At 37.6% G+C, this 144179-nt stretch overlaps 1 protein-coding gene and 10 pseudogenes across 2 annotated transcripts; 10 read left to right on the top strand and 1 right to left on the bottom strand.

Annotated features, from left to right (window-relative positions):
- Positions 1 to 29288: 29288 nt before the first annotated feature.
- On the top strand, positions 29289 to 30233 carry LOC140693298 (olfactory receptor 5G3-like; annotated as a pseudogene).
- A 5268-nt stretch (positions 30234 to 35501) lies between these two features.
- On the top strand, positions 35502 to 36302 carry LOC102531858 (olfactory receptor 5G3-like; annotated as a pseudogene).
- A 230-nt stretch (positions 36303 to 36532) lies between these two features.
- Positions 36533 to 40854, top strand: LOC102532094 (olfactory receptor 5G25-like; annotated as a pseudogene).
- An 8195-nt stretch (positions 40855 to 49049) lies between these two features.
- On the top strand, positions 49050 to 49977 carry LOC102542374 (olfactory receptor 5G9-like; annotated as a pseudogene).
- Positions 49978 to 60683: 10706 nt separating this feature from the next.
- On the top strand, positions 60684 to 61621 carry LOC102531603 (olfactory receptor 5G9-like; annotated as a pseudogene).
- A 10347-nt stretch (positions 61622 to 71968) lies between these two features.
- On the top strand, positions 71969 to 91105 carry LOC102532347 (olfactory receptor 9G19-like; annotated as a pseudogene).
- Positions 91106 to 94923: 3818 nt separating this feature from the next.
- Positions 94924 to 95865, top strand: LOC140693360 (olfactory receptor 9G4-like; annotated as a pseudogene).
- An 858-nt stretch (positions 95866 to 96723) lies between these two features.
- On the bottom strand, positions 96724 to 97639 carry LOC140692952 (olfactory receptor 9G19-like; annotated as a pseudogene).
- Positions 97640 to 117439: 19800 nt separating this feature from the next.
- LOC140693332 (olfactory receptor 5AP2-like) lies at positions 117440 to 121292 on the top strand. 2 transcript variants are annotated; one of them, XM_072957266.1, is made up of 2 exons: positions 117440 to 117451; positions 120372 to 121292. In XM_072957266.1, exons 1-2 carry the CDS (start codon positions 117440 to 117442, stop codon positions 121290 to 121292), a joined length of 933 nt encoding a protein of 310 aa, XP_072813367.1. The 2 variants fall into 2 exon arrangements, with proteins under 2 accessions (XP_072813367.1, XP_072813365.1); XM_072957264.1 differs by lacking the exon at positions 117440 to 117451 and having other exon boundaries at positions 120339 to 121292.
- Positions 121293 to 126834: 5542 nt separating this feature from the next.
- On the top strand, positions 126835 to 127775 carry LOC102539241 (olfactory receptor 5AP2-like; annotated as a pseudogene).
- A 6244-nt stretch (positions 127776 to 134019) lies between these two features.
- On the top strand, positions 134020 to 134949 carry LOC107032876 (olfactory receptor 5M10-like; annotated as a pseudogene).
- Positions 134950 to 144179: the final 9230 nt, after the last annotated feature.

The following is a 144179-nucleotide window of genomic DNA, read 5'->3' as shown; positions in this document are numbered from 1 at the left end:
GAGAAGACTTGGTGATTCCAAGTATCTTCCAGTTTAACGATGCAGTGACTCATGGTCTCCTTCCCCAGCTTCTTAATAACATCACAGTTAAACATTTTTCTTAATGATGCTGGGTCCTCATTTTGAGTATGGAAAGACTGTTCCTAATACTAGTAACAGGTAATGATCATTGAACATTTTCCTTATGGCAGGCACTGTGTTGAGTGTTAAGTATTACCTGTAATACTAAGCACAGATCGAAGCCATCATCAGTCTACATTTTACAGCTGAAAAAACTGAGGTTCATAGACAGTAACTTTCAAAGTGACTCAGCTGACGAGTGGCTGAGCTCATGTAGAAGGAAGGGCTGTCATTAGGGTGGCTGTTGTTAATCCCGGCTCCAGGTTAGAATCGCCTGAGGGGCTTTCAAAACCATACTGATGTCCAGATCTCCACCATAAATGGCTTAAATTAGAAAAGTCTGAGTGGGCAGTGTTTTCTCAAAGCCCTCAGATGACTCTAAATGACAGTCACAATGGAGCCTGCACCATTTAATACTGTGCTGTGATTTCTCTCATGTGCCGGCTTCTGGACATTGGCTTAAAGAGTTAATTAACCCCTTGGAACAGCCATCTTGGCTGGAAAATAGGGGCTCTATCATCCCCACCGTGTGAGAATTACATGAGACAGTCACCTAATGGGCTCACTTCTGAACCTGGCACTCACAGGTGCTCATCTAGTGAGCATTCCTGTCTGCCTCCTTCATCCTCTGCTGTCTGGGTTTCTGCTCACTGCTCTCTGTGGGCCTGGCTGCAGCGTTCCCCTCGCTTTCTTATTTTTGGGCCACTTCTAAGTCACTGTAGGTTGGGGAACCAGATAACCAGGAATATATGTGTATGTATATATATATATATATTTTTTTCCCCCTGGTTAAATGACCCATGCCACGTAAAATGACAATGTATTATTCATTCTATTTGCGGGGACAAACCTCTTATATGAATCCAGATCCAACTCTGCATGACTTAATCTATTTAAACCTCAATTTGCTCAACTGGAAATAGGGTAGATAAGCCAGTGATTTAAGTATCTTCCAATTGAATATAAAGCCACTTTGTTAAGAGAAATCAGGCTCTGAGTCAGGGCTTATGAGTTTTTCTAAAATGACCTGGCTTGAATGCAGGGATTTGGCCTAGTGCAAGGCTCAGAGGCATTTTCCCCACTTCCGGGTCACAGTACATAGTCACCAATGCCTAGCCTGTCATAGAAGAGCAGAGATCTGGCCTGACTCCTAATATTACAGATGAGAACACTGAGAGCCGGAGATAGAATGTGACCTACTCAAGGTCACCCAGTGAGCATCACCAGAGCTCGAGCTAAAATCTACTCTCAGCAGTCCTGCACTGTTACCTGGGTGTGTTTGTTGGTTCATCTATTCATTCATTCACTCATTCATTCACTCATCCATTCATTCAACAAATGTTTACTGAAGGTCTGCTGTGTGCTGGGCTCTCTGAGAGGCATTGCACTGCAGTGTGCCCAGGACAGAGTCCCTGCCCTCCTCGAGCACACGTCCGGGGGGATGAGACCAGCTGGCATCATCGCCGTCTGCTTTTTGCATCAGTCTGGGTTTTACAACCCTCAAATCTTTCTCTCTTTTTTTTTCTTTTTATACACTTTTATTTAATGAATATTTGACTCAGTATTCACGTAAAAAACCACAAGAGTAATTTATGCTGAAAGATGGAAACATTGATGATAGACCAGTTTTAAGGAAATATAATTTTATTTGCATAGATACACATACACATAAATATAAAACCCATATAAAGGGTGAAAATATGTATTTATCACACAATTTCCAGAAATTGACACATTGTAACTGACTATACTTCAGTTTAAAAAATGACCAAAAAAATGAAGAAGAAATTAATAAATAAACCTGCAGGTAGATTCAGGAGCCTATTTCAGGGAACAGTGGTGACCTCGTCTGACCTCAAGGCCAGTTGATGTTCCATTTCCCACACATGCAGAGTTCTTTCCCACCTCCGTGACTTTGGGATGGTGCTTCTCTCAGTTTAGGATGCTCTTCTTGTCACTGTCTACATCTTCCAGTGTGGAGTGGAGAGAGGATGCCTTTGAAGTCAAGTAGATTTGGGTTCTAAAACGTTCTTCACCACTTAAGAGTTGCATGACTCCTGGCAAGTTACTCAATAACTCTGAACCCCAGTTCTTCATCTGATAAGGATTATAATCCCTTGCTCACTGGGCTGTTGTACAACTGAAATACATGTGAAATTCCTGCTTATGCTAAGCAACCAAACAAATATTTGTCTCCTTTCTTATTTCCAAAAGTCAATTTTCAAGGAATAGAGCAAGTTGGCTTTTCAAGAAAAAGAAAGGAACGTATAAAATCTTGGAATTAACATTGATGTTAATTTTCGATAAAACCTTCCCCAGTTGTTAGAGTTAAATTCCTCTTTCTGCTCCCACTGCACATGCTTGTTTCTTTCCTTTCTATCTGTAATATGTTTAGATCTTTGAATGGCCATCTCCCTCACAAGATGATCTGTCTCCCAAGGGCAGGGACTAGGTGCATTTCCCCTCATGTCCACAACACAGTGTTATGTTCATAGAAGGCCACCTTCGGAGATCCATGCTTCATTCAACAAGATTTATCAAGGGCCCAGCTGCCTGCCAGTTGCTAGTTGTCATTTCTGGGAGAATCCATATGTTCTTATTCTCATGTAATAAGGTGTGGTCTCTGCTCTTCATCATCTAGTACAGTGGTAAGTGTAAGTTGGTTCAATATTTTTGAATATTTTAAAGATAGGTATTAACTCTTCTTTAAATGTTTGAATTTATCTGTGAGGTCATCTGGTCCTGTACTTTTGTTTTTGGGGAGTTTTTTGATTACTAACTCAATTTAATTACTGGTAATCAGTCTGTTCAGATTTTCTGTTTCTTCCTGATTCACTCTTGGGAGATTGTATGTTTCTAGGAACTTACCAGTTTCTTCTAGGTCATCCATTTTTCATTGTAAAATTATTTGTAGTAATCTCTTCTGATCCTTTATAATTCTGTGGTGCCAGTTGTAACTTTTCCTCTTTCTTTTCTGATTTTATTTGTTTGGCTCCTCTCTCTCTCTTTTTTTTTTTCTTTCCTTGATGAGTCTTGCTAAAGGTTTGTCAATTTTGCTTATTTTTCAAATATCCAGCTATTAGTTTCCTTGATCTTGTCTAATTTTTAAATGTCTGTTTCATTTATTTCCACTCTGATCTTTAATATTTCCTTCCTTCTACTAATTTTGGTTTTGTTCACTCTTTAGGTGAAAGGTTAGGTTGTTCATTTAAGATTTTTCCTGTTCCCTTAGGTAGGCTTGTGTTGCTATAAACTTTCCTTTTGGAACTGCCTCTGCTGCAGCCATAGATTTTGGAACTTTTTGTTTCCATTTTAATTTGTCTCAAGGTATTTTTTGAGCTCTTCTTTGATTTCTTTAGTGATTGGTTGCCTAGTAGCATATTGTTTAGCCTCCATGTGTTTGTGTTTTTTGCATTTATTTTTCCCTTGTAGTTGATTTCTAGTCTTATTGGATTGTGGTCAGAAAAGATGCTTGATATGAGTTCAGTTTTCTTAAATTCACTGAAGCTTATTTTGTGGCCTAACATGTGATCTATCCTGGAGAATGTTCCATACGTACTTGAAAAGTACATGTATTATACTGTTTTTGGATGTAATGGTCTTTTTATATATATAGCTATATCTTTATATATCTATATCTATATCTATATATTCCATCTGATAAAATGTGTTCTTTAAGACCAGTGATTTTTTTTAAATTGATTTCCTGTCTGCATGATCTGTTCATTGATGTAAGTGGGGTGTTAAAATCCCCTATTATCACTGTGTTAATGTCAGTTTCTCCCTTTATGTCTGTTAATGTTTGCTTTGTGTGTTTAGTTGCTCCAATGTTGGGTGCATACATAATTACAAGTGTTGTAATTTTTGTTGGATTGATCCCCTTTTCATTATGTAATGCTCTTCATTGTCTCCTGCTACAGCCTTTATTTTAAATGTGTTTGTCTGGTATAAATAGTGCTACCTGGATTTCATTTGGATTTGCATGTAATGTCTTTCCCCATTCCCTCAGTTTCAGTCTATGTGTGTCTTTACATCTAAAATGATTCTCTTGGAAGTAACATATACATGGGTCTTGTTTTTTATCCATTCAGCTCCACTGTGTCTTTTGGTTGGAGCTATAGACATGCTGGTGTGTGTGACTGGCCCCCCTGTATGAATGACTGTAAGGCCTGGCAGCAACTCTATTGATTATTTTTGTGTGTGTGGCCAGTCCCCAAGGCAAGTGCCACTTTAGGGGTTTACTGGTGCCAGTCAAGAGTGCCTGCCAGCACTGGTGGGGCTCAGGAGCCTGCTTTAGAGGGGTTCCAGTGCTGGCTAAGGGCATCCACTAGGACTGGTGGGACAGAAGGGGCTGCTTTGGAGGGGCTCCTGTGTCAGCTGAGGGTGCCCACCAAGCTTTGTGGGGTGGGAGGGCTCCTTTGTATGAGTGCCATCTGGTTTGGGTCCTTTGGTGAACCCAGGGTGGGGCAAGCAGTGCTAGTAAGTTAGATGGGAAGAGTGAGAAATGGTGCTGCCAGCACAAGGACAGTTAGGTAGAGGATGAGCCAAAAATGAACAACCAAAACCTAAACTTGTGCCTGGCAGTTACTCTGTACACAGAGGAAGTACCAACAGATCTCTGCTTTTCAGGCACATGCGCTAAAATTAGTTTTTTTTACATATGACCCACTTGCTTTTCAAATGTTGCCTCTGCACTGGGACTTGAAGTGAGTGAGTTTTTACGTGCACCCTTTAAAAGCAGATTCTCAGTTTCCTTCAGTCCTCCATTTTCCCCAGATGTAAGCCCCACTGGATTTCAAAGCCAGACATTATGAAGGCTATCTTCCTGGTGCAGGTTTCCCAGGCTGGAGTGCCCGGTGTGAGGTTTGGCACCCTTGCTCCCCACAGAGGAACTCTGAGGCTCTGACATCCCTCCTGCCTGTGGGTCACAGCACCAAAACTGTGGGTCCCAGCCAGACTGCATCTCCACCCCTCCTATCCATCTCAGTGTGGCTTTTTCTTTTTATCTTTAGTTGTGGGAAACCTTTTCTCCTAGTCTTCAAGTCATTCTCAGGGTAGTTTCTCTATGTGTAGTTGTGTCCGTGGGAGGAGGTGAGGCCAGGATCTTCCTACTTGGCCATCTTGTTCTGATCTCTTATATAAATTTTTCATTATTCTTTAAATGAAAAATCTTCTTCTGAGGGCAGAGCCACTGGATATAATAGAAAGCATTGTAGAGGAACTGAAAATGAAGGCTAATGTGCCTAGATTCTTTGAATGAGGGTCAGATAGTGGTCAGAGAGTCAGAGAGTAAAAGAGGTAACAGACACAAGATCATGTTACCTTGATGGGATTTGGATTTTATTTAGGGTACAACTGGTCACCAGTGAAAAGTTTTAAGTAGCTGAGAAACATGATCTGATCTGAGATTTTCAGAAATCATTCATCTGGAGACCATGTAGAAAGAAATTAGAGAAGAATGAAAGTGGAGAAACCAGTTAGAAGCTCTTCTAGTAATCCAGGTAGGAAGTGATGATGGATGGTGTTACAGAAGTGGCAGTGGAAATGGAGAGATTGTGCAGCTGAATTTATTCTTCAAGATTCTTCTCTGATCTATAAAAAAGTTCAGTTTTAAAAAGGCATGTCCTTGGTCCATGTAACCATTTCCCTGTACTCCTACAATACCCAATGCTTAATCCCATCAGAACCCACATTAAGTTGAATCATATGTAATTGTCATTTTTTGGATGTCAAGTCAGTCAACTATCATAAGTTTCATATGGCTTAGGGTAAGTAAACTTAATTCAGTTGAACACATGCTTTTTTAATGTCTATTTTGTGCCAGCCTTGTGCTGGTTCTTACTATGTTGTGTTGTGTCTCTTTTAATCATCTGACTTTGCTGTCATACAAGGAGACTTACTAAGAGGCAGAGACCACAACTTGTATATCTGCATTTCCAATCACCTGTACAGTGACTGGCAGATTTTAGCAGGAAGAGAGTAACTGTACAGAAGAAGCAAACCTGAAAAGGTTGGAGTCCTTGGCCAAGTAGGGAGAAAATGTGAATAGAATCAGCAGATAGTGACTTTGGGATGGATTTTCTGGTTCAAAATCTCACTGTCCTTATGTTTGGTAAATGATTGCAGACACAGAGGGAAGTGGGAAGAATAGAGAGAATTCTGTAATTCTTACCCAAACCTAAGGGGACATTGGTCTCATCCCTTTAGTGAAAGTCCTATGAATTTTTTACTTTTTACATCTGAAGTTGAAATTTAGCTGACCCTGTGGTGTGGCATTATGGTCTCCAAGATTGGCTCTTACTTTGGAACCTTATTCTGAAAGAATGAGGTTGGAGTCTAGTGGAATGACAGAATAGCCAATGAAAGTCTTTTATAAAATAAAGTAGACTTAGAACCTCAGGATGGGAGTATACAGCTCTGCAGAAGCAGCATGTGGCTTTGTGGGGGGTGGGATTTCCTCTGCAGATCCTGTGAGAGCCACCATGACCTTGTCAGCAACCTAATATATGTGATCTTTGAACTTAATCCTTTGCACCCTAGGCCAAGTCCAAATAACGATCTCTGTGGTATGCCAGTAAACAAAATGGGCTCTCCTCTGACAAGTAAAATAAACACACCCAGGAGCAGCACATTTGTTTGAAAAAAATGATGATAATAATGGTAACAATAATAAAACATTTATTAATTACCCAAGATGTGCCAGCCATCTTCCAGACACTTCGCATGCATTAGAAAAGTTAGTCCTCACAGCAATCCTATGAGACAAGTTCTGAGCACTTTCATAACTTGCCCGTATTTGCACAGCTCATAAGTAGTAGGGCTGGGAAGTCACTTATACCATGACAAATCTTCTAGCCATAGCTACACTTCACTGCGCTACAGTGAAGCTACCTTCTCCTGTGCAGATCTTACCTTTGTTTTTGTCATATGATTTGCTTGAGAGCCTCCTCACTTTACTTAGCCTGGAAAATTCCTGGGTATGCATTAAGACCCATTTAAAGAAATATGTGTTGATTTCTCTAACTTTTTTGTGTTTTCCTGGGACTTGGTACATTTTGCTATCACACTAAGTTGTTATTATTTGTCTAAATGTTTGCCTCCCTTTAGTAAACTGTGAGCTTCAAGAGGAACAACACTGTGCTTCTTTCATCGTCTTATCCTCGGGACCAGGACCATGCCAATGCCTAATAAATGTTTAATGAGTGGGTAATGAAAGAATGACTATAATAACTTAATTATCTGAACAGAGCCAGAATTCAAACAGTAAGCAGCCCAAATGAATGGCCCAGCGCTCATGAGCTCAAGTGCATGCATTGCCCTCAGAGAAGTGTTGTGGAAATGTGTCAAATTATCTGTCCATCATCTCTTTCTAATGGGATGGCCCCAACCTCTGATGATGTAGTCCCACTGGAGCAACTGTGTCTCTGTAATGTGATCCCTCACCTCTAAGCACAGTGGCTGATTCAGGAGAGCTACTGAGCCCTAGCTGAGCCAGTGAACTTCTTTTGGAATTGGCTATTATCTTGAACAGAGGACATGAAAATTTAAGAGCTGTTGACAGTGGTAGCTTTCCACCATTTGGACTGGGAAGCCCAAAGGCTTGTCTGTAGCCAGTGGGAAAAGTAAGGAAATACCTGGAAAAAAGAGTCAAGTTTATAAATTCAGGAAGATTCCCTGGATGGAACTCTTGTAGTAGTACCCCAGTGACTGAGATCAACAGATTCTATGAGAAAATGGCCATTTATATTGTGTTCACTATTATGTCTTCAGGTCTAGCAGAGTGGGCATTTAATAATTATTTGTTCAACGAATAAATAAGCAGGGTCCTGAGAAGATGGAACACCTCAAGGCAGGGAAGGGACAGTAGGTCCCACTTACCCTGATTCTGGAAGTTCTTATATCTCATGTAGGATTATAATTGATTGCCATAGCTGACTCCATCATTTAACTTAAAAGCTTTTGCTTTGAAAAATATTGCAGAAGTTCATTTGGGTGGATTAGATAATCATGAGTTATTTGGAGAGCTTTTGTAAACATTGTGTTCTGGGTATCAGCCTGTGGAAATTATGATTCAGTTAGTCTGAGTTGGGGTTCTAGATTCTGCATTTTCCAAAAATTCCCCAGGTGACTTTTTTAGCATTTCATGAATTCCCTTACCCTGTGATTCACCCATCTCCTAGTTCTAATTAGACTTTTTATTGCATTAAATGTGTGTTTTAGGTAGCATTAATTTGCCTTTCACTGTTTAAGTATCAAATGTATGTAAAGCATAGCACAAACTGCTTGCTCTGCTTTTACATTTTCCTAGTAGGAAAGCAGTTGCCACCTCCCTTCAATGAACAAAAAACTAACACTTAACTTTCAGGTCAGAGGTTTCATGATACCATCTCATCAGAATGTAAGACAAATCCCTCCACTTTGTGTGGTCACGAATCTGTAATATGACAAGGTCAGAGAATGTGGATTTTTAAGAAACTATTTTTAACATCCCAGGTTGAAGTCATTTATCCTGACCCTTTTTGCTTGCTTTTCAGAGAGATAGGGCAGAGACTTAGTTCAAGGTAAACAGGAAGCTGAAGCTCTGACCATGAAGGTAAACTATGTCACTGTGAATTATGAACTTGGGTCTGGGCTTAGAGGTCCTGAAAGTCATGGGACTGGTGGCTGCCTATTCAGAGGGCTGGTTGCTAAACTGTGATAAAGCAACCATTCATCCAGGCATCTGGGATTCTAGTCCCCATTTCTGACTAGCTGGATGCATTACAAAGCCATTTCCCTCTTCTGGGTAATCCTCATATCCCACTGAGAGATGGCATTAAAGTTCAGTTGTTCTAAAACTCAAGGCCTCTGGGATCCCAAAGAGTATGAATTAGAAGTCAGAAGTTATCACTTTGCCTGATCATTTGGAGTCAAGTTGTTCAAAACCACAAGCACAATACTTGAGTACCACAATTGTATGGTAGAACTAGATAATAAGGTGGTCATCCATATATATACATGCATTTATAAGCATCTGAATGAAAACAGAATTTTTCACAGCTTAGTTAAGAATCACTGCATTGGATAGTATCTGAGGTTCCTTCCAGCTCTTAGATAAAAAGAAGCCATGTTTGATTTCCTTGCTCAGGGAAGTTTTCAGTCTTCTTCCCTGACCATAGACAAAGTGCACTTCATTCTACTCCATCATTTATGGAAATTAAGTCTACAAATAACATGAGGTTTCATAATAAACCTGAGCACACATGTGCCAAACATCCTACAAGGCATTCTTAAATGAGACACAGGAAAGGGAGAGTGTGTGATCACTGCTCACCATGGTTTACCATCTCCTCCCCTTCTGCATGTCCCACACTCCTGTACCAGACTGCGTGTGGTGTCACAGAGAGGACTCTGCCTTCACTTGTACACACCACCTTGTCTTTTGAGGTGGCTCCTGTTCATTCTTCAAAACTCAGTTTTTTAAGCAGCACTCTGATCTTTCCATGCTGCACCTTGATAAAGCTGAAACTCCTTTGTGTTCCCACTGTCCCTCGGGCACGTTGTGATTGACGCTCTTGTTGCATCATGTTTGTGTTGTTGTCACCATTGTTGTCTCTTTCCTCCACTAGACCATCAGTTGTTTGAAGGCAGGGATCATGCCTTTTTTCACTTAGGAAGTTTTCAACCAGGCACCGACTAGTGCTCAGTGTTTGATTACACAGTGAATGAATAGCTCAGTGGATAACTAAGACCCAGAGAGGTTCATGTCTGCTCTGTCATAGGTTCTCTGTGACAGAGGGGCAGGGTGGGTGGGTGCAAGGCCCCCTTACAATAACCCCCCAGCTCCCGTCTCATCTTAACAGCACCAGGCCTTGTGACTCACTTCAGCATTGTCCCTGATTGTTCTTTCTCACCCTAATTAGAAATGTCCTTAGGTCTTTAATTCCAGGTGGGCTTTTTTTTTTTTTGGATGTGCTATTTACACTCTTGTATCATTTGCATCATCATTAGAGCTGATGATAATTGCAGCGTCTGCTAAAAAAAAAATTCTCATGAAGGGCTAAAAGTGCTTTCTGAAGTTCTAACAAGCTCTTCAAGTGACAAGAGAAAGACCCAAATCCCAGTTTTCTAAGAAGTGTTTGCTGCCACAAGAGGCAGTCTCATGCCTGTACGTTCAGCACGGCAGGTGATTTTCTGATTCTTGCAGCTGTTTTTACTTTTTACTGCATAACTACTAGCTTCCAAAATGTCCATTGCAATTTCTCAAGCAGTCTTAACTTGACCTTTTGCCTCATTTTGCAGGTGAGATACAGAATAGATAGGAACCTGCTCAGGGCCACACAGCTGGAAAGTGGCTGGAGTAGAGTTTGGCTGTGGTTGCAGCTGGTTTCATAGGAGAAGCTCTGTCTGTTTTTGGCACAGTATCATCCTGCTATGACTCATTTTATTGGATGCCAGTTTATTGTTAAACCATGTCCTAATGACCCTTCATCTTCCCCCTTCAGTTTGGGCAGAGAATTTAGGTATTTTATAAAGGAACCTTTCTTCAATATTTGACCTCTATGGAAAATAGTATGAAGGTTCCTCAAAAAATAAAAATTAGAACTACCACGTGAACCAGCAATTCTACTTCTAGGTATATATCCAAAGAAAACAAAAACACTAATTCAAAAAAGATACATGCATGCCAACTTACAATAGCCAAGATATAGAAGCAACCTACCTGCCCACCAATAGATAGATGAATGGATTGTGTATATATATGTATATATATATACATAATATATATATAGTGGAATATTACTCAGCCATAGAAAGGAATGAAATCTTGCCATTTGCTACAATGTGGGTGGACCTAGAGGATGCTGTGTGAAGTGAAGTAAGTCAGGCAGAGAAGGACAAATATTGTATGACTTTACTTATGTGTGGAACCTAGAGAACAAAACAAATGAACAAACATAACTAAGCAGAAACAGAGTCATGGATACAGGACACAGGCCATTGCCCAAGGGGAGGAGGGTGAGGGGAGGAGGGAAATAGGTGAAGGAGACTGAGGTACAGACTTCCAGTTACAAAACAAATGAGCTGTGACATGACTTGCACAGTGTGGGGAATATAGCCAGTAATAATGTGATTCTTTGGGTGGTGACAGAAGGTAAGTAGACGTACCATGGTGATCATTTCTAAATGTACAGAAGTGTCAAATCACTGTGTTGTGCACCACTCCTCCAGTTTAGAGCCAGCCCATAGAGGAAGGGTCAGAAATTGAAGAAAGATCCCTTTATAACATATCAAGCCTATTTCTTGATTTGTTTTCCTTATAACTTCTTATCATTAGCTGAACTTTCTCTAAGTTTTTATAACTTCCTTGTATGTTTGACATTTTGTGTCTCCTTCATTATAAACACCAGGGGAAGAGGGCATGGCCTGCTTCTATCACAGCTGAATCTCAAGGACCCAGAGATGCACCTCAGGTCTGAGACACAGTTTTCAAATGAATGAGTGTACCCGAGGAGAGATGCATAGAAGAGGCTCAGCTGGTTTTAGCTCTTTTTGTCTTGGGCTATGTATTTATCATGGGCATTATCTCCCCATGTTAATGACCCAAATACTAGACTGGAAGCACGTATTTATTTGTTTAACCTTAACAGGGAGACTTACCTTATTGAGGTAGCATTTGGAGTAAGAATTAAATAAAATGAAAAGCCTTTTGGAAACAAAGGCCACTCTTCTGCTCCCTAGGTCGACCTTTCACATTTAATTAGACTTCTGATGTCCGTCCAACCTCATTACAATCTCCCTGTGGTTTGCTCCACTACAGATGGAAACCAATGACTGAGCCCTCTCCTCTCAAAAATATAGGCTCAGAGTGGTGGCCGCCCTGCAGCTGCATGTGCCTTGGTGTCAGATAATTTCTCGTAATTTGTTTTCATATCTTATTAGAGATGGAGCCTAATTATCTTCTCCTGCTGCAAAGTCTCTGGAGAAAAAGTTTAGTATCTATTATTTTCTTCCTCTTTTTATTTTCTCCTTAGGAAAAGTAATATCTTTGAACTTGATTTCACCTTGGGGAAGCAGAAGAGGAAAAAATTATATATTTTTAAATTTTCTTCGTGCAAATAGTTTTCTTTTTTAAACCCTGGTTTTCTGATTTTCTAGAGAAATATTTAGAGTGGCATCAGGGAGTTAGGCCTTGAACACAGCGTGTGTGCAGTGGTAGAAATTAAGTTCACTCCAATCCACATGCTTCTTCTTCTGGACTCCTTTTCCTCACATCCAAGCGCAGTGGGACCTCTGAGAGGCTTGCCTTCATGCTAAATTTAAAATGTCTGTTATAATGTCATCTTCTATAACATTATATGCACATATATACCTGTGGGTGTATAGTTTTAGCAAAGTGAGTTGGAGGGATGCATTATTTTCTAGTTACTTTGCCTGATGTCACCAGCTTATCTGGCTAATTCCAGGCCCTTCAGTAGCAAATTTTCAGGTGTTTATTATTTGGTCAATGACTTCAATTTCCCACTACACGTATAGAGACTGAATTAATGAGGTGCACAAGCTGGGAGAGTCATATATAATATTACAAACATTATGCAAAGGAATCTTGAAAGATTCTGCTTCGCACTTAAGAGCTTAACAGAGATGTCCAAGATGTGAGTCTGCAGAGGTATACCCTTTCTGTGAGATCCAATTTACTTCCCCCGTGTGAGTGTGCATGAGTGTCTGTTATATTTCTTGTCTACCTGGGGTGCAAGGAAATAGAGTTTTGTGCAGGTGCTGCTTTCCTGGCTCAGGGAATTGTAGATGATCAAGTGACTCATTTCAAGGTCAGAGACTGGACTCAAATCTTGTGATCTTCCTCAGTGTGAACCTTCTTTCCCAGTGTGAAGCAAACTGATGTCTGATAAGCCAGAGCAGGATCCACAGGGTAAACCAGGCAAGCCTGTGGCTTTACTGCCTTATGTTGATAAAAGCTCAAGATAGGGAATGTGTCTTGTTCAAAACTGTACCCTCCAGTAGCATAGAGTGGGCAATCAACTGATGGTTACTTTTCGGTATCCCTAAATAACAGCGCCTTCAGTTTACAAAGCACTTTGAAATGCACCAATATCTTCTGTTTTTATTATTTCATTTAATTCAAATGACAGTAGTTCAAAGTTGGGCCTGTAATGCTTATCTTACAGATCAGGAAGCTGTACTCAGAGAATTTAAGAGATTGCTCCAAGTCACAGAGCAGGTATCCGCTGGCACCAGCTTTTCTGTCTCAACTGACTCTTGTTGCTCTGCCTTACCTGCCCTCATTTTTTGTGGTGTTCAAAAGAAATATGAGTGAATGAATGAATGAATGAATGGTGGCTAAGGAAATGTGCTGTGCCCTGGGATTTGAGAGGTTGGCCTGACAAGAAGACCCCTACAGAGGATTCATCAGGATCCTCCTGACAAATCCAGGCTGTGGGGTTCAATTGCCCATGACAAATGTAGCAGGGGGAAACCCATTTATATTGTGCTTAGATCTGCAAGTTATCTGTATTGCAACATTTTTTTCTATAAGTGTATTTCCTTTTTAATGGATCTGCTCTTATGTGTCCATATGCTGCTCAGTAGCAGGAGCCACGGTGCTGAGTTCCATCTGTTGAATGCAGTTAAATGATCATGTATAAGAGTCCTGTCTTTCAGGTGCCTCTTCTCCCTGCTCCTCTCCAGATTGGCCTCTGGAGGGGTTGGGGAGGGACTATAGAAGACTTTCTGGAGAATGAGATGGGAGGAGTCTTGGCTTCAGGTCTGTGAAATTGTACTGTCTTCTGGCTTCCCTGGTCTCCATGGGAACCTTCCTAACCTCACTGTTTCTCATCCTGCCACCTTCCTCAGCTAGCAGTCTCCTGGCTCATTCTCTCTCAGCCCAGGCAGGGTGCTGTGATCTCTGGTTTTCAGGGCTTAAATGTGGTCTCATCAGTGATGATGGCCTGGGTTACAAGAAGTGCAGAGATCCTGGAAGGCACTGGGTACTGACTGATTCAGTCCATAGATAGGGTCCGTATCCCTAAGTGTTCAAAGCAAAATGGACCTCAGACTGTTTCGAGTGTCAGGGCTAAGAGCACACCCTCTACTTACCATCCCACCATATCACATCTCTTCCCAGACTGGTTTGCGCTGAAGGAGAAATGATGAAAATTCTTCTGCTTACTCAGGGGATTTATGGGGAGTAGCCAGTTCTCCTTGGAGGATTCGATTAGCATCCTAAGAAGTCATCTGAAGGAGGCCTCAGGTCAGTGGACTCAAATCTGCAAAAAGGATTGTAAAACCTCTCTGCCCACCACATAGCTTCTCAGAATGTTCCCTGTATCAGTGCGGTGGTCTCTCTGAGTTAGGCAAGCAGTGAGGGCCTTTGGCTCCTAGGTAGTGGCTGGATATTTGTTGGGAAGGAATATCTGGTTTTGATCCAGTTAATGAATCTCAAAGTCTCTTGACCTACCTGAGGGAAATGCTTTGCAAATTCAGAGGTAGAGTGAATGCACTATGAGAAATTAGAGTAATCTAAATAAAAATGCATATATATTGAGTGTCTATGATGTGCTGACACTATTCTAGGCACTGGGAAAAAAATCAATGGGGTGGGAATTGGGAGTTAGGAGGGAAAAAATCAAAATATCCAACTTCATGACACTTATATTCATTATGGGTGTCAGATAATAAAATAACTAAGTGAAATGAAATAACTATGTTAACTGGAAAAAATAAAGCAGTAAAGGAGGATGTGGGGGAGTCATGTTTTAAGTTGCTTTGGTCAGAAGACATCTCACTGAGGAGATGACATTTGAACAAAAACTTGAAGGTAGTGAAATAGTGAGCCTCATGGATATCTGGAAGAGAATTTCAGGTAGAAGGTAGGGCTGTTTTAGGTATATTGTGGAGGAATAGGAAGGAGGTCCATCGGGCTGGAAAGTAATGAGTCAGGAGAATACAAAAGGAAAATGAGGTTAGAGAGATGAAGGGTTAGGGCTGTGATCATGGAAAGGGCTTCTGGTTGTATGTCAGGTGAGATGGAAGCCACCGGGATCTTGAGGAGAGCGACATGGTCTGATTTCTTAGAGAATCACTGGGTCACTGTGCTGAGAGTCTATCCCACTGCTCTAGGAGGAGAGGTGGAGGCAGGAAAACTAGTTAGGACAGGTCACAATAGTCCCAGCAAAAGAGTTATTAGCATCTTGGGCCAGAGTGGTGGCAAAGAAAAGAGTAAGAAATAATTGAATGTGGATGTAGTACTTTGTAGAAGAACCAGTAGTACTGATGTATGGATTTGAGGTGGGGTGGAAGAGAAGAAGGAAAATTGGGATGACTTCAAAAGTTTTGGCTTGCGTCACCAGAAAAATGGAAATACTATTAATTAATGTGTCAAAGGCTGTAGGTAGATTGGGTTAATAGAGGAAGATCAAGGGTCTGTTTTGGGACATATTAATTTTGAGATGCCTATACAATATCCTAGAATGTTTGTTCAGTAGGTATTTGGAATATGTGTTAAGGAGGAGGTCCCCTGGACATAAAAATTTGGGAGTCATCCACATACGACAGTGAGATGAGATGAGAGCACCACAGGAGTGAGCGTGGACAGAAACAAAAACTCGGTAACACAGCAGAGCCCTTCCCCAGCACCCCAGACCTTTCAATCCAACTTCCTGCTGGATGTCACCACCTGGTATCCTGCAGGCACCTCAGGCTCAATGTGTCCAAAACTCTACCCATATTCTGTGTCCTTCCAGAGCTTCCTGAGGAATCACAGTGCTAGCACTTCATTCAGTGATTTTAAAAGGCAATATTCTTGAGCTCTTATTATGTATCTGGCATTTTGCTGAGCCCTTCACATGCATTATTTAAGTTAACCCTCACCATATCATGTGGAGTAGCTATGCTGCTTTCTTTCTATTGCAGATAAGAAAATTGAGGGTTGAAAGTTTAAATAAAGTGCCCAAGATACACAACTAGCAAGTGGGAATGTTTGATGGAGAGCCCAGCTCTCTTGGATGCAGAACTTATATTCATAACCATCAAGGCACACAACATCTTAATATTCAGGACGAATGTCTAGAGACTTTTATGGATCCTCAAATTCATGACTTATCACAATGTTTTGGGTCCTGGGGTCTTTTGAATAATATGATACAAGCTATGAACAGTTCCTCTAGAAATATGCACATAGGCAAAGAGAGCCAACATTTTATATTCATTTCAAGGTTTCACAGGCACCTTAAAATCCATCCAGGGACTATCACCACTTAAAGATCAAAGATCTCTGCAAAAGAATTTCCACATTATGTCCCTCACATTTTCCATCATCAAGTGTATTAAACACTTACTGTAAAATTTAAGTGACTCTTAGACTTTGTTTTATTTATTTTATAGACTATATATTCATACAGGTCATAAACCAATACCTCTAGTCCTATCTACTCCTTCTTGAACCTGCTAATGCCTCATATTTGTAACAACTTCTGTTACTTTTCTTGAGTCACTATGCAGAGTCTTTTTAGTATAAAAATAGCTATGAATGTATTTGCTGGTCCCCACTCATCTCTTTCTTATATAAACATAACATAGTTTGCTGTTAGATCTTCATTTCGCTTTAATTGGTACATACTGGGCATCTTTCCAGATCAATACACAGAGAGCTTCTTCATTCATTTTTATTGCACTATATTCCATTCGTCCCACACTGATGGACACTTGGGTAGTTTCTAATACTTTCTATTCAAACAATACTTCAGCAAATAACTGACAAAAGTAATTTTATGCACATGCAGGAATATCTATCAGATAAAGTCCCAGAAGTAGAAAACCAGAGTTAAAGATTAAAGGCATTTATAAATTTGATAAATATTACAAAGTTGCACTCCTTAGATACTGAAACCTCCTGCATACTCGCCAGCAGTGTAAGTCAGTACCTGCTTCTCTGCAGCATCCCCAGCAGCTGGCATAGTGGTACACGTCTGAATTTTTGCCAGTCACATAGGTGAGAAATATTTCTGTACAGTCTTAATCTGCATTTTTCCTTTCATGAGAGGGATGAATACCTTTCACGTGTGTTAGGACTGCATTTATATTTCATTTTCTGGGAAATTTGTGTTCTCCTTTTTCATTCGGGGTTTGGTTCCTTTGGACATTAATAATTGTATAAACATGTGACTAAAATATCTATAAAGTTACTAAAAATATATTTCTAAAATTTATTCTACATGGCATTATCCAAGCTTCTTTTTCTTTTTCTTTCTTTTTTTTTCTTTTCTTTTTTTTTGGTACAGCCAGTACGCCTGTGGTAAGCTCTCATTGTTATCTCTCAGTGCCAGGGGTTTTCTTGATGGTGGAACAAATCTAGCTTAATAATAAAGTCTGCAGCATTGTCCCCCTCTGCCCCAAAGATGAGTCAGTCAGTCAGTGTTAACCTGTTAAACCCAGAAGCTCATTTTAACTTGGATATCTTTGTGTGCCAAAGCATTTTCATCTAATACATGTATGTTTTGTGTGTTGAGCATTTATCCTGGTCCATCCTTCCCAACAAAGAGCCTTTTCAGCTTTTCAGTTAAGAAAAAAAAAACCCAAAACCCAAAACCAATGTTCTTTCTTCAATTAAATTTACATTAAACAAGGAGAAAACAATTCTTAAAATTCTTCCACCAACCTTTACTTGATGGTAAACCTTGTTTGACCAGGTTCACCAGCTCCTTTACCACTTATGATTTAAGAATGTGTATTTGCACGTTCCTGGCTTTGTCCTGCAGTACATTCTTACCAAGAGGCTTTTGTTTCCTGTGTTTATCTTCTCATGGCAACTCAACCACCTGCTCAGCTTTCACTACTGTTGTCTCTCTCACTTGGTGAGTGATGTTTTTCACGAGTGAGAACACATACTGAAATAGTCCTGTTAAATTTTTCTATTTCTGTCTAGAGCGTACTTGGACTCATTCACCTTGGACTCATTACCAAACTTGATATTCCACTTCCACGTTCAAGCAAACCTTTTGCTTTCAGTCTGAGAACTATTACTTTCTCGGAGTCTTCATTTCTATCTCCAACATTAGAAATTGGCTTTCTTTATAGGGACATTAGAATTTTTTCTTTTATCCTTTAATTTTTAAAATTTAAAAAAATTGAAGTATAGTCATTTTACAATGTTGTGTTAATTTCTGGTGTACCGCAGAGTGGTTCAGTTATACATATCTATTCCTTTTCATACTATTTTTCATTACAAGCTATTACAAAGTATTGAATACAGTTCCTTATGCTATACTACAGGACCTTGTCTGTCTGTTTTATATATATGAGTTTATATCTACAAATCCTGGACTCCCAATTTATCCTTCCACACCCTGCCTCCTCCCAGTAACCATAAGTTTGTTTTCTATGTATGTGAGTCTGTTTCTGTCTTGTAAATAAGTTCATTTGTGTCATTTTTTTAGATTACACATATTAGTGATATCATGTGATAGTTTTCTCTTTCTGGCTTACTCCGTTTAGTATGACAATCTCCAGGTCCATCCATGTTGCTGCAAACGGAACTATTTTATTTTTTTTTATGGCTGAGTAGAATTCCTATATATATATACACCACATCTTCTTTACCCAGTCATCTGTGAACGGACATTTAGGTTGCTTCTATGTCTTGGCTATTGTAAATAGTGCTGCTATGAACATTGGGGTGCATGTATCTTTTTAAAGTAGCGTCTCCTCCAGATATATGCCCAAGAGTGGGATGGCTGGATCATATGTAAGTCTATTTTTAGTTTCTTTAAGGACTGTCCATACTGTTTTCCATAATGGCTGTAATAGGGACATTTTAAAAAATCACAGTGACCTCCCCACCAAAATAAGGTCCATCCCTTTACATGAGTTCACAACAAACACAAAACTACAAAGCTGCATGGAGTACGAGCAGATGGCTAGGCTCTCATGAGGATCCTCATGCAGACAGCGTGATGTAAATCTGTAGCAGGTGGGCTGTATGCGGTGAGGCTGACTCAATTTCCTGAGGACCTTGACACCTTTGGTGGGGGGAGGATCTGTCTGAAGGCCACAAACCTTAAAATATGCTGTGTTCATCCTCACAAACCCCCAAATAGCAATGGGTCTTTTAGTTCTATAAACCTCCATCATTCCCATACTGATGATGTAAAGGTGAACTTCATGTTAAGCACTTGGGGTCTATACTTGTACCAGAAGCATCCCTGGCAGGTCATTTCTAACTGGGACGGTGGAGGCTGCAGGTTAACCACAAATTCATGCAGCAGAAATTCTTAGTTGGAGTAGTGACTCTTAGGGCTGGAATTGGGGCGGGGACAGTGGCTCCTTTGTGAGTCTCCTGCTACGTTTGCCACTTTAATAGATCAATGATGCCTTTTTATTTTAATGCAGATTTGTTTTTAACATCTTTCTCATATGTTAATAGGCATTCATACATCTTTTGTGAACATTTTGCTTTTGAAAAAAAATTTGTCAGTTCTTCAAAGAAAGGAGCTGGCTTTTTCACATTTAATGACAGCCTATCAAATTCAAATTCAAAGTGCATATTCTCCTTCTGTCCTCTCATTTTCTGGCCCTTACAACTTCCAGGAGCCACTCAGCTTTCTGTTTTGGAAGAGTTTCCTTTTCCTCTCCCCTGTCCCATCTCTGACCTCTTTGCCCTATGCTGCTTCTGTCTGGTCCCTGCCTTCTGTGTGATGAGTTGCTCACAGGGTGTCTAATCTCTGGGCCCAGCTCCCTGGAAAGGGGAGTTCACCCTCCACTTGTTTTTTCCCCCCAAGGCTATATTCATACCACTTCTGAGCTTTATTTTATATTTGCAAATAGGCTATGGCTAAATGCTTTGCCTGGGCTGTGGAGCTGAGGAGAGAAGGTTGTAAACCTAGATTCTATGACATATCATATACTATTAAATCCCCCTTTCCCTGGCTAGACTGCGAAATCTGAAGACAGCACTCCTTTCTTTTTCATTTGCATAAATTCCACCAACTCTTGGCAAGTCTTATAGAAACAGGTACTTATTAAATGCATAATCAAATAAATCAATGTATTAAGAAATAGCTGTTTAGTAGAAAAGAGTTCTTTTATTTTGAAGAGTTACTGAGTGTTGACTGGCTGGTAACATATCTCCCAGGTGTGTTTGCATTCCAAATCTATCAGGTGATAAATCCTTAAGCTTACAAAGTGATGCTGTTGAAATCATGCATATCAGACATTGCCAGATGAGTCAGGTGATAAGGTGTTTGTATATATTCCTAAGTGGGGGCTTTCACAGAGACTTAAAATGATGCCACACAGATTATTGTGACCATGGATCCACTTTGGAAGCTGGAAAGGTCAGTGAACTTTCATCTAGTTTAAGTTGGGGTTAATTCTACCCTCAATAAAATATCAATATTATTTTTATTGAGATCATTTAACACAACACCAATGTCCCTTACTGTCAGCCTGGAACCTTGCCACCCAATGGTTACACGATCATGAGTCATATTGCTTGTGTGAGACCTGTATTTCCTTATTTGTAAAGTAAGAAGTTGAATTCTGTAATCTCTGAAATGCCCTTCAGCTAAATATTCATGTGGCCATGGACAAATAAATTACCCAAATACACTTGACTAGAAGGCAAGTGCTTTGTGTGAAATCAGTGAAATAATCACCTTTCACTGTCTTGACAAATGTAAGAAAGAAGGTGTGGCATGGAGGATTAACAAGTCACCTTTGAATTGGAAAAAAAGTGTGATTTAACAGATTTTTGGAGGTCAATTTGTTTGGCCTAAAATTGTATTACACCAAATTTGCTTCTCGTTGGAATCAACTTTACCAGTTCATATCATCCAACTGTCTGATTGCCCATATGACTGGGAAAGAGACTACGTGGCAGGTTACTGTCCATCATCAAGTCTAGGATGAGGTCAGGTGACCATTTCTTTCCATCTCTGCAGGACAAATGTGAGTGTGTGTGTAAGTAAGCTGAACATTCACCAAAGTGGACTTGTGAGTGTTTGAACATTGTCCATGGATGTGAAATGTCATGAGAGGAAGCTGAGCAACTGCCCAAAGATCTTACAAAAATATTTACTTCGGACAGTTCTAGTCCAGGACCTAGTTAGGTTGTTAAGTACAGAATCTTGATGTCAAGGGTAATTGGATTGATGGGTTCTGACTTGAACTAACGGATGATATCTGAAAGCCTCCACAAAACTAAAGCAGAGTTCTTATGATTACAGCACTAGGTGTGTGGTTTCCACGGACAGCAGAACCTGCACGGTCTCATTCGTTCAGATTCCCTGGAGAATGTCTACATATGTGTGTGGAGGGTGCCATACACCACTTTGAAACTTGCTTGTTGGATATGGAAATGAGTAAGGGAGTTGTGGCTAAAATTTGAATATTCAGTGACATCTGGTTGAGCTGCAATAAGAATGATATTCCAGTTTCTTACCCCATATAATACATGTGGATAGGAACTTTCACCCTTAGCCTCTCTTTTTAGAGTGGTTTCTTTCTTCTTTTCTTTTTCTTTCTTTCTTTCTCTTTCTTTCTTTCTTTCGTTCTTTCTTTCTTTCTTTCTTTCTTTCTTTCTTTCTTTCTTTCTTTCTCTCTTTCTTTCTTTCTTTCTTTCTTTCCTTCCTTTTTTTTTTTTTTGTACTTGCCTTACTGGCAAATCTCTTCTAACGGGTGTACTCTGTCTTTAGAAAGGCAATAATTTAATCTTATTTTTGTCCAATGAAACAGGATAGATCTTTCAAAAGTGACTTTGGATTTTTTTGTTGTTGTTCTCAATTATTTTCCACTGACAGTTTTATTCTCATAATGGACAATTCTTTTTATTAAAAAAAATAATTTTTGGAGAGGAAGATCTGTGGACATAAGGTAATTTTTTTCACTTGATAAATACTAGGAATAAATTCTTAATTTAATGACTCCATTAATTGAACATGAATTATTAAGTTATTAATAGCTAAATCTCAGATGCAGTGATGCTCCTTAATTTCTTAAAAAGTGTTTTTTGCTTTTGGCAAATCAATTAATTAACTATAAGTATATAAGGAAGAAACCATTTTGAGACATTCTGCTTTGAGTTGGTAGCAGAGTTCCTAATTAGGGATCTCTGAAACTTACACAGGCACAGGAGACACTGTGGTGTGGTCAGGATACTGATGCTTGAGTTTGGATATTCTGTTGTTTTTGAATAGGGAGAGGAAAAACATATGAAGAGACTGGAAATCAGTTCCGCTGACCTCTTTGTATGTGGATGTACTGCCACCTGTTGGTCATTTCTTGTCATTGACCAGCTTTTGAAGGCTGATTCAGTGGATTATTTTTTGTTGTTGTTGAAGGCTAATTAATCTACGATACTACGTGAGTTTCAGGTAGACAACATAGTGATTTGACATTTAAATACATTACTAGATGATGACCACACTATTTCAAATTGCCATCTGTTGCCATACAAAGTTACAGTGTTATAGTGACTGTATTCCCAATGCTGTGCTTTACAGCCCCATCATTTATTTATTTTATATCCAGAAGCATGTACCTCTTAATACCCTCCACCTGTTTCACCCAACCGATGAACCATGAGTTTGTTCTCTGTATCTGTGAGTCTGTTCCTGTTTCGGTATGTTATGTTTGTTTGTTTGTTTATTTTTAGGTTCAATATATAAGTGAAATCATGCAATATTTGTCTTTCTCTGTTTGGCTTATTACATTCATATTTAAAGTAGGATTCTGTTGGGGTCATATTGTTGAGCTTGCTTTATTCACAATAAAAAATTTTACCTTTTGATTGGGCTATTTAGAGCATTTATAGAGTGATAATTGGTATGCGTGGGCTTAAATCTGTTGTCTTGCTTTTTGTTTTCTTTTTGTCTGTTCTTTATTAATTTTTGCCTAATCTTCCTTATTTCCTTGTATCAGTCTTTAGTTGTAATCTGCGCCTGGGGAATGTTCATTTTTTTGACACATCTTGGTGGTGGTGGAGAAGTAGAGGAAAGACAAATCCTGAAATAAAGAAATGCAGGTGGTGGCAGTGACATTTGGCTGGTTTGTATGGAAATGTTAAGGGTGGGGCACAAACGGAGTCTGCCATGCTAACCAGTGTAAAAGTGGGAAGCAGAGTGTGTCCTACATTTTCTGTAGTGCCTGAAATTTATCTCAGATGTGACTTTGAAATGTTCTTGCTGGCTAAAAAATGTAGAAACATTCTAAAGGTGTGGCAGGAGTGCCCAGTAAGTCATAAAGGACCATTTTAAATTTTGCCCCAATTTAGGAGAAACTACAAATATGTCTCGAATAAACAGCTGGAAATATTAGGATAAGGTCTAGTTTCAGTTATCATGTCACTGGCGCCAGCTTTATAACTGCTACTTGGCTGTGTACCAGGGAGTAGATACTGGACACAAAAGGGCTTACATAGCAAAGAATTAAAGATGGTGATGTGACATGGGACATCAAGAATTAGAAGGTCTGCAAGCTAGGACCTCTGAGTCTACTGACACCTGCATCATACCTGTTGAAATGTATCTGCACTTTCCAGAAGAGTAAACTTCTTGCTTTATGTCTGGTCACTTACATGTTCATTTATTTTTGATAACACTATAGGAAGAAAGTAAAATTTTTAGTTTTAGAGGTGAAGACATAAGTAAATATTAGATTTGGAAGTAATTTCTTAGTCAGATCATAATACTATGCATATTATTTTTTACTCTTTTTTTTTCAGTTAATAAATAATATGAATATCTAACTCTTCATCTGATTAAATATTCCTTTCAACATAATTTTCAGTTTTTTTTACACTTATAAAGTATGATTGCACGTAGTACAAAATTTAAAGTACATAATACCAAATGTAAATAAACGTTGTTTCCCATCTACTTCAAACATTCTTAAGAAGATATTTAAAACTTTTTTAAATTGAAGTACTGTCAGTTTATAATGTGTGTTCATTTCTTGTGTACACTAGTGATTCAGTTATGCATATATATATATATTCCTTTTCATATCCATTTTCATTATGTGCTGTTATAAGATGTTGTGTAGAGTTCCTTGTGCTGTACAGTAGGACATTGTTGCTGATCTAATTTGTGTATAGTGGTCTCTGCAAACCCTAAACTCCCAGTTTATGTCTCCATTCTCCCCTCCTTTTTCCACCTTGGTGACTATAAATTTGTTTTCTATGTCTGTGAGTCTGTCTCTGTCTTGTAAATAACCTCATTTGTGTACTGTTTTTAAAGATGTCCCATAAAAATGATATATGGTATTTTTCTTTCTCTTTCTAGCTTGCTTCACTTACTATGATGATCTCTAGTCCCATCCCTATTGGTGCAAATACCATTATTTTTTCTTTTTTAAAGACTGATAGTATTCTGTTGTATATGTGTGTGTGTGTATATATACATATACACACAACTTTTTATCCAGTCATCAGTTGATGGACATTTAGGTTGCTTCCATGTCTTGGCTATTGTAAATAGTGCTGCTATGAACACTGGGGTGCAGATGTCTTTTTAAATTAGAGTTCCCTGAGATATATGCCCAGGAGTGGGATTGCTGGACATAGGATAAATCTATTTTCAGCTTTTTAAGTAATCTCCATACTGTTTTCCATAACAACTGCATCAAGCTACATTCCCACCAACAGGGTAGGAGGGTCCCCCTTTCTCCACACCCTCTCCAGCATTTCTCATTTGTGGATTTTTTTAATGATAACCATTCTGACCTGTGTGAGGTGATGCCTCACGGTAGTTTTGATTTGCATTTCTCTGATAATTAGTGATACTGAGCATTTTTTCATGTGCTTGTTGGCCATTTGTATGTCTTCACTGCAGAAATGTCTATTTAGATCTTCTGCTGAATTTTGATTGTGTTGTTTGTCTCTTGGTTGTTGAGTTGTATGAGCTCTTTGTATATTCTGGAAATTAAGGCCTTGTCAATCACATCATTTGTAAATATTTTCTTCCATTCTGTAAATTGTATTTTCATTTTGTTTATGGTCTCCTTTGCTGTGCAGAGGCTTATAAATTTAGTCTTGTCTCTTGTTCAGTCTTTAAGCCATTTTGAGTTTTTTGTGTGTGTGTATGGTGTGAAAGAGTGTTCTAGTTTTATTTATTTGCAGGCAGCTGTTCTGCCTGTGTTTTCCTCTAGCAATTTTATAGTGTCCGGTCTTTCTTACATTTAGGTCTTTAACGCACTTAGAGTGTTTGTATATGGCATTAGAGAATGTTCTAATTTCATTCTTTTATAGGTAGCTGTCTGGTTTTCCCAGCACCACTTATTGAAGAGACTGTCTTTTCTTCATCATATATTCTTGTTTCCTTTGTTGTAGATTAATTAACTATAAGTGCATGGTTTTAATTCTGGACTTCTGTTCCATTGAGCTGTGTGTCCATTTTTGTGCCAGTTAGATACTGCTTTGATTACTGTAGCTTTGCAGTATAGTTTTAAGTCAGGGCGTGTGATTCCTCCAGCTCTGGTCTTCTTTCTCTAGATTGTTTTGGCTATTTGGCGTCTTTTGTGTTTCCATACAAATTAAAAAAAATTTTCATTCCTGTTCTGTGAAAAATGTCATTGGTAATTTTACAGGAATTGCACTGAATCTGCATATTGCCTTGGGTTGTATGGCCATTTCAACAATATTAATTCTTCCAGTCAAGAGCATGGGATATCTTCCCATTTCTTTAAATCATCTTTAATTTTCTTAATATTTTATAGTTCTCTGCTTATAAGTCTTTTACCTCTTTGGTCAGGTTTGTTCCTAAGTATTTTATTTTTCATGTGGAGTCTTTAGTGTTTTCTATGCATAGTAGCATGTTATCTGCCTATAGTTTTGTTAATGGAATCCTTCTTCCTGTTAATTTCTGTATTTCTTTTTTTGTAGGTTTAATGAAGTGCTATTTTTAAAAATCTGTTTTTGTTGTTTTCTCATTGCTTTTAAGTGGTTTTAAGACAAATAACAGGTATAAATACTTTTTTCCTGACATCTTTAATCAAAAGTAGATAGCATAATTTTATCTACTAAATATGAACCAGTATGAATTACACAGGTTTTGTGGATTTGTTTTCCACTAATTCAACAAATATGTACACAACACCAATTATTGATGAACTTTCAAGACAGATACTTAATAGGGGTTAAAAATGAACTAGCAATGAAGTGTTATGGGGGTTGACAGAATGAGATATCAGATCTTCTTGATGGGATAAACAATTAGGTTCTCAGAGAAGCTGGTGACTGAGAGAGTTCACCCTCTGTCACCAGACTCTACATTTCTTCTCTCTCTTGTGACCCTCCTCTTCCACACAACTGCCTTGACTTAGCTTCCTTGCTTCTGTTCATCTTATTAGCACTGCCTGGAATGCCTTTCCCCTAACTTCAGTTTATCCAAATTAAACATGTTTTTAGACATTTTCTTCTTAGAACATTTCCTCATATATTCAAGCTGACCGTCATCTGTTGTACTTTAGGAGTCTGGTGACTGTTTTTTCATTTTTTGCCTTGAGATAAGAAAATACTACTTTGAATTGATGTTTTCTTTTTTATCAGATATTGTCTAATTTTGGAGATTAAAAGAATGAGGCACAGAGAGATTTAAAAATTTGCTCAAAGTGACACAGCCAGTAAGTGATGAAATTAAGGTTTGCATGCAATGTGGATCCAGAAACTAGGCAGCAAACTACATCCTCCCAGTTGGTGCTGGGTTCTCAATGCATCACTCCCCACTCATAGGAAAGAGAGCTCTCTTTTGTTGGTGGAGGATCCTAAAGTGGGAAAAACCATGTTGTTTTCTTAGCAGTCTTCTCTTTGAGAAAAGATACAGTTGGTAAATAACACTTGGTCCAAATGCCACTGAGACCATGTTAACTTTGTCCCTCTAGGGATAAGCTCTTGAGCTTTTAGTTCTTTGGGGACCTGGCTCTAAATCTTTGAAAACTCCAAAAGAAAAATTCCCTTATTCTGTACAACATGTGAATCAATGTGCAGGTCAAAGAGTATCTCTTTACTGCCAAGATGTTCAAGATGAGGGATTTGCCTTCTTTGCCAAGTACCTAGAAAATCTAAGAAATAGTCTTAAAAAAGTTTGCCACAATGAGGGAAGTTGAAAATTCCATCCTTATTTCTAGAAAATGGTTACTTCTCTTGAAGCAATAAATGGAGATACACAAAGGATATCCTTAGAGAAGTGAGGACAATGCATTTTGGATACTGAAGTTTTTGAAATATGGTGGAGAAGCAGCAGGATGAATTTGCACTTTAGGAATGTAATATCCCCCTCCCCAGCCCAGGATCTCTAAAGACAGCAGACTGGCATTTTGTTCACATCCTTATGAGAGTAAGTAACTGGTCTTTTCAGTGATTTTTTTCTGAACTGATTTTCCTTGTTTATTTCTTTTTGAGATAGAGATACTGTGATGTCCATAAAGAATTCTAAGGTCATAGAATGTTAGCTGTGAAAGTAACATAGAGATAATCCTGCATTTTTGAAAATAGAAGACTGAAAATAACTTACATTTAAATAAGTAAATAGTGGTTTAACGAAAGACCAGAAGCAGTCTGTTCAACCCCCTATCTCCACACAACTATACTGGAATATTTGGATGGATAAAAAGGAAAACATTCATACAATGGATAAGGCTTCATATCTAAGCCTAGAATTTTCTTTGTGCTTAAAATATACTCCATGTAGCATTAAGTAAATGATCATGATAATGATAAATATCATAAATCAAATAGATATATTCACTATTTTTTTCATAGACTGAGCTCCACATATAATTTCTATATAATTCAAGAGTGGTATATTGATTTAAATTTTTTAAATTGAAGTATAGTTATTTACAGTGTTTCAGGTGTACAGCAATGTGATTCAGTTACATATATGTTCTCCTTTTACAGATCCTTTCTATTATAGGTAATTACAAGGTATTGAATACAGTGTCCTGTGCTGTACAGCAGATCCTTGTGGTTTATCTCTTTTATATATAGTACTGTGTATCTGTTGATCCCAAATTCCTAATTTAATTCCTCCTCCCATTTCCCACTTTGGTAACTATCTGTTTTCTGTATCTGTGAGTTTATTTCTCTCTTATAAATATGTTAATTTGTATCATTTTTCAGACTCCAAATATAAGGGATACCATAAGATATTTGTCTTTGTCTGACTTAAGAGTAATATATTGTTTCTATTTTACTGAAAGAAGACATTAATTTCAGTGGTAATAAATGTTGTTTGAAAGTGTTTCTTTTCACAAAAATTATCCTACATAGTGATCTTCCCTTAGGAATTTAAAGCAGTTGATTTTTTTCTTCCTTGCTAGTGAGTCAGAAATAACATATTCTTGAATGTGTTCTCTGCATAAACTGTTATGCATTTGACATTTTACATATATTATTACTATAATTGATATTGCCTGACAGACAGGATAAGTGCTCTAAAAGTAGTTTATATGAAATATGGGCATTCACATAAAGTAATTCAATGTGACTTTGGTGCAAAGGGTGCTTAGTTTTGTACACAATTTCCATGATGTGTTGCTGTCCAACATTTACCAGATCACTTCATCTTATAGGCACAGCCTCCCCATTCCCTCTGTGGCATCATATCATTTTATATGAGTAACCTCTGTCATTTGTGTATGTTATCATTTCCACATCTTTTTACAACTGGGAGTAGGTAACAGACTGAAAAACACACATGTGAATTGTGTCTTAACAGTATTACAATGGTACTCATCATGCTGTAAGATCAAGAACTCCTCTGGTTAGTCTTTCCCAGATGTCATATGTTAGGATCTGAATGTCATTAGTTTTACAATATTCCCAGTAAGTTCTTCCATCTGTTTTCTTAATCCGATCATACAGTAATATGAAACTTGGGGAACAGTTCATGTACAAGCTTAGAACTTGAAGGAGTTTTAGATAATAGAGTTGGACTCTTGATGGGAGAGAGCAGAGGTCAAGGGTGAATATCCAAGTTGACATAGGATCTTTGTATCAACTGTCCTGAACTAGTATCTAGGAATATTATCTTCCAGTTTGACATTATTTCAATACTTTTCTGTAACAAGTCTGTTAAAGATATTCTGTCATTGAATTAAAATATTATTTGTTATACTTAATGATACATTTTAAACTAATAAAATTTTTCTCTTTCTTATTAACAAATTACAGATGACCAATGGAAAATAAGAATCAGACAGCAGTGATTGAATTTCTCTTCTTGGGCCTCACAGATCATCTCCACCTGCAGATTGTCCTCTTTGTTAGTTTTCTCTTTGTCTGTCTTGTCACCCTGGAGAGTAATTTGGGGATGATCACTCTCATATGGATCAATCCCAGACTCCACAAGCCTATGTACTTCTTTCTCAGCCACTTGTCCTTTGTAGACATATTTTCCTCTTCTTCCATTGCCCCCAAGATGCTGTGTGATATCTTTGTAGAAAAACAGTCATCTCTTTCATGGGTTGTGCTGCACAGATGTGGTTCTTTGGTCTTTTTGTGGAAACTGAGTGTTTTCTCTTGGCTTCCATGGCATATGATTGGTATGTGGCCATCTGCAAGCCCTTGCTGTACACCCTTATTATGTCCCAGAGGTTCTGCGTGCAGCTGGTTCTGGGCCCTTATCCTGTGGGTCTTCTAAACAGCATGATGCACACAATTCACACGTTTTGCTTTGCCCTTCTGCGGTCCAAATATCATCAATCACTTTTTCTGTGATATTTCACCACTGCTTTCCCTTGCATGTGCAGACACCTGGATCAATAAGTTGGTGCTTTTCATCTTCACAGGAGCCATAGGAGTTCTCAGTGGCCTGATCATCATTGTCTCCTATGTTTGCATCCTAATGGCTGTGCTGAGGATCCAGACTGCTGATGGGAGGAGGAAAGCCTTCTCTACTTGCTCTTCTCACCTGGCAGTTGTCTCCATCCTATGTGTGACTCTTTTCTTCACCTGTGTCCAACCTAGTTCAAGTTCCTCTCTAAATATCAATAAATTAATTTCTCTGTTTTATATTGTGGTAGCCCCCATGTTGAACCCCCTCATCTACAGCTTGAGGAACAAGGAGGTGAAAAATGCATTCAGTAGGAAGTTTGAAAGGAAAAGTTCTCTAATAGGTAGGTAAAGTATAACTCTACTTGTGATTTACCATACCTGTTGGTACAGAATGCATAGTAAAAAGAACACTAGACAGGACTAGAGGCTGCATGTGAGTCCTGGCTCTCCCAGTTCACAATGACTCAAAAAACAGAGTAGTTTTTAAATATTTTTCTGCTCCAGTCTTGTTCTCTGTGAAATGAAAGGGGTTTCCAAATAATGTAGTGATGGAAGCCAGAAAGAGAAAGAAAAATACCATATGAGATCGCTCATATGTGGAATCTAAAAAACAAAAACAAACAAACAAACAAAAACAAAGCATAAATACAGAACAGAAATGGACTCATGGACAGAGAATACAGACTTGTGGTTACCGGGGGGGGGGGGGTAGAGGGTGGGAAGGGATAGACTGGGATTTCAAAATTGTAGAACAGATAAACAAGATTACACTGTATAGCGCAGGGAAATATACACAAAATGTTATGATAAATCACAGAGAAAAAAATGTGACAATGAGTGTGTATATGTCCATGTATGACTGAAAAATTGTACTGAACACTGGAATTTGACACAACACTGTAAAATGATTATGAATCAATAAAAATGTAAAAAAAAAAAAAAAAAAAAAAAAAAAAAAAAAGAGAATATAAAAGTGAAAATAGACTAGAAGAAAACTTAGCTGAATGTTTGTCCAGTCATGGATGTGTAAATACTGTTTAATCCATACATGAAAACTAAGTTATAATAGAAAATTTAAAGTACCACAGACAATATTAAAGGCAAATAATAAAACAAAAGGAAATATGTATGCATATGTGCCAAACAATGAGATGTTATCCCTAATATTCAATGATCAGTCTAAAATTCACAATCAAAATGGGAAAGAGTCGATAAAGAAGCAGACAAAGGAAGAGGCAGTTCACAAAAAAGGGGATGCAAATTGCCAAAGTGGTATGGAGAAAAAGTTCAACATCATGATTGATCAGGTAAATGAAATAAAATTGAAATGCAAATGCAGTGCCTTTCAATGCAGATGAAACATCTATAGTTTCAATCATGGTGAGGTTCTTATTTGGCTATACATACTCATTATTTCCTGCTGATGGGAAGAATTGCTCTATTTCCACAGAGAAATTTGATATTTTCCATTTAAAATGATAAATTTCTATGGCATTCAACCTGGAAAACCCTCCATTAGAAATCTAGACTTCACAAATATAAATACCTAAGCCTACGAGTCCCTATATTTCAGCAGCAAAGAAAAATAAAAGAAATAACTTGAATAACCATCATTGGAGGAAGGTATACTTTTTTTTTTCCTCGGTGAAATGTTCTGCAGAAAATAAAGGCTGAATAAATATTGATGAATTGAATTGAAGAGAACTCTTGTATCCAGTCTACTGTTAGTTGAGGAAAAAAAATCAGGTTGAAGATCAATGTGTAACACTGATCATTATGAAAAAGTGCAAAAGCTACATCATGAATAAGATGTACATATGTTCATGTAAATGTAAATGATCATTGGGAGAATTGAAAAGTATATATAGCAGCTGTGACAGTGATTATTTCAGTGGGAATGGCATTGGAGGTAGGAAAGGAGAGCTTTTATTCATCTACAGAATATATTATGGAGGGCAGGAGAGTTAACGTAGACTTTTGACAAAATTGTAAATGAATATTGCATCTCTCTTCCTCAGAGATACCAATTATTTCTATGCTAGATCTTCATTCCTTTCTATGTGTTATTTTCTTTCTAAACATTTAGAACTTGTAGTTTATATTTAAATATTTTATTTAAATTTCTCAGATGTGTTCCATGATTGTTTTAAGTGGTGTGTTTACCTCCTTTTTTTCCTGTTCTATATAACTGAGAATTCTGATATTGTTTCCTTTACTGGACTCAGTTGCTTGCTTCCTGTCACCGGATATAACTTTGCTATCACTTTTTTCAACATTTCCATTTCACAGAACACATGTTTTAATTTTTAAAAATGTAATAAAGAAAAAATATTGGATAACTTTTTTGATTAATAGAACACTTCTTCCTGTTGTTTTTAATATTCTTTTTTCTTGGTATATTTAATGATGTATCATTTTCTTTTGTTTAAATCTGTTTTTGTTGTTTTATAATTGCTTTTAAATGATTAAGGAGAATAACAAGTAGAAACAGTTTTGCTGGCATCTTTAGTCTGAATGTATACAGCACAATTTTAACTGCTGAGTGTGAACCATTATGAATTATACCTATCTATCTATAGGTTTCATGGGTTAGTTTCCCACTAATTCAACAAATACATACACAACATCAATTATTGATAGACTTTGAGGTAAATACTTAATAGGAGTTAAAGATGAGCTAGAAATGAAGTGTTATGGGGGTTGACAGAATGAGTTATCAGATCTTCTTGATGGGATAAACAATTAGGTACACAGAGGAGCAGGTGACTGAGACTGTTCATCCTCTGCCATCAGACTCTACATTTTCTTCTCTCTCTTGTGACTCTTCTCTCCCAAAAAACTGCCTGACTTAGTTTCTGCTTCCTTGCTTCTGTTCATCCCATTAGAACTGCCCAGAATGCCTTTCCACTTAACTTTAGTTTGTCTAAAATCTCTTTTCGGAATAATCCTTTCTTTGACATTGTCATCTGTTTCAGCTTATAGTGACATGTTTTTCCTTTGGAATCCTTTGAAAGTGACTGTTTTTTATTTTTGCCTGGAGATAAGAAAATGCTACCTTGAACTGATGTTTTATTCTTATAATACTTTCTCCTCAACCGGCTATATAGCACAGTCCCTTATAATACTAAGTGACTAATGAACAATGATTCTGTGCTGGACACTCTTTTTAAAAAAAATACTTTAAATACTTTACATCATTTAATCCTTCTAACATATTTGTGAGTTAGTAATCATTTTTCTTGATTTAAGCAATTAAAAGAGTGAGGCACAGAACATTTAAAAACTTGCTCAAAGTGACATAGCCAGTGAGTGATGAAATACAGATTTACACCCAGGAAATGAGGCTCCAGAATTCGGGCAAGAATGTACATCCCAGCTGGTGCTGGGTGTTCAAAGCATCACTCCCCACTGACTAGAGAGCTCACGTTTGGCAAAGGAGAACCCCAAAGTGGGGGAAAACCCACGTTGTTTTTTTGAATCTTCTCACTGAGGAAAGATATAATTAAGAAATAACACTTTGTCCAAATGCCACTGAGATCATGTAAATTTTGTCTGTTCAAGTGTAAACCCTTGAGGTTTTTGTTCTTTGCAGACTGGGCTCTAAATTTTTGAAAACGCCAAAGAAAAAATCCCTTATTCTGGGCAGCATGTGAGTCAATGTGCAGGTCAGAGTATCTCTTTACTCCCGGATGTTCAAGATGAGGGATTTGTCTTCTTCACCAAGTGCCTAGAAAACCATGCCTCTTAGAAAAGTTTGCCATCACGAGGGAAGTTGAAATTTCCATCCTTGTTTCTAGATAATGATTATTTCCCTTGAAGCACTTCAAGGAGCTCCATGAAGGATATCCTTAAAGTAGTGAGTACATTGCATTTTGGATATTATGAAGTTTTTGAAATATGGTGGAGAAACATCAGGATAAGTTTGAACTTTGAGAATAGAACATCATCCTCCCCAGCCCAGGTTCTCTAAAGAGAGCAGCCTGGCATATTGTTCACATCCTTATGAGACTAAGCAACTGTTTTTTGTGTCTTTTCCAAATTGATTTGTTTACTTTTTTATGACACAGATAATGCAATGCCCATATGGAATTCTAAGGTCACAGAATGTTAACTATAAAGTGGCATAGGGACTATCCACCTTGCTGTATAGAAGACTCAAAAAGACATACATTCTAAAAAAATTCATAAGTAAATAAGTAGGTAGAGAAATAAATTGATAGGCAATAAATAAACAGTATTTGGACCAACATGAGGAGTCTGTTCAACCCCCTACCTCCACACACCTATACTGACATATTTGGATGGACATAAAAAATTCATGCAATGGAGAATGTTCCTAATCTAAGCCTAGAATTGTTTTTGTGACTGCTGACTGCTAAAAATGTACTCCATAGAGCATTAAGCAAATAATCATGATACTGATAAATAATCATAAATCAAAGATACAGTCATCATTTTTATGATTTATTGAGCTCCACACATAATTACTAGATGATTCAAAGTAGTACATTGCTTTTGTTGTACTTAAAAAGACATTAATTTTGTTGTGCTTAAAAAGTGATAATAAATGTTATTTAAATCATATTTTTTCATATAAATTATCTACCTAGTGATCTTCTCTTAGGAATTTAAAACAGCTTTTTTTTTTTTCTTGACAATCAGAAAGTAACATATTTTGAATGTGTTCCCTGGGTAAAGTTTTATGCATTTGGTATTTTATGTATTATTACTATAATTGATATTGCCTGACAGATTTCAAGATAAGTGCCCTAAAAGTAGTTTATATGAAATATGGGTAATCACATAAAGTAAGTCCACATGATTTTGGGGCAAAAGATGCTTAGTTTTGTACACAAATTCCATGATATGTTGCTGTCCAACATTTGCCAGGTCACTTGATCTTACAGGCACAGCCTCCCCGTTCCCTCTGTAGCATCATATCATTTTACATGCATAACCTCTTTGTCATTTGTGTATATTGTCCTTTCCTCTTATTTTTACAATTGGGAGTAGGGAATAGACTGAGAAACACGTATGTGAATTGTGTCCTAATAACATTAGAAAGGTACTGATCATTCAGTAAGATCAGGATCTCCCCTGGTTAGTCTTTCCCAGATGTCATATGTTAGAATCTGAATATCTCATTAGCTTTACAGTATTCCCAGTAAGGTCTTCCAGCTGTTATTATTTTTTTAATCCCATCATACAGTAAGATGAGACTTGGGGAGCAGTTCACGTAGAAATTTACAACCTGAAGGAATTTTGATAATAGAATTGGACTGTTTGTGGGAGAGAGCAGAGATCAAGGGTGAATTGCCCAAGTTACACAGGATCTTTGCACAAACTGCCTGACTTAGTATGTAGGAATATTATTTACTACAGCCCAAAGTACTTCAATAATTGTCTCTTATGGGAGTGTGTGAGACAATCTTTTATTGGCTAAAAATAATATTTTTAACTCTTAATGTTAATTTTTTCAAAATATTTTTTTCTTCTTGTAATAGACAGCAGTGACTGAATTCCTCTTCTTGGGCCTCACAGATCATTTCCACCTGCAGATTGTCCTCTAGTCATTTTTTTCTTTGTCTGTCTTATCACCCTGGGGGGCAACTTGGGCATGATCACTCTCATATGGATCGATCCCAGACTCCACATGCCTATGTTATTCTTTCTCAGCCACTTGTCCTTTGTAGGCATGTTTTCCTCTTCTTCCATTACCCCCAAGATGCTGTGTGATATCTTTGTAGAAAAACAGTCATCTCTTTCATGGGTTGTACTGCACAGATGTGGTTCTTTAGTCTTTTTGTGGAAACTGAGTGTTTTCTCTTGGCTTCCATGGCATATGATTGGTATGTGGCCATCTGCAAGCCCTTGTTGTACACCCTCATTATGTCCCAGAGGTTCTGCGTGCAGCTGGTTCTGGGCCCTTATGCTGTGGGTCTTCTAAGCACCATGATGCACACAATTCACACGTTTTGCTTGCCCATCTGTGGTCCAAATATCATCAATCACTTTTTCTGTGATATTTCACCACTGCTTTCCCTTGCATGTGCAGACACCTGGATCAATAAGTTGGTGCTTTTCATCTTCACAGGAGCCATAGGAGTTCTCAGTGGCCTGATCATCATTGTCTCCTATGTTTGCATCCTGGTGGCTGTGCTGAGGATCCAGACTGCTGATGGGAGGAGGAAAGCCTTCTCTACTTTTTCTTCTCACCTGGCAGCTGTCTCTATATTCTATGGGACTCTTCTTTATTTATGTCTGACCTAGCTCAAGTTCCTCCCTTGATATGAATAAAGTGATTTCTCTGTTTTATATTGTGGTAGCCCCCATGTTGAACCCCCTCATCTACAGCTTGAGGAACAAAGAGGTGAAAGATGCATTCAGTAGGAAGTTTGAAAGGAAAAACAATTTTTAATAGGTAGAATTCTAATTGTGCTGCACCACTCTTGTTAATTCAGTTATGTATGGTCAAGAGAAGACAGTACTGAGAATGAGACATTCCCCTTAGTTCCTGGGTCTGCTAGTTTCAAGATCATTCATATTCTAGACATATTGTTTATATTTTTCTTCTTCAGTCTTCTCGTTTGCAAAATGTTGGTGAATATAAAACATTTTACATACATGTTGAAAGTAAAAATGTAAGAGATGCCAGAAGAAAGTCCAGGAGAACATTATATCTTCTTACAGGTGAGAAGACATTTTATTCCAGCCCAGAAAAACAAACATAGTAAGAGAAAGATCAACAAAATTCATCCATAAAAGTTTGATAGACCTTGATAAAAGCTGAAGTATGGAAAGTGAGAGAATAGCTGTAGAACAAGTGACTCACAATGAGTTAGTGTCCCAACAGGAAAGCGTTGGAACATGTATATACATATATATGAAACACAGTAGAGAAATGAACCAACAAATGAATGGGCAATGACATAACTGGAAATACAAATGGCCAAAAGCATAAATATATACAAAAATTGCTCAACTTCTCAGTTGCTTAAGTAAATGAAATGAAAATGCAATCTGTTTTGTTTTTGTTTTTGTTTTTCCATCTATCAGATTGGCGAACATTAAGCTGATTAGGTTGCAATGCTGGTAAGGTCACCATTTGGGTATTCTACACTTAGCTATAGTGGGTACATTTTCAGAACTAATTTGATGATTTCTAGTAAAATGCACTTGATCTTTGACCTAGCTATCTTACATTCAGAAATTTATGCTATAGAAATATAAATACCAGACACAAGTGTTGCAGCATCATTTATAGGGGGGATAAAAGGATACAGTCTGATTTTGTATCAGGAGAAGCAAATCTTCCTATGAATCATTATGCAGCTAATTATAAAAAGAATGATTTAGATATCCGTGCTTTTGTTTGGAAGAAACTCCCTGATACTATTATAGGTGAATGGAAAAAAATCCCAAGTCAAAGTAAAATCTGCAGAAATTATTACACTTAGTAAAAATAATGCGGGGGCAGAGTCTACCTACTGTGTTGAATATATTGGCATGCACATTATACAAGATGATAGAGAGAAGTGTGGAAGGCTACAGACCGAACTGTGAACACTGGTTACTTCAGTGGCATGCCCACTGGAAGCAGGAGGGTGGGGTGGTTCTCCATCCTCATCTGGGTTGTTGAACTTGTTTTATAACAAATATGTCTACCTTTGTAATTAAGATTCACTTTTGAAAAGCCACAGTCTGTGTCAAAACTGAATGAATAAATTTATCAGTAAATAGATAAATTGAGGAGGATGGACTTAAGTAGCCTTCTCTTAATGCTGCTTCTACATTCCACCATTCTCTGACTTTATGAAACACTTCTGAACATTGGTTACTGAAATATTGTTCAAAACCTAAGTAAAATGAAGAGGTTCTCAGCCACTCTGTGCTTCCTTCTCTTACTTCTTCCCTCTAAAGGTATGCATTTTCCTCCACCCCCATAGTCTATAACTTCTATACATAATGGTATGCTTTCTCTTGACTAAAACCTTTAAAATGATAGCAGAATGCTAAAAGTGACACAATGCAAGTGTGATGAGATTTGAAAGGAACAGTAAATATTACCTTAAATGTATCCATATAAAACTAACATCGCTAATTGTCAGCCTTGTAAAATTTTCCAGCACCATTTTACTAAGAATTGTTAAAACTTGGGCCTAGGTGTGACAAAGGGAAAAGGTATTTTTCCTATTTTTATCTAGAAGGACACAACAGTTTCTTTCCCAGTCAAAGTTTGCCTTAAAGTGCCTCTATTCTGGGTCTTCACTGTGTAATGTGTCTCAAAACACAAGTCACCTTTTGAGATGATCACTTCCTAGTATGATGCTTGAAGTGTTTTCTATCTTTTAATTGTTCCTTAAGCATTTACAATTTAACATCCATTGAAAGGGGATTGGGAGAAGAACAGTAGGTAGCAAGTGGTAATTATAAATTTCCTCAATGACTGAGTTCCTTCTCTAAATATATGCAAATATGTGCAAATATATACAAAACCAACTGTCCTCTGAAGCTCTAGTTACTGCTGTTCTGATGCCCTGATGTTTTTTCTGTCTAGAATACTCTTTGTACCATGGTTACATGTATAACTCTGCTTGTTTTTCATGCACTGCTTAAGCGTGGCTTCCATTCGGAGGATTAATTACCCTGTCAATACTGCAGCATCATATTCTTTTCCTTCAGACTTTATAAGTGTAACATGTTGCATATTAGGATAGTGTTTTTGGTTTTGCTTTGTTTTTATTAGTGAGGAATATTCCCAGCTGATTCTTCATAATAGGCGTGATGGAAATTCACTTGGAGTTACATTTCTTTGTTCATCTCATAGGTCTATAAGTGGTTCTCCATATTTTGGAATGAAACAGTGGATCCCAATATGAGGAGCAGAGAAATTCTACATCAATGAATGCCTCCAGACACTGAAATCCCCTGATATACAGTACTGATGCCTAGGAGGAGGGCATCAATTTTAATGAGATACGGTTTCTCAAGAGATGTTGTTTTTTGTTTTTGTTTTTGTTTTTGTTTTTGTTTTGCTTCTGGCTTCCTTTAGGATTTTTTTTCTTTATCTTTGAAATTTTTTGTATTTTGAAATTTTTATGCTTAGGTATAGTTGTTTGTTTGTTTTTGACATTTATCCTCCTTAGTGTTCTCTGAGCTTCCTGGATCTGAGATTTGGTGTCAAACATTAATTTGAGGAAATTCTCAGTCATAATTCTCTAAAACACCTACATTCCTCATATTGTTAGTATATACACTGATTAATCTTGTCAAACTCCATTGAAGTTTTTAGTCCATAGTAAGAGACTGGTTCTTAAATACTGAGTCAGTGTTGCAACCAATGGAGTATTATCAGAAGCTGGGGAAGAAAAATAATATCTTAAGGATGAAAAGGATACACCAGCAGGTGTTTTGGAGAAGGCATCACAGAGTAGACACTGCTGTGGCCTTTGAATCCTGTTCAAAAACCAGCTTCTTTTGTCTGAGCTTGCACTCCTTCTTAGGCTTCAGAAGTTATCCTTTAGATACAACACTATTCTTCTAGAATCTAAAGGAATTGACAAGGAAGATACATTCTTAACAGCTGTCACCCAAGGTGAAAGTGAGAGCTATCAGCCTGAATTCATCAAATTCACATAATACCTTATCTATGAAATATGTCTTAAAATATCCTCTGTTCAAAAGCAGGGGCTTTTGAACACAGTTAATAATCTGGACTTGCCTTGGGTAGTCTCCAAAGGCAACTCCTACACCTAAAAAATCTGATTCCCTTCAAAAATTCTGTTTTGATCAAGAAGAAACTGAAAGGTCCAGTGAGGTTCAGCGACTTACTCAGTATCACACAGATAGTTAGTAGGTAGTTATGATGACCACCTAGAGGTCAGAGGCAGGAGTGTCATCTGTCAGTCTACTCTGTGAAATGTAAAAAAATGTAAAAAAAGTAAATATTGTATTTATTTTTAAAAATAAGAAGCCCCAATTATGAATTGATTCAAAAGAAAAAATTTTCTCATTACAGATTAGATCAGAGAAGTGGATAATGGAAATCACACTTTGGTCATTGAGTTTGTTTTTGTGGGCTTAACAAATCACTTCCAGCACCAGCTTCTTCTTTTTATGATATTTCTCTTGGTTTATCTTGTCACTTTTCTGGGAAACATGGGGATAATGACCCTCATTTGGATGGATTCTCGACTCCACACCCAAATGTACTTATTTCTCAGCCACTTGTCCTTTGTAGAGGTCTGCTTCTCTTCTGTCATTTGTACCAAAATGTTGACTGACATCCTTGTGGAGAAAAAAGTCTTCTCTTTCTTTGGTTGTGTTGCCCAGATCTGGCTTTTTGGTCTGTAATGACTGAGTGTTTCCTTCTGGCTTCCATGGTATATGATCAGTATATGGCCATCTGTAAGTCCTTGTTGTGCACACTCATGTCCCAGCAAGTCTGTATGCAGCTGGTGGTAGGGCCTTATGCTGCCATGGGTCTTAAAATCACCATGATCCACATAACTTTAACCTTTCACCTGCCTTACTGTGGTCTGAATATCACCAATCACTTCTTCTGTGACCTTCCTGTTCTATCCCTGGCATGTGCAGACACACAGATCAGTAAATTTTTACTTTTCATCTTGGCTGGAGCTCTAGGAATACTCAGTGGTGTGATCACCTTGGTCTCCTATGTTTACATTGTCATCACTATCCTAAGGATCCATTCTGCTGATGGGAGGTGGAAAGCCTTTTCCACTTGCTCTTCACACCTGACACCTGTCTCCATCCTTTATGGGACACTCTTCTTTATCTATGTACGTTGGAGTTCTAATTTTTCCCTGAATATTAACAAAGTGGTTTCTGTGTTCTACACAGCTGTGATTCCCATGTTAAACCCACTTACCTATAGCCTAAGAAACAAAGAAGTAAAGGACTCATTCAGAAGGACATTTGAAAGGAAGAAATTTCTTTTGAGTAAGTGAACTATGACATCATTTGTATTATAGATTGAGAAGGTAAATAAATTAGAACATCATTTGTACTACAGAGTGAGAGCTAATATATATGTATGATGGAAAAACTGCAAATTGTGTGTTGAGATTCACTCTTTATTACTCTGTGTCATCGATAAGTCACACAATGTCTTTAGGTTACAATTTTCTCATTTTGTTTTTCTTATTTCTTATTCAGTAGAAATGAACTTTAGAACTTTAAACTCAGATAAGTAGATTACTGAATCCCAAGACTTTAAAAAAAGCATTGTTACTCATATACACACAAAAATTTATGACTAGGATATGAGAGGCTCTTTGTTAAATCCTGAGTAAATGTTATCATCATAACCAGTGACTTTAAAGTACTTCTATTTTGCTTATAACATGTTGAGATCTCTCATTGTCTGTGATCTTGGCCTTGACTCATTAAACACAAACTGTTAAAATGTATACTATGGTCAAAATGTAAAAACTTCCACTTATAGGATAAATATGTCTGGGGCTGTAACATACAGTGGTGACTATAGTTAACAATACTGCATTGTATATTTCCAAGTTGCTAAGAGAGTAGATCTTAATAGTTCTCATCACAAGAAATAAAATTTATAACTCTGTTAGGGAATTGATAAACTTATTAGGGTAATCACATTGCAATATATATAAATACTGAAACATAATGTCATACACCTTGGGCTAACACAATATTTTATGTCAATTTTATATAAATAAAATTGAAAAAAAGTGAATTATTCAGGAATCATGCAACCATAGCACTCTCTACTACTACTTTCATGTTTAGAGGAGGTGTTTTACCAAGGTGTTTTACATCCCCTATACTTTTTGCTCATAATAGTAACTTGCTGGGGTTTTGCCATGATTTGTGCATGTGAAGTGTAGAATACATTCCAGTTCTTTAATAAAGTGTTACTATTACTATTGTTATTTATTGATTTTTGTGTCATAGGCAGAATATTAATTCTATTTTTACAGACAATGAGCCAAACAGCCATAAAGAATCAATGGATTGCCCATGACCTCATAATTTGGTCTCACATTTTTATTTTCTCCACATACAATATTCTTTCAACCATATTTCTGTGTTTTATTTACTGGAACATAGCAACATATCCAAGACATGAGGGGGATAAATCATGTTTTTGTATCATTGTAACTTAAGACTCAATGAGATCCACACTGTCATCTCTGAAGGCTTTCTTTAAAAGACATGCTTAGCATGCATGAGGTCTTAGGTTCAATCCCCAGTACCTCCATTAAAAGCAAATAAACCTAATTATCTCCCTTCCTTGCCAAAATAAAATAATACAATGATGTAAAGCTGTCAAAGATAATAACTTCTGCTTTATCGTGCAGTGTACTTTGGGAAGACAGTATTCGCAAATTGATCCTGATAAAGTTTCTGCTCATTTCAGTATATTTTCATTTGAAAATACTGATATACTTTGAGTAAATTGGTTTGACAGCAGGTTTCTTCCTGTATAATTAGCATCCTCATTTTCTCAACAATATTCACTTAAGACAAAGCTGATGCTGGGGACAGAAAAAATGATTTTAAAAAATGATGTAGGATCCATTGGATGTCTGCATGGAAAAAAAGTGGAATTTACTCCCATCCCACAATACACACTAAGATCATCTCCAGATGATTTGGAGATCAAGATGTGAAAGGCAAGGAATTAAAGCATCCAGAATATATTAGAGAATATCTCTTTTACAGGTGGTTGCAAATTAAAAAAATAATAATAAGGTACAAACATACTAAACATGAAATATAATATTGATTCTCTGAATCACATTAAAATTGAGAACTTAGGCTTACACTGAAGAGCATAAACACGTAAACCACAGCAAGGGAAATGTATTTACGATGCATATAGTTGATATACCTGGAATATATGGATAAATATTAACTTTTAAAAAAGACAGGCAATCCAGTCAAAAAATGTGAGCAAGGCACTTGAACAGGCAGTTCATAAAAGTGGTTATGTAAATGTCCTATAAATATTGCAATAGGTTGCTCAATCTCGCTAGAAATCAGGGAAATGGTGGTTAAAGGCACAATGACATACCATGCCACACTCAACGAGATGGTTAAAATGACAAATGCTGACTCTCATGCACTACTAATGGGAGTGTAAAAAATGGGTTTTGGAAAATTCCTTGAATTATCAGTCAATATGAATATATATGTACCCTATAATAAGGAAATTTTACTGTCAGGTATCTTCCCAAGAGATATGTGTGCTCATGAACACCAAAGGACATGGTGTTCACTGGATGATCTTTGGAGAAAAATTCCCAAAATGTAAAAACTGAGAGCAACTCAAATGCCCAACCACACAGAAATGGATCAATCATTTGTGAAATACCAATGTATTAGAATACTAACAGCAGTGCAATATATGAACTAGAGATTTATTCAACCGGGGATGAATTTCACAGACATGATGTGGATGGTGGAAATGGTGTATTTCTTGATGTAGGTGGTGTTTGCATGTTTGTGTTCACTTTGTAGTAATCACTGAGCAGTACACTTAAGATGTGTACATTTTTCTCTCTGTTATTCATCAATAGAAGCTTAAAAATGTAGCATCAGGCTTACCTTTGTCAGTGAAACCTCTTTCAATTTCTCAGGAAAAAAAGCTACATGAATAGAATAGAAATTCTTCATACATTCTGATTCTCAGTGATTTTCCTGTCCATGTTGGGAAAAAGATAAACAATTATAATGTCAAATAAGGCACCCTTGTGCTGGATCCTCTATTATAATGTACTTTAGTTGAGCAGTTCCAGAAATTTTGTGGTACTTCTTGTGGGGAAAATGCAGACATTATTTCATCATTGCACTAAAATTTACTCTTTAAATAGTTTAAGAAGGAGGCAAGAAATAAAGCATTTATCTAAACAATTACAGTGATCCCAGTGGATTTTTAAAAGTGTTTAAAGAAAGCAAGAACATTTTAATTTACATCCTTCTTAGCAATAAAATCCCCAAGTTATGGCATACTTTAGGGACATAAATTCTCCCAGGACAAAAAATGATGTAACTACTTCTGGAAACTTTAAACCACGAGACTATTATTTGTTTCCAAGTGGAATCATTAGTTCCTTGGGAAGAAAACTAAGAATAAAACCAAGTGGCTCCTAGAAAGTCTGACTTCTCTCTGCAGAGCAGGGGGTGGGGGGTGGGGCGAGGGGAGGTGGGGAGATGAAATGCATGCTGAAAAAGAATGCAATTTGTACTCCATTTTAACTTTAATTCTCTAAAAAAGAAAGGAATTTGTTGAAATGTAAGTTTAGACTTTTTTTTAATACTATCATTTCTGCTTCTCCGTTTATCTTCAAGAAGTTCAAAATGAGTTAAATGGATTTATGGGAAAATAAAAATGTATAACATTTAAAATGTGTTTATTTGGTACATAGACACGTATCTGGTTAGAATGTTGCACACAGTCTAAGAAGAAGTAATGTGAAATCCTGTAAAATGCACAGAGGTTATAGTCAAGTGAAATCCCTCTTAAGGACCCAGTGACTCTGAGGCGGGAAGCCCCATAGAAAGACTGGCAGGACCCCTAGGCAGGGCCGCTGCTTTCCTCCCAGCACCGTCTGTTTCCCTGGCATAGAGGTTTTATCTCACTTTTTGCTTCTAAAGCAGCTTACACCTAGAGTTCTATTGGTTCCCTGAGCTCACTTCTGATTGGTTGTTACCCTGACTTCTGATTGGTTATGACTCTCACTTATGATTGGTCCACTTTCCTAACTTCTGATTGGTCCATTTGTAATACTTCATTTGCATGGAGCTCACTCCTGATTGGTCTATTTTTATAGAGCTTGTTCCTGGTTGGTCAAATTCTGTTGTACTTTATTTGCATATGATGTTGCAAAGTGTAAAACTGGCAGCGTATAAAAGGCCTGTGTAAACCTACAGACAGGGTCCAGAGCTTTAAGTGTTTAATCTTCTGTGTGCGCTGGCATGATAAACCTGAGTTCTCCAACTCTCCGAGTGCTGCTTGGTCTCTCTCCTGGATCCAGGTTGCTGTCACACTGAGCTGTAACACATTTTTCTGCAACAACTGTGCCCTGAATGGGAGAGAGGCTGGGCACAGCCACCCCACCCCAAACTCTGAGGTGTGGTGCCATCTGGATGCAATATTACACTGGCTTATGGGCATCATGCTCAAAGCACAGAATGGGAAGGTTAATGAAAAAACTATTAACAAGAGCACAGTTTGCAGATGTTTGAGAGCCCCTGTGCTTAAGTAACTTTATTTCTCTGAGACCTCATTGCTTTCTTTGTTATCAACAGACCCTTCAACATTAAATCTTCACTTGGACAGTGGCTGATGATTCTGTAACCCATGAAGAACATGCAGAATTGGGTTGGGACATCGGGAGGTCTAGGTTCCCTTTGGGAGAGTGACATCATTGAAAGGATAGACTGTATTCAGCCAGGGCGGTGTCTTAATCTCAGATAATTCTATGAGATCCTTGCTCTCAGGCTTTAGGCTCCACCTTCTGCACTTACAACCTCTACTGCCTGCTCTGTAAAATGGGGATAACAAAGTGTTTCTTATCCAGGTTTGGGTGGAAATCAAGTGACCAGAAGTTTGCAAAGCACTTGGAGTAGATTCTGGTAAGACTTGAATATTCTATAAATACTTGTTCCTTGTTCAGTATTCATTGCAACTTCAATTGTGTTGTATCATGAAGTCAACCATGGGCTTTAGCACAGCGTGCTGGTAAGTGATGGTGTATTGGTCACCGTCCCTCTGGTCTTGGCTTAGATATCTTGGGAACTCAGTTTTCTTATTTGTAAAGGGTGAATTTGGAGTTCTCTCAGCTTGTTAGAATTTTAGAAATCTAGAACTCCAGATGCATAGCTTGCAATTGTTTCTCACTTTCTCATTTTCTACCTCCTAGGCTTCACACATTTCTCATCCCAAATTGATCGTAGCTGTTTTCTTTTCTTCTCTCTCTAAAATTGCTGGAATAACTTAGGGGCATGTTTTAGATTACTACACTTTTTGGTTTTGTTTTTGATTACTTTTAAATATAAAGGTAATGCGCATATACTTTCTCCTTGTACCAAAATCTCCCTGTATCAAATTTGCATGCACATGGAGTCACCTTTGATTACCCATCACATACCAGTTCACGGCCCCTCTGTGCTCAGAAATTATGATTGCAGATTTGGTGTATATCCTTACAGACTCTTTTATTCTATTTGCACACATTTAAATAATTGTAATTAATGAACTTATTAAGGTTTAAAACTTGTTCCTAAAACCACACTGCAGAGATCACTCTAACTTGCTGCTTCTTCACATATTTTGGAAAATTAACCATGTTTGCATATATAAAATTACCTATTTTTTAAACTTCTGCACAGTATTCCATGACTGTACCAAGGTTTATTTTGCTGTTGCTCTTGTGGACAATATTTATGCGGATTCCAGCTTTTTTTTTTTTATCATTTTAAACAATGATGAAGTAGACATCCTTCTTTTTCCATTGTTTTTCCTTGAAGTAGATATTATGTAATGGAATTTGTGAGTCATTAGGTACTTGCTTTTTCAAAAAAAGTCAAAACAGTGAAAAATTGCCATCCAGAGGCTCCACCCTGCAGCATGAGTGATTGCCATTTTTTTCTGGCTGTCTCATCAGTGTTTTATATTCTTAAATTTCTTTATTTTGTCAATTTGACAGGTGAAACTAGTATGAGGTTTTTTTTTTTCAATTTGGCTTTCATGATTATTTGTGAAATTAAGAATTTTTTTTTAATTCTTATTGGGATTTTGGGTGTCCGCTCTTGTGGCATGCATTATATCTTTTGCCTATCATTACAATGAGTATTTGCTATTTTAATTGATGATTAATGGTAGTTCTTTGTGTGTTCTGATTTTAATCCTTTGTAATATATGTTTCAATATTTTTTCCCAATCTGTGTGTCTTGATACTTAGAATGCATGTTGGCATACATTGGTTTAAAATTGTGATGTAGTAAAATTTACAACATGTTCTTCATGTGGTTTTTATGTTCTGTTTAAGAAAACCATTGAAAATAAATCGTAACACTATTCTTCGCTATTTTCATATAATACATTTTATAGTTAAGATTTTTTTAGTTTAAGTGATGCAGAGTAGAATTTTAACAGTATTTATTTTCTCAAATGGCCATTCAACTATTGTAACACTTTTTTATGAATATTGACTTGTTGAATCTTGACTTTCCTGACTTGGAATAAAACATTTATTCATAGTCAGTTGACATACATGCCTAGGTCTGCCTGTGGATTTTCTAAAGGTTTCCTGTCCTTTTTTATTCATCTCTTTGTTCTAGTAAAAACACTTTACTCTTTTAATTATGATAGCTTTAAATCTACATTGAATATGTTTATTTTTCTTTTTAGAAACTATATTGGCTATTTTTAAATACATTTTTTCCATAAATTTTTAAAGCAGATTGTTTCATTAAAATTATATTTAGATGTTGGTTGAAATTGCATTAAATTAGCCACATAGTTTGGTGAGTGTCCTTGCTCAGTCATCCTAAGACAACCAGAAACAAGTCTGTAGTTGGACCAAGCCAGCTTTATTGAGACATTCCAATGAGATGATCACACACCAGAAGCACCATGGGTATCTTACTGAGCAAAGAGGAAATAAAGTTATTGTGGGATTTTTAAATAGGGTGAAGTTTACATGAAATTTAAATCAAGAAAACTTTTGGTAAGCTCAAAACGAAGCAGGCTGTATGTTAAGGGGGCAATATCACAACACACCCACAGTGCAGACACAGGGTCCTGTTTCCCTAGAAACTACAAAGTGCAGATGGATGTGGAATGTAGTGTCCTGAAGTCCCTCCTGTGGAGCTCTGTGCCTGTGCAGGAAATTGAGACTCCTTAGCCATGTCAAAGTGACTTACTTAGATCTTCATGGTCAGAGTGGCATGTTTCATCTTGCTGGTATAATTAACAATGAATGTTTTTAGCTAGCCTATACTTTTAGAAAATACATTTTCTCATTGAGTGACAAGGCGGTTGTCACTCAGAGAAAGTGTTGTTAGATGCTGGCAGCTGCGGTGTTATCTGCGGGAGAAGTACTGTGTCCTGTTCTCCTCACAGCTGACTTACCTGTGTCTGCTATTCCCACCCAAAGGATGGCCACACAAGTCCTTACTCCCTGAGTCTGAGTTAATTTTTACTTTCTCAGGAGGAAATGGATCTTTATAATTGAGTCTGTTTCTGTTTTATACATAAGAAATACGTAAAACACATTTTTTTCCACTGATTTAGGCATTTCTTCCTTTGCTTCAGTAAAGTTCCACAGTTTGTACTTTTCTTCATACAAATTTGGAAGAGTCCTTGTTAGGCTTATTTTATTGTTTGTTGATCAGTTTGAGTTGATGAATATGAGATTTTTCATTATAAATCATAAGCAATTGTTATTGAGTTTTTTACATTGATCTTCTAAACTATTTGTTGAACTCTTCAATTTTTTTCTTAGAAAAATCTTATTAGTTGACTCATCCATTTTCTACATGGGTGACTATTTTGCCTGCAAATGCTGACTGTATTTTCTTCTCTTTTTTTTACATTCTTATATCTTTCCTTCTTATATTTTAGTGTTTTGGCTGCAATCTCCAATATATTTTTCAATAGTATAAATTGTGAGCATCCTTACATAGTTTCTGGCTATAATGGGAATGTTCCTCTTGTTTTACTCTACACATGCTTCCTCTGAAAGCTTCAGGAAGGTTCTTTCTTACTATGTTAAATAGTTTCCTTTTTCTTGTCCATATTGAAAAGTTTTTTTTTTTTGAGAGCCACATTTAATCAAATTCTTATAAAAATTGTATTGAAATAATATTAATGCTTTTCTTAATATGTAAATATGGTCAATAGTTTTATAGGTTTTCTAATGTAGACCAAGTTCTTAGTTAAACTTTAACTTTCTCTTTAAAACATTTAAGCCATATTGCCCTTTAGATCTGTAATGTATTTGATTTGCCAGCACTTGATTTAGGCTTTTTTTTTTAACACCAGTGTTCCTAAATCAAAAATCTGTAATTTCTTTTCTTGTGTGTCATGTTATGCTTTCAAGAAATTTAAAGTTGTATTCGCTACCAATTCTCTTTTTCTGACTCTAGAGATCAAAACTCACTGATGGCTGCTGAGAACTCTACAAAGATCACAGAGTTCATTTTCATAGGCTTGAAGTACCATCCTCGGCAACAAGTCTTCCTTTTCTTGCTCTTCCCTACTCTTTTACCTCATTACTATGACAGGAAACTTGGGCATGATTATCCTCATCCAGCTCAATTTCTGCTCCCACACACTGATGTACTACTTTCTCAGTCACCTGTCCTTTGTGGACATCCGCTTTTCGTCAGTGGTGAACCACAAGATGCTCGCCGACTTCTTCACTGAGCAGAAAGCCATCTCCTTCCTGGGATGTGCCTTGCAGCAGTGGTTCTCTGGGCTCTTTGTGGCCATTGAGTGCCTTCTCCTGGCATCCATGGCCATCTGTAACCCGCTGCTGTATTCCACTGCCATGTCCCAGAGGCTCTGCATACAGCTGGTGGCGGGACCCTACACTGCGGGGTTTCTGAACACCATGACTCACACAACAGCTGCTTTTTGACTTCCCTTTTGTCGCTCCCAAGTAATCAATCTTTTCGTCTGTGACTTGTCCCCTCTGCTTTCTCTCATGTGTGCAGACACCCAGATCAATAAGTTGCTAGTTTTCATGGTGGCTGGAGCTATCCTCGTGGTCAGTAGCCTGACCATTGTCATCTCCTATTTTTACATTCTCCTTGCCATCCTGAGGGTCTGCTCTGCTGCTGGGAGGTGCAAAGACTTCTCCATGTGCTCTTCCTATTTCACAGCCATTTCCATCTTGTACGGGGCTCTCTTCCCTATCTATGTGAGGCCAGGGGCAGTTTTCTCTTTGAACCTCGATAAAGTGGTGTCCATATTCTACACAGCAGTCATCCCCATGTTGAATCCTCTCATCTACAGCTTGAGAAATATAGAAGTGAAAGCTGCCATGTGTAGGACCATCACCAGAAGGAAGTTTTGCATCAGAAGATAGACTTCCATCTAAAATACAGAAGAGAGAAGAAGAGTAAAGCTTCTTTTTAGACATGGCTAGATTACCTGTCATCATCCAAAGAGGCCAAAGAATTTGCAGAATTTAAGGGGATGTCATACCTCCATTCTTCTGTATGATTTTTTGGTACATTTTTAAAAGCTCCATTTCATTATGTCCCTACAAATGATAAAAATCCCCAGTCACCCATGGACTCAGAGCACTTCTGCTTCCTCAGACACCTTCATTACTGGAAATAGGATAAAATCTAAAACTGTGGGGACCACCTAGCTACTAACATTCTTGCACTAGTTGGACCAATGTAAATGTCCACATTGCGTGAGAGTCTTTGAAACAGCATTTATGTTCCCTATTTCTAAATATGGAATTGAAAAGAGTAAACAGAGTCTTTACTTAGCTTACAAATGCTTTTTTTAACTAAATGAATCCCCCGTATCATATTCTTTTTCATATCTTTTATGCCTATTTGATTTATTCTTGCTTTCTAAAAATACAATGTCATGAACATTACAGGAAAGGAAAAGAAAATGTAGACAAGCAAATGAAGAACAACATTAACCAAAAAAAAAAAAACACTTACACTCTTATTCTTCCACCAAGTGATGACTCCTGGTAATAATTTCCAGATGCCTCTCTGCCTATTTGAGTTTAGTTGTTCTAATTATAACTTCACTAATTGATGTTCAGTTTTTCCTAGTTCTTTTAAATAAAAGATAGCTTACAACAGAAATTAGAAATAAGGTGCAAAAAAGTGCATGAGAAAATGAGAAAAATCCTAAAAAATCAGAGACAATAGGTGTTGAGAAATTAGAGGTAAACTAAAATGGATAAAATGTATATCTTATTTTCATGTTAGTCTTTTTGTTGTTGTTGTTTCCAAATTAAAAAAAATCAATAGAATAAAATGAAGTTAAAAACATTTAACACCTTTCTCCCCTGCCCTGACTCTGAAGATATTTTGAAGAATTCAAGAGATATTATAATCATTTCAAGGAAGACTAGTGATTTTTGAAAATCATCTTTTGGATACAAACTAGATTCTGCCAGCATTTTTGCCTTGATAGTTGTGCATGATCTAAAAATGTAAAATTTATTACTATTTAATAAAAAGAGTTACATCTGAAAAGGAAAAAAAAACAGTGGGAAAACTTGAGTAGTGATACAGTAGTGAAAAACTAGGGTGTAGACTTCTGTCCAAATAACTTTCTTAATGGAGTTTCTGGATAAGCAAGTGCTGTCTTAGGCAGTGTTGATGAGATGACTGTCACAATCAGTCTTCCTCACCCCAGGGTTAGTTGAACTTGCTTTGAATATTGCAGTTATTATAAACACAGTGCATTACAGGGAATGGGCATGGAGTGGCTTGGGTTCGGAAGTGAGCAAGATATGTAGGGAACTGGATACCAAGATGTGGAGATGGTTTATAGGCTGGTGCTAATCATAGTTTCAGTGAAGCAACTGTCTCAGACAGAAGGGACCAGTCCCTTGCCACATAACCAGAAGAATAGAAATAGTGCCAATAGGATGTAATTAAAAGGATCAGGATGCTAGCTGAAAACTTTCCTCCATTTAATTTATAATATTTTTTGTGGAAGCAGTTAATTAGATGGAGGGTGAACAGTTTCAGATGTATATGTGTTTGCTGCTAGTAATGAAATAAAGTGACATCTCTTTCTCTTGCTGGAAGGTAAATTATCAGTGTTTAGATCTGTGCCTTAGAGTAGAGGTTCTTTAGATTCTTGTGGCTGTTAAGGGGCTCCTCTTATCACCCATGGTATATACATACCTTCTAGAAGCCAGAGCTCTAGACACAGATGCTGCATCAGGGTGGTGGGCAGGGTTTATGCTGTTGCGTTCATGAACACCACTGTACTTCATGACCCCTGTTGATTTCCAGCTACTCTCCATCGTCATTTATGAAACATCTCCCGACTATTCACCATCAAATATTCTGGCACCTCATGAAGCATATTTTTACTTTAAAACATTCTTATTACAGAATTTTTACACGTATAGAATAATAAAGTAGTAAAGTGAACCCTTCATCTAGGGTTCCCATCATCCAGATTGTTGCTCTTTGATTGTCCTGGAGTGATCGCACACGTCAGTGGTTTAATCATCTGATAGTCTCTGCTTTGCTGCCATTGAGAGACTCCACTGAGCTGCTGGAGGGCGCAGCCCTCCACTCTTGCTTTTATCATTAATGATCTCTATGCTGCATGGGAATCACTTCTCTGTCTATGACTTAGTCTTTCCCATTTTCCTGGCTTTCTCTAAAAGAGTGAGGTCTCTAACACGGAAGTCTTATCACCAAAAGGAGTAACTATAAAGAAGATTTTTTTTTTTTTGCTAAGATCTAAGTTCATATCCAGGAAATGGAAAAAAAAGAGCTATGCAAATGAAATGGATTGGGAATGTTCCTGTGCTTCTAGGCCACTTAGCAGTGCTTCTCAGTAGCTGGGCAGAGGCGTGGCTGCCTGTCAGAATTTGCTTTTGTCATCTGGGTGCCAGCTTGTTCCCTCCTTTCCCAGGGAAAGAGTCAAAGTTCAAACCCCATGCTCAGCAAGTCAAATTCTGCTTCCAGGAGACTGCACTTCATCCTGACTTTGAACCCCAGACATGCCCTCAAACCTCATTATTGGATCTCTGCACCCAAGAAAGGTTCTAGAGCACTTCCTCCTTTCTCCCTGCCTCAACACCCAGTGAATATTTCTTTTTTGGCAGTTGAACTTCTAGTATCTAACTTTGATGCTATAAGATACACTCACAATTCTGATCTCTTTTATCTATGATTTTGGACTTAGAAAAATATGCAACATTAAAAATAAAAGACCCAAATTCTACTACACCTGAGTTTTTGGGATCCAGGTAGCTCTGGTTGAGCCTGGGGCCCACAGGGAGCTTTGTAGCCCCACACACCCCTGGGATGAATGAGTGATGCTGGACACCTCTGAAGTAATCTGGGAGAAGGACAGTTACATAATGGTAATGCTAGGGAATTCATTTATGGTTATCCAGTGGCCAGTCTGAGTCTCAGCTCCATAATTGATCCAAGTCACAGTCCAGCATCCTCCTCCCATAATGCTTGACTCTTACAGCCCTGGGGAGCTGAAGTGATGAGAGCACCAATGTGGGTCATAGAGTCTTAGATTTTATTCATCTCACAATGTCTGGAGACTCCACTAGGACAATCTATACTGTGTGACCCGGAAAGCAGCTTTAATGGCTGGACCTTAAGCAGTCATCTTGGACCATGAAGAAACTTTGGTGTTCCTGATATTGTATATCAGCCATATCAGCCCTATGTTGGCTACCCCTAGATATATTTTATGACAGAGAAAATAAATCCCTTTAAATATTTTTTAACAGTTACTGTTATTTTGAGTTTTCTGTCATAGGAATAGGAAATCCTAACTCAAACGGACACAAATGGAGACAGAGGGTGGGATCGGAGCATCCACACTGCACTTTGGTTGGCTTTTGGCGTGATTGTTAAGTTTAGTGCATTAAAAGATAATGAAATTCAAAAGATAGGGGAGAAAATGAATAGAAACATTTTGACATCCTTCAAGAGAACCAATGCTATGAGTTTGGCTCAGTTCTTGCTTACTGACCTGGTGGCTGTGTCCAGAGTGTTGGGGTTCCCTCACTGACTTCCCCTGCTGGACCAAGTGCTTACCTCTGTGGTTTGGGGAAGGCGGGGTCTCGTGATTGACAGCCCCACCAGGTATGGGATGGACAAGTTTTCTATGATAAAGAGTGGTTCTGTTGCCAAAGAAGGGAAATAGGAGATCTGGTCAGGCAGATAAACATATTTGAAATGGAACTTTGAGGAAAGAGAGAGAAAGGTTTAAAGAAGATGTTCTGGATCAAGAAAGAGACCATTTTCACACTTTCCTATCCCCTACCAACATGAGAAAGAAAATGAAAAAAAAAAACATTTATTTTTAATATGCTTAAGGGTGTGTGTGTGTGTGTGAGAGTGTTTGTGTGTGTGAGAGAGAGAGAGGGAGAGAGAAGGAGAGTGAATTTAAATGAGAATGTCACAATTATGTTTAGGTTATGCAGTATTGCAAAATTCAAAGTAAGAATCAATATCTAACATTACAGATACTTCAAACAAAAAATTTCATGTAGTCATCTGTGAGATGGGGATAACATTATGTAGGGCACTGTATTAATATAAAATTAGGTAAGACTTTATAGATAAGTGCCCAAGAGATTGTGACTGATATTTCTATTCTTCCTCTTGATATTTTTTAGGTTAATAAAAATTCCATATGATCATATTTATAAATTTTAGGAAGGCATTGGATACAATCTGCTCCTGATTAATTTGATAAAATTTTAGTAGCCTAGAAAGAGAAGAATCCTCCCTTATCACATGTCCTGGGTAAACACTACTTCTTTATCATCGGGGTCTAAAACAATATGTGACACTGAAGACGTTATTCACTGGAAGTTTGTTAAATCAATCTGAGGTCATTTTGGAGGGAATGTGATAAAACATCATAATTTTTTAATTCTTTTTATTAAAGTGTAGCCAATTTACAATGTTAGTTTCAGGTATACAGCAAAGCAATTCAGTTATACATACACACACACACATACACACACACACACATACATATATATATATATTCAGTTTCTATTCTATTATGCTCATTACAAGAAACTGAATATGGTTCCCTGTGCTATATAGACAGCAGGTTCTTGTTGTTTATCTATTTCATATATAGTAATGTGTATATGCTATTCCCAAACTCCTAATCTATCCCTCCCCCTGCTTTTCCACCCCAGTGACCACAGTTTGGTTTCTGTGTTTGTGTGTCTATTTTTGGTTTGTAAATAAAATTTGTATCTTTTTTTAAGCTTCCAAATGTAAGCGACATCATATGACATTTGTCTTTCTCTGTCTGACTCCCTTCACTTAGAATGATGATTGTTAAGGCCATTCATGGTGCTGCAAATGTGTTATTTCATTGCTTTTTATGGCTGAGTAATACTACATTGTAGATACACACATCTTTATCCAGTCATCTGTCGATGAACATCTAGATTGTTTCCATACCTTGGCTGTTGTAAATAGCTGTGAACGTTGGGAGGCATGTGTCTTTCAGAATTAGTTTTCTCTGGGTATATGCCCAGGAGTGGGATTGCTGGATCATATAGTAAGTCTATTTTTATTTTTTAAAGGAACTTCCATACTGTTTTCCATAATGCTTACACCAATTTACATTCCCACCAACAGTGTAGGAGGGTTCCCTCTTCTCCACACCCTTTCCAGCATTTATTGTTTGTAGACTGTTTAATGAAAAACATCATTAACTTTTAAGGCTGGTATTAGTCCTGCTCCAATTTCATGTTAATAAAGGTCCCCTCAAAATGACCTTATTCTCTAAATTCTTAAAAACCTAGTTTTAAATATTTAGTATTATTTTTGAACATGAGGGTCAAAGTTTGTTAAAGTTTGTTATACTTTCACCACCATGAGATGCACTATTTCACATTCTTAATTAGCTGTCCCCCTTCTGCTCTTTATTCATCTCCTATTAGCACGGTCTCTGTGAGTATACACTTGTTCAAATAAAGAGTATGCACCATTTCTTGTGCAATGACTGACGTCATTCCTTTTTAAGATGTTGTTAAACTCTGCCACTAGGTGGCAGCATCAGCGTGTCAATCACACTGAAATTGTCCACTAACGTTTCTTTTTGTAATCAAAAGAATTGTGAACATAGTAGGCTTGGAAAAAAGCTTTTGAAATTCTAAGAGCTGATTTTGAAGGGCTGTGAAATTGTATACAAGTTTTGTGTGTTTGGACCTCTGTACAGGAAAAGAAATGTCTTACAGATTCTTTAAAGTTCATGGCACATAAAAATTTAAAATCCCTCATCTCTTCAAAGATTCTGATTTTCATTTTCTTATTTTGTGAAACTAAAGCATAAAGTAGGAAAATGATTTTCTTATTATACATAACAGAATTATGGCACACATGGAAACACATGGTTCAGAGATTTTTACTCCATCAACATTCTTATAATTCCTTACATCACCGTAATGATAATAACAGACTTTCTAACATTAGCTACAAATATTTTCTAGTCTATCCTTTGCAACTTTAATAAATAAAATTATGTATTTTTAAAATTTTTTATTACTATTTTCATCTTTAAATACATATTGACCATAGATTGGAGTGTTTGGCAAATATTTATTTTTATGTTTTATGGTTTTGCATACTTGTATTTTAATCTAATTACTCAGGAATTTTAAAATACCTAAAGAGTAATCACTTTTTTCTTCATGAAATAATACTTGAATATTAATAATAATGGTAATTGTAAAATGCTACTGTCAGTTGAGCTATTAAAACACTCTTTAAGAAGAGGTGAGGTAAATTTCTTAAGTAGCAAGTGGTGTTGTAAGTCCTGTAAAGATGATTTTAAGATAACTCTGTAAGGTAGGAATTGTCCTCATACAAGAGACAAGGAAAACTGAGGGTCCTAAAAGGGCAGTGACTTCCTAAAGCCTCACAGGAAATGGCAGACACAGACATCAGATAAATCCTGCTTTGTTCTCAAGCCCCTTCATCCACTGTCTCCCTTGTCATATGTATGACATCTTACTGCTACCTGTTTTATTCAGTCTTTCGCTTAGGTCCCAGTATCACCCAGTTCTAACTCTTACTGTTCTACAGTGTCTTTTACTTAGTAGGTCAGTATGCCTGGACCTTTATGCCCCACTTACCACTTTTGGAATTTTTCTCGGTACATTTACTAATGAAATGTTTTATGTACATCAATAAACTATTTTTTCATTGAAATGTAAATTTGAAAAATTCCTTATAAAAATCTGGTAATTTGTCAATGGAAATTTTCTATATAAATTGTCAACGGGAGTCACTTCATTCAATCTGTGGTTTCTATTCCCTGACATTCCTCACTATGACAATTCCCATTTGAGTAATACTTTTCATAGCACTTTATTGGTTAAGTTCTTATTTCTTAAACTGAATTTCCATAAATCCCTGGGTGTCCGCTGTAATTCTCTACCATGGTACAAGAAAAAAATACTTACATTTTTGTCTGGGTGGCACCACTATAAATATAGATAAACATTTTGAGAAGCAGTGGTCAGTATTAAGATAATAAAAGACTAAGCATTATTAATGCTCCAATGTCTTCACTAAACAGATTTCCTGCCACAGATGACTCCACTATTGTCTGCTGCCAAGTGTCATTTCTGCCAATGTGGTTAATCAGTCTAAATGATCTGAAACATCTGAATTTCCAGCTGTGAGCCCTGGAATTTAAGTTAATCCTTGCCTGGTCCTTCTGTTAGTGAAAGTAGGGGAATAAAATTTACCTTGGTTCTTATTCACTCACCCCAAATAATGAATTTCTAACAGGAGATAAAGAGCATGATACACCCCGAGAATTGGGAGTGGGCCAATGCAAGAGAGGAAAAAAATGGCGCCACTCCTTTGTGTTTCTTGTTTTTATGTCCTGGCTTAGGGGTGTTTTTCATGATCGATTACTGATGGCTTATCTTCTCTGAGCGCTCAGGCTGACTGACAGCACGCATTCCTCTTGCTCAGGCACAGACACACCCATCTCTTCTATGCATGTTTTTACCCATGATGCACACATGAAGAATTATGTTTAAAGGACATCCCAAGATGATTACGATGCACTGGATGTGGAAACAGAGCAGTGAGCTTCAGGTGAAATTTTTTTAAGCAAATGAAATTGACAGACTACCTGATGCATCTAAAACTCTTTTTGTGGTTTGGGCAAAGTCTCAGGAAGTTGAACTTCTTTGGCAATATGTGGTGAATGCTGTGTTTGAGGAAAGTCCATTTTCCACATTCTTTGCCCTTGTTCCCAAACCATTAATGCACAAGAAAGAAGGACATGAAAAGCTATGTCCTCTAGTGGCACCATCGTCTCTGCTGCTTTCATTTACAAAGGATTCCACAGAGTCTCCTTGCTTAGCTTGGAACTAGAGAAAATGGAGAGCCTATATCCAGGCAGAAACAAACATAAAATCACCAGAAAATAGATCACGTGGGACTTCCTTATGCTATGAAGCAAAATTTTAATTGGGCTTTCCCCTAGCAGCTCGTCCTCAGGATATAGTACACTTTGGGGAGCAAGCATCTTCCATAGCAACAAGAAAGACAAAATGATGCAACTAGTTCAGGGGGCTTTTAGCTAATTGATGAAGATGCTGAATATGTGTTACAGTGGAGTCTTCCATGTTTTCTTTTTGGAAGAAAATACAGAATATAATTAAAAGACTATTGAAAATTCTGACCCATTTTTGTGTGTGTGGAGGTAGCCACGTTAAGGGAAGATGAAACCTGGGAAACTGGCTCGCTTTTGCTTTAGTTCTTCATGCCATCTTTAAAGAAGAGGGAGCCCTTTACAGCATAAGTTGTGACCTTCTGCATCATTATCTGTTCTTTCTGCCTGACTTTTAGCAAGCTAGGAGAACATAAAAGAAAGTGGGATTGAAATAAGTGATATATGTGGTTCCTGGCCAAGATCAGCATGATCCTCACCATTGTTTGATGACTGAGGAAGGTCTCAGGAGGGATGACATGGGGAAACATGTTTAGGTTCTGCAACTGGGTCAAAGTATAATCAGTAAGTATGAAATGGGACTGGTATGCTGCAGCAGCAGGTTGGGGGTAAGGCAGCACTGAATTCAGCTCACAGCCCGGTCTAAACCACCGGGTGATATCCTTGCTCCAACAAGGCTGTCATGGGCTGTGCTGATATTATCCTTGGGCTCCAGACCTGAGGTCTGATTGTGTCCCCCACCCCATATGGAGCACTACATTCTATCCTAAGCACCAAGAGACAAAGGAAAAACTGAGACATTAAAATGCACATGGAAGGCTTGGGCAGGCTTAGGAACCAAGCCTGACAAGGAAGCATTGAGGAACTCTGGGCAGTTGTCAAGTGGAAGACTGAGAAGTAGCACTGACAATAGTGGCTGATCCTGGAGGAGCTGTCAGACTCTTGAAGAGACTTGAGCAAGAGGTGCGTCTGATGGGTGGACAGTGTGACTGGCTAATCCATCTTTTTCTTTAATTTCCCTGAAGTGAAGGATGGCATATTAGCTGTAGTATTTGCCCTCAGAGGAGGCCTTGCTAAAGTCAAATGATCAATTTCAAGTTAGAGAAGTGACGGGAACTGTCTAGCATAAGGCTGCTTGTTGAATTCCAATGTTCATGGGCTAGTAAAAAAAAAGTTAAAAGTAAAGTGTAAGAAGTTTTCTGAGCACTCATCAACCCTCTCATTCTAAGTGGATGAGAATTCTGGGAGATCAAGGGTTTAGCCACACTGAATGAATGCAGCAACTCAGGTTCAAAGAGATCAGCTGACGTAACCAAGGTTACCCTTATAGTGGGTGAAAAAGGACATATGGATGATATAGAGGTGGTATAAGTTAGGCTCTTTTCCCGGCTTCTTCCCTGTACTGTTTCCATAAAGGGGATATTAAGCTTGACACTGTTATCCAGTAGCTTTCCTACCAATGACCATTGGCTAGAACCTAACACCAGGAAAAGGAAGCCAAAAATGCATTGTCCTGTACTCATACTGCAATGAATTTTGAACCTCTTTGAGATGACAGGATCTGTGAAGACACAGGAAACATTTCCACAGTGTGAAAAAGGAAAGGGCACAGTCTGTTTTGACCAATACATGTTCTAAGCCCTTTTCTGCCATTTTCTAGCATTATGAGCATGCCTTGATCTTCAGTCTTCCTCTTATGTAAAGTGAAATAATGGGGGGAGGGTAAAGCTCAGTGGTAGAATGTGTGCTTAGCATGCACGAGGTCCTGGGCTCAATCCTCAGTACCTCCATTAAAGAAATAAATAAAAAATAAAGAAGTTAATTAATTAATAAACTTAATTACCTCCCCCATCAAAGTAAAATAAATAAAAAGTAATAAAATTAAAAATCAAAGATAGCATTAAAAATAAGGTGATATAATGATATTTAGTTTTCAGGATTATTAAAGGGACTACATAAGGCAAAAATACGTACAATTATTCTGCACTTATCTCAGTTCTTAATAAGATGCTGTTACATGCTTTGCATGCATTATCTCATTTAATCCTCACAACAATTTACAACATAGTTGTTACTATTATTAATCCTGCTCCACAGATGAAGAAAAGTCATGGTTCCCAGGGTCAGACAGGTAGGTTCCCGGGCCAATGGAGAATATACACTTAACCTTGGGTTGTATCATCACCAAGTGCACAGCATTCAGCCTGAAATGGAGTGTCTGCTCCTTCTTCTCCAGCTTGCCTCATTTCCACTCTCCTGCATCCCTTCACCAGGTGTGCGTCCACCTGGTGAACTCACTGAAGCTGCAGTTACTGGGTGTTTATTGTGGAACTATTGCTGCTATCAGTTAGTTACAGGGACTCGAGCTTCTAGGCTGATGTTTTCTCATCCATATGTTGACAGCGTTCTATAGAGTCTTAAAATATTGTAGCTTCAGGTCTGATCTTTTGCGCTGGCTTCTATCTTGCCTGTATTTCCTTGGCCATAGTGTGTAGCTAAGTCATATCCTCTCCAATGCTCTCCTGTGTCCTCCTTTTGAAGATACGCTCACCCAGTCTGTTGTGATGCCTCTGCTCTCCGCGGTGGAAACCAGCATCGGTCATGGTCAGTGAAAACTACACGCGGGTCACTGAGTTCATTTTCAGAGGTTTGAATTACAACCCCAACTGCAGTTGCTTCTCTTCCTGCTCTTTCTGAGTTTCTACGTCATCAACCTAACCAGAAACTTGGGGATGGTTGCTCTGCTACAGATCGATGCCTGCCTTCACACGCCCATGTACTTTTTCCTTAGCCACCGGTCCTTTGTGGACATGTGCTTCTCCTCAGCCAGCCCCAAGATGCTCGCTGACTTCTTTGTGAAGAGGAAAGCCATCTCTTTCCTGGGCTGTGCTTTGCAGCAGTGGTTCTTTGGGTTCTTTGGGGTGGCAGAGTGTTTTCTCCTGGCATCCATGGCCTATGACCTCTATGTCGCCACCTGCAACCCATTATTGTATACAGTTGCCATGTCCCGGAGACTCTGTATCCAGCTGGTGGCTGGTCCCTATGCCATCAGGTTCATGAACACTATGATGCACACAACAAATGCATTTTACCGCCCTTTTTGTGGCCTCAATGTCATCAATTATTTCTTCTGTGATATGTCCCCCCCTGCTTTCCCTCATGTGCACTGACACCAGGCTCAACAAGTTAGTTGTCTTTGTGGTGGCAGGAGCTGTGGGAGTCTTCAGCAGCCTGACCATCCTGGTCTCCTATGTCTGCATTCTCATCGCCATCCTGAAGCTCCTCTCTGCCGAGGGGAGGCACAAAGCCTTTTCCAACTGCCGTCTCACCTGATGGCTATCTCCATCCTGTATGGTACTCACTTCTTCATTTGTGTGCGGCCTAGTGCAGTTTTCTCCCTGGATCTCAATGAAGTGGTGTCGGTGTTTTACACTGCAGTCATCCCCATGTTGAAGCCACTTATCTACAGTTTGAGAAATAAGGAGGTCAAATGTGCCATCCACATGATGGTCACAAAGAGGAAGTTCTGTAGGGCCTAGATTCTTATCTCCAAAGGACACTGGGGGAGGAATCAAAGAGCACAGGCCAATTGTGTAGATTCCTAAGATTCCAGGCCACCTGAGGGTGGGGGCTTGGTGGCACCCCTTTACCCATTCATCCAGCCAATTATTCATTCATCTGGTCTCTCGATGTGGATTCATTAAACCGTGCATGTGATCTTCTATTACCATTCAAACCCACACCCACTTAATTTTGTTTCTCTCAGACACCTCACAGTCCAATTTTTTTTGAAACAATGTTATTATTTAATATCAGTTACTAATTGTTTAAATCATCCCACTAATACATTTTCTTTTTCTGCTGACTTCTTGGCAAATGTTCTAATTCCCAAAAATGGGAATTTAAAAATTTTTGTGCTGGGTTTTACATGCACATCTAGCTCCCTTCAATAGGCATCTGTACAAAAATATGGTGTGGGGTTTTATGTTTAACCTCATAAGGGAATGAAGCTCTTGGCTGTACACACCACTCTGGGGGACGGCCTTGAGCAAAGGACTATGTGTGTGTCAGGAACTGAAGATGGGCCTGTGTTCAACTCCGACAGATGGGCCCTGTTTACAGTAATAAAGGCCCTAGTGTTTATCTCTGATACATTTCATACCTGAAAGGGCTTCTGACTGAATGGGGTAAGACTGTATTTTCTCAGGATTCAATTTTCTGGTAGAAGTTTAGAGGATTAACTAAGCATCTCTGGTTTGGGGCTTGGTTGTACATAGGACAGCACCTTCTGAACCCTGAGAATGAAGTCCTTCCCCAGTCAGGAACGTACAGGGAAATGCCATGGCTGGAGTTAGGCTCACAGTCTAGATCTGCCTGTTTTTAGTAAGGTCGGTACATTTGTAGCATCATGAGGAATCGCATCCATGCAGCTCAATTGGATGGTTTTGACTCCTGTGCATGTTGAGTGCTGGGCAGCCTTCCAGTCTGAGTGCAGTGACGGACCACCACTGAACGGGGAGAGTGGTCACCCTGCCAGGGTCTTCCCATTCTCTTAGAGACCCAGGAAGTGTGCCCCTTCTATCTTACCTCTCTTGGTCTGACTGTGCCTTTTCACTTTGGGATGAAGGGGCCAAAAAGAGACAGCATTTCACTGAGGAAATGCATCAGCATTTGTAGATGACATTACAGTGTCATGCTATAGAAATGTCCTCAGAGGTTATAGGATAGCAGGTCTAAGATGTGCTAATGTTCACCACCCTTTTGGTGTACCCCTCAAGCCCATAACAAGATAAATGGAAGTACTGATATTGTCTACCTTATCATAAGACCCTGTAAAGATTAAACTAGAGAAGGCATGTGGAATTTCTTCATAAACTGTAAACATATCTTGCTGCCTCCTCATAAAATCTATTCAAGTGAATGACCCTGCCCTGGGACTGGATGGGCTGGCCCCATTTACCAGTTAGCCTGCTCTAGCCTAGGACCCAGCTTCACACACCAGTGGGCAGGCATCAGCTGTGAGAAAACTGTAGCTTCACAGCCTATGGACCCAGGCCACACACTAGTAGGCTAGACCCTGCCCAGGGACCAGCTGGGCACTGGCCCACCCACTAGAAGGCTAACACAAGCTTCAAGACACTCAGACCCCTGCAGCCAACTGTGTAAGGAACTGACCCCACGCACCAGGAATTCAACACCAGCTCTGGGACCCCTGGTCCCTGCAACCAGACCCCAAGACCCAGTTCTGCCCACCAGTAGGCTGCCATGAGCCCAGGACTACCAGTGGGTGGCAACAGCCCTGGGATCTCTTTGACCCTGACTCCACCTACCAGTAACCCAGCACTAGCCCCTGGGCCCCCAAGGATTCCACAGTCAACCACCTCCTGACCATGTTCCACCAGCCAGTGATTTGGTAACTAACAGGACTAGGGGTCAACCAAGCCTACAAGGCTGCCTCCGCAGTCTGCCCACCACAGACCCTCACAGCCCTCATGGGGGGGACCCCTAGGGCACAGAGCCCTGGTGATGAGAGAGGTGTGCTCTGCTGGGACACATATGGGACAAGCTCCTACAAATGGCAACTTCTCCAAAGTTGGGAAAAGTTACCTACCTACCAGGTACATAAAAATATAAACAACAACTTAGGCAAAAACCACTTAGTGGAAACAGAAACATTTTCAAACCAAGGTGTTATAGGGTAAGTGCACAGTGTTTCAGATTCCTCAATATTTCTTCCTTTCCAGGAGTTTGCAATGTGGTAATGGGAAGGGGAGTGGAGGCAGTATGGAGCAGGGAAGAGCTGGAGTTGTGGAGAAGTCACCCACATTCTAATCCTGGATTAAGAATCCTAGACCTCTCACTTGAGTTTTATGATTTTAGGGTTGTCTTATTTAAATTTTATTTTTTATTGAAATGAAGTTGATTTACAGTGTTAGTTTCAGGTGTACAGCAAAGCAATTCAGTTATACATAAACATATATATATATATATATATATATATATATATATATATATATATATACACACACACACACACACACACACACAAAAACATACATTTCAGATTCTTTTCCATTACAGGTCCTTAAAAGAAGTTGAATGTAGTTCCATGTGTTTGACAGTAGGTCCTGGGTGTTTAGGTCTGTCTTTTAACCCAGCTGATAAGCCAGGGAGAATAATGTCAAAGCCACCGAAGCTTTGTGACCAGTTTCGTAAAGGAGCTGATGTTCACAGGAGAGAAGCAGGAGGCAGCCTTACTGACTTTCATTATTGCCCCTTCAAAATGCTGCTGTGTTATTCCAGTCTTTCCTACCGCCCCCTGACATCACAGACAGGTCCAAGAGATTTTCTTTTCACTCAGAAGAAACAAATGACTTCCTTTTCCAAGTATCAAAATGTCAAGTCCACTGTAGTGTCCAGCAACACACCCTTTTCCAAATTGAAACATCTCCCTCCCTTCATCCTGGGCTCTGGAGCCTGAGTGGTGAAAGGGGGCAAATCCAACTCTTGGTTCATTGTGGCGCCTCCTTTCCCACGCTCACTGCTGTGTGTGGCCAGTTCCGGATCAAAGGCCAGGGCGGAAGGAAGAGGGGCCAGAGAGCAGGGAAAGTTGATGGGACTAGTTGGAATCTGGTGTCAGCATCCTTTAATGACAGATGCCCAATTGCTGGCTCTTTCTCTCAGAGGATGCTTTGGTGGGTTCCTCAGAGCCAGAGCACCCCTCACCCCAATACCTGTGACCCCCGAGCTCAGCCCTTTAGTCCTCTGTGAGGCCAGGTCCTCCTCTGGCTGGAGAGTCCAGCAAATCTCTGGCTTCTGACCTCAACTCTGGGCTGTGATTATCCCACCCCTCCAGAAGGTTGACTTGAGGGAGTCCCTTTTTAAGACAACCCAAAATATTCCCTCTTCCATGAGGCCCATATCTGACTCACAGGGACTGCAGGCACTTCTGGTCCTTCCAAAGTCTGGAAGAGCAGGCTCTGTCCTTTGACTTGTAAAGGGAAAAGAGTAGCCTATTGACAGTTCTCTCCAAAGAAATCCTCCCTGAATTGTCTTCACCTCCTCTGCACAACTTCTTCTTCCCTAGGGTTAGAGAGATCAGAGGTGAATGATCTGATCTGCCAACCCTGGAGGCTCCAGGGTGAGATGTTCCCATGGCCTTAGGGAGGGGTTGTCCACATGCTTTGTGTGAAAATTCAGCAAGTTCAGCCACGGAGTATTTTGTCCATGATTCAGGGGCCTCTGCTAAAAACTCCGAGACAGCATCTGAGCATCCTGTTATAATTTAAATCAGAGAGTAAATGGCAGGCACCTAGTTATGTGCCTTGTTATAACAAATTCTCAATAAATAGAGGCTATTTTACCATGGTGACATTGACTAAAGCATTTTTTTCCCACCTGTGACAGTCCCTAAACATTGCTTCATGTAAAATAAAAAGTTGGTTTCTGTATTATTACCTGATGCTTCATTACCAGTACTTTACAAATACCTTACAAATTTTCAATACTGTGAGATTTCCATTGACTGAGAAAATGTACATAATCACAGAGTTATTTTTTGTATTTCTGTGGTAATGTTTTCAGAATAAAGATCTTTATGTTTGCTTTGTATAAATAATGAAAGTGTTAGAAATAATAGCTTAGTTAATTTATCCTATAATTCTGCACTGGATTTCTTTTTTTAAATTTTTATTGAAGTACAGTCAGTTTACCATATTCGGTCAATTTCTGGTGTACAGCAAGGTACTTCAGCCACTTAGGAACATACACATATCCATTTTCAAATTCTTTTCCACCATGTTACTACAAGATATTGAATATGGTTCCCGGTGCTATGCAGTATGAAATTCTTATTTATCTATTTTGTATATATTAGTTAGTATCTGCAAATCTTGAACTCTTAATTTATCCCCCCGACCCCTTCCCCTCTGGTAACATGAATTTGTTTTCTATGTCTGGGAGTCTGCTTCTATTTTGTAAACAAGTTTGGCTTTTTTATAGATTCCAAATATAAGAGATATAAGATATTTTTCTCTGTCTGCAATGGGTTTTAAGTACTGTTTGTGTCCCACAATTTATAGTGCTCTCAGCTTGCAGGGAAAGCAGTGAGACCCAGAGAGGCATGGAAACCCCCTTCTCCGCTTTATCTTGGAGGAGGGGATGAGAATAAGAATATGGGAACCCTCATGAATTATCTGCATTCTTTTAAGTGGTTTTTCTGCATGTAAACCAAGGACAATATTTATCCTATAGTATTGTTTCTGAGAAGTATTTTTTATTTTATTTTATTTACTTTTTGGATAATGGGAGTTTTTCAGAATAAGATGTTTAATAAAAGACTCTTTTGAAACAAAGATCAACATACCATGATAAAGCCACATTTGGGATGAGATTCTCTGAAACACTACAGAAGGCAATACATTATTAAGCACTTTACACACCGTCTGGATCACAACAATCACTGAATGCGTGGATTTGTATTGATCTTGCATTGCCTCATGCTGCCCTCAGACATTGCAGCCTAGAGACCCACATCTGCATGTCTACTGCTCCTGTTTTATTGACTTACTTACTTTGTGGCACAGATGGCTTCTTGTGACACTGTCACATACTCCAAATAGACTTTAATGAAACCCAGCCTGCCAAGTGAGTTGGTAACTGCTGATCCGTTATGGGGATTGTGTCCTGTAAGGAAACCAGTGAGCTGTGGGGGCTACCCTGATTCATAGGCAGATCTCCACTGTAGCCAGTGCCTTAATCACAGGCAATATCATGCCTGTGATAGGCATTGATAATCAATAATCAATGCCTGTCATAGACATTAATAATCAATAATCAATAATCAATGCCTATCATATGTCAGTCTTCTTCATTCTTTGGCCTTTTGTGTGCTTGGGACGGGGGGAGCAGAAGATACCACATGGACTAGTGAATCTTCCCAAAGTAGCATGCCCCCCAACTCTGTGAGTAATTAATAGACATAGAAAAAGATCATAATGAAATAAATTGAGGAAGACTGCATCTTACATGCTTCACTGCCCCACCCCTTGGTGACTCATACAGAATATTCATAGAAATCTGACACTAAGTAACTTGTTTATATTTGATGAAGTTAGTGTTTCCCAAACTTGTTTGGAAGTAGAGCCTTTTGTGAAGAACTCTTAGTAACATGTACATGGTGGAAATACTGTTCCAGGTCACAGTTTGAAAACCATTGTCTCATAGGGAAAGGGAAGATGTGGTTGAGATACAGATATTTCCTTCCACTTGAGGTAGAATTAATTGCACTTTGAGGAGTGACAAAGAGAAGATTTCCCAATATTCTTTACTCATGTCTTCTACATTTTTCTTTGTTTCTTAGAAATTGAAAAGAGAAAGGCATGAAGAAGGAATATTTTTCAAATTATTTTTTATTGAGTATAGTTGACTTACAGTATTACATTAGTTTCAGATGTACAGCAAAATAATTCGATATTTTTATAGGTTATATTCTGATGGAATAAATTTTCATATACTGAGGTTTGGAGAAGTCGTTCTGGCTTATACATGATTTAACTTACACTTTATGCTAATTGGAACAGCTTGCTTTGTGGCCTGTTAGACATACATTGTACATTTGTGTTAACCATAAAAGAAAAGTGTGCACTGACCAGGAGTAAAAATCTCCTGGTTTTTAAGCATAAAGATGAAATGCCTCCCATCCTGGGATGCCAATGCTGGTACTCCTTTGATGATAAGACTCCCTTTCCAGGCACCAAGGCCTTACTGATTTGCTGTGTATGAGCTGATCGGCCTTTTTTGAAATTTTGATGGAATGTACTCTTGTCATGTTTAATGTTCTTTGCTTTGACAAGATGTAAAACTGTGCTGAAAACCATTCAGGGACTGGCAGACTATGGCTGGTGGGACAAATCCAGCCTGCCACCTGCGTGTGTACAGCATGCAAGCTAAGAATGGTTTTTACATTTTTAAATGGAAATCAAAAGCAGAATAATCACCTAAGAAAATTATTTGGAGTTCAAATTTGGGTGTCCATAAATAAAGTTCTATTAGAAGACAGCTATCTTTATGTTAGAGTTTCTCAGCAGCAACATTATTGACATTTTGGGCTGGATAACTGGCTGTGGGCACCATTCTTTGCATTGTAAGATGCTTAATCACTACCTAGCCTCTAGTTTTTAGACACCTATAGCTTCCTTCACTCTGGTCATTACAACAAAAATGTATCTGGATGTCCTCTGTGGGACAAAAATATGTAAACCAGAGCCACTGATTTATGCTTGTCCATAGCTGCTTTGGGGTGACAAGGGCAGAGCTGGGTAGTTGTCACAGAGACAGTATTCCAGTAAGTCCTAAAATATTTACTAATAGCCCTTTATAGAAAAACTCTGATGACTCTTGCGTTATTCTATTCTATTCCTTTAAAACAATGTTGGTCATGACCTACTAAACTGATTTTATGAATATTTCCATTAGTAGGGCTTCAATTGCAGTTTGAAAAGTGCTATTCTCATTTAGCTCTAGAGAGGCAGTATAGTAAATATTAGATAATAGCCAAACATGGGTTCATGTTTTGTCTGTGGCACCTACTAGCTGTGTGAACCTGAGCAAGTTACTTAACCTCTCTGAGCTTCTATAACCACATATATAGAGTGGGGATGATGATAACCATGGTTACATAGTTATTTTTGTAAAACGACCAGAATGGTGCCTTGGTAGGTAACGAGCACTAGTTGTTTGCTATTAGCACTGATGTTTGTGTTTGTCAGGGTCCTCTAGAGAAACAGAACCAATAGGAGGTGGATGTAAAGGTAGAATGAGATTTACTTTAAGGAATTAACTTGAGATGCTGGAGGAGCTGCAGTGTGGATGGCAGACTGGATGTGCAGGGAAGAGTCCACGAGACAGTTCATGTCTGATCTGACCATCAGGCTAAAGACCCAGGAAGAGCCGATGTTGTACTTCAGATCTGAAAGAAGCCATCTGTGGCAGGATTCCCTCTTGCTCAGGAAAGATCAGTCTTTTATTCTATTCAAGCCTTCACCTGATTGTATGAGTCTTACACACATGCTGGAGTGCAGTTAATATTACTCCAAGTTCACTTAAATGTTAATCTTATCCAAAACCCCCCTCACAGAAGCATCCAGAATAATGTTTGACCACATATGTGCGCACTGTGTTTCAGCCACATTAGCATATAAAATTAATCATGGCAGTGCTCAACATAGTCCATGTCACAGTAAAAGAAAAAAATGATAACTCTTCAGCACCCTGAAGACAGTGGAAGAAGACTCAGGTATCTAAATGGGACTTGTTCAGATATTTTATTATTTTTAAATATATAATAACAATATACAAAATGATGGGGAAGATGTTTTGAATTTATATAAAAGCTATAAATAATTTTTTCCAAAATTTTGAATGGGAAACTTGAGTTTGTTTCCAACAGTTTTTACCTTAGGTTTTTGGTTGAAATGACTGTGAACAATGTCTGAGGAATAATTAAATTTTTTTTAAATTGAATTATAGTATATTTTCAATGTTGTGTTAATTTCTGGTGTACAGCATGAAGAATAATTTTTAGTAATAATTTAAAATTTAATTTTTACATCTCTTAAATATTTAAAGAACTGACATTAAATTGAAAGACATGATGTTAAAGCTGTTTGTTTTCTCTTCTTGACAAATGCAATGCTGAGATTTCTCATTATAATGAAAATGGTACATCTATTGAAAAGCTCTTTTTGTTCACTATCATTCCTATGCCACAGAGTAGTTGCTTAAGACTATTTTTTGAGTGAATGTTTATAAGTGACTAATATTTATGTGATCATATTCATCCTTATCTCAGCAGAAAATCCTTGCTTTGTCTTTGCATGTCTGAAAAGGTGATTGATACTGATAGCAATACTATTCACTGTAGTTGAAAATGTGGAAACAACCCAAAAACCCATTGACAAAAAAATGGATAATCAAATGTATATCCATACAATGGAATATGATTCAACCTTAAAAGGAATGCAATTCTGACACGTGCTACACCATGGATGGAGTTTAAGACATTAAGCTAAGTGAAATAAGCCAGGACAAATACTGTGTGACTCCACTTAGAAGAAGTACTAAGAGTAGTCAAGTTCACACAGACAGCAAGTAGAGCTGTGGTCACCGGGTGGGGGAAGGGATAGTATGGAGTTACTGATGACAGGTACAGCGTTTCAGTTTGGGATGGTGAAAAAATAATGCTGGAGATGGATGGTGATGGTGGTTGTGGGGCAGTGTGAATTTACTTAATGTCACCGTATTATACACCTGAATGGTTAAAATGATAAATTTTATGTTGTACATATTTTACAATGATTAAAAAAAACTGACAGGATTTATGTAGACTAAGGGAACATACTCTGCCTTAATGAAGTATCAAAGTCTCTATTTTTTGTAAAAAAAAAAAAGGGAAATTCATAATGATTTGAAAAATGTCTTTTTATGACTTTCATCCTTGAAAGTAAAAGTTGCAGGCCCAGATGCTCCGAGTGACAGATGGGACAATGAACTACTAAAATAGTTTATTTCCCTCTGTTGAACATTTAAGCCCAGTGAACTAGAGCATTATGTCCTTTATACAGAAATATGATTTAGCTATTACCAGTCTCAACCAAGTGTCTACAAAACCATGAAGGTATTATTTGTTTCCTGGTTAAATAAGAAGTAAAAATAAAATGTTACATACCTGTTTTCAAAACACTAAACAAGGAAGAAAGATTTAAAAAAATTTAAAAAATGATCTATCTAACTTAGTAGCAGTTTTATTTGTATAATGAGATCATATATGACTTTAAAACTTTTTCTCTCTGTTTCATTATTGTTTAAGCTTTCTAGAATGAGAGTGTTTTAATACTATCTACTTAAAAAGGACCCTGAAATTCTCTTCAGAATGTCTACTTAATTCACCACTGTCCTTTTCAAGGGTAGTAACTCTCCTTTTATTCAGTTTTGGTTTAGGCTGGAATTTGAGAAGAAGCCTGGTTAACCTATTTATTACTCATTATCAGTCAATAACACTGTTTTAAATGTTGCCTTGACAGAGTACAGGCTTCAGATATTTAATTTATTATCATTTCCTCATGTAAAAGATACATTCACTACTCTGCTCCACATTTTGATTTACCTGGTTTTAAACTTGAGGCCCCAGTGTCATGATGATGTTCTTCTAAAGGCTCTTAGGAGGTTCTGGGCCTGTGGACCTGCTGGTGGGAAAGACTGTGTTTGGGGAGAGGGAAGGAGCAGAAAGTGGGGAGAGAGGAGAGGATTGGGAAAGTTAAATGCCTGTAATTTTTGCATAATTTTGTAAAATTGAGATCCAACTAATCCCCTGGCAGATATGTGTTTATGTGGGAAGCCTGAGGGCATAAGACCATTGACAACACTGATACAGGACCCTTGACCTTGTACACATAAGATTAAGAAAATACTGGCTTGGGAAGATGACTGCATAGGAAGTCACAGAGTAGAGTTTAAGACTTAACTTTGTCACTCATTTTATCTGTGATCTCCAGAAGCTACCTCGCTCCTAGGAAGGCCTCATTTTCTCATTTATAGAACAGAATTACAGCCATTTCTGAGGAACAAACTAAGGATAATTTATGAAGGCTAAAATACTTTACCATTTGTTAGCATTTGCTTTTACTATTAATAAAAAACCCCAAAAAGATAGTCTCTATCCTTAGTAATTTCCCAACCCAATAAAGCCAGCTAATGTACAAACAACTAAAATGCATGATGGAATGTAAGTGTCATAAGAAGGAAACACAGTGATGATGACTCAAAGGAAGTAAGGAGGGAAGGAAGGAAACAAGGAAACTTCATATCAGACTAGGCGGTGACTAACCATGGTGGAGGAGGTAACCCTTGAGATTGGCAGTGACGGTAGGACGTGGACATCCAGCAAAGGTAAGGAGAGTACCAGGTGGGAGGAATAGCACATGAAAGGGCATAATGATGACAAGTAAGGGGTCACTGGGATTATAGGGACTGTGACGTAAAGTGTGGCATGTGAAAGGCAAAAAGAATGGAGTCAGATTATGGTCTAATTAGTTTGGGGAGTTGGGACATTATTCCCTTTCCAGGAAGAGGTCAACATTTCTAACATGCAGGGCTAACCAGTCAGAGAGGTGGCTTTGTGTAGGATGGTCAGGGATGAAGAATGGGTAGAGGTGAGCAGACCTGGGAGGAACTAGCCTGAGTGAGAATAAGAGTGATGATTAAACAATAAAATGATGATGAATGTTTATTGAGTTCTTACTGTGATACAGACACACTATACGCACTGCCTCCTTTAATTCTTCATTGCAGGCACCATTATTTAACCTGTTGCTACAGTTGAAGAAACTGAAGCTCTAGAGGTTTAAATAACTTGCTTGAGATCAAGAGCTGGTATTCCAATTTAGACACACGTTACTTTGTTTTGTTCTGTTTTAATTAAGCTTTTTATTTTGAGATAATTGTAGATTCACATGCAAAAGTAACAAATAATACAGAGAGATCACATGTATCCTTTACCTAATTTTCCATGGTAACATCTCTTGTGCTTCACCTGCTCAGCACATCCACTGTCCTCTGAACCCCTGGAAATCACTGATCTTTTTCTCTGTCTCTTTTTTTGCCTTTTCTGAAATATCATGTAATGGAAAAAATAAAATATATAGCCCTTTCAGATCAAGACACATGTTCTTCAACATAGGAATATTTTGAATTACGACCTTGTCTTCATCTTCTGATTTTTCCAATTAATTTAATCTTCTGGGTTTGCCACTTTTTTCTAAATTGGAATGAAGTTTTCTGTTGTTTGTTTTGTAGGGAAAAAGATCTAATCCAAGAAGCCAGGATAGTGATCAATGAGCTGATACTGTTAGAAAGCCGCTTTCCTGCCTTCCATCAATTTACAAAGGCATTGCCTATCCCCAGGGCCAGTGCTTTGTTGTCTGACTTGTATCAGGCCCCAGGAGCTAACTTTGATGCTGAACAGCAATTATCACCCAAGAAGTTTTCTTACTTTGAAGTGTCTTCATTAATTAGTTCCTCTGAAACTTGTTTAGGAGTGAGGCAAATAATTTCTTTCAAGTTTAGTAACTACCCATCTCTGAGCACCCAATCAGTCTTAATAATGCCCAAGGCATCTTGTTAGCAAGATCAATAAAAATGTTGGGTCTTGCAGCTTTAGTCTCGCACTGGCATATTTTACTTTAGCTTTTTGCTCTAATTATTTCTCTGAAGAGTTAACTACTGGATGCTCAGGTTCCAAACTCATGTATAGGGTGTTTTTCATTTTTTTTGGAGTCACAGAAATGTTAGATGTGAAAGCTACCTTAGAGCTGCTCTGCTAAGAAGTAAAGAATTGATCTGCTCAGAGTCATGGGGTTAGCTGGAAGCTCAGTCTGGTTAAGAACCTGGTCCTTCTGATATTTAGAGCACTCATTCCTTGTAGGGCACATGGTACCTGCTCATAAAACAAGAGAGGAAAGAAAGAAGGAAGGAAAACTCAAATAGCTAATCACACTGAAAGGGATTATGAATGATTTTTTGATTAACTCATGACTATTCCCAAAGGAAGTTCTATTAAAAAAAAAGATATTCATGTCTTTGTGGAATTTTAGAAATTTATGATAGAGCATTTAAGAAGAATTTTTGAAAAGAAAGTCAGTGCTTCCTGGTCCTTTCTAATGAAGCCAATAAAGGGGAGAAAATAGTTTCGAGCACTCAGGGGAATAATGACATAATGACACTTGTTTTCTATTACCTCTACTTTGTTCTCTTTTCTACCCAAATTTTTAAAATTAATCTTTCCTCTGTAATATATTTGATTGATATAATATTCTTAATGGATATAGCTATGTAAATTTATTTTATTTTTTTAATATATATAATATATATGTCTTTCAAATTTAAAAAAAAATTCACAAAAAGAACGTCCCAGAAACAGAACAGGTATTGACTTATTAACAATGAAGTGCTATATAAAAAAGCCCCCTCCCCACTTAGTAAACAGGAATATAGTGTAAATAAATGTGAAAGGAGGTGAACACTTTAAAATTAAATACAAACCCTAAAGCTGAAGCCATATATGGCTTATTATCTCACAGCAATACTATTTTCATAATGATATATATGGCATTTATACTTATTGGTCAGATGCTTCTGACTTGAAAGTTAAAAAAATGCAGAAAATGTAGTTTAGCCAATGCAAGGCATGTGTAGACTTATATATACACACATACATACTATGCACACACATACACACACTAAGTAGAGCAAACATGTGACAGAGCAAACCTTAAACTAGCTTGGAGGGGGGTCCTGAAATGATGACATATGTCCAAATAGACATTACAGTGCTAAGGTTTAAGATAAAAATGAGAAGGTTGCAATAAAAACGCATGTATCATTATGCAAAAGAGAGATGGGGGACCCCGGCCTTACAGCATATGCACTAATCAACTCAAAATGGATTAAAGATGTAAATGTAAGACTTGAAACTGTAAAAACTAGAAGAAAATGTAGGGGAAAGATCCCTGACACTGGTGTTTGCAATGGTTTTTTGAATATGGCACCGAAGCCCAGAAAACAAAAGCTAAAATAAACAAAAGCTAAAATGAACTATAGCCAATTAAGATGCTTCTGCACAGCAAAGAAGACAATCAACATGATATAAAGACAGCATATGTGTTGGGAGAAAATATTTGCAAATCATAGATCTGATAAGGAGATAATATTCAAAATAGTTAAGGAACTCAAACATCTTAATAGTAAATAAATGAATAAATAAATAGATAAATAAACAACAATAACAACAAAAAACAAACAACCCGACTGAAAAATGGACAGAAGACTTGAATAGACATTTTTTTCCCAAAGAAGACATACAAATGACCAATAGGTGTATAAAACTATGCTCAGCATCACTGGTCATCAGGAAAACGCAAATTAAACCCACAGTGAGATATCACCCCAAACCTGTTGGGATGACTATTACCAAAATGACAAAAGATAAGTGTAGTCTAAGTGTGGGTAAAAGCAAACCCTGTGCACTTTTGATGGGAATGTAAATTGTTGCAGGCATTATGGAAGAGTATGGGGCTTCCTCTAAAAACAGAGCTACCATGTGATCCAGCAATCCCACTCCTCAGTACACAAAGAAAACAAAAGCAATGCCTTGAATAATCTAAATGTCCTTGATGGATAAATGGGTAAAGAAATCATAATTATATCTATATATCTATGCCTATATAATTTGCTTTAAAAATGAGGGAGATCTTGTGTTTTGCAATAGCATGGATGAATCTGGAGAATATTATCTTAAGTGAAATAAGCCAGACTTAGACAAATAATGTATGATCTCACTTACGTGTGAAATCTAAAAAGGTCAAATCCATAGGGGTAGAGGTTAGAACAGAGGTTACCGGGGGCAGAGATATGGGGAAATAGAGGGATCTTAGTCACAGGGCGCAAGGTTTCAGTTGTGTAAGGATGAATAAGTTCTAGAAATTGAATGTACGGCATGGTGGCTCTAGTTAATAGTTTCTGCATATTATACTGGAAATTTGTGAAGAGGTTGGATCTCAGGTGTTCTCACCACCCCAAAAATGATAATAATGTGAGGAAATAGATATGTTCATCAGCTGGACTGTAATAATTATCTCACTGTGTATATGTATACCACTCATCATGTTATACACCTTAACTATATACAGGTAAAAAAATTAAAGAAGAATGTGGAGGTTTAGTTTCTCCCTTTCACATCATAAAAATGTACGAGTAATTTGTTGTCTACATTCAGCAGTCACTATAATTTTTATTGTTAATGCATTTATATTAAAAATAATATACACACAGTAAATATTCCAATAAGTTATGCAAATGAGTACATGATAAGAAGTGATGGTTGCAGCCCAGACCTCCCACTTCCATGTATGACATGGGTCAGTATAAACAGTTCTGTGTTTCCTCTCAGAGGATTTGTATCCATTTACAGGAATATGTATGGATATATCTTTGCATACCCTGGCAGATGGGAAGATACTATACACACTGTGGCATTTTTTTTAACTTAAACAGTAACTCAGAGATGAATATGTTTCAGCATATTAACTAACTCACTCGCTCAGCATGAATTTATCACGTGCTCCCATGCTGGGTGCTGTGCAGGGGGCTGGGCCAGGCCAGGGGTATAACGCACTGGTGAGCAAAGGTAAATTTGGACCCAGCTTTCCTGGGGGTTGTGGTTTAGGGAAGAGGCAGGGAAACAGACAGCTTCAAATAAATTGTTCAGCATGATAAGGGCTATGAGGTTGGGGTTCTTGGTCGTGGACGCTTGGAAGGACTTGGATTCTGTGAGTATTTGGAGCGGCAGAGCCTGGCTGGTGGAAGGTGCCTCTTGTACAGATATTCTGCATGTGGCATTATTCTTACACAGCACAAGATGGCAAATGTTCTCCAAGGAAAGTGTCTTTCCTTGCTGGGATGAAGTCGGAATGTATTTTTTGACTGTGCACATGTGGACATAAATAATTATATAGAAAAGTAAAATCTGTAAACATATCATTTGTGCACAGTGTCACTAATTGTATTTAGTGCTCTCCTATCCTACCTGTAGTGATGAAAGACTTGAAGTCATGGTGCAGGAGCGATTTGTAGATTTTACAGAGACTTTAGGATACAGCACTTTGACCGAAATACTATCGTTTCTTCCTTTTCTTTCCAAGGTTCAGATACAAATCCTTGCATACTCCATCAAAAGGCAATGCTTTTGAAATTTACAAACAAAACATTTTATATATTTAAGATGTACAACATGATACTTTAATATGCATTGCAAAATGATTGTGACCATTAAGCTAATTAGCACATCCATCACTTCATGTAGTTACCATATTTTTGTGTAAGAGCACTTAGATGTTTTCAAGTGTACAACACAGTATTATTTACTACAGTTACCACATTGTAGGTTATACCCCCAGAACTTAGTCTTAAAACTGAAAGTTTGTACCCTTAGACCATTTCCCCATTTCTCCCACTGACCAGCCCCAGCAACTACCATCCTACTCTCTTCTAGGAGTTTGACTTTTTTGACTTAACACATAGGTGAGTTCCTGCAGTATTTTTCTTTCTGCCTCAGAATCTTTCTACTCAGCAACGTGTCCTCCATGTTTGTTTTCACAATTGTAAGGTTTCCGTCTCTTTGATGGCTGAATAATGACTTAGTCCATGATGTTCCACAATCACCTCTGCCCCCATGCTCTTGGATGAAGTCTGCACAACTGGACTCCTTTTTCCCTGAGGCTGAGTGCTGCCCAAGGAAGCTCCTTGGTTCTGAGTGTAAATTTACATTTATGCCCCCATGCTTGTGTCTCTCCTTATGGTCCATGAAATAACTTGAATTAAAATAGGCACACAGCTTAAGTTCACCCATATACAGAATGGTTTCAATTTTGTAGAAAATGGGGAACCAATAGGATAGATCTTAAGATACTAGAGTGAAAATATGGTATAATTTCTTGGAGAATCATCAGAGCAGCTGTGTGGAGGCAGGATGGAAAGCAGGAGGAACCAGTGGCCAGAAGTCTACTGATGGCACAGGAGTCTAAACATGAAATGGTGAAAGCCAGATGGGGCTGATGTTTTTGATATAATGCATTGCAGCAGGTTCAGCAAGGGTTACAGAAACTGAAAACTGTTAAATCCGAGATAAACCTCTGGGAGAAAATCAGACAAGACCTGCTGTCTTCATGTGAATAGTCTATCTGGTGTGTGTGAAGTGGGGTACTGGATCAGCCTGCCAGCAGCATCCCTCTTAGTTGGGGATGTGAAAGTAAATGTAGTTCCATTTTTAAATTTTTCATATTTTATTACAAACTGTTATTGCAATGATGAAAGCAATCTCCAAGGAAGATTTTGTTTTCCTTTTTTTGGAGTGTCTACAGACAGAGGGCCTAATTTAAATCCCCAGTTCTGTCTCCTGCCATCTGGGTGCCTCAGGTAAGTGATCTAATCTTCCTAAACCAGTCTCCTACCTGTACATGGAGATAGTGGTAGATATGGGATTCCAGGGAGGATAAATGAGATTAAGAATGATTATTATCATGCCTGCCTCAAGTTAGGGCTTTCTGGATTTAATTTGTGCGGGAGCCAATGAGGAGAATGAAAGACAGAATGTGCTAAGAATTTTAACAAAAGAGAGCAGGTTTTGAAACAAGTCTTCTCTCCAATAAACTTTAAGGGTTTTGAGGAAAAGGACTCATGTATTAAATGGACTCAATGTATTATAATTCATTCATTCATGAGTTAATTTTTGCATACTTCCAAGTCTGCATGTATGGTTTTCTTGTTAAGAAAAAATTTTTTTTTGTATCAGTGAGGGTCTTACCAGGAGACAGAAACCCCAGCAATTATATTGACAGAGAAAATTTAAGTGAAAAGTATTGCTATTTGAATGGCTGAAGCACTGAAAAGACCAAGAGGAAAACTTGAGTATGAAAGAAGTAGCAACTTTAGGAAGCAGTTACAGCATGTAGGGCTGGGGCAAAAAAAGGGGAAAAAGTTGAGATTATTAAAACTGAAAAAATTTGAAGAGCCTGAAAAGCTAAAACACCTACCTCAGAGAAATTGTAGCTCTTCACGGAAGTTCAGGGGCCCTCCCCTCCTCACCTACCACATGATCTTGAGTCCCATATAATTGAGGTGTGTGTCTTTGAGGTGCTGTAACAAGGTGTTGGAAAGACTGCAAGCTGGCATCAAATGCCACTGCAGGAACAACATTGCTATATTGGAGTGAAGAAGCATCTATAGGGTGACACTGATGGAACAGAAAGTGAAAGCAGAAAGGAGCAAGTCTGTTCCTCCTCTCCAGGCCTCCAGCCTCCCTCTGCCTTGCGGTTTGCAATGTCCCAGTCAAAGTATCCTGAAGCGCAGTATGCGAGTGGGCTTGAAGCTAAGAAGTAATATCTTACTAGTCAATCAGTGTTTATGATGTTTCAGCACAAATTAATCTCTCTTCCTTTGTAGAAACCTTGTCAGACCATTACACTATTTTATTTCCCTTATAAATCTGATGCTGACACTCTCACTTTCCTCTCACTGTACGTTTTACATAAATCTATAATTGCATCTCTCACACATTTCCTGTGCTTATTTCATGACGGGTTCTCAGAGCACAGATTAGGGAACTTGCTGCGGGGGATGGGGTGGCCTTGACACTTTCATGGAGTCCATACGCTCAGTATTTTCATCAGAACCCGTGATTTTACAGATACTGGCTGTATATTTTACATTGAAGTTAACTTAAAGAATACTATTTGGGTTTTGTTATAGTGTCAGAAAAGAGTATCACAATTGTCTGGAGACGATTTAAATATTCTCCTTTTTTCTAATTGCCTGTGTGTTTAAGGCTGAATTTTCTTCATATGCTTCAACCCAAACAATGTATCTTGACACAGTTGACCCTTGAACAGCAGGTGTTCAAACTGCATGGGTCCATTTCTATATGAATTGTTTTCAATAGTAAATACTACAGTCCAGTCTACTGTTTGAATCCACAACGTGAAACTGCAGATACAAAGGCGCCGTGTATATGGAGGGCTGACTATAAATTACATGTGGATTTTTGACTCCATGGAGGGTGGGTGTCCCTAACATCTGCGTTGTCCTAAGATAAACTGTACACTGAATTGAGAACATATATATGAATTCAGCTGTCTTGTTAAAGCCAGACATTTATAAATATAATATAATTATAATATAATATAATTAAAAATATAAAACTCTGCTCACCATATTTTTCTTGGTATGGGAATATAGTTATCTGTATTTATTAATCTACTTTCTGTTAACATGCAATGGGTATATTCTTTATTTTAAATGAATTAATAAAAACATTTCTTATTTTTATATCTGAAATGGTAAATATTGATTGATAAAACCTACATAAACAACATCTCTTTGGGGTCTTCAGTAATTTTTTTAAGAGTGTAGGGTGGCTTAGGTCAAAAGTTTTCAGAATCACAGTTTTAGCTGATGGTTGAATAGGTTGCACATTCTTAAACTACATCACCATTCCTGCCTCCCCAAGCTTTAGACTCCTTGCATCTCAGCTGTATTGTTGCTATTATTTCCTGGTTTATCCATCTTTATTCAACTTCCTTAGTCTGCCTTCCTGGCAAACTTCCCAGACCTTGCAGTGAAATTTCGCACGGTCCCACTGCAGCTCAGGTGTGTGCACGTGCCCTCCCAGGGCAGCCCTTGTGCTCTCCACCTGGGTCCTGCTTGGATAGAACTGTCTTTGGACCTAGAAGCAGAGAGAGATGTGGTGTGGTCTTTATCATTATCACTATCATAATCCTTATGGGCTGCGAATAATTCTTGAGCATCTCTAGTGTGCTGACTATTCTGTGGGTTATTCCCTTCTGCGAAATTCTCATTTTATCACAAATGCATGAATGAAACTCACAAAACCAAGGGACTTTACAGGTTAATTGGACCAATTATATTCATAATGAATGATCTGTCTCTACTTCATTCCAGAAAGGTAACTAAGCATTATAACTGGTCACTTGGCACCAGAGTAGCTCATGGAGATCTTTGCTTTTAGCAGCATATCCCAGCGGGATGATCAGATTTATATTTTCTCCCAGTATTGTTGCCTTTGGAAATAGGATTTTTGTGGTTCTTTTAGAAGGCACTTTTTATTCTAAGGTACTGTGCGAAAATCTGAACTTGAGTTGAAATTCAAATGAAGTAACTGTTTATGTTCATGAGGTAAGTGCTACATTAATAATTAACCTGGTGCAAAAGGTCAATAAATCACCACATGAACAAAAACAAACATCTTTTAGTATAACCGAACCATAACATAATTCTATTTCATGAAATACAATAAGGTTTTCTCTCTTGTGATTATATTTGATGGAGAAAGCTGAAATGTCTCCAAATGTATTTTGTTCCATTCTTATCCTCCTTTTCAGTGAAACAGACAATTAGATGTGTACTTGATAGATGTTTTCAGTCTCACAAACCCTCTGTAGTTACGTGTAGCTCTCTGCGTGGCCCACTGTTTCCCCTCCTGTTATCTTGCTGCAAACTTATTCGTCCTTAAGAGTTGGTCAGAGTGTGGAAATATTGGTATGGGTCAATATTTTCATGAGTTTGAAATATTTCTTTTTCTGTGCTAAGAAATGTGTGGGATAGGGCTCTTTAAGAGAAGGAGTACAATTTTATCTCCACTAATCTATATCTATTTATCTCTATTTGCATATATTTAAGTATCTGTATCTATTTCAATATATAATATATCTCTGTAGTTGTATTTCTGTCTATATAGGTCACTTTTTTAACACCTAAGATTTGCATAAAAATATAGCTATAGATAGATTTTATATATAGCTATGTCCTTGGGGTCATACTGTACTCTTACACTTAAGAAGTATCTGATTAAAGTATCGAACAGAATGACACAGACGGCAAGTTCTTCAAGCCTGGAGAGGCTTGAGAGATCACTGAGACATCAGCTCCTTTTGGATGACCATTCCTAGAAGCATCTACCTCTTAAAAAGTTCTCCTGATGAAGGGAGATGTTTTAGAGATGAAGAGGAGAGATCTTTTGTGGGGAGAAGATCTCTGAGTGTCTCTTGAATATAACAACGCATACAGCCATCTTTAAATCTGTGTATGAATGGCAAGTAAAGGTAGCTCATGAAACCTCTTTTTTTGTTGTCCACATATATAAGACTACCATTGAATATATTATATTATTCATTACATTTTAATCATTCTCTTTACAAGGATCCTTGGGAGAAATGATTTCAAAGTTGGTATCAAGAACAGCAACCTTTTGGTTGATTTGCTTGCCTTTTGAATGCTACTAATTGTGTACATGGGCTGCTCAAAAATTTTGAATCAGATCTGTGGTTTGCACAGAGCAGTGGGTAGGACCTGATGGTGTGCAGTAAGTTTTATCCTTGCCTATGTCTGGAGCTTGTTTTTCTTTTTCCATTTTTAAAATTTACGCTATTTGTCTGTGCCCTGTGTCTTGCATTAAGACATCTTCAACCATTTTTTATTTGTAAAAGCATTGATAGAGATGCCATACATGTAGACATTCACATGCATGTCTATTTCATGTTTTAATACCTGTAGAGGAAAATGAGAGATTAGGGAAGAAATGTCTTTTGCAGTTTACATTCCCAATTGTAGTTCTGCAAGTTAGCTCAGCATTTTCCCAGCTTGCACAAAAGCCATGCATTAAAGAAGGGGGAGATTCTGCATGAGACTACATGAAACTAGGGAGATGTAGCATCAATACAGTTGGAAATCCTTGGAAGGTAAAGTTATAGAACTGAATGATAGGTTACAGAGATGAAGAAATCATGAAGTTATAGAGAATGCAACATGTAGTTTTAACTTCCAGTTTTCAAAGTGCATAATCACATTGGTGATCTTATGTAAGTCTCACTGAACTAAGCAAGGTAGGTGAGGAAATAAAGTTTTAGAGGTTATAATTTTATTTAAAATTGACAGCAGCTGACTCAGATGAGAACCCGGGTCTATTGACTCCTGATCTTAAGCTGCCTTTTTAATGTGCTTCATTGAAAAATTTCTTAGCCCCTGACAGCCTTGAAAGTCTAAGGTTTTGAAATGTTACTTATTCCAGTCTTCTTTTGCTTATTACGAATCATTTCTATTTTGATAATTAATGTAGCATTGGCATTTATTTTAAAGCTAAAAGTTGTAGATTCCATCCATCAAACAGATAAGTTCCAAGAGAGCAATCCTTTATTTTTCTAGCTTACATTTAAGTCTATCACTTAAAAGGAATATTTTCTTTCTCCCCAAGCATAAGAGATTTTGAAAGCCTTGAATCTAATAGCAGAAATATTATATTCAAAACCCTAAAAATTTTAATTTACTCCTTTTTTGATTGTGCTGGGTGGCTGGACGGTCCCTGTGGCTTGTGACATAAACAAGCAGAGATGGTGCTTCCTCCATTGCAGGCAGCAGTCCAGTCTCCTGCTTCTAATTTTGAAGGAAAGAAGATGGTTAGAGGTTGAATTCCATACATCCTGTATTAACAAATTGCCATAAACTTGGTGGCTTAAAGCAACAAAATATTTATTCCCTCACAGTTCTGGAAGCCAGAACTCAATATCAGGGGCTAAAACCAAGGTGTTGGCAGGATCCCACTCTACCCAGAGGCTCTACAGGAGAACCCTTCTCTTCCCTTTCTGTGGGGGCTGGCATTCCTCATGGTTGTATCACTGAGTCTCCACGTCTGTGGTCAAACTGCTTCCTTCTCTGGCTTCTGAAGTCAGAACTCCCTCTCCCTCCTGCTTACAGGGACACTTACAGCTGTATTCAGGTCTCACCCTGATAATATTCTTATCTCAAAACTCTTATTTTTTAACTTAATAACTCTCTCAATTAAGTAACAGCCCTAGATTCCAGGAATTAGGAAAATATGGACTTGAAAAGATACATGCACCTCAGTGTTCACAGCAGCATTGTTTAGCCATGATGTGGAAACACCCTAAGTGCCCATCAACAGAAGAATCGATAAGGATGTATACACATGCTCGCGTGCAAGCACGCATGCACACACACACACAAAATGGACTACTACTCAACCATAAAAAAGAATGAAATTCTGCGATTTGTGGCAATGTAGATGGACCTAGAGAATATTATGCTTAGTGAACTAACTCAGACAGAGAGATACAAATACTGTATGAGATCACTTATATGTGGAATTTAAAAAATAATACAAGTGAATATATATGCAAAACAGAAATAGACTCACAGGTACAGGAAACAAGCTGGTGGTTACCAACAGGGAAAAGGAAGGAGGAGGGGCAAATTAGGGTTATGAGATTGAGACACAAATTACTACATATAAAATAGATTATCAACAAGGATATATTATACAGCACAGAGAATTATAGCAATTGTCTTGTCATATTTTTAATAGAGTATAAACTGTAAAAATACTGAATCACTATGTTGTACATCTTAAATTAATATAACTTTGTAAATCAATTGTACTTCAATTTAAAAAAAGAACTTGAATATCTTTATGGATCATATACAGCCTACCATATTCCCCTAAATCATTCAGTTGGCCAGTTTATTTTATTTTATTTTATTTTAAACCTCTGATTCTATCAGCAATTCAACCACATTTTGAACACAATTATCCATGGATTAATATTTTTGCTTCCTTTCAGCATACATTTGAGTGTCATACTGGTGGCTATGGTCTCAAATTCCTATAATATAAGAAACTCTATTATCAAGTTACACATTTTTTTGACTTTATGTATAGCTGTCTTCTTGACTTTGTGGAGAAAATATTGAATAAAATATAAGTGTTATCTTCAAGAAAATTATAGTAAATGTACTTCCATGGATATTCCAGAATATGGTTAGAATAATAAAAGTATGCTTCTCCATGTAATTCTCTAGTAAAGACAAAAGATTCAAGGATGTGAAGAGAAAACAAAGTCCCTTTTTTGTATCTTCCACACGGTTCCCAATCACCCTAAGTGCAAACAGAAGAGAAGATGAACAAGTCACCATCTCTCAAAAGGAGGACAATTAGATTAAAAATACATGTTTGACACATACTATGTTCTGTGCATAATGACTATATCTTTCAAGACACACGGTTCCCAATCACCCTAAGTGCAAACAGAAGAGAAGATGAACAAGTCACCATCTCTCAAAGGGAGGACAATTAGATTAAAAATACATGTTTGACACATACTATGTTCTGTGCATAATGACTATATCTTTCAAGACAGCATAGAATAATCCTCAGTTGTCTGACAAAAATGACACCCAGCTCAGTATAAACATGTCCTATAATGAACAATGTGTCTGCATCAGTTGAGTTCTTCAGTGATCTACAATGGCAGATGATGGGAAGCTGACATAGCTGTATCTTAAATCATGAAATGTTGACTAATCTTTTCACAGGAAGGAACCAAAGAGACCCAAAATCAGTGGATGAGAGAAACTTCACCACAGTGAAGGAGTTCATGCTTTTAGGGTTCAAGACAGATCTCTGGTTACAGAGAGCTCTCTTTGGCATCTTCCTCATCATTTACATCTTCAGTCTCTTAGGGAATATCACCCTGATTTCTCTGATCTGTGCTGATTCTCAGCTTCATACACTCATGTATTTATTCATTGGAAACTTTCATTTCTGGATCTCTGGTATGCTTCTGTCTATGCCCCCAAAATCCTGATAACCTGCATTTCTGATGACAAAAGTATCTCCTTTGCTGGTTGTGCAGCTCAGTTCTTCTCAGCTGGTCTCACCTACAGTGAGTGTTATCTGTTGGCCACCATGGCTTATGACCACTATGTGGCCATCTCCAACCCCTTGCTTTATTCCCAGGTTATGTCCCCATGGTTATGTGCCAGTCTCATTGTAGCTTCATACTTTTGTGGCTTTCTGAACTCAGCCATCATCACCAGTGAAACATTTGCCCTGAGCTTCAGTGGGGAAAACCTCATTGATGATTTTTTCTGTGAATTGCCTCCACTTGTCAAGTTGGCTTGTGATGTGGAAGAGAGTTACCAGGTGGTGCTCTATTTTATACTTGCCTCCAATGTCATCACTCCCTCTGTGCTTATCCTGGCCTGCTATCTCTTCATCATTGTTGCCATCCTGAAGATCTGCCCCACCCAAGGCCACCTCAAGGCCTTCTCCACCTGTGACTCTCACTTGACAACTGTCACCTTGTACTATGGTTCCATTCTCTTCATTCACTCCCGGCCAAGTACTAGCTACGCCCTGGAAAGGGATAAAGTGGTGTCGGTGTTCTACATGGTGGTGATTCCCATGTTGAATCCCTTGATCTGCAGCTTAAGAATAAAGATGTTAAAGATGCCCTGAGGAAAATGATAGATAGAGCTGAGTTTCTCAAAGGCTTTGGTAAACAAAGGATGTATTATTATTATTATTGTTGTTGTTGTTGTTGTTGTTGTTATTATTATTATTATTATTTTTTTAGAATAGTCTTTATGTCATTGATAAGAGCCTGTGGTCTCAGAAATAAATAAAATAAACAACTGCTGGAAAACTGCTATGCATGCTAGATGGGAACAGTCTGTAGTACTACTGGGATTCTGGGAAAGTTGAAAGTGTTTTTTTTTTTTTCCAGTTTTTAATATTACTTGACAGTTTGTAAGCTTCTTGTAAGTATAATATTTCAATCTCTAATATGGAATACTGATTCTAGTTATGGACTCACTGTCATGTTTAGGTGGATGAAATGGCTTGCTTCTAGTCAAGCAACTCATGTGTGAGAAGACAAGAAGCAAACCCAGGGCTTCTGGCTCCAGAAGCACATAGTTATTTGTTAGGAGGGAGAGGTACATATGAGGTCATAAGTGAACTACCTACTGTAAAATGCCCTGCAAAATACATTTATATTTCTTTTCTTATCTTCCCATTTTTGCTTGCTATGATACAAAGATTTCCTTGACAATGTATGTAGGAAGGAACAAACATCTTTATTTAGAGTCACTGAAGGATTCCAATAAAAGAATATTTTCACCAAGAATTAAAAGAACCAAGGACAAAAGAACTACTGCATGAAGCAGACAGAAATGGACATATAGATAGAGATAGATGAGCAGAGAGACAGACTTCAAAAAGCTTTACATCGAAGAGAGAATTCAGAGTGAAACTCTGAGCTAAACCAATCATTGACACAAGGTCATATTAATGTTCGGATTTCTTTGTTCGGTTTATGTATGACTTAATGAAAAATTAAAGGATGCTTTATTTTGATGGATCACATTTCCTAATCAAGTAGTCATTATACATACAGATCATGGAGTTTAGCAACATAAACAGGCCCTGATGCTGATAAGCTGTACATCATTTTGCTAAGGTTGCCATAACAAAACACCACAGGCTGGTGTCGTAAACAAAGGAACTATACTCCTCACAGTTCCAGAGGCTAAAAGGCCAGGATGAGGGGCCATCAGGGCCGATCTGTTTTGATGCCTCTCCCCACTCCACACACATGGTCAGCTTCTGGCTTCATCCTCACAGGGTCTGTTTTCTGTACACAAGCATCCCTGGTATTTCTCTGTGTGTCCAAGTTTCTGATCTTTGTTTTTGTAAAGACACAACTCAGATGGGACTAGGGCTCATGCTAACCACCTCATTTTAAGCCAGTTACCTTTGTAAAGGCTCTGTCCCCAGATGCAGCCACCTCCCAGGCCACTGGAGGGTAGGGCTTTGACATGAGGATTTTGGAGGGTTACAACGGAGGCTGTAGCACCAAGGGTTGATAGGGGTTTCCTGAGACAGGGCAGCATGGCCTGGACAGACAGAGGTGCATATGGCAGGGAAAACCTTATATCTCCCCAGATAATTCCTAGAAAAGCCTAATTGGCACAATTTGGAGTTTCTATTATCAGATACATGTGACTACATATATGATTACACTGTGACTTACATCCATGTTGCGAGTCCACTTCTAATGAAATGCTCCTCAATTCATCATATCCTAATTACTATATTACTCCCATAATCCAAATGAACTTTAATTGTGTTTCTGGAGACTGAGGTGTCTGGTTCTGGGCTATTCTGTGGGAGGGGTCCCCAAGGGCTGCTGAGGAAATACATATATTGGGTCCAACAGAACAGGCCAAGACATCAGAGGAGGGGGTAGAGGGTGTCACTTCCTGGGGTGTCCTTCCTGACCAAGGTAAGCAGCTGGGCTCAGGGGCAGCTAAGTGGTTTGGCTTCTCTGTGATCTGAGTTGTGACCTCAGACAGAATCTGACCTGGCTCCCAAAGGATTGTTATTATGCCAAACACACACACACACACACACACACAAACACACACACACACACACACACACAGAGTCTTCTAAAGAGAATTCCATTAATGATATATATAACCCTCACCTAGAATTCAAATTCAGTCCTGTAGTTAACCCTAGGACATCATATACTTCCTTACACAGTGGAGAAAACAAGAGGACAAAAATGGTGACATGCTTTTTGACTAGTGGTTCTGGTCCTGTGAGCTGTCCAAGCTGCTAGTGTGTCATATATTTACTTCTTGGTGCTGATTTTCTGGTACTAGAAGGACACACTCTCCCCTAGGATTTTTAGTGCTCCAGTGGAAGGAGCAAGGAACAGCGTTCCTGCAGGGGACACACGACTTGAGACGTCATTCTATATGGCATGCTTTAGCATGACTGGCTCTGACATCTTCTTTGTCATTTATTTTATTCCCTTTTTAATTCCAATTCATTTAAAATTCAGGAATTATTTTAGCCCATCTTCCTGTCTTAGTGGTTATGAGTCCCCTCTGTTATATACTCTCCCTTCTTATTTAGTGTGTTGGCAATGTCATACACTGACCCGGGGCATCCACTTGAAGGAAGGTTTGTCCTGAGCAGTTGGAGCTAGGATAGAAGTAGATGATACTTCGAGGAAAACCTGCCTCAAATGATAAAAGTAATTAACCATTAATTAACTTTAGAAATATTAATTAAGTGCCAATTGGATGTTAGGAACAGTTTTATACTTTGGGATTCAGCAGTCAACAAAGCAAAGAAATCTTTTTGGTCTGTGATTAATGCATTCTAGTGGGGAAAAATATACAACTTAATAAATAAGAGTTAGAAGATGACTGTAAGTCTTGGGGAAAACAGAGCAGGGTCTGAGCAGAATAATAAGGATGAGGATGGTTGGTCAGAAGAGGATATGGAATTTAAAATAGAGTGATAAGAATGGGCAGAAATGTCAGAAAATGACATTTGATTGGGACTTACGAGAGCTGAGAGTGTGAGCCTGGCAAATATCTGGGAAGAGTGTCTCAAGGGAAAAGACAGTTCAGATATCTTTGATGCTGGGGCAGGGCTGCTGTTTTTGAGATATAGGAAGTCAGCAAGGCTGGAAGAGAATGAAGGATGGGGGAGACTTAGGAGATAAGAACGTGTAGGTAATAGAGGGTTTACTCATAGAGGATCTTGAGGCCACTCTATGGAATTTGACTTTAACTTAGAATAAGTTGATAGATTTGTAGGATTGTTTAAAGAGCAGGAGTGAAATGACTTACTTTTTGTTTGTGTGTTTGTAAAGGACCTCATGGACTACTATACTGAAAATAGACTACAGAAGAATGAGTGTACAGATCAGCTAGAAGGATTTTGCAATGTTCTTGGCAAAAATGGTGGTAGTTTGGACCATGGTTGTATCAGTGGAGATGATGAAAAGTGCTAAGCTTCAGGATATGTTCTGAAGGTAAGGGCACTGGGGTTTTTGGGGAGTTTGAAGAGAAGGTGGGAGAAAAAGAGAGTTGATTGATTCCCAATTAGTGTCTTGAGAAAGAAGAGTAAAATTTCTTACTTAATATGAGGAATGAGCAGATAGATCAGTTTGGGGGACTGAAGATTAGCAGTTCAGATGTAAATGTGTCAAGTTAGAAGTATTTATTACTTATCTCTTATAGTTATAGAATGTAACTTGGTCATATTATAGTGGTAGAAATTTTAATTGCAATGCATAACCACAGAAATTATGGATAGATTTTTGGGGATTTGTTGAACCATCTACAATTTTGTGTGCTTAAGCCTATGTGCAGTTTTGGATGTTGGGGAGAAGATGTATTGCTTTTGTGAGGTTTTCAAAGAGATCCAGCAGTAGAAGAGTTTCAGGGCAATTAATGATTTTCCTGGTAAAGAGGTTAAGGTATGTACACAGCTCACATGATTGATTTTTATGGAAACAAGGATGACAATGCAAATCGTGGTGTTAAAATAAGATACACTCCCTTTCTCACTTCAACCAAGATGTCTGATGTCTCCAAAGATACGTGCATGTATGAGGGTCATTAATCTCTTCCGCACACTGTATTGTTGTAGGTGAGGTTATCTATTCTTATATTTATGATAGATTCTCTAAGAGGCTTTAACAAACTGAAATCATAGAAGGTGGGTGCTGGAAAGGGATCAATCACTTTGGCATGTGGGTGAGACTGTGTTACAGGGAAGACAGGTGGCACTCTTAAAAGCATACAGGTTTGTAGATGCTAATCCATATTTCTAATAGATAAGCAATAAGGATTTATTGTATAGCACAGGAAATTATCTTGTAACAACCTACAATGGAATCTAATCAGAAAAAATAACTGAATCTCTATGCTGTACACCTGAAACTAACCAATACTGTAAAGCAACTACATTTCAATAAAAAAAAAAGGAAAGAAAACACACAGGTGATTGGCTCTGTCCCTATCACAAGACTCATCAGTCCAAGGCAGATCAAATTCTCACTTCCAAACCTGTCAATTCCTTGTGAAATGCATGTGAGTAGGTGGTCAAAAAAAAAAAAAAACTTTCAGGATTGCAGAAAGATTATGAAGGACACTGCTACTCTGGCTTACACTGTCTCTTGGTGGATACTTGGCCTTTTTTTTGTTTTGTTTTTTCTTGAGCTCAGATTTTAAAAGTAAATCAGATGTAATTCATTTTTCTCAGGATAAAAATAGCTACCATAAGTTAGGTATACTTTCTGGTGACACACAAGGCCAAGCATGTTACATCCATAGCTCTGATAGTTCTCTTACCTTTTTTAAAGGTGAAGAAATGTGGGTTGGGGGCTATTAAGGACTTTCTCAAGGTGACAGAGCTACCAAGGAACAGAATCAGGATTTGAACTCGGGTGCCCTTTCAATTGTGCAGCCATGCGAGGCTGCGTATCCCAGCCCCGTCAGCCCTGCAAGGCTGCCTAGAGCAGCCCCGTCTGCTCTCAGCTGGGCTTGCTGCTATGACTGTGTTTAGCCATAAGGTCAGTGAGGGCTGGATTATGAAGAATGGAATGGCCCCACTCCCACATCACAGGTCCAGCTTGCTGTCTGCTGGGTCCCAAAAAGGATGCAGACACAAGTGTCATTATTCAGCAAGTGAACCGAGGCTTACTTACATCGTGGTAGCAGAATTCCAAAAGTGAGAAGAGAAGCTTGCAGTGTCTCTTGAGATTGAGGCCTGGCATCTGCATGGTGCTGCCTATGTTGTAAACTGGTGGCCAAAACAAGTCACAAGGCCATCCCAGATTGAAAGGTAGCATAACAGAATCTACCCCTGATATCATGAAATCAGTGAAGAATTGCGGTCACTTAAGAAGTATGTATCATGTAGATCATTGGTTTGTGGTTAATTTATCGCTTCTTCTTTTCCATATTAGAGGTTTGGTACCAAATATAATATGATTAATTTGTGATACAATTATGTTTCACAAAGAAGTCAGAATGGTGACTACGATTCAGGCTTTTAATAGAATGTTCTAAGGCATATAAATTTTATTTACCCACTCTTTTCAAGATTTTGTAGTTTCTTGTAGTTTTCTTACCAAAATACACAGGGGATGCTTTAATTATCAACCAATCCTTTGAAGGGATTTTGTCTTTAATATTTTTCTAGTATAAGGTTAAATTACTGTATAAATACACATTCCTGGTTAGAAGAGAAATTGAGATTGAGAATCGTTGAGTCTTGTTTATCAGGATAAGTTCCCAGTTTACATAATCCCTAGTAATTCAATGAGTTTGAGTACATCTGTCCTACCTTTGTCAGAAACTGGCCTCAACAGGTCATGGAGATGAAGGATTTCAGAGAAGTTCTGTATGTAAAAGGGATTTTTCTTCTCTTTTATTTTTTTCTTAATTTAGCTATTTTTTTAATTTAAAAAAATTTAGTGGAAGTATAGTCAATTTACAATGTTGTGTCAATCTCTGGTGTACAACATAATGTTTCAATCATACATATACATACATATATTCATTTTCATATTCTTTTTCATTTTAGGTTACTACAAGATATTGAATATAGTGCCCAGTTCTATACAGTAGAAATTTGTTGTTTATCTATTTTATATATAGTATTCATATATAGTAGTTAATATCTACAAATCCCAAACTTCCAATTTATCCCTCCCCACCCCATCCCCCCAGTAACCATAAGTTTGTTTATTATATCTGTGAGTCTGTTTCTGTTTAGTAAATAAATTCATTTGTGTCTTTTTTTTTTTAAGATTCCACATATAAGTGATATCACATGGTATTTTTCTTTCTCTTTCTGGCTTACTTCACTTAGAATGATTATCTCCAGGTCCATCCATGTTGCTGCAAATGGCATGATTTCATTTTTTATGGCTGAGTAGTGTTCCATTATGTAAATATACCACAGATTCTTTACCCAGTCATCTGCTGATGGACACTTAGGCTGCTTCCATGTCTTGGCTATTGTGACTAGTGTTGCTGTGAACTTTGGGGTGCATGTGTCTTTTCTAATTAGAGTTCCCTCTGAATATACACACAGGAGTGGGATTGCTGGATCATATGGTAAATCTATTTTTAGTTTTTGGAGAAATCTCCATGCTGTTTTCCATAATGGCTGCACCAAACTATATTCCCACCAATTTTCCTCTCTTTTAATCCATTCTATGATCTGAGGTGAGAGTAAACCTTGAAAATGTTAACCAGCTTGTATCCCTGTCTCATAATGCTGATGACTACCATTTGTGCTGGTTTTAAGGCTAAAATCCCTAATCTGGCTTCCAGTGAATTTTGTGAGCTGATAACTCTATGGCTAATTCTGGTTCCTCTCTCTGTGCCATTTTATTTAGCCCCTGTTGGCATCTTCAACTCTCCAGGGTCTCTCATGTGAGGGACCTGATACATGTTTTTCCTTCTCATGGAAGTGCTCTCCCTTCTCATTCCCCCCAACAATGGGCTGTATTGCACTCATTTTTCAGATCAAATTTATACATCTTTTCTTCTGAGAAGACTTTAAGTTAGATATATATGCACATAAACCCAGAACATTAATTATTTTTCAGTTCTTTGTCTCTTTAAGTCAGTAGTCTACTACTACTACTACTACAGTAGTAATTGGCTCGGTCCAGATATTTTAGTTTCCCACTCCAAATTATATTGTATTAAAAATGAGCTTCAGAAGTTCCAGATTTTTAAAAAATTCCTTAGACAAGTGATAATGTAGCAGAAATAGTTTATAGTAACCATTGAGGTGGTGTCCATAACCCAACATTTTATCTGCTACCAATTTAATAGCCAAAAATTCCTGCCAAGATAATTCTATTCAAGCTTAAGCATATTCAGAAGGAAGTTGTACAAGTAAATAACAACATAGAACTGTAACTGGGGAGCTCCTGGGATGTTTGAGTGATCTAGTTTGGTAGAAGTTCTAGTAGGTGGAAACAAGTGGTGAAGAAGGGATTTGTAGAGGTTTAAGTTAAAGCCACTTTCTAGAACCTTGGATGTATGACTAGAGCATCTGTGCTTTGTGTGTTCACGAGACGTGATCCATTAGATACTGTAAAGAAATGGAATGGTCCTCTTTAACCACGGTGTCATCAGTCAAGTCACATCCTCTCTGAACTTATTAGATACATTTGAAAGGTTAGGATACCCAATCTCTGAGAGATATCTCACAAAGTAACAAGTGAAAACAATAGAACTTGAAGTAGGAAACTTGGATTTGCATTCTAGTCATAACATTGTTTCTGGCTTAGCTCAAAGATAAGTGTTTTAACATTTAAGTAAAGCACAATCTTCTTAATTTTAGTTTGCTCTCACTGTGTCTCTGCCTTGGGGGAAGTAAGCTGGTTACTGTGGCATTGGCACTAATTCTATAGTGTTTGACATTAGATACCTTCTCTTAGCTTCTCTCTGAGAGATGTGCAAGTTCAAGATACAAACTTTGAAGGATTCATGGTTTCTCAATAAATCTTTAACACCAAAGATTTGGTTCATCCTTCTATTCACCACCTACTGTATCAAAAAATGTTTAAACCATATATACATATATGTATATATATATAAATCTCATGTTAACTAGAGAAAAACATGGAATAAAAACACTTTTTAAAAAAATCTATTTTCATAGGTGAAGAAATTCAGGTTATCAGAGGATTATAAGATTGCCTTAATTGGGGAACAAGAGAAGCAATGTATTTACTAATAAGAGAGGCAAGTGGCTTAAAAGCTGAAAGCATATACTTTTCATAAAGAAAATTTGAGGTTCAAATACTAGCTGCTGTTGACTAGTTCTGGGACCTTCTTAAATTATGTGAGGATTATAATAATACTTACCATATACATTGTGGAAAGAATTAAGTGGTTAAGTATAGAACTGAGGATGCTCTGGGCCCAGTGAGTCATGTTTGTACTAGTCTCTTTGTATTAACAGTGGCAGGAGTAGCGCAATGAACTGCCATTTGTAAAGCGACCAGCATGTGCCTGACACGTAAACACTCACTGACCCACACGAGACACTCACATGTTGGGTGCTCACTGTGGGCCTGACATGTCAACACTCACTGACCCACACGAGACACTCCATGTTGGTTGCTCACCTCGTGCCTGTCACATAAACACTCACTGACCCACATGGGACACTCACATGTTGGGTGCTCACCGTGGGCCTGGCATTTGGCTGGATGCTTTCCTTTATGTCTCCTTAACTCCATCAGACCACCTGTCATAGCTCATCATTTTTCTCACCTGCTGGATGAGACTAAGGGATTTGCCCTGCATGAAACAATTAGTAAGTAAAAGCCCTAATTTCAAAATCAGATCCTGACTCCCATTCCGGTGGTCTTTCCAAGTCACAGACTGAATTTTTTATCATTTTATCTAGACAGTAAGGGGTTCATGAATTGTTGACTTGATCCATATACCTTTAATTCTTTCAAAACAAAAATCACTAATTTTTTTTTTCTCATGACAGTTATCAGACTTCCCCTCTGTGGACATGGAAATAGGAAATCGCACTGTCCTGACTGAATTTACCTTACTGGTCTCTCTTCAGACCCCCAGTGGCAGCTGATTCTATCTGGAATATTCCTGGTGCCCTACATGACCACCTTGTCAGGGAACATGACTCTAGTTATCTTGATCCATGTTGACTCCCACCTGCACACACCTATGTATTTTTTCATTGACAGTCTGTCTTTTTTGGATTTCTGGTACACTTCTGTGCATACTCCCAAATCCTGGCAAATTGTGTCTCAGAAGATAAGTGCACTTCCCTGGCTGGGTGTGGAGCCCAGCTGTTCTTTTCCTGTGTTGTGACTTACAGTGAGTGTCATCTCCTAGCGGCCATGGCCTATGACTGCCAACGCGGCCATCTGTAACCTGTTACTCTACTCAAGCACTATGTCCAGCTCTCTCTGTACTGGACTCATTGCTGGCTCCTACACAGGAGGCTTCTTGAATGCCATCGCCCATGCCACCAACACCTTTTGCCTGAGGTTCTGTGGCAAAAATATCATTGACCACTTCTTCTGTGATGTAACCAACATTGGTGAAAATGTCTTGTACATACACCCAGGTCTACAAAAAGGTCCTCGTGGAAGTGGTGGGCTTCACTGTCCTCTCCAACATTCTTGCCATCCTAATTTCCTATTTCAACATCCTTCTGGCTATTCTGAGGATCCACATGGCCTCAGGAAGGCGCAAAGCCTTCTCCATATGTGCGTTACACCTCGTCTCAGTCATGCTCTTCTATGGATCCTTGCTCTTCATGTTTTCAAGGCCAAGTTCCACCTACTCCCTGGGGAAAGACAAAGTGGCTGCCCTGTTCTACACTGTGGTCAACCCACTGCTCAACCCACTCAACTATAGCCTGAGAAACAAAGATGTCAAAGAGGCCTTCTGGAAAGCAACACAGACCAGAAGTTTCCAGAGATGAAGGTTATCTTTTGGCAGCAAGCTCTCATTGCACTTTCCACATATTGGTTTATAAACATGTTTGTAAATGTTGCAACATTTCAAGTAAATACAACAGGTTATACTTAAAAGATGAAACATTGTGATCAAACCATTTTTAATTATTTATTATTTTGTTGTGATTAAACTATTTTAAATCCAAAACACTGAGCTGTTTGATGTTCTACAGTTTTGTATTTTGCTTCTTGGCAGTACTCAATTTTCATACAAATTATCAGCTGGATTATCTGTGAGAGGTTTTAGAAAGAGAAAAGAGGAATTGGTAGGGTTTTGTGCACATACTTTGACTTTGAATCTTAGCAGACTTTTAAATAACACGCCACTGCCCTCTCTTTTTCCATCACAATATTCTTCACATTCCTTTCTTTTCCATTACCACAGACACTCTGTGGGTACTGAACAAGAAGGATTTGGGATATATTCCACAAATCTCAAGAATCAATTTAATATTTTATTCACATTTCCTTAATACCTCATTAAGTAGGTGGAAAAAATTGGATCTATCTCAGGGGAGATAGTAAATTAACATTCAACCATTTGGGATTCCAGAAGCAATAGATAATATTCTATATCACATTAAACCTTGATGTTGTTCTTTGAAAAATACACTAATATTACATTGAATCCATCTTTTGTAGAATAGATTATAGCATGATCATTAAAGCAAAACAAAGCAATGCAACAAAAGAAAATATTTCTCACTGGATTTCTTTGACTAGATAAACAAATATTTTATTAATGCCTCTCCATATGCCTCTCCTGAAGCAATTTATTTGCACCGAGCACTGATTTGAGAAATGTATGTAATTTAGGCTTCACATTATGTTACCTTGAAGAGTTTCTTCAGAGCTTCTTTCATGTCTTTATTCCTCAGACTGTAGAGCATGGGGTTCAGCATGGGGAACAGCACAGTGTAAAATGTGGACATCAATTTGTCCCTCTCAAGGGAATAGCTGGGTGGGAATAGATGTAGAGAATGGAGCCATCGTACAAGGTGACAGAGACCAGTGGGAGGAGCAGGTGGAGAAGGCTTTAAAGTGGCCCTGTGGAGAGTGGATCCTCAGGATGGCAGCTATGATGAAGAGGCAGGAGGCCAGGATGAGCAGAGCTGGGGTGATGACATTGGAGGCCAGGAGAAATTACAGCACATCCTGGTAGGTCTCTTTCACATCACATGCCAACTTCACCAGGGGTGGGACATCACAGAAAAAGTCATCAACAACATTTTCACCACAAAAACTCAAAGTGAGTGTGATGCTGGTGTGTATTATTGCATTGACAAAACCTCCAGTGTAGGAGTAGATAACCAAGCAGATGCACCATCTCCTTGGCATGGCCTGAGCATACAGCAGGGGGTTGGAGATGGCCACATAGCGGTCATAAGACATGGCAGCCAATAGGTAACACTCACTGTACCTGAGCCCAGCAGAGAAGAAGAACTTAACTGCACAGCCAGGAAAGGAGATGCTCTTGTCTTCAGAGATGCAGATCATGAGGATCTTTGGGGTGTAGAGAGAGGAATACTAGAGATCCAGTAAAGACAGATTCCCAATGAAAAAGTACATGGGTGTGTGCAGCCTTGAGTCATTACAGATCAACACCATGAGAGTGGTATTTCCTACCAGGGTCACAGAGTAGACACCAAGGAACATCACAAAGAGGACCAGCTGCATCACGGGGTCTGTCGTGAAGCCCACCAGGATGAACTCAGTGACCATGTGATTGCTTCTCTCCATGCTTTAAGGAGATCTCACCTACAAATGAAAGAGTGAAATGTTTATGGCAACCAGTACCAAAGGAGGTCATTCTCTGTTACAAATCTGTGAGATATAGTCAAGGCCATTGTTATTGGAATAAGGAAGGTCTGAGCAGAAATCTTGGCTGGGTTGGGCAAGTGATGGAAGCTTTCTGAGCCACAACATATTTGTCTTTAAAATGCATTTAGTATCAGGAAGCCTTAATGCTGCTTGGCCATTTATTCTTGTATTAATAAAATATTTCTTGGGCCCTTGGTGCTGTCTAGGCATTGGAATACAGCAGTGAGGTTGATAAGGTTGACTCTTATGGAGTCTTCATTTAGAAGGGATAGATACATAATAAATAAACAAAAAAGTATAGAAATATTTTTAGTTAATGATAGATGATATTAAGAAAATAAAACTGGCTCATGAAGTGAAGAGGAACTGGGAGTGGAGCTAATTAAATTCAAACACTGAGGGAAAAAATCTATTTCCCATTTCCCAGCTACAAATGGACAAGTAATTCAAAGCCTGTGAGATGTGGGAAAGGACCTATGGTTTAGAAGGCAGTGACAGATGAAGGGTAGTAGAATATGCCATCCCAATATGCCACTTTGGCATAAGAATTATTTTAAGCTAATGGCATTAAAAAAATAAAACAGTAGATAACCCAAGTACAGTTTGATCTCCCCTTTACTTCCTTAAAACAACATGTGAGAGCCACCCTCCCAATACCAGGAGAAAAGAAACATTCTTATTATCAAAGACAGGAAGTTGAGACCAAAAGAATTCTACACAAAGAGACTTTGTTAAAATAATTCTTTTTTTTCTTTTTCTTCCATGTTGTAGCATGTATCATTATTTTATTCTTTTTTATTGCCTAACAATATTCCTTTATACAGATACACGATATTTTGTTTACCCATTCATCAACTGACAGATACTTAATTTTTTCCATTTGGCGATTATGAACAATGCTGCTATGAACAAATCTTGACTAGAAATCTAGGAGCACTATTGCATAGTCACACGGTAAATCTATATTTAACATTTTTAAGAACTGCCAGACTGTCTTTCACATTAGCTGCACCAATTTTCAATCCCACAAGCATGGTGTGAGGATTCTAATTTTTTCTTATTTTCACCAAAACAAGTTGTCTGCCTTTGTAATATTAGCAATTCTAGTGTTCCTGAAGTGTTATAATACTGTGATTTTGATTTACATTTTCCTAATGACTAGTAATGTTGATCATTTTTTCATGTGCTTATTGGCCATTTGTTTTTCTTCTTTGGAATAATACCTATTCAAATCTTTGCCCCATTTTTAATTAGGTTTTTTGTCTTTTTATTGTTGAATTGTAAGAGTTCTTATATATTCTGGATACAAGTCTCTTATCAGCAATATGACTTGCAAATATTATCTCCCATTCTTTGGATTATCTTTTCACTTTCTTGATGATGTACTTTCATGAACAAAGGGTTTTAAATTTGATAAAGTCCAATTTATTTTTTTCCTTGCTTGTTTTTGGTGTCTTATCTAAGAAATAATCTAGCTCAATAGCCTAAACCCATGGTCACAAAGATTTGCTCATTTTCTTTTAAGATTTTTATAGTTTCAGTTCTTAAATGTAGACCTATGACCCATTTTGAGTTTTCTGTATATAGTGTGAGATTGGGGACCAACTTCACTGTTTTGAGTGTAAATATCTAGTTGTTCCAACACCATTTGTTGAAAAGATTATTCTTTCCCAACTGAATTATCTTGGCATCCTTGTCAAAAATCAGTTGATTATTGTTTTGGTTTCCTGTTGTCCCTGTAACAAGTTACTTCATACTTAGTGGTTTAGAACAATACAAATATATTATCTTATAGTTCTGTAGGATTAGAAGGTGGACTCAACATGGGTCTGACAGGGCTGAAATCAAGATGTTGGCAGGGCTGTGTTCTTTCCTGGAGATTCTCAGGGAAAACCCTTTCCTTGACTCTTTCAGCTTCTAGACACTGCCGACATTCCATGGTTCATGATCCCTCTCCACCATCTTTAAAGTTAGCACCATTGTTTCTCTATGACCATTCTTTAACAATCACATCTCCCTCTGACTCCTTCTGCCTCTGTTTTCAATGTTTAAGGATCCTTGTGATTATGTTAGGTCCAGCCTATAATCCAGTATAATCTATTTTAAAGTCACTTGATTATCAACCTTACTTTCCACTTCCCTTGTAACCAAATATATTCATATGTTCCAGGGATTAGAATACTAATGTTTTGGAAGGCATTATCTTACCTACCAAAACCACAAATGTAGCATTTTTTTTCCTGGACTCTCTATTCTATTCCTCTGATCTCTGTGTCTACCTTTATGCTGGTGCCTCACTGTTTTAATTCCTGTAGCTTGTAGAAAGTTTTTAAATTGAGATGTGTGAGCCCTCCAGCTCTGTCCTTCCTTTTGCAACAATTCTTACCTTCCTTTTGCCTACACATATATTCTTAGTCATTGTTTCACAATTGCTTCTCTTTGTTCAACTTGTAGAAATCATTTAGATTTTGCCACTTCTTTGGGTCTTTATTTCTTCATGAGGGCTTCCCTGTGATATAAAACTTATACTAAATAAATGTGTATTCTTTTCTCCTGTTAATTTGTCTTATGTCAGTCTAATTTTCAGGCCCAGACCCTAAAGTAAAATTTTGCCTCCCCTGCACAGTTTTCCTCCACAATCACAGAGGAAATTCTCCCCTCAGTTATTCTGCAGGATCCTTTGGCACATTTATAATCCCAGAGAGAGAATCAAACTGAGCATTAGAGTGAACTGTCACAGTGGAGACCAGCAAATTATCCATCTGGTTATGGCAAGTAAAAAAAAAATTAATTGTAAGCTCTTTTGGGGTCTAAAAGCCTAGGATTTAGCACTATTTTCCAGTTTTTGTAACTAGCCATGTACAATTCTACAAAGGACACATCCCAGTTTGATCCCATCTGTAGTGGTAGTTCTCAGTTCTATCACATTAAAAAATTTCCACTTTACAACAAACATTTTTTAATGCTTTTTTATGGTCTAAAATGAAATTTATAGTTAATATAACATTTTGGTCCTCTGAGACCCAAAATCCCATTTGGCAGTTGTTCTCCCACACATAAAACAAAAAATATTCTTGGACACCCTGCTGGTGTCCAAGAATTCAACACAATTCTGACATTCTCTACCCTGAGATAGCATTGGATTTTACAGGGAAAGGGCTCAGTCCCACAAGACTGCTCCTTCTCCCAACTTCAGATACCAGTTGCAAGCCCAGGTTGTTACCTGTACTTCTGAACAACCTGCTATAACTCAGAGGTTTCCAGGAGCCCCCAACTTGAGTTTAATTAAATTGCCAGAGCAACTCACAGAACTCAGAGAAACATTTTATCTAGGAGTTATGTGAAGGACTAAAAAGACAGCTGGAGAATATCCCTGAGGGGTAAGATTACTTGTGATGATATTCTGCCCAGTTCACATTTTCATGAGTCTTCTGGGTCTCTGGGGTCATGCAGAGATGTGAGCCCACTAGGAAACAAACTACAAGACAGTAGAAATTTTTGTCTCTTTTGTTCATTGCTGTACACATGGTACCTAGAATATTACCAGGCATATAGTAGACACACATACATATTTAATGAATGAATGAATGAATGAACAAATGAATGAATGAGTTGCAAGAGAAACAAGTTGATAGTATCAATTTTCTGGGTGGCTTCTAATGATGTCATTTTATCCTTTGACTATCAGCAGAATTGTTTGAGATCTCATATGTGTTTTCTGGCACAAGTAACCCTTGGCCAGTTGTGTTGCCTGCAGAAGGAGTAGAAAGAAACAGACAAATATGCCTACAAAATATCCTTACCAAATATTTGTTTGTCCAAATGGACTGAATCTGTGTTGTCAGCTAAAGAATGTCACTCACCATCTGGCCCTACAGGGGTTGAGTCATTAGCCACTGAATTTGCCGACCTTCAACACACCCTGAAAACAGTTCAGGGTGGAGATGAGGAATGAGACACTGTGCTCTGGGAAAACTGTCAGGACAGGCCTTCAAATAGATATTTCCAGGAGAAAATTCTATGAATGCAATTTCCTGCATCTTCCCTTAGAAAGAGAAGCACTAAGATCACTACGATGTCTGTGTCTTGTGACCAGCAGCAACCTTCTTCCAAGCTGTGTGCTTGATTGCACGACACCTGTAAAATCATGTATATGCTGACCTCCCATCTTGTGTCTTCAGAGCAGTTCCTCAGAGGCATCTAAGAGAGTGTCCCTCGTGTCTCTCAGGCAATAGTCCTAAGTCCCCAAATAAAACTGAAACTGACAGCTCTCACATTGTGCTTTTTTATTTCAATCAACAGTGTAAAAGAAGCTTTTCAGATCAGCAACAGACTTTCTGTTATAATATGCCACGATGGATATAGGAAGCCTGCTCTAGAAATCAGAGCTGACTGTTTAAACCAGAGACAACTTGGATACCATAAAAAAATTGACTTTCAGGCAATTAACAAGGATTCCACTTCTCCATCACTAGTCAATATTGTAAAGGCTCAATTTCTTTACATATGAATCAAGGATAACTTATCCCTCCTATGGTGTGTTGTTACTGAGATAACTCAAGGGAGGACTAAGCACAGTGCCTGGCACATCATAGACACTCAGGTAACCAGTGGTTCTCAAATGTCATGCCCATGGCATTCACCTGGCCCAGCACAGAGCTCCTAACTCAGCAGGCTGGTGGTGGGGTCCAGGAACCAGCTTCCACTGAAGCAGCCCAAGGGCTTGTCTGCAGATCAAGTCTGAGAGATGCTGGAATAAAAATCAGTTGTTTCCTTATTTTTCTTCATATCAGGAGTCCTGTCTCCATTTTAATGTTGTGAAGACTCAAAGAGTTAACAAATGCAAAGATGTGTTGCATGTTCATATTTTAAAAGGGAAGCTACAGACAGAGCTACTTTGAATCCTGACACCAACACAGGAAAAGATGGGGCACACATTTCCCTGGGCAGGGACTGAATCAAAGAACTGAGTTCTGTGTTTGTTAACCAGAGCCAGAACACTGTGACAATCCAGCTGTGTTTGTTAAGTAGCTGACATGTTGTCCTTCCTAACTAAGGATATATTTCTGTGTCAAATTAAACAATGCACTTTTCTTTCAAAACTATTAAAATATAACCTTTTATATTTAGAGAGAAGCTTCTCTTAGCTGGAATTGTTCTCAAAAATGCCACATGCCTTTGTGCTGTCTTAAAGAATATTAAACTGAAAGAAATTTGAAATTTTTGGGATGTCTTTTGGCCTTTAGAAAAATAACCTCAAGTAATCACTGCTGCTTCATCCTGTTACTTCAGTTGCCCTTGCAATGTTAACAATGCTGCTTATTTTGTAAGTGGTTCCTGATAATATCTTGCTTCCGTGTTTTTTTTTTTTTTTGGTATATTTAGGTTATTATTATTTCTTTCTGTCATCCCTTGTCTTCTTCTGCAATATTAATGGATATTTTTGTCTCTAATAATGAAAAGTGCTACTTCTTCTTGAACTCTCAGAAGTTTCAAAAACTTCAGTAGGAAGATGGTGAAGATATTTCAAAAGATTCCCTTTCATTAGCACATATTGTATCTTAGTATGTGAATGATCTTAAGACAGGTTGTGAGGAACAGGTAACATTTTCCATCTAACTGTAGCATCTGAATTGGTCAATTTACCTAAAATTCTCAGCAACATCATCACCTCAACAGGGTTCAAATCTGCTTGTCCCAGAATCTTTTATGCCAGTTTCTGAATCCCCAGGGTTGTACTTCCTGCAGCCCCTTAGGATTTCCTAGGCTTTGTTAATATCTAACAGGACAATTAAATAACATTGCATGTTGACAAATTGTGTATTATTCAATGATGGGAAATATATATTTTTTGAGACTACAATTCCCTGGTGAAATGTAATGTCACAATTTCCATTGACATTCTCTCTAGTTATGTAGAAGGCAAAATAAACATATGTACACACGCTTGTGTATACTATACATTTATATGCATATATTTGCATATTAAAGCATATACGTTCAGTAATGCTAATATCTTTATTATCTGTTGAATACACTTCTTTTGTCCTTCCAAATCCATTCTCTACACTTTTAACCCGCTCTTTGCTTCAGGATGATCAGTTGTCTTAACTGTATCAGTAGGTTCCTTTGTGCTCTGTCTGCTTAATGGGTTTAGCCAGTGGTTGTCACTGGTGAGGAAGTAAGTGAGGTCAGAGTGATTTTTCTCTGTCCTGTTTTTTTGCAAAGATACCACAGATATCTGTATCCCTGGACCTAGACCATAGCTCCTGCCAAGTGACCCATTTCCAAGCTCTCTCTCCAGAGCGTATAACCTCACTCTGTTCTTACACCATCAAGAATAGAGAAGTAACACTCTCCGAAGTTATTAGTTCTAGGGTTAGTACACTATTTCTTGGGATACAAATAGAAATTATACATATCTTTTGGTAAGTTGGCTTTTGTTGAAATTTAAATTTGGACTATCCAATGGAAGAAAAGAAACAGGCAGGCAGAAAGCCATATTGCAATATTTAACTTCCAGAGCAAGAAGGCAGCAATTTCCCAATGTGCCAAAAACCCTAGATCATAACCAAATATTTTGTTGTTCAGATACTCGTGGCAGAGTCTCATGGATTAGGTGATTCTTATGGAATGAAGTAGCTAAGAAAACAACAAAGGTGATACTTTTCTTGTAAGGAAAAAATATCTGTCTTTACTTGGATAAAAACTAGCTCAAGATGGTCCAGTAGGGAAATGCCACTCCTTGATAATTCTCCAGGCTGAGCTAGTTTACAGCCACTGAAAACTTGAACCAATGGGGAAACATGGATCCTTTGAGGAAGAATCTTGAAACTTAGCCAGTGTGTACACTGTACATCTTCTTCCAAGGCTTCTTGTGAATGGCTAGCAACCATTTATGACAGTAATCTTATATGGGGAAAAGGTAAATATCTAGATCTTCTGTGGGTTATTGGATATTGGCTCTGAATTAACACTAATTTCCAGTGACGGAAAAATATTAGGGGTACACACTTAACAATGGGACTTGTAAAATAATTTAAAGATAGTTTTGGCTTGCATGCATCTCTCATTGAGCCCAGTCAGAACAGATATGTAGATGATTATTTTTACCCAGACCCAGACATAATAATGGGTATAGATACATACAATACAACAAAACCCTCATTTTAGCTCCCTGTCCCTGACCCATGGAAAGAGGATTACCGTCGTTGGGAGTTCAGGTAGAAATTCCTGTAATTGCTTCCCCTAGACCTCCTCAGCTAAGGCAGTATACAAAATGCAGTGTAGCCTCCCTGGGGGCAAGTGCTGAAATTAGTGCTTTCATCAAAACTTGAAGATGCCAGGTTAGGGATCTCAGTCCCTCACATTGAACTCCTCTCTTTGTCTGAGGGAAAAGGATTGAGGGTCTTCAAAGGGGAGGTCATGACTGAACAATGATTGAATGCTTCCCCAGCAAAACACCCTCAGGTGCTCTGACCCTTTGGAATCCAGGAAGTACCCTGGACATGCTGGGCTCCTTCTGCATTGAACTAATAGGGGCCACTCTGCTGGGCAGGGCGATTGATGCCAGTCACCAGAGAAAAATTATTGGAGGCTGTAAAATATGACCAAAAAGTATCATGGCTGGAACCCAGGGGATTTAGCAGTGCATTTCCTAGCATCTCCTTAACCTTCTCTGTCAAAGGAAAAGTACCACAAACAAATAAAAACAAGACAATCAAAGACCCAGTTCTAACATTAAGGTAATTCGGACAACTTACCAGGTAACTTTCATTCAACTGAGGGGCTGAAAAAACGTGAAGGGACCACAGACAAGCAAGAAGGGAGGTAAAGAGAGAGGTTTGCTTTGTAATTATTACAATGGGCATTTATAGTAAATTTTAGCCATATGGATCCTATTGCCCACCTCCTTTTTTTTTTTAACCAGATACAACTCTGAATGTAAATAAAAAAACCCTATAGAGTGTGACTTTGGAGATACCAAAAGTCCTGCTCTCCAGAAATATCCACTGGCCATCACTTTCTGTGAAAGACCATAAGTATGATTTTTTTAAAATAGCACGTGTAAATCCAAGGAAATTTTTGCATGCTGAAGTATACTGACAAACATATGTACTTAAAAAATGTTTATTAAAGCTCATATATCTAAAAGACACAGATTAGAACCTACTTTCATTTAAGACTTTGAACTTCATTTGTAATTTGAGTAATAAAAGTGTCTTAGAAATATATGCTGTAATTTCAAATTAATGTTGAAGATTCTTCTGAATGCTTTACAACCATAAGCTGCACATGGAACATTCCCAACAGTCAGTAAAAAATACTGACTGCCAAATTTACACTTAAACATATTATAAAACATTCTCTAGGAAAAGGCAAGATGGCGGAGTAGAAGGATGCTTGTAAGTCACCCTCTTCCATAAATACACCAAGACCCACATCTACAGGCCCACTCAGCCAACCAGAGCACCTGCGGAACTCCAACAGATCATCGCCCTCTTCAAAAGATAAAGATGCCAAAAATCTGGTAGGAGAAAAGGAAAAAAGAAAGAACAAAAGGCAAAGCAGCGTGGGATGGGTCCCTCGGGGAGGGAGCGGCAAAGGAGGACTGGCGCTAACTCGCTGGGTCTCCCCTCTCCAACTGAGAGGCCAGCGGGATGGAGGGGGAGCCTCCGAGGCTCAGATCTGTACAGAACAGCCCTTGTCTGACAAAACTAAGTTAAACGGACACAGAGCGTCCCCCCGACACCCAGCCTGAGATGCGGGCTGGCAGGGGCGGGCAGGGCCAGGCTGCACAAGCTGGGCGGAGGACGGGGGCGGCTGCATGGAGGCATCCCCGGGGGACTGCAAGGGGCTGGGTGCAGTGGCTGTGGGTGTACAGGACAGAAAAACTTGGGCCCTCCATAAAACAGCAAGGCTGATGTACTCTTGGGGGAAGGGTGCATACCCCCATCTCTGAAAAACCGTGGAAACTTTTCAGGGGAAGAGAGGCAGGGCTCAGGCACAGCTGCCATATCTTCCGGCGCTGAGCACCTGGGTGGGGGCGGGGGCGAAACCTGCATCCTCACTGAAGGGCTTAGCAGCCTCAAAGGCCAGACTGAGATGGGCCTACAGCTCGGGGCAGATATGATCTTTCCATCCTGGTCCCTCAGAGAACTTGCTCCACAAAGACAAACAAGGAGCTGGGTCTTGGCTCGGAGCAGGGACGAGGCTGTCCCTCGGTCTTCCCGGATCCCACCCGCAGAGCGCTGACCAGGGCGGAGCACGCAGCTGCACAGAGCAGCGGAGCTACCGGCGGTGCAGGTAGAGGGAGAGCGGCCTCCCTCCTGTCGGGCAGGAACACAGCCCCTGACCGAGGTGCTGGGAGGGGGCACGACCCGCCCTCCTACATGGCCAGTCTGCAAAATCTGACTGCGGCATCCGGAGGGGCAGTGACCCGCCTGCCCACAGCAGAGGAGAGCTGCAACTGACCCAGTATTAGGAGGGGGCATGATCTGCTTGCCAACAGATGCTGGGAGCAGCACAGAAGAGGGCACCAACGGAGGGCTTCTGAAAACAAGCTGAGCTTCCAAAACAGGATGGAGACAGAAGGACTTCATATTAAAAGCACAGAGACTCCAGGAGAACACCGACAACCCCTTTTTCTGTTTTTTTTTTTTAAATCTGTTTTCACCTGTTCTATTTTCAATTACTCTCTTAATTTTTACTTCTTTATTCATTTCTATTTCTCTTGGGTTTTGATGTCCTGTTATTGATTAGACACAGGTTTCAAATACATCTATTCATCTCCTCACCCCTTTTTTTTAAGGTTTTAAAAGGACGTCTCAACCCGATTGATACTCTGCTTCAACTCGCTCTTCTATTATTCATTATACACTGTTTTCAAACCCTCTTTCTCCCTTCTTTTGAAAATCTTTCTCTCTCTCTTCTGTTTTTTCTTTTTTTCCCTAAATTCTATTCCTAAATAGGCATTAGATAGATAAAATCCTTAAGATCCAAGATAGAAAACTGATACTCCATAAACCACAGTGCCAGAGAGGTATGAGCAAGATGAAGAAGCAGAGAAACCTTTCCCAATTAAAAGAACAAGAGGAATTCCCTGAAAGAAAGATCAATGAAATAGACATCGATAGCCTACTAGATCAAGATTTCAAAAAAGGAGTGATCAAATTGCTGAAGGAATTAAAAGAGATAGTGTTTAGAGATATAAAATATGTCAAAAATGAAATTGAAGCTATAAAGAAGAGTCAAGTAGAATGGGTAAACTCATTGACAGAGATAAGGAATGATCTAATAGCTGTGCAAACCTGACTAGTTAATGCAGAGGAACGAATTAGTGATCTAGAAGACAGGGCAATAAAAAGCAAACATTCAGAAGAACTACAAGATAAGCAATAATAAAAAAAAATGATAATAGCATAAGGGACCAATTGGATAATATAAAGCATCCCAATCTTCGCATAATAGGGGTCCCAGAAGGGGAAGAAGGATCAAAGGGGATTGAAAAGGTTTTCAAAGAAATCATGACTGAAAACTTCCCAAACTTAAAGAAGGAATCAGATATCCAATTACAGGAAGCTCAGAGGGTCCCAAACAGGAAGAACCCAAATAGACCCACACCAAGGCATATCATAATCAAGATGGCCAGAGTCAAGGATAAAGAAATGATTCTAAAGGCAGCAAGAGAAAAGCAAAGGGTGAATTACAAGGGAACCCCCATAAGTCTCTCAGCTGATTTCTCTACACAACACTACAGGCCAGAAGGGAGTGGCAAGATATATTCAAAGCCCTGAATGAAAAAAAATGCAGCCTAGGATACTTTATCCAGCAAGGCTATCCTTTAGGATAGATGGAGAAATAAAGTGTTTCACAGACAAAAAAAAACTGCCGGAGTTTAGCAACACTAAACCCACGGTAAAAGAAATATAGAAAGTGCTATTCTAAATAGAAAAGAAGCAGGATGCTACAGAAATGAGAAACTCACAACTGGAAAGGTGATAACTCATGAATTACAAATAAAGAAAACATACAAATCACTGAGAGTGGGAGAGGGAGGCAGGGAAATATAGAATATTTTTTCTTTCTTTTTTAAATTTTTTTAACAGTAGGATGGGTTTGAGATCATGTTACTATCAGTTTAAAAAAAACAGTTATAGTAATGGGTTAAAAGACTTACAAAAAAAGGTAACCACAAGTCAAAAATTTACTAGGGAGTCACAAAATGAAATAAAATCCATGATAATAAAAAGGAAAATTACCAAACCACAAAAGGAAAAAGAAAGGAACAAAGAGGATATACCAATTCAACTGCAAAGATAAGTTCAAAATGGCAATAAACACACATCTCTCATTAATTACTGTAAATGTTAATGGACAAAATGCTCCAGTCAAAACACATAGAGTGGCAGACTAGATAATAAAGCAAGAACCTTCAATATACTGCATACAGGAGACCCACTTTAGGGAGAACCCACTTTGATTGAGAGTGAAAGGATGGAAAAGGATATTCCATGCAAATGGAAAAGCCAAAAAAGCAGGTGTTGCAGTACTGATTTCAGACAAAATAGACTTTAAAACAAAGGCTATAAAGAAAGATAAAGAAGGACATTTTATAATGATTAAAGGAGTGATACAAGATGAAGATAGTACACTCGTTAAAATATATGCACCCAATATAGGAGCACCTAAGTACATACAAGAATTACTAACAGAGATAAAGGGGGATATTGATGGGAATACAATCATAGTTGGAGATTTTAACACTGCATTAACATCACTAGACAGATCTTCCAGACAGAAAATAAACACGGTGACAGAGAAATTAAATACTACAATAGAAAAACTAGATTTGGTGGATATTTTCAGAGCATTACACTCCCCAAAATTAGGATACACATTCTTTTCAAGTGCACATGGAACATTTTCCAGGATCGATCATGTACTTGGACACAAAAGAAACCTCAACAATATTAAGAGGATAGAAATTATCTCAAGCATCTTTACTGACCACAATGCCATGAAACTGGAAATCAACAACAGTGAAACAAAGGAGAAAAAAAGAAAAGCATGGAGATTAAACAATATGTTATTGAAAAAACAATGAATCAATGAGAAAATTAAAGCTGAAATTAAAAAAAAATCTTGAGACAAATGATAATGAAAGCACAACCTCTCAAAACCTATGGGACACAGCAAAGGCAGTGCTAAGTGGGAAGTTTATAGAGATACAGGCCTTCCTCAAAAAAGAAGAACAATCTCAAATAAACAAGTTAACCCACCACCTGAATCAATTAGAAAAAGAAGAACAAAAAGCCCCAAAAAGCAGCAGAAGGAAGGAAATAATAATGATCAGAGAGGAATTAAATACAATAGAGATTAACAAGACCATAGAAAAAATCAACCGAACAAAAAGCTGGTTTTCTGAAAAGTAAATAAAATTGACAAACCTCTGGCCAAACTCACAAAGAAGAAAAAAGAGAGAGCACAAATTAGCAAAATAAAAAAGGAAAATGGAGAAATTACAACAAACAAAATAGAAATACAGAATATCATACGAGAATATTATGAAAAACTATATGGAAACAAACTGGATAACCTAGAGGAGGTGGACAAGTTTCTGGAAACATACTGTCCACCAAAACTGAATCAAGAAGAAACTGAACACTTGAACAATCCAATCACTAGAAAGGAAATACAAATAGCAATTAAAAACCTCCCTACAAATTAAAGTCCAGGACCGGATGGCTTCACCGGGGAATTCTACCAAACATACAAAGACTCATACCAGTCCTTCTCAAACTCTTCCAGATGATTGAAAAGGAGGGAATACTCCCAAACTCATTCTATGAAGCCACCATCACCCTGATACCAAAAGCAGGCAAAGACACTACAAAAAAAGAGAATTATAGGCCAATATCACTGATGAACATGGATGCCAAAATCCTCACCAAAATTTTAGCAAATAGAATCCAACAACACATAGAAAAGATTATACACCATGACCAAGTGGGGTTCATCCCAGGGACACAAGGCTGGTTCAACATACACAGATCAATCAATGTAATACATCACATCAACAAGAGAAGGGACAAAAACCACATGATCATCTCAATCAATGCAGAAAAAGCAGTTGATAAAATTCAACATCCATTTATGATAAAAACTCTCGCCAAAGTGGGTATAGAGGGAACATATCTCAACATAATAAAAGCAATATATGACAAACCTACAGCCAGCATAGTACTCAATGGTGAAAAACTCAAAAGCTTTCCACTAAAATCTGGGACAAGACAAGGATGCCCACTATCACCCCTCCTATTCCACATAGTCCTGGAAGTCCTAGCCACAGCAGTTAGGCAAGAGAAAGAAATAAAAGGGATCCAAATTGGAAAAGAAGAGGTAAAAATGTCATTATATGCTGATGACATGTTATTATATATAGAAAACCCTAAAAGGTCCACACAAAAGCTACTAGAGCTGATTGAAGAATTCAGCAAGGTAGCAGGTTACAAAATTAATGTCCAAAAATAAGTTGCATTTCTTTACACTAACGATAAATCAACAGAAAAAGAAAGTAAAGAAACAATCCCCTTTAAAATAGCACCCAAAGTAATAAAATATCTGGGAATATATCTAACCAAGGAGGTGAAAGAATTATACACAGAAAGCTATAAACCATTGATGAAGGAAATTAAAGAAGATTTTAAAATATGGAAAGATATTCCATGCTCCTGGATTGGAAGAATCAATATTGTTAAAATGGTCACACTGCCCAAAGCAATCTACAGATTTAATGCAATTCCTATCCAATTACCCAGGACATATTTCACAGAACTAGAACAAATCATAATTTTTTTGAATTTTGACTTATAATGAGACACCCAAAAGCCAAACCCATGGCCAATGACTCTTTTTGAAATTTTAAGATGGTATGAGCCTGGTGCAAAGGAAATCCAGGCCCAAAGGAGCACTGTGTAGTTTAATGCTCCACTGCTAGTAGGTCATATCATTTTCTCTTTCTGGCCCAAATACTTACCTGTTTTTCACCTTTAGGGAGAGGTAGAATGTCTCCTCTTCTCTTAATGTGCTGTGCTGAACAAATATTCTGAGAAGAATCCAAAGACAGTCAGTCTCTCTAGTAGTTGTCTCTGAGCCACTTGCTCATCCCACATTTGCTTCTGTTTGTGGGAGGCATTTAAGCTTCAGAGTCACAAATAATCCCCTGAGAAAATGTGATGAAATGACTTCTACACTCACAGGATACTCAAGGATTTAATGAACTGTCATCCCCCAAGGAATTTCACTCTCACTTTCTTCAACATTAATGATAAAAGAAGGAAACACGAGGGAATTCTTTTCTCCCTCTCTAGTTGTGATGGTGGAGTCAGTAATGAGTGTTACATGCATTATTTTTACAAGCCCAAATCTGCCTTCATGGTGTGATTTTGATGGCAGTTTAGAAAGGTCTGGTTGCTGATGTCTGAAGTCTTTTCAAAGAGGATGATGATACTTCCCATGTTATATGGAGTGGCCACATTTAAACTCTATTTTTTTATTGGAAATACAGTCAATTATGATGTGTCAATTTCTTATGTACAGCACAATGTCCCAGTCATGCATATACATACATGTATCAATTTTCATATTTTTTATTAAAGTTTATTGCAAGATATTGAACATAGTTCCCTGTGTTATACAGAAGAAACTTTTAAAAAATCTATTTTTATATATAGTGGCTAACATATGTAAATCTCAAACTCCCAAATTTATCCCTTCCCACTCCTTTTCCCCAGTAACCATAAGATTGTTTATTATGTCTGCAAGCCTGTTTCTGTTTTGTAGATGAGTTCATAGTATACATATATATATATAAATTTATTTTTTATATTCCACATATGAGTGATATCATATGGTATTTTTCTTTCTCTTTCTGGCTTACTTCATTTAGAATGACAATCTCCAGGTCCATCCATGTTGCTGCAAATGGCATTGTTTTATCACTTTTTATGGCTGAGCAGTATTCCATTGTATAGATACACCACAACTTCTTCATCCAGTCATCTGTTGATGGACATTTAAGTTAAATTCTGTTTTAACTTGAGAAAATCTGGCATAAGGGACTGAAATTTAACATAACAAAAAACCAGTGAGACTGATCTTTTTTGAGAGGGTGATTTGGTGGGCAGGAAAAGGAACAACTGGGGCTCCATGATACTAACATTGTTTTTTTAAAGGACATTTATTCACCAGCGGTTTTGTGGGGTACTTCCCACATGTGATCAACTGAGCCTTCTGATGATAACATCATTGCCTCTGGTTTCAGATGAAGTGAATGACTCATTGATTTATAGGTTAAGTGAATAAGTAATAATTGTTTAACTTTTCCAGGACACACAACTTACTTTAATAGTTTCAGAATGAAAACACTCATCTGTCTGAGTACGGTGCTCATGCTGCATCTCCTTTGATAAGAAAGGTGAGAAGACTGCCATTCATAAGGCAAAGATTCCTACCTAGGAAGAGATCTAGGGCAGCTTTCCTGACACTTCCATTTTTTTACCCCTGATATATACTCACAAAGAAAACAAAGAATGCAGGATGAAAGAAAGATAAGATTCAAATGCCAAAAACATGATTACATGCTTTAATTCTTTTTTAATTTCAAGAGATGGCATATAAATTTGCTTCAGCTCTCCATTGTATAAAGAAAAAGGGAAATTAGTGGTTTTAAGAGTCATATTGCCTACACAATTATTTTAAAAGCCACTTGATTTGGAAATTCTATTTGACCTGAGATAAATTTTTATCCAAGGAGAAAACATTAAAAATAAAATCAAAGAAGCTAATAAAAAATCTTTGTAATACTTTTCTATTTATTCACATTTAGCCTGTGTGTGTCCTTAAGGAACTCTTGTAGACAGTATATAGTTGAATCTTGTTTTCTAGTCTAGCTTCTTTAATTTCATTCTCAAATCTCATTTTATGATGAAAATTAATTTCTAATAACATTTACATATTTTCTTACTAATAAAATTTGTTTTCAAGTCAAACTTTGATTTAAAATAAATATTATTCTCTCATATCTCTAGCTTTGTAGTAATCCATTGTGTGGCTGTACCATTGCCTACTTATCAAGCATCCTGTTGACAGACATTTGAGTTGGTTCTGATCTTTTGCTATTGGAAGAAAATAATGCAACAATAAGTAGCCTAATGCATATGCTTATTCCTACTTTTACCAGCACATTACGTGAGTGGGCTCCTAGAAGTGGGATTGTTAGGTCAAAGGGAAATTTAATGTGCAATTTTGGTAATATTATAGTTTTCCCCTGGCAATGTACAAGAGTGCCCATTTCCCCACAGTCTTCCATAAAGTTTGTTGCCAAATGTTTGTATTTATTTCTCATCTAAATTTATCTATCTATTCTCTCTCTAGTTCACTATCTATCTATAGTTGCCAATCTAAGAGTTGGCAAAAAGAAATAAACTCAAAATGACTTAAAGACATCAACATAAGACAAGACACCATAAATCTCCTAGAAGAGAATATAGGCAAAACATTCTCTTATATAAATCATAGCAGTGTTATCCTCAGACTACCAAGGCAATAGAGATAAAAGCAAAACTAAAGAAATGGTACCTAATCAAGCTTATAAACATTTGCACAGCAAAGGAGACTATAAACAAAAGGAAAAGACAGCCTATGGAATGGGAGAAAATATTTGGAAGTGATGCAACTGACAAGGGCTTGATTTCCAGAATATACAAGCAGCTCACACAACTTAATACCAGTCAACATTCATTAGCACCACAGTGTGGCTTTCCAGCAAGAGTTGGCTGGAAACCATCCACTGATAGTTTCAGTGGAAGCCTACTGAGAGGTTTCTTGATCAGTTGACCCAGCCAGAGAGTGTCTTGGCCACATAGTGAGCCATAGGCATACCCAGCACAACCATGTCCAAAGAAGCCTTGGAGATGGGGGCCTCTTCCAAGTCTGTTCCTATCTTCATGTGCTGCCTCAGCTCCAGAGGTAGTGGCTGCCCTTTGTATCCATTCTTCCTGTATACTTTAGACTTTTCTTGATCACTCAATAGTAGTTAATCCCATTACCAGGTAATAAATGTTTATGTTAAATTTTACCTGATATAATTACTGTGTGGTTTTTCTGTTTCCTGATTGGATCCTGGCTGATAGAAAGGGTGAACATATTTTCATATATTTAAGAGCCATTTGCATTTCTACTTTTGTGAAATGTTTATTCATGTCTTGTATCCATTTTTTCCCAGGGCATATCCCTTCTGTATTTTGATTTATTCACAGATTCTTTTATTTATTAGTTTTTAGATATTCTTTATATATTGGAGACATGTTCTGTTTGTCTAGTATATAAGGCGTGAGTTTTCCACAGTTTATCATTTGTCTTTTGATTTTGCTAAGAAATTTCTTACCATGAAATAATTTTCTTTTTTTCTTTCTTCCTTCCTCCCTCCCTTCCTTTCTCATTCTTCCTCTCCTTTCCTCCTTCCTTCCCTCTCTTCTTACCTCACTCCTTTCTTTACCTTCCTTCCCTTTATTTTTGTCAAATTTATCATTTTCAATTTTACTATTTCTAGATTTTGAGTCCTATTTATACTGTATTCAGATGCAATTAAATTTAAAAATCAGTGTATTTGACAAGATAAAATAAAAAATAACTGTTATGTATTGTTAAATTATGCTTCTGTTTACAAAGGACTGCACCATGTTTTCTCCTAGTTCTTGTGCTATTTAACGTTTTTAAATTTTTAAAATCATAACTCATTGAAATTTTACAGGGTCTAATAAGTAGAAAATATCAAGTTTTCTCTTTTTCTATAAGGCTATCAGCAATTGTTGTTAAAAAGTTTCCTTTCCCCACAGTTTTGAGATGCTATTATCATATATTGGGTTTTCATTTCATTTTATTGGGTCTATATCTGTATTTTTCTATTCTGTTCCTTGTCCTTCCACCAATTCTGTAAAATTGATTTATCAGTAATACACTGCTTTAATTATAAGCATCCTTACATACTTTGCACCAGTAAATCAGGGCCCACCCTGATTTGTTTCCTTTTTTACAGGGGTCTCATGGCTATAATAAGAATAATATCAGTTTGTTCCTATGTAACAACTAATTCACTCTTAATTGAGGAAGGGTATTTATTTGCTTATTAAATAAAATTCACTATTTGCCAATCATGTTTCATACTCTGTGTTCAGAAGAGCCTAATGTATTTTCCCTCCAAAATACAAAAAAAAAATTTTTAAATTTTAAAAAGCAAGTGGTTAAGCATTAAAATAATGTGAATTTTGTCTGAATTGCTAGAGACAAATCAAGCTTTTGTGTCCCCCAGAATTTAGTGCAAACTTATTACACTGTACTGAGAGACAAATCAGAGTGTCTTCTCAAAGTGGCACAGATAATACAAATGCTCATCAGATGATGATCAATTTGTCTCAGACCCTGTACCTCTTGAATGGAAGATGTATTTAGGCAACAGGAAAGCTTGTAAGTCTCCATCTAGACTTCATTGGCTGATGACTCTTCCTTACTCTGGACAGTATGGAGGAGACTCAGGGTGGAGGGAAGTCTTATTTATTAATCATCTATCTATACTCATTTGATGCAATGATGCATGTTCTTTGATTTACCTATGAAGTCACCCTGTGAAGCAGGTGTCAGTACTCTCACACAGAAATGAAGAACCTAAGGCACAAAGAGATTTAGTGCGCTATCTAAAGACACACAACCAGAGAGGCACGGAGCCAGGACTGAAGACCAAGTCTGTCCTTATCCTTGCTACATCCCTGCATCCCCTCCAGTTTGCCCCTCACTGTGATTCAGGCAGCATAACTTCTTATCTGTACTCGAAGTCCTTAGAGAAGGCAAGACCAAAGGCTGAGCAAACCTGCTCTGCTTTTGATTCTTTCAATGCATCTAAGGGGACCAGGCCACCAACTATTAGAAGAGACAGAAAATGAACATTAAATAATTGTTTGGAATACGGGACTGAAAATTCATTTTTCCACTGGGCCCAGGTGTCCTGAGGGTAAAGGAGAGAAATATGGAAAGACATGTGTTTTCCTTAGATTCAGAGGGAAACAAAAACAACTAGATCAAAATGAGGTGACGTGAGGGATGAAGTCCACAGAGACCAAAGAACAAGAAGTGCCTCCTACTTAAAATAAGTCAGGATGCCCTCTCCAGACTCTGGTCCAGAGCCTCTGCAACCGGAAATAACCACAAACAATATCACAGCTGTAACGCAGCAATGTTTTCTGTGTTTTGAATTGTGTTTACCATGACATAACAGATTGGGAAAGTTTAAGGAAAAATGAAGGAGAAAAAACTCAATCTCTGCTGAATGCAGGTGCAACTCTCTTATGAAAGGGAAGGTATAAAGCATTTCAGTTTTCTTACCTCTGTAACAAATGATGTCTAAAGTCCATTCCAACTCTGCCTGTTGCTTAACCTGGGAGAATTAGAGTAACTGCCTCCTCTAAGAAAAACATTTGTTTTTCTTTTTCTGCTTTTTTTTTTTTGATGAATTTAAGCCTTAGACAAGAACAAGCAAAAGGATCAAAGGTAAGAAGATGATATAAAAAGTTCTGTCCATGTAATTTACTGACCTGAGGAAAAATTTAATATCCTGTTAATTTCTGCAATCTACCCATAGACCCAAAGTTCCAAGAATACCGAATGGCTAAGAAAGTATGTTAAATATTCTGTCCATTTTTATTAATTAAATTTTATTTGTCATTAGGAAGATTATAAGGATCGATAAATAATATGATTTCAAGACCTTTTCAACACCAGCAATTCTCAGGAAATCTCACTAATATTTTCACAAACTCCTAGAAATTGACAACCCAGTTGAAGGATCTCTGGACTAGAGGCTTGACTGCAAAGTCTCAGGCTGGGGAAGGGGAATGTTTCAGAGAAAACAGGAAATGCATTTGCTAGCATAGAGGAAAGATGAAAGCATGTAATCCACAGCACTAGATGTAAAACAAGTGGTGTTTTGCTAAAAATACTATCTAATGAATGTGAGTTCTGAGAAAGACAGTTTTCAACCACTGTAACTGTATTTTCTCTTCAGGAGGTGTATGGATTTCTCCCAGTGTAACTAAGTGTGTTCTAGTGCATCAATAAGGTTCTGAGAATTACAATATCCATTGCTCTGTGCATTAGTGCTCACATCCATCACTGATGGGGTCCTTATAAATCACCTCAAGTGTTGCATTGGCTGGCTATACATCTGTAGGTGATCTCTGGGACTTTGGGCAAAGGTCACCAATCTTTTGTGCCTCCCATCTCCCATGTGCACAAAGAGGACTACAACACTGCTTATCTCATAGGATTTAAATAAAACAGTGCAGGAAGAATACTTAACATGGTGATTATGGAACATGGGAAATGCTCAGCACAGTTCAGTACTTGTTATTGTTACCCATCTTCGCCTTTCTTTGTGTGTCTAGCACACACGCAATGTCTGGGGCATTTTATTCTTTTTACTATTTCTGAGAGAAAGGTACTCAGAGGGAAATTTTCTGGTTGAAGATGAGAGGAAAAGATCTATTCCTTTTTTCTAATTCTTTCTGCTCTTCTTTGAAATTCAAACAGCAAGCGTTTTCCAAGGAAGAGGACTAGGCTGCACCTCTGTCCAGGGAAATCTGAAAGGAGACAAGGTAGTGTTGGGGAACAAATAATGTGGCATCAAGACACCCAGGGTTCAAAATGTTATGGTAGCTCACAGAGAAAAAAATGTGACAATGAGTGTGTATATGTCCATGTATGACTGAAAAATTGTGCTGAACACTGGAATTTGACACAACATTGTAAAATGATTATAAATCAATAAAAAATGTTAAAAATAATAGACACCCAGGGTTCACCGCTGATTCGCTCCTCTACTTCATTGACCTCCCCTAACAGAAGGTCATCTTATTAACACTCCTAGACTCATGTGTATCCCCCTCACTGGTCTGTGGTGAGGCCTAGATTAGATAATGAGTGCAATGACACTTTGAAAAGTACTGTAACACTGTACAAACATGCCAGGTTCTGTTGCTGGTGAGGGCACTTAGCCCCTACCCAAGGGGGAAGCAGGTGGAGCAGAGTGCGAATAGGCACTTCTGTGTGTGGCAGTGTCTGTGAGCCTTCTCCCCAACTGTGCTCAGTAGATCCTTTAGCTCTGATGTTAGCCCACATAGTGGGTTACTTTGATCCCACATTTAAATTTGAGACAGTATCAAATAAATTCCTGCTGTAAATGATAAATGATTTAATACTTTAAGCTATAATTTGACAGCTAGATTAGCACCATTTTATCTACTGTTTAATAATTTGAGGTCATTGAGGTAGGGAGTTAGGCTGGAAATGGAGAAGAATTCCCCTGGAGCTGTTGCCTAAATTTTACTTGAGAGATCTAAGCTGGACATCTATTTTGATTTTCCTTCCTTCCTTCCTTCCTTCCTTCCTTCCTTCCTTCCTTCCTTCCTTCCTTCCTTCCTTCCTTCCTTCCTTCCTTCCTTCCTTCTTTTTTCCCTCCTCCCTCCTTTCCTCCCTCCATCCTTTCTTTCTTTCATTCTTTCATCTTTTTCCTTGTATCTTTCTTTTTTCTTTAGTCCATGATTTCACTTCATTACACTCTGCAAGGGGTGAATTTTAGTTCCAGTTAGACAACCTAGTGTAAAATTATTCCCCAGAATGAATACAGTGGAATATTCCACATGCTGGTGGTGATGTGTTCTGGTTCTGTGGTGATTCTGTGAATCTGGGTGTTACGTAGGAGTTTTCATTGCTGTATCTGATCTATTACTTTCATGTGGGATGTCTACTCATTCTTACAACTTGATTCTCTAGATATTGAAGGCAACTATCCAAAATGCTCAATATTTATTTAACTTTTTTTTTCTGTAAATGCTGATACTGGGAAATTAGGGTAGGGTCAGAGCCATGCTAGCTGTATGGGAACTGTCTTCTGGCTTGGACTTCAGTTTTTAAAATTTCTCCCAGGCCCAGGAAGTTCAAACTTCTTTATTATTATTATTATTATTATTATTATTATTATTATTATTATTATTATTATTATTATTATTATTATTTAGTTTAGTGACTTATTATTGTTTAGTGATGTTTATTAATTTTACTAACTTTCAATATTTTGTATACATTCCATTAGTAGTGTGGAGGAATAATCAGTGGCCTGAATACATTTTGATCTTTTTTTTTCTAGAAGTTGTGTCTAAATGGTATATTAATATATCACTTTATTTATCATAAATAATGATGCATCTAAAGGATAAGTTCCTGCAATTACCCAATAAATAGTTAATGCCAGAAGTGACCTTGGTTAATGGATATTAAGTCACTCATGTCAGGGTCATTTCTTAGTGTGCAACAAACCTAGAACTCAACTGTCTTTTCATGTCTTTTGACTTGGCATCAAGTCCAACACACTTCATAGTAAGTTTTTCACTTTGCTCTCTTCTGTTAGAATTTGCATGTGTACATACCAGTAAAATGATGTTTATAGCTCTGTCATGTATCCATCTGACCAAATGCCATGTTCCACTTCTCTCTTACTGTAGCTCAGATGATCAGGCATATGAAAGAGATCCAAGGTGAGAATCAAACAGAAGTGACAGAATTTATCCTCTTAGGACTCTCAGACAATCCAGATCTACAAGTTGTCCTCTTTGGATTGTTTCTGTTCATCTATACGGCAACCATGGTGGGTAATTTGGGGATGATTGTGATAATTAAGATTGATCCCTGTCTCCACACCCCCATGTACTTCTTTCTCAGCAGCCTCTCCTTTGTTGATGCCTCTTACTCTTCTTCTGTTACTCCTAAGATGCTTGTGAACCTCATGTCTGAAAATAAGACCATTTCTTTTAATGGATGTGCTGCCCAGTTTTACTTCTTTGGCTCCTTCTTGGGGACTGAATGCTTCCTGTTAGCCATGATGGCATATGACCGCTATGCAGCCATTTGGAACCCTCTGCTGTATCCAGTTCTCATGTCTGGGAGAATCTGCTCCTTGCTAGTGACTACCTCATTCCTAGCAGGCTTTGGGAATGCAGCCATACACACGGGAATAACTTTTAGATTATCCTTTTGTGGCTCCAGTAAGATCAACCACTTCTACTGTGACTCTCCACCCCTGCTCAAACTCTCTTGCTCTGACACCCACATCAATGGCATCGTGACCATGGCTTTCTCCAGTTTTAATGTCATCAGTTGTGTTGTGATTGTCCTTGTTTCCTACTTGTGTATCCTCATTGCCATCTTGAGGATGCCCTCATTAGAGGGTAGGCAGAAAGCCTTCTCCACCTGTGCCTCTCATCTCATGGCTGTCACCATATTCTTTGGGACAATTCTCTTCATGTACTTGCGCCCTACATCTAGCTACTCAATGGAGCAGGACAAGATTGTCTCTGTCTTTTATACAGTAGTGATCCCTATGCTAAATCCTCTAATATACAGTTTGAAAAATAAGGATGTCAAAGGGGCCCTTCAGAAGATCTTACAGAAACAGATACTGTAAAGCCATATTACACATCACCTTGTTACGTAGAAGAAAATATGTTTTCATATTAATTGTATCGTCAGATTGCTTAAGCTGTTTTTCTGTGTTAAGGTAGATTGTTTAAAGTGAGGTATGCTTCTTAATCTCTTGGTGTCTTAAATGTGTATTCATGGGCTTATAGGATGAATCAACATAGTGGGGGGCATGGTGTCTGGTAAAGTATCAATACTTGGAATTGGCTGACCTGGGCCTAAGTCTCAATGCCAATATTTAGCTTTTTTCACTCTCAGTTTTATTATTTACAAATATTGGTGTCTTTGATTGGGACCTGGGCAAACAGACTGTGAGACAGATACTTGCATGCAGGGAGTTGATTGGAAAGTGTTCCCAGGAATAGTATGTGTAAGGGAGTAGGAAAATCAGGGTTGGGTAGAAGTTGAATTGTGATGAAGTCACAACAGAGTGCCTAGCCAATTCCACATAGAACTCTGGGGTTGAGATGATCCTTTAGATATATTCCAAATTGTCAAAAAGGGGCCAGGTATTTGTAATGCCACAATGACCAGTTTTGGATATGGGTCCCCCACTGGAAGGGGGTACAGTCTTGGGCATGACAATTCCATGCAGCAAAGATTACTCAGAATGGAACTCAGCTGTGAGATATCAGTTGCCAATACACTTAGAAGCTGGGGGAATAAATACTTCAACCCTGAAAGGCAAATCTGGACACTGTATCTCAGCATCCATTATAAATAGTGACACTATTCCCCTCACATGAATGTCAGGAGTACCAAACAATACACAAGAAAGAGTGTTACCGGGTCTTATAGTAACATGGATACCACACCAATAGCAGGGGAATATTTTACTGACTTTGTGAATTGGAATATTTTGAGGGTAGTAATCTCAAAGTTAAAGTACTTTAAAATTTTATGTCTAGCCTTGTCAAAGTTTAGATAGTTTTCAATAAACATTTATCAAATTAACTTATCTATCTATAGCTTATTATTATAAAGCTGGGGGCTGTCAATCTTACAGCAATGGGAAAAAAAAGACTTCTTTGATAGTATGGCATACTGAAGAAGGACTAAATAATGATTTGGAATCAGGTAAATGTCTATTTCCTAATTCTGTTTGCCCCACTATCTACAGAAGACAAGAGCAGAGAACACTAGTGCGCCACATGCTCCAGGTAAGACCACCTCATCCCTGAAAAACTTCTGAGAGAATACAAAAGAAGAGATAACTCATCCTATCCACCCAGAACAGTTTTCTGGTCTCCCTACAGCTTCCTCTGTCAACTACTAACCATGGTTTCTCTCAAAGATATTCAAAACTATCATGGCTGGCACCTTCCTCCCTGCTCCCTTTTATTCTAACTCTTCCAGTATAATATCTAGCCTTTAAATGTTTCTTATTCACCAATCTAAAAAAGAAAAAGGTGATATTTTGTCATTATTCCTATATCCATATTTCATTGATTGCCCAACTGAGATGCCATGGTCCATTATATAATGACTCATTCTCAATCTCTTTCCATTCCATGGTTCTACATTTTCTTCATGTATGTATCTGAATCCCAACCAGTTAAACTTAATCGTTAACTTCTCCATGTCCTCCGCTTAAGCTACTTAGTGCAGTTAGAGAAAACCCTTAGTATTCCAATTTCTATTGCTGATCTTTGGGTGGGAGCCAGTGCTGCTGGGGTTACCTGTGGGTGAGACAGGATGGGAGCCAAGAAGGGTGCTAGTACTGGATGGGGCTGCCTGCAAGCTGGGGTGGAACAGAAGCTGGATTAGAGAACCTGTCCATGGTAGGGGGCTTGAGTGAGCTGGTCCTCAGGAGAATGCTGGGGAAGGGTGTGTGTTGTTGGTTAGGTTGATGGAGAGTGACAGAAACAGTCCTGCCAGCACTGAGCCAGCTAGGTGGAGGGAGAGAAAAAAATAGGTGCCAACTAGCACTTTCATTACTAGGGAAAGTTTCACTAGATCCCTGCCTCTCTGGCACATATTGTAAAATTAATCAATGGATCTTCTTCTCATGTGTCTCCGACACTTTTCAAGCTGCTGCCTCTGTACTGGGACTTAGTAGTGAGTTTGTTGCAAGCCCTTCAAGAATGAAATTTCAGTTTCCCACAGCCCTCTGGCTCTCCCAGACCTCAGCCCTGCTGGTTTTCAAAGACAGATGTTATGGTGGCTCATCTTCCTAGTGTAGGGCCCCCATGCTGGGGAGCCAGATGTAAGTCCCAGACCCCTCACCCCTCCGACTGGACCTTTGAGGTTGTGATGTCACTCCTGCTTCTGGCTCTCCACACCAGAGTGTGGGTTCTGACCAGACCATGACTCTGCCATTTCCACCCATCTCCATGTAGCCTTTTCTCCATATCCTTAGTTGTAGGCAGTCTGCTCTGTTGGTCTTCGGGTCGTTCTCAGAGACAGGTGTTTTGCTGTGGTTGTAGTTTTGGTGTGTCTGTGGAAGGGTGTGAGCTCAGCATCTTCCTACTCTGCCACCTTGATCCAGACACCTCCCCACTCCACTCAACAACAACAACAACAACAACAAACTATTAGTGGAAAAATCAGCATGTAATACAAACTGAAGATATACAGGTGAGAAAACAAAGTTTCTCATTTCATGAAACCTGTATTCAAATGAGGAAGACATCATTGTACTTAATTTGTGTTTATGTGTGCATAGGCATTTATGTGTGTGTGTGTGTGTGTGACATGGATGTGAGTGGTGCTTTAAAGAAGTTAAAGCAGGCAAGAGAATAGGGACTGGTTGTGTCAGAGATGAGCTCACCGTGGAAATGATACTTGAGCAAGGCCTGAGTAGGGTGAGCAGCACATGAATGTCTGTGGAAGAGCCTTACATGTATAATTACAGTGAATACAAAGGCCCTGAGGCAAGACCCTGTTTGGTTTACAAAAGGAATAATAAAGAAAGCTGATAAATAGGCCTTGGACTTTATTTTTTTCATATCACTTTGTAATAGCTGTTTTCCCCCACCCCAGACTGAAAACTGCATGAAGAAATAAACAAGATTGACTTTGTTGACTACTCTATCAATACCAAGGATGCTTCTGCTACATAAAACACATTCACTAAATATTTGTTGAATGAATTAATGAGTGTGATGTGAATTATATTCTAATAGAAAGGAGTAGACATTTTATTTTAAGTGCAATTCTGAAATTTAGAGGCAGGATCTAATCAATCCTGTACCATTTAATTCAATGTTGTGCACAATGGAGGCTCAAGACTGTAAAAGTGATTTTGTATTTCTCTCAATGCCTAAGTTACTCCCCAGAGTATAGATGGTTCATTGAGGAGAATGTAGTTCAATTATCTGAGTGAAAAATAAATGAATGTCTTAATTTTGGATTAGCACATTTCAAGCTTCAGACTTTTTCCTGTTTTGCAGAGATGATTAAATCTCAAGAGCATTGTCACAAACTTAATAGGCTGACCTTCTGCCTCAGATTCAGAAGCAGCATTGTTTCTACTCCTTTTACTCATGCTTAATTTCATAACTATGCCTTAATTCTACCACAGCTGAATATGTGATGCCACTTTCATTTTCATCAAAGCTATGAATTTCACATTGTAAGGAAGAAAACTTGTATTCCTCCAATACCCCAAAAATAAAACTAAACTAAATAGACACCACTACTTTGGGAATATTGTTTTAAGGACAAAAGATAAGATGATTTAATTTATTTCAAAGTGTTGAGGTATAGAATTTTCCAGGAGGACTCAAAAAACATTCAAATAATTAAGATTAAATATCTTAATTGCAATATGTTTGAAACACTGAATTTAATAGCATCAACTGAACTAACCTGGATTTTTTTAGAAGAGAGAAATTTAGGATGACTAATAACAGATGATTTTTTTTCAAATATTCAACATGTGCATACACATACATATATGAATACATGCATATGTGTGCGAATATATGTATATGTGGTATGAATTTGTGTGTGTGTATAAAGCAGGAAAATTTAATTAATTTTGTGCAGAAGGAGCGCCAAAATACCTGGCATGTGTGCGTGTAAGAGCAAATTATTTTATGCTTTTTATGCACCCATTGAGAAAATGACTGCAATTTTCAGCCTTTATCTACATATACACAAACACATATGTATACACATACACATACATATAGGATCATATATATCGTATAGGCTAATATTCCATTTATGTCAATTTATATGTTTGTTTCATATAAAAATTGTATTTGTATATTATGCATAAAGTAGAGCTTTATAAAATGGCTGTAAATTTTTAAAAGTGGTATTTTACAGGATAATATTTTAGCCAAGTTTAGGGATAGAAAGATCAGTCAAAAGACTATTGTAGTTATGTAGGTGGAAGATGATGTTGGCTTGAGCCTTCACGATAGGAATGGAGGTGGTAGGAGGTTGTTGGATTCTTGATATAGATATCTTGAAGGTAGGGACAATATAATTATCTTAGAGACTGATTATAGAGTGTGTGGGAAAGAAGAAAGAATGATTTCTCTAGTATTTATTTATTTATATTTAATTTTATTTGGACAAATATGAGTGGAGAGCTGTCACTGACTTGAGACAGGGAATGCTATACTTGGAATACATTTAAGGAGGTCATGAGCAAATCAGATTTGGGTCATGTTGAGCCACTATTCAATATTAATGTGGAGACATGAGTAAGCAACTAAATTGTAAGTTGAGTTTGGAAAAGAGGTCAGGGTTAAATACGTACATTCAGGAGTTGTAAGTACGTAGGCAGAATTTAAAGTCATGAGACTGAGTAAGATCAACAAGGTAGAGTGTAAGCAGGACAGAGAAGAGGGTCAAGATGTGAGTTCTGAGTGACTCCAACCTTAAGAGTCAGAGAAAAGAAGAGGAATAAATGAAGACTGAGAAGGAACAACCACATGGTAAGAGGGACACTCAGAGTCTGGTGTCCTGGAAAAGAAGGAACTTTTTCAAGGTGTAGTTAGCCATCACCTCTGCCCAATGTTATGGATAGATCAAAACGATGGCTGAGAATTGACCACTGGATTTGGCAACATAAAGACTCCTGATGACTTTGAAGAGATCAGTTTCTGTGGAGTGATGGGATGAAAGCCTGATTAGAGTGGGTTTAGGAGAAAACAGGAAAAATAGAACTGGATACAGCAGGTCTATTCAACTGTATCATACATTTAATTGCAAGAGGAATGCAGAGGAATTGGATGACAGGTAGTGAAGGTAGTATGATCAAGAGGGGAGGAGATAAAATTTGAGGAGTAGGTTAGGATATAGAAAGATAGACTATCAAAGCCTTCACACAAACATGAGCATAAATATTCATTTTTAAATAAAGTAAGTTACTTTAGTGTTTAGTTACCTTGTTTTGTTGTTGTTTTTTGATAGTAAAAAAGAAAAGAGGTTTTTTCATGTTCTTAGGACATCTTGGAAATAACCTTACCTACAGCAAAAAACAAGCTGTTTGATTCCCCTGATATTTTTGTGTAATTTATTTCCTTGGTTTCTTATCTCAGCAAATGAATCATCTATTCAGAGACAAAAGTATGAGCAACCATTCAACAGTGACTAAATTTATTCCCTGGGGATTCAGTAATCATTCAGACCTACAGTTTCTTCTTTTTATGGTATTTCTAGTCATCTATATGATCACTGTGCTTGGAAATCTTGGCATGATCCTGTTAATCAAGATTGACTCACATCTCCACACGTCCATGTACTTTTTCCTCAGCAATCTGCCCCTTGTTGACTTCTGTTATTCTTCTGTCATTGCCCCTAATAGGCTAGTAAATTTCTGGGTGGACATCCCAGTTATTTCATTCAATGAATGTGTCACTCAGTTCTTCTTTTTTGGTTCTTTTGCTGGCATTGAGGGCTTCCTGTTGACCGTGATGGCCTATGACTGTTATGTGGCCATCTGCTAGCCTCTTTTTTACACAGTCACTATGCCCCCCCATCTTAATATCATGCTGGTATTGGCCACATATTTTGCAGGCTTTATAAATGCTGCCATTCACACTGGCCTTACCTTCCAACTATCTTTCTGCCACTCAAATGTCATCAACCACTTTTTCTGTGACATTCCACCTGTCCTGAAACTCTCTTGTTCTGACACACATGTCCATGAAGTTCTCATTTTTGCTTTTTCCAGTTTTAATGAACTGAGAGCTGCCTCCTGACTATTCTCACTTCTTATCTCTACATCCTCATGGCCATCTTGAGGATCCATCCAGTGAACAGGAGGTACGAAGCCTTCTCCACCTGTGCTTCCCACTTGATGGTGGTCACCATCTTTTTTGGCACAATCCTGTTCATGTATCTGCAACCCAGCCCCAGCTATGTGATGGACAAAGACAAAGTGGTGTCTGTGTTTTATGCAGGGGTCATCCCCATGTTAAAACCTCTCATCTATAGTCTGAGAAACAAGAAAGTCAAAATTTCCTTAGGTAAAAATTTTAAAACAACCTCTTTTTGCCTCTGTACTTAGAATCATCAAAGCATGGGATTTTAGGACTTGGAGGTAACTTAGAAATGACCAGTCCACTTCCATTCACCCTGGATCCATTTCATTCTGTAGTGAGGCTTTTTAAATTTTTCTTTTCCTTTTTATTTTTTGGGGGAGGTAATTAGGTTTATTTATTAATTTTTTAACCTCTGGAGGTAGTGGGGATTGAACCCAAGACCTCGTGCATGATGGGTAGGTGCTTTATCCCTGAGCTGTGACATCCCCCAGTGAGGCTTTTTATCTGATAGCAGAGTTGGACCAAATGTCTCAGGCATCCTGGGGAATATGGTCACTCTGCATAAATCCCACTTATTCCACAGAGCTTACATGCTTGAAAATAACCAAATATCCCATTTCAACTCCCTGTTCAGAGGTATAAAACCCAGTACTGGCATACCTCAGAGATATTGTGGGTTTGGTTCAAGACTACTCTAATAAAGTGAATATCACAATAAAACAAATCACATTTTTTTGTGGTTTCCCAATGCATGTAAGAGTTACATTTATACTATAGTCTATTAGGTGTGCAATAGCATTATGTCTTTAAGAAACAATGTACATACCTTAGTTAAAAATATTTTATTTGGAAAAACTGTGAAACATCATCTGAGCCTTCAGTGAGTCATATTTTATTGCTGGAGGAAAGTATTGCCTCCATGTTGATGATTGCTGACTGATAAGGATGGCAGCTGCTGAATATTAGGTGGCAATTTCTTAAAATGAGACAACAATGGAGTTTGTCACATCATTTGATCCTTCCTTACACAAACAATTTCTCTGTAGCATGCAATCCTGTTCCATAGCATTTTATCCACAGTAGAGCTTCCTTCAAAATTGTAGTCAGTCCTCAAAAACTCTGCCACTGCTGTTTCAACTAAGTTCACGTAATATTCTAAATTCTTAGCTCTCATTTCAACAGTCTTCACAGCATCTTTACCAAGAGTAGATTTTATCTCAAGAAACCACTTGCTTTGCTCATCCATGAGAAGCAGCTCCTCATCCATTAAATTCTGATCATAAAGTTGTAACAACTCAGTCCCACCTTCAGGCTCTACTTCTAATTCCAGTTCTCTTGCTGTTTCCACCACATCTGCAGTTATTCCTCCACTGTAATCTTGAACCCCTCAGACTTGTGGATCCCTTGAAGGTTGGGATCCATGTTTTCCAAACTCCTGCTAGTGTTGATATTTTGACATCTTCCCAAGAATCAAAAATGTTATTAATGGCCTCCAGAATGGAGAATCCTTTCCAGAAGATTTTCAGTTTCCTTTGCCCAGATCCATCAGAGGAATCACTACTGATGGCAGCCATAACCTTACAAAATGTGTTTCTTAAACAATAAGACATGAAAGTCAAAATGACTCCTTGATCCTTGGACTGCAGAAAGGATGTTGTGTTAGCAGGCATTAAAAACAAATTAATCTTGTTGTACATCTCCATCAGAGTTCTTGAGTGACCAGGTGCAACATTGCTGAGTAATCATATTTTGAAAAAAAAGTTTTTTCTCTGAACAGTAGATCACAGCAATGGGCTTAAAATAGTCAGAAACCACACTGTAAAGCGATGTGCTGCCCTCCAGGCTTTATTGTTTCATTTATAGAGCACAGGTAGAGTAGATTTTGTGTACTTCTTAAGGGCCCTATGACTTTTGGAATGGTGAATAAGCATTGGCTTCAATTTTAAGTCACAAGCTATATTAATCTCTAACAAGGAAGTCAGCCTGTCACATGACACTTTTTGTTTTTTTTTAATTTTTTATTGATTTATAATCATTTTACAATGTTGTGTCAAATTCCAGTGTAGAGCACAATTTTTCAGTTATACATGAACACATATATATTCATTGTCACATTTTTTCTCTGTGAGCTACCATAAGATCTTGTGTATACTGTCATTTGACACTTTTAAGCCAGAGACTTCTCTCTAACCAGGAAAGTTCTAGCTGATATCTTCCAATATAAGGATGTTTCATCTACACTGAAAATCTGTTGTTTAGTATAGTCGTCCTCATTAATTACTTTAGCTAGATCTTCTGGGTCTGGTGTTATTGTAGGGTTATTAGCTAACTTAATTCCAATATTGTTTCTCAAGGAATGGGAAGCCCTAGTAGAGGGAAGGAGATGGGGAATACTGGTTAGTGGAGAAGTTGGAGCACATACAATATTGATTAATTTTACTTATGTGGGAACAGTTTGTGGTGCCCTGAAGCTATTATAGTAGTAATTTTTTGTGTCACAATATTTTTTGTGTCAAAATTAATGCTTTTTCTGTCCTTCCTAAGAAATTTTTGATAACCTCATGATTATAAAGACTTTCTTCTATTTTTCCTTTCCCAAGACAACTTGTAGACATAGCATTTACATTTAGTCTTATGATTCACATCAAATTAATATAGAAATATTTGATTATGGTGATATAGGGATTGAAGTTAATTTTTTTCTATATAGATATCAATTATTCCAATAACATTCTCCATTGAAATACATTTATACTTTTGTTCTAAAATCCATTCACTATATATGAGTGGACATATTACTGGATTTTCTATTCTGTATCTTTAATCTGTTTGCTATCTTTGGATCTGCACATTGTTTTGAGTACTGTAGTTTCTTGTTAACTCTTAAAATTAGATAGTGTGAATTATTTAATAATTTTTCTTCTCTTTCAAAATTGTTTTGATGAATATAAATCTTTTTTATACCTCTATATATTTTACAATCAGTTTATCCATTAAAAATAAGCCAATTGAAATGTAGACTGGACTGGCATTAAAACTATCAATCGATTTTGGAAAAAATGGCAACTTAAAAATATTAAATATTCCGAACAATTAAATATATTTCTCCATCCTTTAGGTCTTCTTTAATTTCTCTCTGCAGTGTTTTATAGTTAAGTTTCTAACTCTTCCAGTTTTTTAATATTCATTTTAAGTGGTTTATGCTTTTGTTGTTATTATAAGAAATATTACTTTTTTTTCCAGTTGTGGTTGGTTTCTACATAATAATGTAAATAATCTATGTATATTGATCTTGTAGTCATGTGACCTTCCAAAACATACCCTTAATTTTACTTTTGCATATTAAAAAATATTCAGATGTATAACATGATTTAATGTTAGTATATATTGCAAAATGTTTAGCACAATAATTCTAGTTAATATTTCTTTTGCTTATTTTAAAAGGAGGCTCTATGTAAACTCTCATGTGACCTGTGAATAACATAATTTTGTTTTCTCCTTTCCAATCAGCATAACTTTATTATATAGATTAGAACTTCCAGTACAATGTTTAATCTGCTACAACTCAAAAAATATAGCCAATTAAATAATCACAAAAACACAAGTAACAAATTTACAATGGCAGTGGGATGTTTCCAACTATAAGGCTGCTGCTGTGACATTCATGTAGCTAAAGTCATTAAGTGTTCTTTTAACAGACACACATCAGTTAGTCATTGGAATTGAAGCAGAGTGATATTAAGGAAGGAATTCATGTCTTCAAGTATAATTTAAACACAATCATCTGGAGACTGTCTAGAAAATAAAATGAGAATGAATAAAACCCTTTTTTTGAGTTAGCATCATACATTTGGGTAAAGTCTGTGCCCTCTAATCTTATTCATCATGATATATAAAAAAATAAGCATCAAATTCTTGTTGTGGATTTCTGATCAAGGGATCCCATACTGAAAAATATTGATACTTTGCCCTTCCAGATCTGAAAGAGCAAATACACTACCTTTCAGCTACCCATTCAATTACTATCGAGTAGTCCTATCTCTTGTAAAAAGCTTTTGTAAATGTTATGATTATTGTAATGCTATTGTATTTTAAAGCATATCAGAAAACACATACATAAGTACTTTAGGAAAAATTTTCCTTCAAACTAAAAGCTGACATTCTGCTTTAAGATGGACCAAATCTTCAACTTTTTTTTTGTAAAACAAGGACTCTCCATGTTAAGGGAACAGGAAATGTGCACTTTACAATCCTATAATGAGCTCTAAAATCAAACAAAAAACTGTTATTTCATGGGAATCTTTAAGCAATAGATTTTATTCTTTAAATTGTATTATTTTATATTTACAAAGAATCAGGAAAAAGCACATCAAATTTGAGATACAGAAGTCTTTCCACCTCAATTTGAAAAATACATGGTACTGCTCAAATTTTCTCTGATGTGATACATTGGTAAAAATCTACATTTTTGTATTGCTATAAAGATTTATCTCACTGGCTGCTTTCTTACAGTGTAACCCATCATTTGGAGATCTAACATAATTAAAGATTTCTCTCTTGTCATGGTGAGAGCACACTTTTAATTCCTATGACTGTGTTGACTGGAATTAACAGTGCCTTGGAAGATACAGACTAGCCCGGTCATCTCTCGATTCCTTATTCTCTAACAAACACGGTGCCAAGGAATTGATACTGTCCAAATAATCTTCATTCCACTTTGAAACCTCCTCCTAAATCACCAGCTTTATGAATCATCAATTTTATGAATGATCTTGATACTCAAACCCATCTTTGTTTCCTAGAGTACTGATGAAATCAGCTCATTAGGGCAGATTGGTTTCAGGATAAGCCCATGATGCAACTCTCCAAATGAGCCTTCCCCCTGACTTCCTTCCTCCCATGGCTCACTTTTCTGTTCCTCACACTCTGCTCCTCAAATCTTGCATCTCTTTTATATTCTTACTTTTCAATTTTATTAGATGACTTTACCTCAGTGTTTATGGAGAAACACTGAAGCCTTCTGACGAGGATACTCTCATTTTTATATACTAAAAATATAAAACTTATCTACCCACATTCTCCTCCTCCCATATTCCATAAAACTGATGGATGATTTCTCAATCTATGTTAAAGATCTCAGGTGCTAATAGTGAACAGAATACACAGATGTTTGGCAGAGATTTTGGCTTCAAAGAAGAATCTGAGGCCTCAACACATCAAAGGTTATATCCTTGAGAAATATAAACTACTTTAATTGGCTTTTTAAATTTATTGTAAAAATACTCTAGCAAATGTTCCTAAGAAATGTATTATAAATCTTCCCACCTTGTTTTTAGAAAATATAGTAAGTCAGCTTTGGCAGGCTTTTCTGATGTATATGTGAAAACTAAATAAAATAGCATTAGGGTGAAATTATTAATGCACATTTTTTTCCAGTTGTATCTTATTTTCTTCAAAAAAAAAAAACTAACAAACCGGAGACAGTGGATACAGCTGGGAACTAAGTCCACGTTTAAACATTATCCTAATGTGCATCCCTAAACAAATTTCTTTTATGTTAGTTGCAAAAAAAGGGAACAAAGAAAACTTCCACATTTTTCTCCAGATACTTGAATTCTTTATTTACTGTTCCATTTCTGCCTTCTCAGAGAGACCTTTGCTGAATGGCCATTTGAAAGCACCCCACATTTATTTTTCTTCATAATATTTTCTTCTAACTGAAATTCTGTGGTGAATCCTTGGCTGTGTGTTTAGTATCTATTTCTTCCCCTACAATATATGCTTATGAGGCTGGGGAATTTCTTCACTGCCGTAACCTCGGAACTTAGAACAGAAAAAAATCAATATTTGCAGTGTACATAAATAATTAGTGGGTGAATTTACCAAGCAGAGAGAACAATTCTTCATTCTGTACCTTCTTGGCCATATAGCAAGAGATAAATTTACTAATTCAACATCCTCTGAACGCAATTAAGCCAGACAAATATGAGTTTCAAGTGAAAATGCTGTACTTAGTTTGTCTTCTATTTTGTATCTGAAACACTAGTCTATCAAAGCTGGAGGGAACCTAGAAATTCAGCTCCCTTCATTTGTCCACTTGAATGATGCAAATGATCTGCTGCTTTTCATATCTCATTTTTATTCCTTTGGCTTTCTTTTTCACAAAATTTGAAAAAATACCAAATATGAAGCTCTCCAAGAATACAGGTAAAAATTGTACACACACACACACACACACACACACACACACACGCAATTAAGACAGAAAGAGTTTGGAAGTGTGTGTTTGAGATATATAGAGAGAGTTAACACAGAGACGTAAAGTGAAAATAATTATGGAAACATTCTGATGCATTAATTGAGAAGAGTAATTTCCCCAGAGATAAATAGATCAAAAGTAAATGATACAAGAATGGAATAAATGCAGAGTCTGGGTTAGACAGAATTCTTCATCTTTTTTGTCTATTCAGTTTTTCAAGGGACAAGAAAATGTCTTCCCCAAACCACACTCTGGTGACAGAATTCATTCTCCTGGGACTCACAGACAACTCAGTGTTACAGAAGACCCTGTTGGGGTGTTTCTGGTGATCTGCCTAGTCACACTGGCAGGGAACCTGGGCATGATGTTGCTGATCAGGACCAATGCTCACCTCCAAACCCCCATGTACTTCTTCCTCAGCCACCTGTCCTTTGTAGACATTTGCTATTCATCCAACATCACTCCAATATGCTATACAATTTCCTCTCAGATCAGAAGACCATCTCCTATGCTGGATGCTTCATACAGTGTCTGCTCTTCATTGCCCTGGTGATCACAGAGCTTTATATCCTTGCTTCAATGGCGTTGGATCGCTATGTTGCCATTTGCAGCCCTTTACATTACAGCAGCAGGATGTCCAAGAGCATCTGCCATCTCTAGTCACTGTCACTTACTCTTGTAGCTTCCTTCATGGGCTCTCTCAGGCACTGCTGACTTTCCACCTGTCCTTCTCTGGCTCCCATGAAATCAACCATTTCTACTGTGCTGACTCTCCTCTCATGGCACTGGCTTGCTCTGACACCTGAGTCAAGAAGACAGCAATGTTTGCAGTTGCTGGTTTTATCCTCTGCAGCTCTTTCCTCATCATTCTCCTGTCCTACGTTTTCATCATGGCCAGCATCTTGAGGATCAGCTCTACAGAAGGCAGGCACAAAGGCTTTTCTACTTGTGGTTCCCACCTGACAACAGTCACTATATTTTATGGAACCCTCTTTTGCATATACTTAAGGTCCCCATCTGAGAAGTCTGTCAAGCAGTGCAAAATAATTGCAGTCTTTTATAGTTTTTTGAGCCCAATACTGAACCCGTTGGCCTTCAGTATGAGGAACAGGGATGTTATCGAAGACTTACAGCAGATGATTAAGAGAAATCTTTCATAAAATAGCAGTTTAAGGATCTGCTCATTTGAAATGACTAAGTGTCTGTGACAACTTAGTGTTTAGAACCTAGAAATGAGTAACATTGGATTCTGCCTGTGATAGAGTTCCCAGTTTCAATTTTTGAGGATCAACATCATTCAGTGTGGGACATTTCTTTAACTTATAACAAACTTCCTTTTGGCTAAGCAAAGGGCTGTGTCTTATTCTTTGCAACAAGAATGTTCTCATATCAAGATTTATAATCCTCTTTCAAAATGTGTTTCAAAATCACTGCAAAGTACTTATACATTTTGCTAATTACTTACATTTTGTGTAAATAATTATGTGCTTTTTTTTTTTATAGTTCTGAAAACCACTGTGACTTTCAGGACTCAGATTTAATCTCAATTTTGGCCACTGTCTTAATCAAAATGCTTGATCTATTTGTGGTCTCTCCTTTATATATATATATATATATATATATATATATATATATATATATATATATATATATATATTTGCATTTTTTTAAATTGAAGTATAGTCAGTTTGCAATGTAGTGTCAGTTTCTGGTGTACAGCATAATATTTTAGTCACATATGAACATGCATATATCATTTCCATATTATTTTTCACCATAAGTTACTACAAGATATTGAATAGAGTTCCCTGTGCTATACAGTATGGACTTGTTGTTTATCAGATTTTGTGAGAATCCTCCCGTATTTTAAAGTGAGGGACACTTTGCCAGAGTTCAGCAGGTGTTCTGTGTGATTCAGTGGATTTGTAGATGTAATTCTTGGTGTATTTGTGGGAGAGGCTGAGCTGTGAGCCATCTTGATACCTCCACTCCTTTTTTTAAATATTCTATTTATTTATATCTATTTGTGATTTAAATTTTTTTTTTCATTTTTAAGTCTTTGGGTGAAACCAGCCTCATAAATTCTTCAGAGATAGGATAGAACATAAATCAACAGATTTAAAAATAATCATAAGTAACACTCAATTATAGTTTAGTGCTCACTTTTACATCACTGCATGTTTAATCCTCACAAAGGAATTAGTGAGAAGATTATTGTCTCCACTTCTAGCATTTGGAATCCTAGGCACAGAGAGATTAGATGACTTACCCAAAGTCACTCAGCCACTTAGTAGTACAGAGGCAAATTTCTTGATTCCTAATTTTCTCTCTTTCCAATTCACACTGCAGTGATTAAACCTCTTAACACTCTGCAAATGCTGGGATGATAAACTGATGAGGTTATTGCTATACGTGTCCGTGGTGATCGTGATGAGAGGATATGACTAGTAATCCCTAATGTGAGTTTCCTCTGATATTTCAGGTAAACATGATCATGTGTCATCATTATAGTAGAGTTGTCTCACTGTTTCATGTAAAGCAGGCAATTTTGATATTTGGAAAATCTATCTAGACTGTATTTTATGAATATGTTTTCCAGATTATAAAAGCACACATGTTTATTATAAATAACTAGACGGTACAAAGAGATGTGGAAAATTACTTGTATGACTGTTATGTCTTAAACCAAAGGGTTATTTATGTTTGTGTTTTTTTATATTTCTTCTCAATATTTTTATACACATATACTATTATAATTGATAAAATAAAATTGTAATCATGTGCTTTATACAAATTTGAACCTTGATTTTTACTTGATAGTGTAAGGTTTATGTTTCAAACGGACTATTTTTGTGAACACCATTTCAATGCCATTAATATTAATAGTTAAATCATACTTAATTACAAAAATAATACATATTGATTATAGAAAAAAGAAATACTGAAAATATATAAAAATGTGTAACTTTTCCCCTGACATTGTAACCTAATTCTTCCTGCTCTCTTTTAAGGAACCCTTTATTTTCCCACCAATTTGTGATGTTACCTTTCATTGTACCCTAAATGAATCCATTTCTGTTAATTTTTTTCTAATTTTTTTACCTTTTTATGTATTTTAAGCCAAATTCTTATCACTAATGTAGGTTTAAAATATGCTTTAATTTCTGATAGAGAAATTCCATCTTTATTATTTTTGCTTCCAAATTCATCTTAGGAGAACACAAATCAGATATTTATATCTATTCAATATATTTACCTACGATACTATGCATATGAGAGTTCAATCTAGAAAGTATATGCACATATAAGCATGAAACTCAAATCTAGCTTTCCACACATTACATATCTATTATAGATCATTTGAAAAATATGGAGAAATATATTAGTAATATTGTTCTAGTTTGGTCCCTGCGTCTGATGGGAGATGTATGCAATGGAGCCAACAGAGATGGGAGGGAAGGTGTAGAAGCATTAAGCAATTTTTGGCTGGAAAAGTGAACCACAGTCAAGGAGAAAAGCATTTAACCTGTGCACATTAATGCTGTGTATTTATTACCATTTTACACAAACAGTTATTTTTGCACTTTACCTTTTATTAGACTTCCATTATGCAACATTATTTTTCCACAAAGTTGTCTAAATGTAGACTCATACCCCTAACTGTGTTGTCTTTTGCCAGGAATTGTCCTCCAAATACACATACTCCTCCACCATGAGTAATTTCATAACACTGAGAAACAATTCTATATTGATCCAAGTTAAAATATGTCTTAAGTTTTTAAATAATCAGAAGGAAATATTTCTGAGCGTCACTGCAGTGGAGAAATTCACAGTGGAAAAATCAGTCAAATTTGATGGTAAAAGGGACAGCCAATACTTTGGTGAAATATTTGCCCCAGATAAAGTAAAGTAGTAAACTTATTAAGGTATGATAAGCTCATAGAAATCATATGAAGTACAAAAAATATTATCATATAAATTAATATTGAAGGCTAAATATAAAAAATTAATAAAACCCCCAAATGCTGAAATTAATGAGTAAAATTGTTAGTAATCACAAATATGAAATTACATACTGTTTTGTGTATCTATTTTTAAGAGAGCTCAAAGTGACTGTTACTGTATACTTTGTGTCAAGAAAAATAATAATATACAGTTTTTCTGGAGATCAATTTAATATTGTTTTCAGAAGTCTTAAAAACATTCTATACTTTTACTTTGTAAGTCCTATTTTAAAAATTTTACTTTGTAAGTCCTATTTTTTTAAAAATGTGTGGCAGTCATACAAAGAAATGTGGGTAAAATTTTCATAGTAATGTTTGTTTTATAGCTGAGAAGAAGGAAAGAAGTGATATATTAATACAGGCAGCCCTCACTTGGCACGATCTCCTACAACTGAAATTGGTGGAACTTGGAAATGTCTTTGCTTTGTGTGTATCTGCATGACCACAATACTGTGCAAAGTGGGGTCTTCCTGCATTCAGTACAGTTAGGCATAGACATATGCAAATAGAACTGAGGTTGGCTGTATGTAACTAGAAACCCTGGAAAGCTGTGTTGCCTGTGATCATAGAGGAAAGTTTGAATATTATGTGACAGATTTTGCATTAGAATGTATATAGACAGTAAAATGAAGAAAGATCCCAGTTAAGGGAAGGGAAAATCTCTTTGCATAGCTCTTTATGGAAAAAGAAGTGTTCGATATCTTTGTAATATATGAGAATTAAGGAAACATAAAACTTGTTTTTTATATCCATGTACCGATTTTCCATGATAAACAATTCTTTCTATATTGGCAAAAAAACAAGCAAACAAAAACCTACGTATTTTCAATTCATCCAGATCCCAAGATGCAAAGTTAAAGGGTCTTTATTTATTATTAGAATTTAAATGCGAAAGTAGGAAAAAGCAGAGTTTCAAAACCTGTTCTATGAAAGTGTTGAACCAAATGGTCATCCAGGTGTCTTCTAATTCAAACTTCTATTATTTTCCCCCTTAAAACTGTTGTGCTTCTGAATAGGTTGAATTTCTTCAGTTGTAAACAAAGCTATAAATTTATATTTGTTATGTAGGCGATGGGGCAAGTAAATCATTCCGTATCCATAGTATTTTAATCTGGAAAACAAAATTTTTCTTTCATTCAGAAGTTTACTTCTCAAGAGAAATTTCATCCAAAAAGGTTGTTTTCCCATCTCCTCAAGCTTAAACATCATTGTCAGTTTCCTAGAATACGATGACATCGAGATGAAGTGACACACATTAAAGCTGATTTCCAATAAATAATGTCGATGGATCAATATTTTCTGTGTTGAATTTATATCTACTTATATATTCACACATGTACAACAATGAAATGAACACTCTCAACAGAATGAGTTTCACTGAGGATGTAGGAAAATTTGAGTACTCTTAACTGTTGGTAATTTCACACATAACTTCATCCAAAAAGAAAGAAATATAAGGAGAAGTAAAAATAAAACTTTAGAAATCTGCCTTAACATAGTTTATGATCAGAAATAATAACTTATATGCTAAAGATTTTTTTAAGGAAGGAAAAAATAAAAAAAACTCCCTAAATTTTAAAAGGAGGTAATGTCATATAATGTCACATATCAATGTCGTCATATTATGCTCTTCAATAAAGACCAGTTTCAAAGAGTATCTGGCAATCTGGAACATGCGTATGCTGCTGTTTATTCGTAAAACACTAAAACCTAACCATCATGTGTACTTGAGAAGCTGCTAAGTCAAAATTCTTTGTGGGAAGATAAGAAATGAAAGGTAATATGTAAAATATAAGAACAGTTACTAATGCTGTAGGGATAGATGATATAAAACACTTCTCTAAAAAAGGAAAATTCTAAATCAGAAGTGGATATCCTTTATTGAGAAAGGAATCTGTTTTGGTTGAAAGAAACCGATGAAATAAATTGTGAAATCATTAAAAAATATACACTATCAAGTTCTTTGTTGAAATAATGAAACACATATAGTTTTATATTCCAGAGAAACAGACTAAGAAATGCACCAAAAGTGCAGTAAAAAAATGATCAAAATTTGAGATTTGAGTTTCTTTTGAGAAAATAATCAGTTTCCAGGAAAGGGACTATGTGTATATCCTATGTAAGTAAATCATTTTCATTTTTTTTTAACATTTTTTTTGATTTATAATCATTTTACAATGTTATGTCAAATTCCAGTGTTCAGCACAATTTTTCAGTCATTCATGGACATATACACACTCATTGTCACATTTTTTTCTCTGTGAGTTATCATAATATTTTGTGTATATTTCCCTGTGCTATACAGTGTAATCTTGTTTATTCATAAAATACATTGCAGTACACTTGACTTTGCTGGTAAGGGCGGCTCAGCCAGGCTTAAATATTGCTGACCTAGGAAGTGAAAGGAAGAAACTTTATGCTAACTGATCTACCGGAATAAGTTCTTGAGTGAGAGTAAAACACTGAATTTGCTTAGGCATAAACAGCTCACTTCTCATGCTATGCTTCCATCAACTGTCATTTCCAAACAATTTTCTCTTTCATTGTTTCAATTAGACTCTCATCTGATCCCAAACTCTGCAAATATATATATTGTATGACTGTTATCCCAGAGAATTACATTCAGGCAGACCTACAAAGTGTTGCAGAAAAATGTGTTACAGCTCATTGTTATAGCTCAGTTGTGACAGCATCCTGGATCCGGGTGAGAGACCAAGCAGCACTTGGAGAGTTGGAGAACTCAGGTTTATTATGCCATCGGGCCCAAAGGAGTTAACACTTCAAGCTCTGGACCCTGTCTGTAGGTTTACACAGGCCTTTTATAGACTGCCAGTTTTACACTTTGCAACATCATAATGCAAATATAGTACAAAAGAAGTTGACCAACCGGGAGCAAGCTTTGTAGAAATAGACCAATCAGGAGCGAGCTCCATGCAAATTAAGTACTACAAATGGACCAATCAGAAGTTAGGGAAATGGAACAATCAGAAGTGAGAGTAATAACCAAACAGAAGTGAGAATAATAACCATTCAGGAGTGAAGGAAAGTGAGCTCGGGGAACCAATAGAATTCTAGGTGTAAGTTAGCCACTTTAGAGGCAAAATGTGAGATAGAGCCTCTGGGCCAGTGAAACGGACGGTGCTAAGAGGAGAGCAGCGGCCCTGCCCAGGGGTCCTGCCAGTCTTTTTATGGGGCTTCCCACCTCAAAGGGATATTTTTTATTGTTTTTGAGACTTTTTTTTCCAATTGGGAGCCTGTTGAAATAGAATTTTTCTCCATTATACCAAGGTTTCTCATAAGTATTCTTCTTAAAGCCTGTTTCACACCCTTGTTCCTAAGGCTATGGAGAATTGGATTCAGCCTGGGGCCCACAAAAATACAGATGCTACCACAGTTTTTACTTGTTCAACAAATCGCTCATTTAGTGGTCTCAGATACATGCTTCTATAAAACACACTGACAGCTGTCAGGTGGGAGCCGCAGGTGGAGAAGACTTTGCTCTGCCTTTCATTGGAATAAACCTTCATAACAGTGATAAAAATGAAATGTAAGAGATGAGTATGATAAAGAGGGAACCTGTGAGGTAAATCCCTGTGGACACAAACAGGGCAGATTGCTTCATTCAGTGTCAGAACCCGTTAACATTAAGAGGGCTGGTCAGCACAGTAGAAATGGTTGATGGCATTGGGCCCACAAAAAGACAAGCAAGAGGTCAGCATCACCTTCACTGTGGCCACCATGGACCCCCAGATTTAGGGAAGAGTGACTAGGCAAATGCAAAATGGCCTGAATATTCTGCTGTTGTAATGCAGATGACCATGGGCTGACCATATCCATGGCACTGAGCAGTTAAGTTTTGGTGAGGAGCAGGGTCATGAATGCTCAGAAAGAAGTCTCCTAAGTATTTCTTTGCCCACTCCAATTTACTACATACAACTCCTCATCTAAGCCCTTTTCTCCCCCTCCCCCTCACTTCCCCTTCCCCCTCTTCTTCTTCTTCGTCTCCTCCCCCTCTGTCTTCCCCTCCTCCTCCCCTCCTGTCCTCCTCCTCCTCCCCTTTTTTTCCCTCCTCCTCCTCAATCTTCTTCCAGGCTTTCTTGATACTGGAAACAAGTAAATGAGTGGAGATCAGAGATAAACCAGCTAGCTTTTTGAATTCCATTCTTGATTAAATTGTTTAAAAAAAAACAAAAAGTTGTTCAGGTGAAGAATCGGCTTGAAGAAAACCTGAGATTTCAATGCTTAGCTTCTGATTTGCTTTAATATAGCTAGGAAGACTCCTGATAACATTGTGCCTCTGTTGTTGTATATTAAGAGTACTTCAGTATTAAACATCTAGTGAATAATTTGATCTGCTTGACTTTGATGAAAGTAAAACTTACTTTTAAATCAATTTTGGTGAGGTAAATTTACTTAGAATAAAATGTAGAAATGTTTAATGAGTTGGACAAATGTGCACAGCCATGCAATCATAAATCAAGTTTTCAAGGCTGCTACGCAGGTAGGGAGAGGGCGTGGGAATAGGGTGCAAAAAAAAAACCCCCACAAAACTCACTTTTAGATTCTGATATTTTTAGTTGAATAAATACTCCTAGGATTTTTGCAAGCCTTCAGTTACTATCCAGAATTCTGAAAAGTTAATTTTGACAAGTTTTGCCAGTGTTTTCATGGAAGAGCAAATTTTGGGAGGCCATCACACTTCATTCAGAAATTGAACTCCTTCTAATACAATGGTTTTGCAATTCATTTAAGTTATATTAGTACTTTGTTCATTTTTTATTTCTGTGTAGTGTTCCATTTATGGGTGTATCAGAATTTGTTTATCTATATTTCTTCCAACATGTGAGTTTCTTTGTGGATATATGTATTCTTTGTTCTTGGATAAACTCCTAATACTTTCTGGGTCATAGTTGTATAAGAGGTTAAAACACTTGAAGTAATTTTAGGAGAAGAAACTAGTTTTCCAAAGAAGCTGAATTATTTTACACTTCATCAAGTGATGTATTATGACAGTTAATTTAAATTGTCATTGTCAATAGTTTGTTAATTTTTTAATTCTTTAATTGATGGGGTTGTGAACTGGTATGTCTAGGTAGTTGTAATTTATATTTTCTTGACAATTATAAATATTGAAATTCTTTTCATATGGTTATTGGATATTCATATTTTCTCTTATGAAGCATCTCTTCACATCTTAGACTTGTTAAAAATTGGTCTGGTTGTATTTTGATCAGTGAACACTGGAGGGTCTTTATGTATTCTGAATAGAAATCCTTGTTAAAATTACTGAATATGAGTATTTTTCCCTATTCTGTGGCTTTCCTAGACTTTCTGCTCCTCAAATCTGTTTCATAATTCACGTTTCTACTTCTCAATTTCATCAGGTGACCTCATCTTAGTATTCATAAAGAAACAAAGATTTTGGTTGGAATTCCCTCTTCCTTACTATAATCTAAAAACTAAACTTCTCTGGTCACATTTTCTTCACCCCATGGTGCTAAAATTAATGGCTAATTTCTCTGTCTGTGCTAAATATTTCACACATAGTATGAAGCACTGTAAATAGATGTTATGCAGTGACATTGGCCTCAAAGGAGAGTCTAGCTCCCAAAGCATCAAATTATCATTTCACTTTTGAGAATCAAAGACAATTTTAATTGTTTTCTAGGATGATTTTTAGAATAGTCTAGGGAATATACTTAAGAAATACATTATAAATCTTCCCACATTGTTTTTTTTCAAAATAGGCCCACTTTTACAGGTAGGTCATTTCATACATTTTTTCACTAAATAAATGTTTTGTTCTTATGTGTGGAGTTTAATATTTCACCATGTGGAAAACTTGCATCTAAAAGCTCCTCACCTGTTTTTTTCTTCATTGTACTTGCTTCTAACTGACATCGTGTGATATATCTGTATCTGTGTGTTTAATATCTATTCCTTCTCCTACAATATATGCTCCATGATGTTGAGGGATTCATTCATTGCTGTAACACCAGACACTAAAACAGAAAAAAAAAAACAATTCAACCTCTGCAGTGTAAAAGAATAAATGAGTGTGTGAATTCACAAAAAGCAGAGAGAAAAATTCTTCATTCTGAACCTTTTTAGCCATATGTTGAGATAAATGTCACCAATTCAGCATTCTCTGAATGAAATCAAGCCAGGCAGCAATGCGGTTCAGGTGAAAATGCTGTACTGAACTTGAATCTTCTGTTTTGTATCTGAACAATAGGCTATCAGAGCTGCTGGGATCCTAGAAACCCAAACTCCTTCATTTGTCCATTTGAGTGATGCTAATGACCTGATGCTTTTCATAACTGATTTTCATTCCTTTGGCTTTTTTCCCCACAAAGTTTGAAAAAATATCGAATGTGAAGTTCTCC

The sequence above is a fragment of the Vicugna pacos genome, unplaced genomic scaffold (genome assembly GCF_048564905.1).
Source record: "Vicugna pacos unplaced genomic scaffold, VicPac4 scaffold_19, whole genome shotgun sequence".
Taxonomy (NCBI): Eukaryota; Metazoa; Chordata; class Mammalia; order Artiodactyla; family Camelidae; genus Vicugna; species Vicugna pacos.
Note: the sequence above shows the minus strand (reverse complement) of the source record. Positions and strands in the feature narration are given on the sequence as shown.

Coding starts and splice junctions, on each gene's coding strand:
- LOC140693332 (XM_072957264.1), top strand. CDS start 120,339: ATGATCAGGCATATGAAAGAGATCCAAGGTGAGAATCAAACAGAAGTG.